Source organism: Patiria miniata, unplaced genomic scaffold (genome assembly GCF_015706575.1).
Source record: "Patiria miniata isolate m_02_andy unplaced genomic scaffold, ASM1570657v1 HiC_scaffold_27, whole genome shotgun sequence".
Taxonomy (NCBI): Eukaryota; Metazoa; Echinodermata; class Asteroidea; order Valvatida; family Asterinidae; genus Patiria; species Patiria miniata.
Genome location: NW_024037066.1, coordinates 5628032 through 5772210, shown reverse-complemented (window position 1 = coordinate 5772210; position 144179 = coordinate 5628032). Strand labels below are relative to the sequence as shown.

The 144179-nt window shown below is 41.0% G+C and overlaps 8 protein-coding genes, 1 long non-coding RNA gene and 1 other non-coding gene across 11 annotated transcripts in view; 5 read left to right on the top strand and 5 right to left on the bottom strand.

The window, feature by feature from the left end:
* The window catches only part of LOC119734577 (melatonin receptor type 1A-like), a 1309-nt gene extending 658 nt beyond the window's left edge, over positions 1-651 (top strand). Inside the window, exon 1 of the mRNA XM_038208114.1 lies at positions 1-651. This exon is cut by the window's left edge and continues 658 nt beyond it. Within this exon, the coding sequence (XP_038064042.1) occupies positions 1-651 (651 nt within the window).
* Positions 652-4522: 3871 nt separating this feature from the next.
* On the top strand, positions 4523-7769 carry LOC119734576 (neuropeptides B/W receptor type 2-like). Its single transcript, XM_038208113.1, has 2 exons — positions 4523-5524; positions 7623-7769. Exons 1-2 carry the CDS (start codon positions 4523-4525, stop codon positions 7767-7769), a joined length of 1149 nt encoding a protein of 382 aa, XP_038064041.1.
* A 23443-nt stretch (positions 7770-31212) lies between these two features.
* On the top strand, positions 31213-32256 carry LOC119734575 (melatonin receptor type 1B-like). The gene has a single exon (XM_038208112.1). It carries the CDS (start codon positions 31213-31215, stop codon positions 32254-32256), a length of 1044 nt encoding a protein of 347 aa, XP_038064040.1.
* A 7576-nt stretch (positions 32257-39832) lies between these two features.
* On the bottom strand, positions 39833-68297 carry LOC119734183 (kynurenine formamidase-like). Its single transcript, XM_038207533.1, has 6 exons — positions 67968-68297; positions 47049-47142; positions 45969-46073; positions 41982-42030; positions 40648-40733; positions 39833-39924 (listed from the first exon to the last, which is right to left on the bottom strand). The coding sequence occupies exons 1-6, from the start codon at positions 68004-68006 to the stop codon at positions 39848-39850; spliced, it is 450 nt and encodes a 149-aa protein (XP_038063461.1). The 5' UTR covers positions 68007-68297; the 3' UTR covers positions 39833-39847.
* Positions 68298-69348: 1051 nt separating this feature from the next.
* On the bottom strand, positions 69349-75944 carry LOC119734181 (40S ribosomal protein S5). 2 transcript variants are annotated; one of them, XM_038207531.1, is made up of 6 exons: positions 75806-75944; positions 74273-74392; positions 73176-73385; positions 72098-72226; positions 70672-70770; positions 69349-69735 (listed from the first exon to the last, which is right to left on the bottom strand). In XM_038207531.1, exons 2-6 carry the CDS (start codon positions 74384-74386, stop codon positions 69667-69669), a joined length of 621 nt encoding a protein of 206 aa, XP_038063459.1. In that variant the 5' UTR covers positions 74387-74392; positions 75806-75944; the 3' UTR covers positions 69349-69666. The 2 variants fall into 2 exon arrangements, with proteins under 2 accessions (XP_038063459.1, XP_038063460.1); XM_038207532.1 differs by lacking the exon at positions 75806-75944 and adding an exon at positions 75526-75544.
* Positions 75945-77249: 1305 nt separating this feature from the next.
* LOC119734180 (protein-associating with the carboxyl-terminal domain of ezrin-like) lies at positions 77250-86602 on the top strand. Its single transcript, XM_038207530.1, has 11 exons — positions 77250-77561; positions 79579-79764; positions 80145-80261; positions 80553-80712; positions 80922-81027; positions 81481-81698; positions 81877-82082; positions 82731-82871; positions 83264-83558; positions 83769-84586; positions 85104-86602. The coding sequence occupies exons 1-11, from the start codon at positions 77388-77390 to the stop codon at positions 85152-85154; spliced, it is 2472 nt and encodes an 823-aa protein (XP_038063458.1). The 5' UTR covers positions 77250-77387; the 3' UTR covers positions 85155-86602.
* Positions 86603-88498: 1896 nt separating this feature from the next.
* On the bottom strand, positions 88499-97676 carry LOC119734187 (60S ribosomal protein L5-like). The gene is made up of 7 exons (XM_038207541.1): positions 97568-97676; positions 96069-96251; positions 94735-94869; positions 93628-93830; positions 91831-92008; positions 89802-89890; positions 88499-88870 (listed from the first exon to the last, which is right to left on the bottom strand). The coding sequence occupies exons 1-7, from the start codon at positions 97568-97570 to the stop codon at positions 88780-88782; spliced, it is 882 nt and encodes a 293-aa protein (XP_038063469.1). The 5' UTR covers positions 97571-97676; the 3' UTR covers positions 88499-88779.
* Positions 94162-94233, bottom strand: LOC119734641. The gene has a single exon (XR_005272088.1). It is a non-coding gene; the product is annotated as a small nucleolar RNA SNORD65 (small nucleolar RNA).
* Positions 97677-97849: 173 nt separating the features above from the next.
* Positions 97850-125836, top strand: LOC119734186 (coiled-coil domain-containing protein 18-like). Its single transcript, XM_038207539.1, has 29 exons — positions 97850-97989; positions 100997-101128; positions 104037-104238; positions 105773-105943; positions 106613-106722; positions 107392-107520; positions 107740-107836; positions 108170-108291; positions 108961-109213; positions 109928-110157; positions 110395-110540; positions 111071-111291; positions 111831-111971; positions 112153-112263; positions 113231-113365; positions 114216-114410; positions 115719-115886; positions 116610-116752; positions 117177-117340; positions 118478-118691; positions 118967-119066; positions 119495-119611; positions 119836-119979; positions 120619-120771; positions 121433-121621; positions 122030-122242; positions 122674-123520; positions 124325-124442; positions 125199-125836. Exons 2-29 carry the CDS (start codon positions 101007-101009, stop codon positions 125335-125337), a joined length of 5094 nt encoding a protein of 1697 aa, XP_038063467.1. The 5' UTR covers positions 97850-97989; positions 100997-101006; the 3' UTR covers positions 125338-125836.
* A 6079-nt stretch (positions 125837-131915) lies between these two features.
* Positions 131916-144179, bottom strand: part of LOC119734514 — a 14074-nt gene continuing 1810 nt past the window's right edge. The window contains exons 2-3 of the long non-coding RNA XR_005272082.1: positions 134479-134595; positions 131916-132942 (exon numbers count right to left, since the gene is read on the bottom strand). This is a non-coding gene — a long non-coding RNA (uncharacterized LOC119734514). The remainder of the gene's footprint in view (positions 132943-134478; positions 134596-144179) is intronic.

Sequence of the window (144179 nt, the reverse complement as noted above, 5' to 3'; positions counted from 1 at the left end):
ACTTTAACTGCCATCGCTGCAAGCCGGTACTGCTTTGTGTCGCGCCCTCGAAGGACCTACAACATCTTCTGTGGCTGGAAGGCCGTCATCTTGATCCTGATTTACAACTATCTGAGCGGAGTCACGTTCATCCTGATCACGGAGCTGGCCAACATCTGCACCATCCGCTACCTCCCGGACATCCGATTCTGCTACCTGGACAACGATCTGGCCACGTTCTGGTACATCAATGGAATCCTCTTCTATGGCGCCCTCACCTGTTTCCTCCTCATCCCGCTCCTGTACTGCCAGACATTTCGCACGGTGCGGCAGAGCAAGCATCGGGTCTGGGCAGCCCGCGTCGCTCAGCAGCCCACGGTGGCTCTCTATGGAGGCCGGCCGCCCGTGGTGCACCCAGCAGAGATCCGACTGACCAAGATGATGCTTCTCATCTTCATCCTCCTCCTCATCTGCTGGACGCCCATCTCTGTCCTTCACTTCTTCAAGCACCGGTTCAGCATCCCCAAATCCATCCATCGACTTTGCATCATGCTTGTCCTGACCAACTCATCCATCAACCCGTATGTCTACGCCTGGTTCAACAAGAACTTCCTGCATGCTTACAAGCGTATCCTGCACTTGGATCAGTGCACAAGAAGCCATAGTCAGTGAAATCAGTGAGATACTACTCTTGCTCTTGAAAATCAAGTTCCATTGCTTCCTGAGTTTGACCAAATTTAGGATCCAATTGGCAAGATACCCAACAAGAACTGGGGAAAAGACATTTAACATGAGCACTCATAAGTCGGAGGTCTTGGGTTCGAGTCACGCCTGTCCAGCCTGTTTTCCTCACCCGCCTTCTGACATAACTAAGAAATGGTACTTGTGGTACCAACACTGTATTTCTAACCTCCAGTTTTAATCTAAAATTAAACTTTCAAAGACAAAATGTGATTTTCAGTACGTGTGAACACACATAAAATGTATTTGTAAAAATAATAAGAACACAGGGAGTGAAATATTAGAACATTCAAAGTTTGCTTTTTTTAAAGCTCATGAAGACAAATGACAGACATTATAGACTGATTTAATAAGTGGTTGAGTATTGATGCTGATTTCTATGAACTGTACTGATCAATGAGAAAAGCTTTGCAACCATTGAAATATTAAAACCAGGTGGTTTCCATAGCTCTTGTAGACAGCAGTTTGTAACATATAAACCCCAAACGAGTGACAAGACACAAAATACTGTAATGTGGTTAAAAAAAAATAAAATTCTTTCCATCCTCAAAACGTGTTGTACATTTGAAACCGCATGCATGCTACAACTAGGGTATAAGCACTGTCCATATATCGATATTACTCGATATTATTTTGATAACGATATCAGGGACAGCAATTTTTTAATCATATATCGAAATATCGAAAATTCTGATATTGAGATATGATATCGAAAATATCGAAATGTGTCAGATTATGTCAAAATAAATCTCCTGTTTGTCCTTTACTCTGTGTTGAATGTTTGCTGTATAATGAAATAAAACTCGGCGGCAACTTGTGCTTGTGACTGAAAATAAAAACAACAGGAAATGCCAAGCAGCAAAGGCTATGTGCTCTGCCTCTGCGTTCGCTGGAATTCGCGGTCTCCCTAATGAAAAACCTCAAAAGAAACCGCCCGTTCTGGACAAAGTCTCAGTGCTGAGATTTGTTTTAAAAGCTTCAGCAATATGCTGTGGAGAAAGCCATTGGAAAAATTAGGGCTTCAGATTTGTTTTGTTTTGTTTTTGCTTGAAGAAGTTCCGTTTTCTGTAATTTTTCCACATTTCCTTTAACTTTTACATGGGATAATTGAAAAATCAAATTCTCGAGATTGGATTTCCGATATATCAATTATTAAAAAATTTGATATCGACGGTGCTTAAACTAGGGTGAAACCAAAAAATGTGCTTCAGCCTAAAGATAAATTTCCATCTGAAGAAAATAAAGATAGAAAACAAAAATAACCTTCAATTTTAACTCCAAACAAGAATTAAAAAAACCCAACAAAATCTACTCAATATTTTTTTAAAATCAAATAGAGGGAAGCTGACTCGGCGCATACATAAAATATTTATAAAGTTGAACAAAGAAATTGACTGGAGCAGGTTTAGAACCTCCGACCTCTGGGTAACCAGACGTTCAAAAATTTCCCGTAATCAAACAATTTTTAATTTCAGGGCTTTTCTGACATGTTTGACGTTTGATTTTCTCAAAAACCTGCTGCCGTGCACTTGTGTTTTAGTGTACTATTTGTTTCTGTACGCAACTTGACAACGAAGTTGTTGAAAGTTTCATTCAATTTGAAATATTAACATTCCAGCTTTCTACCGTATGCAGCGTAATACCTAAAATGATAATTTGTTAAATTTCTTTAATAGTTACTTTGCAATCAGTCAACCAATTTTGCTAAATTATCATTAAATGAAGTATTGCTATGCTTTCAGGGCATACACTTTTTTTAGGGGGGGTTAAAGAGAAATTAGCATAAGGACAATTTTGGGGTGTGCATTGTTTTTGGGGTTTTTTTTGGCAAGCTATAATTCCATCAAGTTTTAAAGCTTTGTGTAGATACTGCAAGATTTTAACATTCTACTCATGACCTATAAATGCACTATTTTGCAAAAACGCTTGAAGCAGATCAATAAAGATTGGTTTTAACTAGTATCCAAAGAAGTGCTGAAATTGTTCACCCAATCACCGCCCAAATTTCTGTGATGCACAGTCAGAAAATACTCAGCACGTAATTGTCCAACACACGCACACACACACACAAGTGTGTATTTGCCTGCAATCGGGACCCCCTATTGTCCCTCTTTTGGTTGTACTCTCACTTTTTAGGAAGACCTCCCATATGTTTTGTACACATCGCCAAATTGGGGACCTCCGGGAATTGGGGACCTCCGGGAATTAGGGACCATTTTGTCCTAGATTGTTCAACGTCCACTATTGAATGCAGAAACAAACTCATACACACCATGATTGGCATTCGCGCATACTCCAAAACTTGGTTTCTTGCACTAAAGGGCAGGACAACTCGTCAAAGCGTATACATGTAGCAACAAATCAAATTTAAGAAGCATGAAGTGAGGCAACTATTCTCGTCTTTGTGGCCAGGTCTCCACTTAACTATCCGGAAAATAAAAGAAACAAAAAAGGGACGCCCTGTGGATGAAACCACGCCAAACTGTTGTAAAGCTGTCAGATTCAGGAACGGATCCCGGGAAACTTTGTGTGAAGTGTAGGAGGGGAATTCAGTCTTGTACCAAAAACAGTGAGGCTACTTCAGTTGTGTGATGTTACAAAACGTCTTCCGACTTTATTACAACTGTGCCACAATTACAATGTACATCTTCTCTCTTCCATCGCCAAAAACCAACTCCCTTCCAAAATTCTTTTAAATCACAGAAAACAAATTTCTTTCCCAAAATATTATTATCGAAGTACTTTAGCGTACGCATGCGTGCACGCGCATGCACTTATGTAACGCAGCTGTTCACGTGCACACCTGTTTTTGTGCTCACTGTTCACGTGCCATGCATAATTATAATTACTTTCCACGTCACTACACTGTCTCTTTCCCAGTGCACATGTCACTCTATTAACATCACGACAACGACCCACTTCTTACCCTACTCCCCCACCCCCTGGATACTTTCTTTTAGTAAACAGTTGATGTATGACCAGTAACTGCGTGATTACCTGACTATTAGGGTTTATCTTTATAAACCATCCGTGCTTTCATGGTTCAAATTAGAATCAAATTTCCATTGAGCCTGGTATAGCTAATGATTGGAGAAAACAAAGTACATGTACCCTATTGGAAATACTGTATAAGACAGGCATAACATGTAGGTTGTCATTTAATCAAGTTTAATACGGGGGGAAATGATACCAGTATCAACCTAGAGCATTAATACATCACTTTATCATCACGAAGGAACGGGGCAGGGGAAATTTGTCAAGATTAGTTTGGACTGGAAAGTCAAAGGCTTCTCACTTGTTACTCATTAAACGTTGAGAGTTAACAAAACGGGGAGTGTTCCAGTTGCACAGCATATCATGCCACTTCTCTCTCTAAAACCCAGTAAACTTGCACCAGCAATTCCACAGTTGGTTGGTAACAGTATATCCCTGCTTCCGACATGGGAATGTTACTGTTTGCAGTTCACGGTCTGCTGAGACACGAGCAGATACATAATTAAGTTTTCAAGCACTTAATTTGGATTTGGGTGGATTCTTCTTGAGTTTTGGGGGTTTTTTTGGGGGGGGGAAGCAACACGCTTCTATATTTGACTAGACTATAAGGATTGTGAGCGGATAGACAAGTGTGATCAGTGTTCTGACAGCAAGCCCATGATAAGCATCTTTCTGTGGTGAAGAAAGACACAAAAGAACAAGATAATAACACTCACACCAAATTACAGTGTTCGTTGAGATTTCAACTGTGTTGTCATCAGTGCATCATAGCATTTGAGAAGTGCTTAATGGCATTTTCTGAGCAGGAATGGAAATCATGTTGGATGAGGGGAACATGAACGAGTCACAACCGCCTACTACGACAACGGACACACTGGCAGATGATCTTCCCGCACTGGTTGCCATGACGGTATACATGTCACTGTTGGCAATCATGGGCCTCATCGGGAACATCCTTGTCATCGTGTCCGTGGCTATTTCGCCCCGCCTCCGGACCACCTCCTACGCGTTCATCGTCAACCTCAGTGTGACTGACCTCGCGGTAAATGTCCTGGTCATTCCAGTCATGACAGTGTCCTTCTACAACTACGGCTGGCCCCACATCCCATTCTGGTGTCGCTTCGTTGCCTACATCTTCTGCCTATCCATTGGCATCTCCTTCGTGACCCTAACCATGATTGCTGCGAATCGTTACAGTCTAGTCTCCTGCTCCCGGAGAGTCCGCCTCAAGTACTGTGGCTGGAAGGGAACCACCCTCTGTCTTTTCTTTAACTGGTTCTCTGCTTTCTGTTTGGTCCTCTTCCAAGAGTTTTACTACAAGGCTACTGTCCGCTATGACACAGTTCTCCGCTTCTGCTACCCAGACAGCAGTGAACCCGCCACCTACTGGTACCTAAGCGCCATCTTAATCTACGGCACACTAATCGGATTCATCCTCATTCCGATACTGTACTGTAAGACGTTCCACTCCTTGCAGGTCAGCCGGAGGCGCACCGAGACATGGGCCCGGCCAGCTGGGAAGACAAGACCCAGGAAACAGAACAATCAATCGCAGCGCAGGGTGCACCCGGCTGAGGTGAAACTCACCAAGCTAATGGCCGTCATCTTCACTGTCATCATCATCTGCTGGACCCCTCTCTGGGTGGTGCACTTCTTCAAGTTGACCTATGACATCCCAAAAGGGGTGGAACGCTTATGCATCCTACTTGTTCTGACAAACTCCTCCATCAACCCTTACCTGTACGCTTGGCTCAATAAGAATTTCCTTCGCGCCTACAAGAAAGTCTTACTCTGTGGCAGAAATCGTAAGGTAAACAGCCTTGATATTGTTGTGTAGAGGGAGACATCAGAGTTCTTGAAAGTTTCATTCAATTTGAAATTAACATTCCAACTTTGTACCGTATGCAGAGTAATAATTGAAATGATAATTTGCTCAATTTCTTTGCAATCAGTCAACCTGTAATGGTTTTAAAGTTGGTAAATTATCATTAAATGAAGACTGGGAAACAATAACTGAATTATGAGTGAGTTGTATTATATAATTGTACAACTTTTGTGTGATGTTATGTATGGTTTCAAGGCATACAATTTTTTGTTGGAAGGGGGTTGTGAAGAGAAATTAGCACAATGAAAATGTAGGGGTGCATTGCTTTTTTGGGGGCAGGCTTAAGTAGAAAACATTCGTATAATTTCATCAATTCTAAAAGCTTTGTGAAGATACTGCTAGGTTCTAAAATTCTTTTCACAACCTACAAATGCACTTATTTGCAAAAACACTGGAAGCAGATCAATAAAGATTGGTTTTAACTAACTATTCAAAGAAGTGCAGAAATTATTCACCCAATCACCGCCCCAATTTCTGTGATGCAGAGTCAGAAAATACTCAGCACGTAATTGTCCGACACACGCACACACACACACACAATGGCAGCGTTTTCCGCATTGGCATATACTCCAAAGCTTGGCTAATTACACTACATGGACTGATGAATCGTTGCAGCATATAGCAACAACTCAAATGTAAGAAGCATAAAGTGAGACACCCTTTGGATGAAACCACACCAAACAGTCACATTGATTAGTGAGGTACCTTAGTGAAAAAATCGTGACACAGTGGACAAAAGCACCATTTTTTCACCAAAGCATCTCCATGGTATACCTTTTCGAAAAAAAGACGGACGCAAAAAATTGGACGATGGGAAGGGCATGTATGACGTCATTATGACGTCATCAGCTAATTATTACATGAAATATATATAAATTGATAATATCTTCTGAACTACAACCGTCACAACAACAAAAGTCGCATCAAATGAAAGGGAACAACAAGATCTTTCATTTGAGTGGTATGTCAGGAGCGTGGAATGTAGTAAAGGGTGGTTTTTGGGGCCAAAAAGCACTTTTTTGGTCAAAAAACCTGATTTTTGGCTAAAATCATGTATTTTTGTTTGGCACCTTGTTTAACATGCAAACCGTATTTGTTATTGTGAGATTTTGTTCTGAAGTCAGAGAAAAAGGTTCAAATTCTATGCCAAAAGAGTTTTTGCAATTGATTATTATTTTTTATAATTGATTATTAGTATCTTAAATGCTTACACTTGTTCCTTAGATAGGTGGAAAAACTGCAGTTACCGTAAGGAAAGTTATCACCATTTTAGGGTATGGGCCAAAATGGGACTTAAGATTTCCTGTATTACCTTGATAAGGCCCAAAAAATAGTTCTGCTTCCCATTACATGGCATTTGAAAACAGGGTTGGTAGGTAAGGATTTTTTTGTTTGTGTACAATCATATATGGAAGCGTCTGCGCTTAGTCAAGGGTGAAAGGGAGAAATTGATTGTTTTGGTTTTTTTTCTCATTTTTCCCATAAAACAAATTAGAGTAGGGGCTGTCAGAATAGGGTAGGTAGGGAAGCCGGAAGCAGAACAGTTTACTATCATATTTTTTGGCCTAATACATAGTTTAGTTACCAGCAAATAGATGGTATGCATTACTTTTATCAATGCATGTCCAGTTTGAGGAGACTTTTGAATCAAGACCTCCAACAAATCATGCATAGGCCTACGTTCTTTTTATATATCGAAAGTAAAAAAGCTTAAACTGTTGTGCAACAGCCCACAAATAAAAGCTTACCACTTTGTATTCATTATGTTGAAATTGATTTTTGAAACCAATGCATTTAGTGGTGAGACTCCTTTTTGCGTCTCAAAGTGCCTGAAAATGTAAAGTTGTCGTGGAATCGCACATAAACAATCAGAATAAGTCAGGAGTAAGCCTAATCCATTTGGGGTCAAATCGGTTAGGATGTGCTGGGATGAAATGGAGAAATGAGCAGCCCTATCTCCACTGAAGTACTCCATTGCATAGCACAGCGTCTCAACATTATCATCTTCCAATAAAATTCTAAGGACCAGTTCTACGAGGAACTCAACACCACCATCAGAGGTATCCCTGTCGTAGAACAACTGTACCTCCTTGGCGAATTCAACGCCCGAGTGGGATCTGACCACAACTCCTGCCCAGCTGCATCACTCACGTTGGCGTTGGCAAGCTAACTGAGAACGGGCAGAGGCTGCAGAAGCACCTCAGATCCCGTCACTGGCTTCAGCTTCGTCTCATCATCACAGGAAGACCCTCACGAAACTGCGTTCTCATCACACGCAGCGCTGACTGTAATACAGACCACTCCCAAATAAACAGATCCACCGCTCAAGGCAAAAAAGACGCCCATACTTCAAACGTCGCCAGGACGTCAATCCCAGATCTGTGCAACACGAGGAATCTCCCTCCTCGGTATCGTTAAGAAGGCCTTTGCCCTTGTAGTGCTGAACAGATCGCAGCTGCGAGCTGGGTGCATATACCCTGAGAGGCAGTGCGGTTTCAGAGCTGAAAGATTAAAGATCGACATTATCTTCTCCATTGTCTTCGACTTACGGCAGCTCCAGGAGAAGTGCCGAGAGCAGCGACGACCGATGTACTGACCGCCGGCCTTGCCGATGAAGGCCTTCGACCTTCGTCAGTAGAAAAGGCCTCTTCAGGCTACTGCAGAAGATTGGATGTCTCCAAGTCATCAAAACATTCAACTCCATTACCTGATCAGCATCGGACATATGATGTGCACAACAGCTGAACACCCCCGAACACTGGATGTGATCTGTCCGGATCATCTCTAGCAACTGTCTGCAACGAGGTTAACACAAACTCGAGAGCAAATACCTTACCAGTTCGTTGATGCGTCACAAATACGGAGACAAATGGAGAAACCAACCCTCCCAATGAAGGCAAATAATGTTTCCGGAATCATCTGCCATGGTTCGATACACCTTATGGGTATACCAGCAGAATGACTGGCAACGTGAGAAGTTCCAAGTGGTCATTGTGCCAGGACCAGCTATCAATGGGCTCCCTACTAAACGAGCTGCACGTACCCTACGAGCCGCACCCTACACTTGGTCAAAACCTATAATGGCACACTGCCCCCAAAGCCTCAGGCCCCCAAAGGAACCAAAGGGCTGACCACTACCACTCCGGTGAGAGACATACAAGACCTGAAGGACCGGTTCCCAAAGCAGTTTGATACTTTCGACGACTTAGATACGCGCTCTCCTACACTTCCAGCCAGATACTCAGTCCCACATAAATCCGCCACATAGGTGCAACTTTCATGCCAAACCAAAACGGCAGGCCAAGCTGAAAAAGACTGAGAAAGGCTGGGTCATACGAAAAGTCTCCCATCACACGGACGGGTGCAGCTCTATCACAGCAACTGCCAAAAAAGACGGCCCGTTCAGGATGTGTCCGGATCCCAAGCAGCTAAACACATAATGTTTTCTAAAAATCCCCACTCTTGAGGAGCTCAAGCCAGAATTTACACTGGAAATGTTCTCCCCAAGCTAGACATCAAAAGCAGAGTATTGGTCTGCTCACCTAGGGCAGTCTGAAAAACTGACAACATACAATTTGGTTGTTAACAGCTTTCGTCGCCCATTCATCGGCTTATCAGTAAGCCAAGATAATGGTCCCAAAAAATATTGATGGCAAAATAAGCTAGATGCCTTGATGCATTGGAACAATCACCGTGACGACATTGCAGTATTCGGTCTCCCTTGAAGAGCATGACGAGCGGCCGAATGTCTCATCGCCCTGATGGAAACGGCTGGTTCCTTAGCATAGTCAACAATGTCTAACACTACACCCCAAATTGCGCAGAAAAAGTTGCTCCCTTCAGCGATCTTCTTCGAAAAGATGTACCATTTCTCTGGGAAGAGGACCATCAAGCTTCTTTTACAACCCTTAAACACTCCATCTGAACTCAGTCCTGGCTACGATTCTCCAACACACAGGTATAGAAACAATCCTCAAAGTAGATACATCTGAAAGAGGATTGGGCAACACCCAGGAAGGTAAACCCATCGCATTTTCCTCAAAGAGCCTATAGATCCTCTTCCCAGAGCATATTCTCGAATATCGAGAGGGAAGCTGTGGCACTGCTGCAACTTCATTCGGCTCCAACTTCATTGTTGTCACTGACCATTAAAACCATTGGTTACGATCTGGCGCAAAATCCTAGCCAGTACACCACACCGCTTGCAGCGTCTTAAGCTACAAGGATACAACTTCGACGATGTCTACAAACCTGGTGCTATGATGGTGATCGCAGATGCACCCGGCAGATTGCCCAACCCCTCCAAGCTCGACAACGAGACATGTGATGAATCTGTAACTGAGATCCACTGGAATGGGCACCCGACTGTAACTTATGTTACATTTTTTTGTCCACCTATCTTTGGAATAAGTTTAAACATTTAAGATACCAATAATCAATTACGAAAACTCTCTTGGCATAGTATTTGAACCATTCTCTCTGACTTAAGAACCAAAACTCACAATACCACTTACGGTTTGCATGTTAAAACAAGGTGCCAAAATGATTACCCCAAATCTATGATTTAAGCACCAATTTTGTTTTTGTTTTACCAAAAAGGGTACTTTTGGGCAAAAAACCCACCCTGTACTACATTCCATCCCACTGACATACCACTCAAATGAAAGATCTTGTTGTTCCCTTTAATTTGATACCACATTTGTTGTTGTAATGCTTGTCGTTCTGAAGATATTATCAATTTATATGTTTTTCAAGTGTAAGCATTTAAGATACTAATAATCAATTACAAAAAATAATAATCAATTGCAAAAACTCTTTTGGCATAGAATTTGAACCTTTTTCTCTGACTTCAAAACAAAATCTCACAATAACACATACGGTTTGCATGTTAAACAAGGTGCCAAACAAAAATACATGAATTTAGCCAAAAATCAGGGTTTTTTGACCAAAAAAGTGCTTTTTGGCCCCAAAAACCGCCCTTTACTACATTCCACACCCCTGACATACCACTCAAATGAAAGATCTTGTTGTTCCCTTTCATTTGATGCGACTTTAGTTGTTGTGATGGTTGTAGTTCAGAAGATATTATCAATTTATATATATTTCATGTAATAATTAGCTGATGACGTCATAATGACGTCATACATGCCCTTCCCATCATCCAATTTTTTGCGTCCGTCTTTTTTTCGATAAGGTATACCATGGAGATGCTTTGGTGAAAAAATGGTGCTTTTGTCCACCGTGTCACGATCCTTGGCATTTTTGTCACTAAGGTACCTCACTAGATTATTCAGTGCACACTTCACTCTGTTAAGTCTCTGACAATAACCGATTCAACATCACGACAACGACCCACTTCTTGCCCTACCCCCTACTCCTTCCCGGATACTTTCTGTTAGCAAACAGTTGATGTATCGCTGCGGTACTTTTGGAAAGCAATAACCCATGACTGAAACTGTGCTTGTTAAGTGCCGGTCACAGATCAAATGCGGCTCAAAATCGAACTTTGTCACCGTATCATCAGTTACAGCGATTTAAGCAAGGGCAGATAAACCTGCACTTTTATCAGGCCAGGTATTTAGTTTTGTCACACCGACTGTATCCTGCACCGCAAAACAATTTGGAGCATTTTAAAGACCAGTAACTGCGTGATATGTGACTTGAATTTATTTGACTTGTGATGGAGCTCTCCGTTGCTAGTTTTCTGCAGCGACAGCCTGGATATTCAATTTTGTTTCACCGACCGGACCTAGCACAGAAAAGAGTTTAATGCATTTTAATAATCGTAAACTGTTGAACGTGTGCTAGAGTTTTCTGTTGCTATGGTCCTTGAATGCGGGTAAAGCGTATTTCAAGTTTGGATACATTGATGTTACTTGTGATAGTCAAGTGTCTGGAGTGCAAACACAAGTAGAATCTATATGGCAGCGCGTGGGAAGGACAGTTCGCTTACGCCAAGTACACATGCAAACAAGTTTGCTTATTGAAAACTGCAAGAGGCATGGACATTAAGTTCTTGGTCAATTTCTGCAGTCAACAAAAAAACCAGCAGTTTCTATTAAAGGATTTCACAATGATGTGTTTGCAACTTGCTCTTTTGAATAATGTAACTTGACTTGGATGAGTATTTAACTGTAAAATCTTAAACTTAGGTGGTTTGTACAATGGAGGACGGGAAAGTGAACATGTCGACGCCTGTAACAACAGTAGAGATACTGCCAGATGATCTACCTGCGCTGATTGCAATGACAGTGTACATGGGACTGTTGTCTGTCACAGGCCTCGTCGGAAACGTCCTGGTCATCATTTCTGTGGCCTTGACACCCCGCTTGCGCACAGCTCCCTACGTTTTCATAGTTAACTTGAGCATAGCGGATCTGGCCGTGAACGTTGTTGTGATACCCCTGATTGCCATCTCGTTCTTCAACTACGGCTGGCCCTACGAGCCCTCCTGGTGCTGCGTTGTGGCCAACATGTTCTTCCTCACCCTGGGAAGCTCCCTGATCACCCTGACGATGGTCGCTGCCAATAGGTACAGTCTGGTGTCCTGCTCCAGGATATCCTACCGCAGGTACTGCGGCTGGCAAGGCACCACGTTTGTCCTCCTCTTCAACTGGTTTGGTGGCATCTTGCTGATCGTGTTGGCAAAAGTCACAGGAATTTCCACGGTGCACTACAACCCAAACACCCGTTTCTGCTACCTTGACAGCAGTGTGCCCAAAACGTACTGGTACACATCGGGCGTGCTGATCTACTTTGCTCTGATGTGTTTCTTGCTCATCCCAATCCTGTACTGTAAGACATTCCGCACGCTGCGTGCCAGCCAGAGGCGGGCACATTCCTGGGCTACGCAGACTACAACGCGAAGCATCGACTCCGTAAAACCCAGAAGAAATGGCTTGCATCCAGCTGAAATCAAACTCACGAAACTGATGGCTGTGATTTTCATTGTGATCATCATATGCTGGACACCGGTGTGGATAACAAACTTCTTCAAGCTAAATTATAATATTCCCGAAGTCGTCGAGCGAGTTGGAATAATGCTTGTGCTGACTAACTCCTCAATCAACCCATACCTCTACGCTTGGCTCAATAAGAACTTCCTGCAAGCGTACAAGAGGATTTTACGCTGTGGGCGAAACCCTAGGGTTCATAATTTGCAAGTTATTGTCTAGATTTCTTCAAACAAACTTACATCATTATACACATCTGTTTCTCTCTCAATGGAAAGTAGGTGATATTAAGGGAATAAATGTGTACTTGGCTGGTTTAAACAATCTGATTAAGACCGGTTGGAGTCTGGATGCTGATAATAATTAGTTTATTACCCAAGCTGAACTCTTTTTTGGTGAAAAAAAAGCAAAACTTTTGGGTCCAAAAGTCAAACCGAGTCAAAACTCCATGTAATTGGAGCCCTTGACAAAGTACAACTTTTTGACTGACAGTCATGACAGCCTCTGTACTTGTATGCACCAATATCAGGCGCGGATCCAGGATTTCTTTAGACGGGGGGCACATCTTAGAGCATTTGTTCTGAGGACTAATGCGAGAGCGGAGCGCGAAGCCCTTACGGCGTGGGGTCCGGGGCCCGCTTAAGGGCCCCGGGAAATTTTTGATTCTAGATGCTCTGTGATGCAATCTGAGGCGATTCCTGGCCCCTTTTTCCCTGAATTATTTGTGCAAAAGTTGATAAACTTGTAAGGATTTTTTTACAATATACTCTTGTTTTTACAAATTTAAAGGTACTGTGTACTTCAAAGTTGCAAACCATGTATTTTTGTCTTCATAATTTGTTGCATTGTATTTAAAAAAAAGAAGAAGAGGAATTGTATTGACTTAGATTGTAAACTGTTGCAACGGGCGATGCGCTGAGGCATTTGCTCCAAGGACTAATGCGAACGTGAAGCAGTGTCTTACGGCGTGGGGTTCGGGGCCCACTGAAGGGCCCCGGGAAATTTTTGATTCTATAGATGTTCTGTGGTGCAAACTGAGGCGATTCCTGGCCCCATTTCATCAAAATGTTGTGAAGATTATTAGGATTTTTTTTTCATTATCGCTTCGGTTTGCGGTAACACCATGTGTTTTTTTAAATTTTTGTTCATTGGTTTGAAATATTGTACTCTTGTATTTCTTAATACAAGCCTAGTTAAGTTTCTTCTGTTCTTCACTTGATAACCAAGTATTTTCGACTGCATAATCAATTTCTTGCATTTACTTTTTGTAAAGGAATTGGATAGTCTTAGATTGTAAACTGTTTTAAGGATGCGTCGGGAGATCTGCCCCGAGGACTAATAATGCAGAGCGCAATGTCTGTCGGCGTGGGGTCCGGGGCCCGCTTAAGGGCCCCGGGAATTTTTTTGATAATTAGATGCTCTGTGGTGCAATCTGAGGCGATATCTGGCCCCTCTTTCCCTGAGTTATTTGAGCAAAATGTTTTAAGTTAAATAAGGATTTTTTTCATTGGTTTAATATACATGTATACTCTTGCTTTAACAAGCCTTTTAAGTTTCTTCTGTTTTTCACTTGATAACCATTTTCGTTTGCATAATTGTTTTCGTGCATTTTTGAAACGGAATTGTATAGACTTAGTTTGTAAACTTTTGCAAGGATGCTTTCTAATGTTTTGTATGTCAAGTATAAATTTTCAGTTTATCAATAAGATAAGATTTTCTACGGACATTTTTTACTGAAACGGACATGTTTTGGACTCCTTGGAAGTGCGTGGAAGAAATGCTGGCAAATTGTTATACGAAAACACACCCCTGTGTCATACGGCCACTACACAATGTTTGCAGGCCGCTGATGTTTAATATCGGCGCCGGCATTTTTGTTAGAAGGTTGCCCTCCTCCTTCCCTCCATTTCTCTCACCTCCACCTCTTTTTCCCTCCTGTTTTATTCATTTTTTTTTTGTGGACTCAATTTGACGGGGGGCACGTGCCCCCGCGGCCCACCCCTGGATCCGCGCCTGAATATAAAAAAAAGCCGTAATTAGAGGGCTGCCATTTCTAACAAAAATTTACCAAAAAGTGTCAACAAAAGGCTTGCATTTTTGTTTGTGTGATCAGAACGTGAACATTAAAGATACAAAACTGTCATTAACCATTTGGCAAGAAACAAATTTTTATCTCATTTTGGCTTTTGCTTCCTCCTAATTAGCAAACGGCGCCTCCGGACATTGATTCACTGCGGTGAACTATTCTCACGATTTTGACCCGAAAACCAATTACCTGACAATTAGGGTTGATCTTTAATCAAATTTCCATTGAGCCCGGTATAGCTAATGTCTAGAGAAAACAAAGTACATGTACCCTATTGGAGACACTGGATAAGACTTAGGCAGTCATTAATCGAAATTGGCAGGGGAAAAAAATAATACGGGTATCAACCAAGAGCATTAAAACATCACTTTATCATCACGAAGGAACGGGGCAGGGGAAATTTGTCAAGATTAGTTTTGACTGGGGAGTTATAGGGTTCTCACTCTAAAATAGATAGTCATAAAACATTGAGAGTTGACAAAACGGGGAGTATACATGTTCCATTGGCACAGTATATCATGCCAATTTCTCTCTCCGCTTTTTCTGTCTCTTGAAAATTAAAAAGGGGGACAAACAGCTTGCCAAAGTTGTACCAGCAATTCCTCTGTTGGTTGGTAACAGTATAGGTCTGCTTCCGACGTGGAAATGGTACTGTTTGCACTTCTATGGTCTGCTGAAACATGAGCAGGTACATAATTAAGTTTTCAAGCACTTGAAATCCATTTGGGTGGATGTTGCTCCGGTTTTTCCATTTGTTTGTTTTGGAAAGCAACAAGCTTTTATTTTTGACTAGAGTATAAGGATGTGAGCGAAGTGACAAGTGTGATCATTGCTCTGACAGTAAGCCCACGATAAGCATCTCTCTGTGGTGAAGAAAGGTACAAAAGAACAAGATAAACACTCACACCAAATTACAGTGTTCGTTGAGATTTCAACTGTTGTCATCAGAGCTTCATGACATTATCGAGAAGAATTAATATCTCATTGGATGAGAAGAAAATGAACAATTCACAAGTGCCTACTGATGCACCAGACCGGCTGACAGAGGAACTTCCTGCACTGATTGCCATGACGGTATACATGTCACTGTTGGCAATCATGGGCCTCATCGGGAACATCCTGGTCATTGTGTCCGTGGCTATTTCGCCCCGCCTCCGGACCACCTCCTACGCGTTCATTGTCAACCTCAGCGTGACTGACCTCGCGGTGAATGTCCTGGTCATTCCAGTCATGACGGTGTCGTTCTACAACTACGGCTGGCCCCACATCCCATTCTGGTGTCGCTTCGTTGCCTACATCTTCTTATTGACCATTGGCATCTCCTTCGTGACCCTAACCATGATTGCTGCGAATCGTTACTGTCTAGTCTCCTGCTCCCGGCGAGTCCGCCTCAAGTACTGTGGCTGGAAGGGAACCACCCTCTGTCTTTTCTTTAACTGGTTCTCTGCCTTCTGCTTGGTCCTCTTCCACGAGTTTTTCTACAAAGCTACTGTCCGCTACGACACGGTTCTCCGCTTCTGCTACCCAGACAGCAGCGAACACACCACCTATTGGTACCTGAGTGCCATCTTAATCTACGGCACACTAATCGGATTCATCCTCATTCCGATACTGTACTGTAAGACGTTCCACTCCTTGCAGGTCAGCCGGAGGCGCACCGAGACATGGGCCTGGCCAGCTGGGAAGACAAGACCCAGGAAACAGAACAATCAATCGCAGCGTGGGGTGCACCCGGCTGAGGTCAAACTCACCAAGCTAATGGCCGTCATCTTCACTGTCATCATCATCTGCTGGACCCCTCTCTGGGTGGTGCACTTCTTCAAGTTGACCTATGACATCCCAAAAGGGGTGGAACGCTTATGCATCCTACTTGTTCTGACAAACTCCTCTATCAACCCTTACCTGTACGCTTGGCTCAATAAGAATTTCCTTCGCGCGTACAAGAAAGTCTTACTCTGTGGCAGAAATCGTAAGGTAAAAAGCTGCGATATTGTTGTGTAGATTTTGCTGTGAATGTTGTAAGACCAATGTGCACCCCCCAAAAAAAAAATCAGACAGAGACATAAACGCATATAGGATCATCTGCTTTTCATGCACTTTGTTAATTTACGATAATAACACCACTCAAAAACCAAAGAAGACTGTTAATTCAAAATCTAACCTGTTGAAGTTTCAGCTCAGTGGATGTTACACTTTTCAAGAAAAACAGTGGAAAAACCATGCAAAAGCTTTCGATCACGCAACCCGATCGAGTCTATGTCACTCTTTATTTCCAAAAATCAGTCAACGGACCGATCGTTGGAAATCACCTACATATCTTCTAAATGACAGCAAGCCAGATGGAATGTCATGGGGTATTTAGTACCAGTACGATCTTTAATCCAAGCAAGCTTTTTGTTTGTAATTTCGGTAGGTTACTTTTGGAAAAATTGCAAATGATCCTATGTGCCTTTAAAATCAAATGAAGAAATACATGTACTCCTTAAAAGCTTAAGATTATAAGACATAAAAGCTGCTGTGAACTGTTGACTGATTGGCCTGAGCTGACACATATACAAATCATAGTCTGAATGCTTTACGTTTCAATTTTCAAAAAAAAAATCTTTCTCAAATGCAAAAGCTTAGGCCCCCCAAAAAAAGTCTCCGGTTTCTGGTATGGAGCTTGCCCAAAAAGTGGTGCGGCGACGCGGCTTTTTTTTTTTTTTTACCTGATTTTTTTGCTTCAAATGTCGGCTGATTACTGCAAATGGTGCCCGACTAAACTTAGTGCAAATATATGGGAGTCCAGAGAGGCCACAAAAAGCTTATTCTCGACCACAACCCAATTTAAAAACACGTTAAAATTGTGCAGCAGCAGGATTCCAGTCAAACCAGTGAGTTTGGCGGTTTTGAGACATCATCTTTCATTGAAAAATTTTTTTTTTTATTTTGCCGACGCGCATGGCTACGGCGACGCGCGCGCATACCAGAAACCGGAGACTTTTTTGGGGGGGGCCTTAGAAATACTTATATCCTGTGCTTGGATACTGTAATTTCATTGGTCTAGAACGGCCACATGTCTAGTCTGTAAAAAGGCCTAGATACACTAGGTTATATAAAATACACTGGGTTATATTGTGCGTTGCACGCGTGTGTAGAACCTGCCTGGGGAATTGCGCAACTGCAACTGCTCAGTCTCATGTTCGGCAGGAAGCCTGCAGTAATCAAAGGTTACATCGCAGTGATTTCATTTATTTCTTGCACAGTAATTTACAACCATTTATCTTTTCTGACTTAGTGCCATGATATAACAAAACAATTGTTGACTGTTGCAATGTGTGGCATGCCATTTTTAACATCCGGGTGGCGCATAGCACCAGAGGCAATAGTTAATTGAAATTTATTGGCCAATAAAAGTATCCAAAACAATCAGAAATTGATGGAATTCTGGGTTGGTGTGTATTTCATACGATTTCTCCTAGCCCCATTCTATGGCCACGCACTGGAGTCGACTTGAGCACGGAGTTGACTACAGTGTGTGGCCACAGAATGGGGCTAGATTTCTCCCAATATTTAAAAAAATATACTCGGTGTCAGGCTATTATACATGTAAATTGCAACCGCATAAATTGTTATTGTAGTGTATTCTTGTATTAAACCCCGGCTTTTGTGTGTTCTGTCTGTTATGAGAGATAAAGAATATCAATATTCAATATGGATTAATATCATGCATTCTTTGCACTCGATTCTGATCTTTGTGACACACGACTAGAAATTTAAACACCAACCTTACTTAATGCAGGAAAATTGAAGGGTTGGAAACAATTTTCTATTGAATATGGTTTGTCGGATTAGTAAATTAATTCATAACATGGAATTGATTGATTTAGTAAATGAAACTATTGATTTAGTAAATTCAGGTTGTAGAAAAACATTTTGTTCCAGCTGATGTATGATTTGGTTAAATTTTAGTACGGTTTCCACTTGTGTTGTTAGGTTCAGTAAGGATTCGTTCTTACAAAATGAATGCATCCTGGGCCCAATTTCATGGCGCTGCTAACCACAAAATTCCGTGCTGAAATCACCATTTTGTGCTTACCGCGCTAGCAGAAAAATTCTGTACTAACCCTGTAAGCACAGGAATCCTTAGTTACAGGATGTACGCATGTGCAGGGCCCATTTTCTTGGCTCTGCTAACCACAGAATTCCGCGCTTAAGACCACAAATTTTGTGCTAACCGCGCTAACCCGTAAGCGCATAATCCTTAGTTACAGGATGTACGCATGCACAGAAACCAAAATTCCTCGCTCACGTGAAATACGCTTATTGTAAGCAGGGATTTTTCGGTAACGGTAAGCAGGGCCAAGAAATTGGGCCTAGAAGCCAAAATTCTTCGCTAACCCATTAAATGTGCTTACTGTAAGCGCAGAATTTTCTGCTACAGTAAGCAGGGTTTCTTTGCTAACAGTAAGCAGGGATTCTAACAGTAAAGCAGAGCCATGGAATTGGGCCCTGATGGTGAGGGCTAGAGTTACAGAAAAGACAATAAATCACTCTGGTTGTACTATTTGTCAGACACGGCAGAAGAGCACATTTTTGTCCCGAGTTCATTTTAATAGTTTGACGCATGAGTCCTTTGACGCAACTATATAAAAGCAAACTGTACTTTATTTGCCGGTCCCAGAGAGCAAGCCTAGTGTCCTTTTTATACGAATCTCACTGACTGACTGACTGCAAACCTACTGTCATTTGTGAGCCGGGCAGTGCTATTGTATAGGATAACCCCAATTATCCCAATGAATGGACTACATGAAAAGATGCATGGAAAGACTTCCAGTGAATAGTCATTCTGAATCAACTGAATAGGTTCTGTGCACCCTGGGACCAGCTTTATAAGGCTTGCCCTGCCTTGTTTATAAAAATTTCGACATAACAAGTTAATTAATACTAAGTAAAAAAATCACAAAATCCACTTTCAACTTGAGGGGGGGGGGGGGGGGGGGGCTGGTACCATACTGTGGCGGAAAGTGTTTAGTTGTGACGTCATACCATAGCACTAACGCTTAATCACTTGTGTGCAGTGACCGGGCGGAGCTTACGAGCTCCGTGGGCTGCTGCGCGTACGTGATTGGCCAATAATTCCCCATAAGTTTAGCGCACCATAGGGTTAGTACACGCACATGGTTTGTAGACATGACGTAGCGTCTACATGTACCTGGTATATAAATGCGTGCCTGGGGAGCGCGCTCTGTTTAGAAGTTTGGGTTTTGGTAGCGTTTTAGCGGTTTGGTTTTAGAACGCGCACTGGTGTTATTGTTGGGACTGATTGATACAGTTGTGACAATCGTTGTTAGGTGAGATACTGGTTGTGTGTCTAGCTAAGATCGGGGCTCATCTGTTTTGAGTGTTGAGTTCCGGGTGTCTGGAGATAGCGGGCTAGGGCGTAGCTGCGACAGCGAGCAGGGAAGTAGGTAAATTACTTGTGCTCTGCTATGTGAAATTGCTTAGGCGATTTGTGTACAAAGTCTGTGTAGCTGTACTGGGGTTGCGCTGGTGTGTGTAGCTGAATTCTGGCTTACACACACGGCGTAGCGAGTACCCTGCTAACGGACTGTATACATTGCTAAGCGGCTGTTGTGTGCTTGTAACGCTGTGTATTGCTGACTCAGTGATTCATTCCTAGCGCTGTGCATAGTTGCTCATTGCTGCCATTGTTGTCTGGTGCTTAATGCTGTGTGCGTTGTTGCATAGGCAAGCAGCGGGCTTTCTCCAGTAACTAAGGACCCTGTTAATAAAACAACCCACCGAATCACATCATAATTGTTGTACTTGATTATTGTTGAATAAATTACGATCATTGTTGTTTGAGATTACCGACAATTCTGCTTCCGGTGTTTGTGTTTACAGGTTTATTGTGCAATTAATTAACAGAGATAAATAATCAACACTCATTCATAATCGGGCGGTAGATTTCCACCAAAACGGACCTGCACCCTTAGCCTTGAAGGTCGCTCTGAGTGATCTCTCGTCTAGGGAAGAGCCTTGGTTTGGGAAGATTGTCTTCACCCCACTAGGAGTCAGACTTATCCTAACAGACTTAGGTTGGCCCGGGGGTTCCCGCCACAAATGGTGTCAGAAGTGGGATGATTGTGAATGATTAAGTTGATTTCTCTGTTGAATAATTGAATTGCACAATTGTTGAATTGTTGTTGTGGTTCTGTGGTGATTTCGGTGGTTGTTTGGAATGATGAGCGAAGGCTCTAAGGGTCGAGTGAGCACCTCAAGTGCTGAGGCCGAGGTGCAAAGACTGCGTTTGGAAGCCCAATTTCTGCAGTGGGAAAATGATCTCATTGCAAAGAAGTTGAAGGCTGCCATGGAGTTGCAGTCGGGTGTTTCCCCAAAGGAAGGAAACATGGACGCACCAGGTGGAAGCCGGCGTGTGCTCCATCGGGTTGATTCTGATGTTGAGCTCAGGTTGCCCGAAGAGACTTCCGGGTATGTCTCTGGAGCAACGGAAAGAGTTTCAGGCGCAAATATGGTGCCAGAGTTAGCCCCTAAAGTGGGGAGGGAGGTGACTTTCATGGAAAGTACACCTCAGAAAGGACAGAGCTCAGGGATATTCCCCCGAGCGCAGTCGACGCCTGTTGCCAGGAAGACAGATGATCCAAATGGTGATCTGATGTCGTTCATCCCTGAAGGTGGCTTGGAACGGGGTTTGGCGAGTACCAACCCGTTCGTTGGTGACATGGGGATGGTAACCCATAAACAGGTGAAGAGCGAACTGTTAAGTTTTGCGACTCGACCAGTCGAGGCGAAGAACAACAGTTCAGCTGAAGTTGACATCTCGTCGGTAGGTCCGTGGCCACTGAAAAGAGAGGCACGGGTCCATGGTGATGTGGGTCAGATGGGTAGTTTGGAGCGACCAAATCGCAGGCCGAACATAACCCCTGATCGGTACAGCGGAAAGGTGCTCTGGAAGGAGTACTTCCGCCATTTTGAGTCGTGTCGTGAGGTGAATATGTGGAGCGAGGAGCAGGCTGCGAGGTGGTTAGCCGCAAGCTTGCAGGGAGACGCTCTACGGTTATTCGGTGACTCTGGCCACAAGTACACGTATAGTGCGCTTGTAAAGTTGCTGGAGCGCAGGTTTGGGTCAGCTCGACAGAGTGAAAATTATCTCGTCGAACTGAGACATCGGCGCCAAAAGCCGAAGGAGACTCTGCTTGAATTAGGGCAAGCGATTCACGAATTGACAGCGAGAGCATACCCTGAGTTACAGGAAGATGCTCGTGAGAGGTTGGCTAAGAACCACTTCATAGATGCTGTTGACAGTCATTCAGTTAGGGAGGGCATCAATAGGGCTCGTCCAAAAACTTTGGATGAAGCAGTCCAGGCTGCCCTGGAGACTGAGAATTTCGAGAAGGTGGAACAGCACAGATTGCTGGACCGGAAGCCCGCTAAATTGGCAAGAGCTTTGGGTTCAGTAACTGAACAGAGGCTGGACACTCTCGAGGAAAATCTCAATAAGCAGGCCAAAACTTTGGACTCTGTGGCTGAATTGGTGAAGTCTTTGTCCGGTCAGATTAAAGGTCAAGGTCAGGGTAGGGGCGTGTTGTCTCCCCAGACTCACAAGCCCGGTATGCCTGAACCTGGGGCCTTGCGGTGTTTCAGATGTGGTGACAAAGGGCACTTTGCCCGGGAGTGCAAGAAAACTCCAAGGCAGGGAAACGTCAGTCAGCCCCCCGTAGAACCCGCGGGAAGGCTGAGTGGTCAAAAGGGTTCAAGAGACAACACAGTGACAGCGAGGGTGGTGGTGGAGAGAAAAAGTCGAAGCCTGGGGATGGGCAACGAGTCATAACTCTGCCTAATCCCAGTAGTGGAGCTCGTTATGGTTTGTTTGTTGATGGGATGGTAAGGACGACAAAGTGTCGATTTTTGATCGACACGGGGTCCACCGATACTTTGATAAATAGTACGGTGTACTACCAAATTCCTAAGGAGAAAAGACCCGTCTTACAGACGGATGATGTTCAGGTAAAGCAAGTTGACGGTAGTCAGCTAGCCGTGTTGGGTATAGCTTGGGTAGAGGTACAAGTGGGTCGAACCACGCACCAAGTCAGGGCAGTGTTTGTCGACATGAAGTACTGTGGTATCCTGGGCATGGATTTCCTGGTACCCACAGGTGGAAATTTAGATTTCCAGTCGAAAGAGTGGAGGCTCAAAGGTGAGCGAATCAAATGCACAAATGGTGCTGGCGAGCATTTTGTTGGGCGTGTTGTAGTTTCTAAAACTACGGTGATTCCATCAGGTCATGAGGCCGTGGTCCCGGGTATAATTGCTCGGAAGGGTGCCGACTTGGTCGGGCCTGCCATGGTAGAACCGATGGAAGGTGGCGGTGACCTAGCCAAGAAGGGCTTGGTGTTGGCCAGATCTCTAGTTGAGACTGAAGCCGATGTTGTTGCGTTGCGGGTCTTCAATCCCGGAAGGGAGAAAAGAGTTGCACGTGAGGGTACAACAGCGGGACTGATCTCCCAGGTGGAAGTTAGTTCAATTCATGGTGATTTGGATAGGGTGACAAATGCTGGTGAAGAGTTACCCCAGCACTTGCAAGATTTGTTTGAGAGGGGTACATCCAATGTGGAGGCTATGTACCATGGGGATGTCCGGAAATGTCTTGTAGACTTTCAGGACGTGTTGTCCAAGGGTGACCATGACATTGGTCGCACGGACGTGGTGCAGCATCACATAAATACTGGTGATGCCAAGCCAGTGAAAGAACGGATGAGGCGTCATCCGTATTGCCATCAGGAGGAAATCCAGAGGCAAGTCGGTGATTTGGAAAAGAGGGGGCTGATTGAACCTTCCGACAGTCCATGGGCGGCAAATGTTGTTTTGGTTGACAAAAAGGATGGTACGAAACGCTTCTGTATTGATTACAGAAAGTTGAATTCGGTGACCATCAAGGATGCCTATCCTGTGCCGCGCATTGATGAAACATTCGATGCGTTGGGTGGAGCGAAGTGGTTTTGTACACTTGACTTGGCGTCGGGGTACTGGCAAGTCGCTCTGGATGAGGACGCCAGCCAAAAGTCAACATTTGTTGTGAGAAGCGGGTTGTACCGGTGGAAATGCATGCCTTTTGGGCTGTGCAATGCCCCGGCGACATTTGAGCGGCTCATGGAAAAGGTCATGGCCGGTTTGCAGTGGGAAATCCTACTGATTTATTTGGATGACATCATCGTGTTTGGTCAATCGGTGACGGAGACCCTAGAACGTCTCCGAGTTGTGTTGGACAGGCTAAGAAGCGCTGGGCTTAAGCTCAAGCCCAGCAAGTGTCATTTGTTTCGGAGGTCGGTGGCTTACCTAGGGCACATTGTGTCCTCAGAAGGGGTAGCAACAGATCCTCAGAAGATTGAGGCAGTGGCAAATTGGCCGGTTCCAAGGTGTGTACGAGATGTGCGAAGCTTTTTAGGCCTCGCATCGTACTACCGGAAGTTCATAAAGGGGTTTGCAGAAGTGGCGAGTCCACTTCATGCGTTAACCGAGAAGTCAAGAGAGTTTAAGTGGACTGAGAGTTGTCAAGAGGCATTTGACGAGCTGAAGGGCAGGCTTCAAGCCGCCCCAGTTTTGTCATATCCAATGCCCGAGGGTGACTTCATCCTGGACACCGATGCCAGTGGTGAAGGTATCGGGGCAGTGTTGTCGCAGGTCCAGGGTGGTGACGAGAAAGTGCTTGCTTATGCGAGCCGGAAGCTCAGCAAACCTGAGCGAAATTACTGTGTCACTCGTAAAGAGTTGTTGGCTGTGGTTGTGTACTTGAAGTATTTCAAACAATATTTGTACGGCCGCAGGTTGACGGTCAGGACTGACCACGCCGCATTGCGGTGGGTACTTAATTTTAAGAACCCCGAGGGTCAGCTGGCGAGGTGGATTGAGGTCCTGTCTCAGTATGACTTGGTCATTGAGCACAGGAGTGGCAAGAAGCATGGTAATGCAGATGGGTTGTCGAGACGGCAATGCAAACAGTGCGGCCGTGAGGAGGTGGTCAAGGAGGATGAGGCAACTGGTGTAGTACCCGAGGTTCAGCCTCCGGGGAGTGAGTTTTTGGTTAGAGGCGTAGCTGCCCAACCAACCCTGTCTCGAAATGCTTTAAAGGAAGCACAGTCACAGGATGACACCATGAGTTGGCTCATGAAGTTGAAGGAGGACGGTGAAAGTCGTCCTGAGTGGAAGACGGTTTCGCACTTGTCGGCAGCCTGTAAGACCTACTGGTCACAGTGGGACCAGTTAGAGGTCCGAGATGGAGTTCTACATAGGAGGTGGGACTCCGACGACGGGAAGTCCATCCGGTGGCTGTTGGTTTTGCCACTGAAGTTTCGGAAAGAAATTCTGTCGGAGTTGCATGGTGGGCAACTGAGTGGTCATTTGGGGGTCAGCAAGACTCTGGCTAAAGTCAAAGCCAGGTACTTCTGGCCAGGCATGTCTGCGGACGTGCGGTCTTTTCTCCGAGGTTGCAATGTCTGTGCCAGGAGAAAGTCTGCTGCTAAGAAGAGGGTTGCGCCCCTACAGCAGTATCGAGTTGGTGTTCCGATGGAGCGAGTAGCAATAGACTTGCTCGGGCCATTGCCCGTCACGGACAATGGTAATCGTTGGGTGATGGTGGTTGGCGACTACTGCACTAAGTGGATGGAAGCATTTCCGCTTCCTGACGCTACTGCAGTTACAGTCGCGCACACTTTGGTGACTGAGTTTGTCTGTCGATTCGGGGTGCCCCAAGAACTTCACTCTGATCAGGGCACAAACTTTGAGTCAGAAGTGTTTAGGGAAATGTGCCAAATTCTCGGCATTTCGAAAACCCGGACAACCGCCTATAATCCGAAATCGGACGGCATGGTTGAGAGGTTTAACAAAACCTTGGTCAACATCGTGGCGATGCTCATTGACCCTAGGCGTAGGCAGAAGGACTGGGATGAGTTCCTCCCCTTTGCGACCTTCGCTTATAGGTGCACGCCGCATGACTCGATTGGGGAATCGCCCAACATGATGATGTTGGGGCGAGAGGTGAGTGTCCCAGTGGATCTGGTGACAGGGTTTCCTGAGGTTGAGGTGGAAGCCACTGCAGACTTTGCTGAAACATTGCGAAGTAATATGCAGGAGGCCCACAATAGGGCGAGGAATTGTCTCGGGAAAAGTGCCCGGAGGCAAAAGAAGAACTTTGACAGGAGAGCGTCTCAGCATGGGTTGAGAGAGGGCCAATTTGTGTGGCTACACAACCCTGCGAAGAAAAAGCACATGTCCCCCAAACTACAACTTAGGTGGGAAGGACCATGGCTTGTTGTCAAGAAGTTGTCAGATGTGACAGTTCGGATCCAGCTTAGGCGTGGTGGTAAACTAAAGGTGGTCCATGTGGACCGACTAAAACCGTATGTCGGTGAGGCAATCAAACCGTGGGATTGTCAGTCCAGGGATGAGGTGACAGAAAGCCTCCCCATGGATGCAATCCCCGAGGTTCATGATGACAAAGAGTCGTCTGAGGAGTTGGCCGAAGTGGCCGAAGATGAGGAGGAGTTCAATCCGAGTAGTCCAGGCGATCAGTCAGAACGGCAGGATGAGTCAGCGCCAAGACGGTACCCAAGACGGGCCCACAAATTGCCCCTGCGGTATCGTTAGAGTCCAGATTTGTTGTTGAGGTCATCTAAGGGATGAGGCTCCAGTCTCCCCTGTTTCATCCCCTGCATCCTCCACTCCCCCACTGGAAGAGTTGGCGAGAGCATCCCAGCCACGCCCGAAGTGTCCCATTCAAGAGAGACATCCCCCTGTTGAAGATGAGGACGGCAACTGTGCGGGTCCAGTCATCATCTCAGACGTGGCCGGATGGCAACATCATCGTCTCCCGAAGAGAACTACCGGATGAGCTACAAGCAAGTGTCCGTTGATGAGAACGGGCGTCCCGTCGAGAAGTGAACGACGCGTTCAGTTTAATGTATTTTTTGTTTGTTTATCTAAGGTTTCTAAAGTTTTCTAAGGTTTTAAACAGTTCCAAGTTCTTAAATGTTTTCTTAAAAGTTTTGTTGAAAGCTTCATAAATGTTTTTATAAAAGTTTATTTTCGGTAAGGAAAAAAAAAGTGTATTTATCTAATGGAAAAATTCGTTGTTTAAACTCTGTAAAATTTATCCCAGTTAAATCATGTAAATTTCGATTTGCGAAAATCTTGCCATCCAATTTAGTGTACATTTCATCAGTCTTAAATTATCCTTAAATTTCAGCTTTAAATCTGTGTAAAATAAGTGCAAATTTCCCCTAATTTCTTGTGAATATTTAATGAAATAAAATTTGGTCTAGACGAGTGTAATTTTCCTTAAATTTCTTGTAAATATTTAATGAGCAAAATTTTGATTCAGATGCTGTACGATAAATCCCTGTGAAATCATGTGAATATTTAATTAGCAAATTTTGGTGAAGTTGTACATGTACATGGATTTTCGACACGTTGTACTATGCACTTAGAATCTTGTGCATATTTAATGAGCTGAATTTTGGTGTTCTTGCACATGTGAAACACTTGTACATGTTAAGCACATGTACACATGTAAAGTACATGTGAGGAAGGTACATGTTAATGAACTTTAATATCAGCTTCCTCTCTTATGTTTTCTTTTGAATTTCAAAGATGAAGTTAAACTTTATGTTTTCTATTGTAATTCAAAGAAAAAGTTAAGCCTGATGTTTTCTTTTGAATTTTATGGATGAAGTTAAGCTTTAAGTTTTGTATTGAATTAGTTGGACGCAGTTAAGATGTAGTCACACTTTCCTTTTATTTTTGTATTATGGCTTTAGAGTATGGGGACATCCTCTGCCATGCTCGGGCCCTTGTGGCGGAAAGTGTTTAGTTGTGACGTCATACCATAGCACTAACGCTTAATCACTTGTGTGCAGTGACCGGGCGGAGCTTACGAGCTCCGTGGGCTGCTGCGCGTACGTGATTGGCCAATAATTCCCCATAAGTTTAGCGCACCATAGGGTTAGTACACGCACATGGTTTGTAGACATGACGTAGCGTCTACATGTACCTGGTATATAAATGCGTGCCTGGGGAGCGCGCTCTGTTTAGAAGTTTGGGTTTTGGTAGCGTTTTAGCGGTTTGGTTTTAGAACGCGCACTGGTGTTATTGTTGGGACTGATTGATACAGTTGTGACAATCGTTGTTAGGTGAGATACTGGTTGTGTGTCTAGCTAAGATCGGGGCTCATCTGTTTTGAGTGTTGAGTTCCGGGTGTCTGGAGATAGCGGGCTAGGGCGTAGCTGCGACAGCGAGCAGGGAAGTAGGTAAATTACTTGTGCTCTGCTATGTGAAATTGCTTAGGCGATTTGTGTACAAAGTCTGTGTAGCTGTACTGGGGTTGCGCTGGTGTGTGTAGCTGAATTCTGGCTTACACACACGGCGTAGCGAGTACCCTGCTAACGGACTGTATACATTGCTAAGCGGCTGTTGTGTGCTTGTAACGCTGTGTATTGCTGACTCAGTGATTCATTCCTAGCGCTGTGCATAGTTGCTCATTGCTGCCATTGTTGTCTGGTGCTTAATGCTGTGTGCGTTGTTGCATAGGCAAGCAGCGGGCTTTCTCCAGTAACTAAGGACCCTGTTAATAAAACAACCCACCGAATCACATCATAATTGTTGTACTTGATTATTGTTGAATAAATTACGATCATTGTTGTTTGAGATTACCGACAATTCTGCTTCCGGTGTTTGTGTTTACAGGTTTATTGTGCAATTAATTAACAGAGATAAATAATCAACACTCATTCATAATCGGGCGGTAGATTTCCACCAAAACGGACCTGCACCCTTAGCCTTGAAGGTCGCTCTGAGTGATCTCTCGTCTAGGGAAGAGCCTTGGTTTGGGAAGATTGTCTTCACCCCACTAGGAGTCAGACTTATCCTAACAGACTTAGGTTGGCCCGGGGGTTCCCGCCACAATACTTTTAATGGGGGCGCTGTTCAAATTATACTATGTTACAGAATAGTGTAAAAATAGCACATCACCAATATAATGTTTTCGGGTGTCAGAGCAGGGGGAGTTTCAGATTTTTAAAAAGATATTTCTATGAAAAAAAAACTTGGGTGTCAGAGGGGGGGGGGGGGTCCCTTGGATATGTGACAGCATGTGACAGAATTGCAGCCGTGGCAGCTTTTTGGGTGCCATCACTTAAAAAAAAAAATGGTGGGCACAACATGCTTGTTACCACATATATTTAATCCGGTAACAAGCATATTAATCAAATTAGGTTTTGCCCTTCACAGACATTTAAACACTGTATACTCAGTGTGTTACCTCCCGAGTGAAAGTTGGAAAAAATCACTCGGGTGGGACTCAAACCCACGACCTCCCACCCGAGTGATTTTTTCCAACTTGCACTCGGGAGGTAACACACTGAGTATACAGTGCTTAAACGTCGGTAAAGGGCAAAACCTAATTTCCATCTTATACATGTAACAAGCATATTGTTGGCCATTTTGAAGAAAAAAAAAATAAAAAGTGATAACACCCAAAAATCTGCCACCGCTCACACTGCAAAGCTATCACACATTTTCCAACTCTAGATGTGCATACCTCGCCAAACATCGCCTTGAGCATTTGCTCCTTTCGATTATTTGATACCGGTGGCCCGATTTTTGGAGCGAAGCTGATAGCCAATAGTAGGCCCAACTAGAGATCCCAGCTGCCACAATAGACTGATCCATAATAGGCCCGCCCACTGCACACGTGGGTGACCAACACGTGATTCTTTCCATGCAACACTGTATGTTCGAGCCATGACCGTCATACATGTGTGCATGTATGTCGGATATTAGTCACCGCTGTGATTGGTCGCAGCACCGTTCAGCTGATAAGTGGATCGGTCTATTTATTGACGGGAGGTGCCAGTTGCAATTTCTCTCCTCCAATAATCAGTTGACCCAGTTCAACTGAATCTTCGCGTTACTTTTTCCAGCTCTGTAATCAATCAAACATATTGCTTGTCTTGTCTATCACCGATGTGATTCAACATAAATGGGCTAACTGCTCAAATGAATATAACAGCTTTGTCAATATGTTCACATTTGTACAGTGTTGCCTAGAGTAAGACAGTGTCACCATTTTTCAAATTAGCTCGATCCAATATTAATCAAAAGTCACCAACTTATGGTAGACAGTTTCTTAATATCTCCCTATCGAGTATCGTGATCAAACGGTTGTGCCTGTTTTTTTTTTTACTATTTTATTGAAAAGTGTAATATTCACTGAGCTGATACTTCAACAGGTTAGGTTTTGAACATTCTTCTTTGGATTTTGAGTGGTGTTATTATTGGCAACGGACAAAATGCATGAAAAGCAAATGATCCTATAGGGCCTATATATGCCTATAAAGAATGGTCACTGCACTAGAAAACAAAGAGTCTTGGAATATCTGTATACTTTTCGCGTTCCGAGTCCTGGTGCAGTGAAGTATTCTTCGAGTTTCTTTCCCTGTTCTGTCTCTCGCCTAGCCGGAATTCCGTTCTTCCCCTTCTCGTTATTTGAGCAGGACAAGAACAGATTCCTTTAATTAACAATTTCTTTTATGTTTTTCTTGTAGCTGTGACCTCGACAGACCTTTGGTCTTATGGGTGTACCAATTTAATTAAAATATAGAAAAAAGAAAGTACTGAAATGTGAAGTGGTTTATGAGATAACAAATGACCCGTTTCCTTACGTGGATAAGTTGAGGCACCAGAAGATTATGCGTGTTTTTTCTTGAAAAAAGTGCAAAATTCACTGGGCTGAAACTTCTTATAATTAATCATATTTTGAGCAGGATAAGAAGAGGTTCCTTTGATTAAAAACTTCCTTTCTGTTCTTCTTGTAGCTACAACCTCAGGCCTTTGGTCTTTTGGGAGTAAACTTAGACAAGAGAAAGTACAGACATGAGAAGCAGTTTATCAGATAACAAACAGCCCTTTTTCCTTTCCCACCAAAAACGACTTTAAAGTATCTCCAATATGGCCTATCCATTAACAGCACACTCACGAGCAGTCCGAAGGAACAAGCCTTATCAGGAAAAAGGCACTTAACAAAGACAGCATGACAAACAGCATGATCACATACACTGCATCAAGAAAAAAAGGGTTGATACATTTTCAAAGTCCAACACCCTCCCCCCCCCCCTCCCCCTTTGAGTATACATAACATGCTACAAGGCAACGAGAACACTACATGCCATTAAAACATTCGTCACGGAGTGCTCAGACACAGCCTGGTAACTCAGCTGCCTTTTCCGTCTGCTGTCCTCAAGTGCCAATATGTAAGATACACATCAGCGTTCTCGAGTGCACCAACATTTTCGATGATTCTGCTTTTAGCAAATACTGACATGTGAAATCTAACTGGCAGGTTTGTCACAGCTGGGTTTTTTTTAACAGTGAGAGAAGCGGAGGCTATAAGACTGAAACAAAGTGTGAATTTGTTTCATCTGTAAACAATTTTTCTACCACACTTCTTGGAACAGAAACAGTGCTCTTGCATAAAGCAGAACATTTTTGACACTACAAAATCTCTATTTTAAGTGTTAAAAATGGAGAGCAACAACAGCAGAGACGTGCCTACAATTGTGCCGACAGTGCATGTTGAAGATGAGTTATCGAGCCTGATTGCCATGACGATATACCTTGCATTGCTGGCCATTTTTGGTCTGGTCGGCAATGTGTTGGTGATCATCTCCGTGGTGATTTCACCCCAGCTGCGCAACACCTCCTACACCTTCATCGTCAATCTCAGCATTGCTGACTTGTCCGTCAACGTGCTGGTGGTCCCCACCATCTGCTACTCCTTATTCCACTATGGCTGGCCCCGCAGCCCGTTCTGGTGCCAGTGGATCAGCAGCATGTTCTTCCTGACGACCGGTATCTCTCTCCTGATGCTCATGGTCATCGCGTTCAGCCGCAACTGCCTGGTATCCTGCTCCCGCACGTCTTACAACAGGTACTGTGGCTGGAAAGGGGTTGCGGTCACCATCTCTGTGATCACGGTGGGTACCAGCATCGTGCTGGTGCTCATTCCGGTCTTCACCGGTGTAACAGTGGCCCATTACGACCCCGGCGTCCACTTCTGCTACTTGGACAACAAGGACGATAAGACCTTCTGGTACACCAGTGCCATGCTGATATATGGCGCCCTCACATGTTTCCTTCTCATTCCGTTCCTGTACTACAGGACATTCCGAACGCTGAACAAGAGCAAACGGCGACTGTGGGCAGTTCGACACGCCCAGAGCCAAAACGACCACAACAACAGCGACAACAGCCGCCGCAATCAACCCGTGCTGAACAGACAGCAATACTACATGCATCCAGCGGAGGTGCGCCTGACAAAAATGAGCGCTCTGATTTTCATGCTCATGGCAATTTGTTGGATTCCTCTCTGGACCGTTCATTTCTGCCGGCTAGGCACCGAGGTCCCATACAGCGTGCAGCGACTTGGAGTACTTCTTGTCTTGACAAACTCGTCCATTAACCCTTACATCTACGCCTGGCTCAATAAGCGTTTCCTCCGGGCATACAAACGAATTCTGTTGTGCCGTAGCCACCCGCAAGGCCGTGTTTCCCATTTGAATTTGTAAACAAAAAAAGAACAAGCTTGAGACTCCAAAAAAAGCTTTGTACAAAAGTACTTCAAATGTAAGTAACCGAGGACAGATTTAACATGTGTGTTAAATCTGTCAAAAAATGTGAAGTTGTATTTAAAGTGCTGTTAGATTCACAGATACCCTCCCAATCACTCATCCCATCACAGCTCTATCAATTCATCAAAAATAAGGTCAAAGCTGATAGTGATTTTTCATTTTGCAAATGTGAATAAAGTGCAGCACAATTCATCAAGATATGTTGAGGGGCTAGCTTGTGCTTCTGAAATCTTGGCCCACGAATATACTTTTCGGATGTTTCATCTGAACTCCGTCATGATTACACAAATAGAAGACAGTCAAACAATGTCTGAGAGACCCAGCATCTCTTAAGAACTTTGTTCAAGTTTTCTGGACAATTTGGGTGCAACGAGTTGAGGATGAAAGTTAGTATTAGCGCAGATACCCCTCCAATGTTGCTTTACAAATTACAAATAAAGAAAAAAAAATCTTGTTATTATAAGCTCATTCTCCCCTAAATGTTCATCTACGAAAAAAACAATTAAAATATAAGAGGTCACTTCGGTGTATTCTCAGAAAAAGGAGAAAGTTGAGCACTTTACCCCAGCCTTGCTTAAATTGAATGAAAAATGTCTTGCTTGTCTTCTCACGATTGCATTTTTTGGACACAAAGAGAGAAAGATACATACACCATGCTACAGGACATGTTCCCAAACAAAGGCATTTTCCTCATTTGTATAGGCCTTTCATAAAACCTCTACTTTTACTGTCCGCTACTTTTACCGGAAGCCCACAATTTTAAGCGGAGGTTCTGCTCCAAATAAATTAGCTAACTGGTCATTGCCTGCCACTAGGCCTGTACTTTGCCTCGTAGAGGTAATAAACTAATTTGCCCTGCGCCCAATTTTTCGCAATGCCATAAACTGCCTGCCAACAGAAAACTTCGTTAACTGTTGACGCACGCTATTGCTTTGGAAATGGGCTTTTTATCTTATAAAGCCAAACTTTTTCGTACTCAAATAAGGCACTATGGACAATTAACTACATGTAGACTCCTTAGATAATTTGTCTATTTTGTTTTTACACTTGGAACTATCATTCCATAAGGAGTGGTTCATGTGTTCATATTGAATGTAAGTCCCTACGCTTGTGAGCAGCAACAGCAATGGTCCACACAATTTTTTTTTTATCGTTGTCCGCAAGTTTTAATAGATTTTTAAAAGCTGCCCTAAAATGTCATGAACAGTTAATAATAGGTTAACCACTGCTACCGCAAGCCTGAGAGCGTTGGCTTGCATACGTCGGGTATACATTTCCACTTTTCCACAGATGTTTTTGTAGCTTTTTCGTATCTAGCAGTCAACACAGCAATGGGTTGAACTTGGCAGCAAATGTGATATGGATACTTACAACTAGACAGGATTTATAACAGCTGTTATAGACAAGTACTTGTGACAATTAAATTTCTGTAATGTAATTGTTGGTGCAAAACACGGATGGAGTTGCACGCTAATGATTGTTAAAAAAGCTTAGTTTGTTCTCAAGTCTTTAACCTTCCTGCTATCTGAACAGTCACAGATAGTCAAAAATGAATCCTCTTCTCCTGCCATGCCTTTTACATAGGCTAGTTTCCAACAGTCAGATCATACAAGCGTTTCAATCAAGCACTCTCAACATGGTCAACAGACAAAATAGAGATGAAACTGGCATATGGGAACAAAATCGGAAAATAGGCCGAACAAAAATACGTGTCCGAAATCTGGGCCGCTCTGCAGTTACACATGTACATGTACACACATATATGTACAATACACTTCATGCCCAATTTCCTGACACAGCCTCCTGTAAATATTACAATGAGAAAAATCTTCAGTGTTTTCATAAAATTAACAAGCTTAAATTACGGTCAGAGCAACGAAGTCATCTACAAAGAAGTTCACTTCTTACTTAAGAAAGTTGAGGAGAAAGTCCAAAAGACAAGGGCACCATTTATGACAACATTCAATCGTGTCCATGATTTATATTCCTCCACGATTATTCAACCAAACTCCGCTAACGTACGTGGGAAAAATCGGGCATTATCGTCTTTTCTTCCAACAACTGCCAATGAAATGTATCACTTACATTATGCTCTCTTCGCATATATCAGGCTGGTTTGATTGTTCATTGTGTAAAGTGGTGTAGAAATGATAAATCTAGTCTTCAACAAAGACCTAAATCTTGTCCAGTCAGGCTACTTGGACAGAAAATATGTTCAAGTGTACACAAACCAAGGCCTGCCCTCATTGTAAGTCTGGTTACAGGTACATGTATACATTTTATCGGATATAGAAGAGCTTCGAAGAGAGAGTTTCTGTGGTTACGGCAAAAATAAAAAAATAAACAGATGTTCAAAACTACTTCACAAAGAAGAGAAATGATATCATGTTGATTACATGAGTGTTACTTGTAAAAAATAAATTGTTGATTAATTTATCGAGCCAGCTGTTGCTGATCTGACGTCGATAATATTTGCTCAAAGTGAAAACAAAATTTGCATTCAGAAATGAAAAGAATGTGTTGATAAACAAGAGTGACAGTTTTATTTTGTAAATATTTGTGAAGCAAAAACATGATTACAACTTGAGAGAAATGCAGAAACTTTAGTTGTCGGGTGAATTTTCATGACTTTGGACAACAAACACGTCGACCGATTTTAAAAGACCGAAACACATGTCATCTTTAAATGTCCGCATACAAAATACATGACTGCTTTCATTAGAGTTGTTGGCTATTCGTAACAGTTACCGACTTCCAACAGTTGGGTGAAACGTTACGTAATCCTCCTTTTAATGATGGCATTCAAATGGCGCGTGATTTCTATTGTGACATTGCAGTGGCGATCCTTCTCGCATGCACAGAGCGATTCTTTTACAAAGAAAACATCCTCTTCAGCGCTGACTGACTTCAATAGGCCCATACTTAATTTGCATGTGACAGTTACAGACATACAGTCACCCCTTGACTGTTATGTGAAACTGTTGTACAACTGTTAGACCGGACTGTTGCGTATAAAGCAATCAAATTGCACTTAAGAACAGTTGTTGTAAGTTGCCACGAAAAGGTCTCTGAGTCCACTGAGGCATCCATCAATTATCCCCATTGCATTGCCTTCTGGGAGTAGTGGTCTCGTCATTGCCCATTCCTGGGTATTCTGCCATTTCACATGGCTTCGCTAAATCAAGGGGGCTTAAGGCCAAAAAAAAAAAGTCTCCGGTTTCTGGTATGCGCGTGCGTCGCCGTAGCCATGCGCGTCGGCAAAATGGAAAAGTTTTTTTTTCAATGAAAGATGATGTCTCAAAACCGCCAAACTCACTGGTTTGACTGGAATCATGCTGCTGCACAATTTTAACGTGTTTTTAGATTGGGTTATGGTCGAGAATAAGCTTTATGTGGCCTCTCTGGACTCCCATATATTTGCACTAAGTTTAGTCGGGCACCATTTGCAGTCATCAGCCGACATATGAAACAAAAAAATCAGGTAAAAAAAAAAAAAAGCCGCGTCGCCGCACCACTTTTTGGGCAAGCTCCATACCAGAAACCGGAGACTTTTTTTTGGCCTTAGAAGACAAACGAAGGACGCTCACAGGGGGAACGGAATGATAGAACGCGTTAAAGAGAATGAAACGAACTCCAGTGATGTGCACTGAATGAGACACAATAGCATGAATCTGGCAAAGGGACAGAGACAATGAGCATACAGGATGGAATAATACTTTATTTATTCAGATTAATTGGTAAAAACACCTGTCTCCCAAAAATACAACTATCCAATTAAAAGTAGTATACCAAATTTGATTAAAAACCGTCCAACAGAGTAAAAATACATTAACAACAATAATTCCCTTAATTACAATAATTCCCTGAATAATATGAAAAATCTGTGCGACAATTACATGTAGTCGTGTATATTATAATTATTTTGAGTTGCATTATAACAGTGTGTTAATTATCTCAAATTTCTGAAAGATTAACGAAATACAAAGCCAATTGCAAGACTGAGCAGGAAAATATATACTAGAAAAACTGCATAGTTATATTTCTACAGAAATTCTATTGATAGAGGATAATCGTTGTGTTTTCCAAGCTTTTGATAGCATTTTTTAATACAACCGTTGAATGTCAATGAATCGAAAAATAAAAGTTTTGAATTTATGGGACGGAGCAGCGTTTTGTGCAGTTTCACTTTGACGTAGGCCATGATGACATTTCATGTCAGATTGACTTATGCCTGAAACTTGAGCAGCCTTCGTATTTCTTAGACCTCATGGGTAGACTTTATGCGTATAGCGGCCATCTTATAGGGCATCCTTCGTTATTTTAATTCAGTAACAATGAGTGCTTAAAAGGTTTATTTCTGGTATGTCACAGCAAGACAAATGTATTGCCTTGATGACTGCTACCTATAAGGTCCATATACGCCTTTTTTGAAATATTGTGGGCAAGAGAGAGCGCCTTTTTTTCAGTGGGTGACCTCTCTTGTATATTCACCCTGCAAATGTATTATATTATGTTATTCATTTTAAAAAAATTATTTCATTGAAAATAAAACATGACAAAAAATAAAAAGCCCCGCTTACTCCTTTTTTTTTCAAACACCCGGACGAGAAACATGGTTTTTTTTATTCGGCCTAAGGAGCCAGCCGACAGGTTGCTTGTATGAGGCTGCATCCTAAGGCAAAAAAAAAAAAGTCTCCGGTTTCTGGTATGCGCGCGCGTCGCCGTTGCCATGCACGTCGGCAAAATGAAAACTTTTTTTTTTCAATGAAAGATGATATGTCTCAAAACCGCCAAACTCACTGGTTTGACTGGAATCATGCTGCTGCACAATTTTAACGTGTTTTTAGAGTGGGTTATGGTCGAGAATAAGCTTTATGTGGCCTCTCTGGACTCCCATATATTTGCACTAAGTTTAGTCGGGCACCATTTGCAGTCATCAGCCGACACTAGAAGCAAAAAAAATCAGGTAAAAAAAAAAAAAAAAGCCGCGTCGCCGCACCACTTTTTGGGCAAGCTCCATACCAGAAACCGGAGACTTTTTTTTTTGGCCTAAAGGGCAGCAATCTCGAAATAATATTACATTTATAATCTTCATTTTCACCAAACATTTACGAAAGAATAGCATATGAAGGATATTACCATATTTTTCGGTTTTCATTTTTTTTTTTTTTACATTTTTAAATATTATTCATCAAGGCACACCATTGCACGAAGTTTCAAAGCTTCAAGAGCTTAATTGAACTGGGCTCAAATGCGAGCAAAAACGTTTTCACGAAGTAACACTCTCCTAGTTTGAACGCGCTGACCTCCGTTTCCACGAAGTAACACTCACCTAGTCTTGTGATACATTGAAGCGTTCTACTTATGAAAAAAAAAAGTTTCGCACCTTTTTTTGGTTTTACAAACTATCACTCACCTTTTTCTCTTATTTCTTGTTAATTTAATATACAAACGCGTGAAAACCAGCAAATTTAATAAATTTAATTCATCAATTGTCCACAACGAGAAACCCAACTGAAAATACTATGCAGTTTTGACGCAAAGTGTTGTTCTAGAAAACGTTCAACTTTAGATGCCGTTTACTCCGATTGCTAGGTTTTACTGGTATGTACATGAGTGTTACTTCGTGGTGTCACTGACGAAATAACAACAGATTGTTGATTGGGGAAAGTGCTTCTCCTCGCCTTCCCGGGATTATAACTTCCCTTGAATATCAAATATTGTGAGAAAATCTTCACGGGTAACTCCAAAGTAAACAATAGACGAAGGTGTTCAAGTTAATCATTAAAAACATCTCTTCCTTGTCTCGGTTCATAAAATGAACAGAGCACTGTAAATGTCCCCAAAATTATCTTCACACGCGCAAGAGAGATAATTTGATACGTCTGCTTGTCTTGTAAAGCAAGGCCAGTATAGCTGCGTCATCCATATATATTTGCTTTGAGCTCAATGATTAACAATTAGTCACAAATACTACATGGTACAACTCGTTTTGCTCCCATTTAATGGCCCAGTATCGGCTCTGTGTGATTTGCTATTGCCATGTTTGAGGTAAGCGTGCCACTGTTACGTCATGGGCTGTATCAGATTTCACCCAGTGCTCTGTTCGGAACATTTTATGAACCGAGACAAGGAAGAGATGGTTTTAAATGATTTACTTGAACACACTGATCGATTTTTACTTTGACTGGAGTGCGTTTTCACACTTCAAAAGTGCACTTTTCACACTTCAAAACAGAAATCATTTTACTTACATTTATATATTTTTTAAATAAAAACATAGTGTATTGCTATCAGTTCACATCGGAAATTTAGTGGTGGAAAAAAAGAAGGCTGAATGCCTCATACAGGCATGACCGCTTATGAAACTAATTAAAGGATTGAAGAATCTTAATCCTCCAACTAACCATACTCCCTGTTTTTGACAAGGTTTTCCAAGCCGAGTGAACCACAGGATTGCTGGGGTTGATGTTTAGAAGGCCGATTCGCCGTAATGATCACCACTTCAATGTCACAATAGAAATCACGTGCCATTTGAATGCCATCATTAAAAGGAGGATTACGTAACGTTTCACTTAACTGTTGGAAGTCGGTAACTGTTACGAATAGCCAACAACTCTACTTAGAACTATCACTAGGAACTATAACATCTGTTGCCATCTCTGTTAAGTATTTTTTTTTTATGGATTGTATGTAAATGCACCTAAATAAATTCATTCTTACGCTCCTCACCATTGAAAGAATAGTGTTGTTTAGTAATTACCCTGTTCGAGTGCTTAAACGCAAGTAGAGGGCGCTTTCCGAGCACTTTGGAAAGCCCCATTGGGAAGGACAGCCCGTGTGCGACTACTGGTCCGTGCGTATATGAAGCGAAGTACAAATGATTATTTTTTATACACAAACGAAACAGTAGCGCCTTGCATGAGCATTGGGCGTCACTTGGATGTCCGTCTGTGTGGCCTTCCCCAACTCTCTCTTTGCACCATTGATGGGGTACTTGTGACTTTTTAGCCACCGGATAGCAGCTCGACAAATCATCTTTCTCTCCGTTAGTCCATTAGTTAGTTAGTAACAAACGTTGACATTGTCTATTAATTGCTCTTACAACCGATTTCAACCAAACTTTGTCAAAAGTAGCAGTAGCCCAGCCGCAACATGTCACATGACCAAACTGGGGTCAAAGGTCATCATGGGGTCACTGGGGTCAAAACCCTAAAAACAAATTTTACACAAAACACTACTCCTTCAACAAATTAAATGGCACAATCTCGTGACTCATGCATGGACACCAAAATCATTGGCCCGCAGCTTCCAAGATATTTCCGATCATTTTATGTTCATGAAAAATACAAAATGATATAAAAGTTCTGTTTTTAAAGTCCATTTCGTGCCTCCCTCCCAAAAAATGAGACCCCTTTAAGTGCAACCTGCAAATTAGCCCCCACTTATGCTACTTACCACTGTAGCTGATAGCCTTAGCTTTGGTGCTAATTTGATATTGTCTACAAATAGCGATTGACTTGAAAGCTCACCTTGCTTTGGGGAACTTCTTCGCCATGTACAAAACAGCTTGTTCGACGTCATTGATCATTTGCGGGAGGGTACCTGTAGAAAAATAGTTTTTAGTATTACAAAAGCTGGCTGTTTTAATAACCCTTTCAATCTTCTACCTTAGGATTACCCTAGATTATATTTTGAGTATAAATATGCCTAACCCAGCCAAGCCCATCGCCACCCAGCCCAGCTTAACCCAGCCAAGCACAGCCCAGCTCATCCAAATCAAGCCCCGCCCAGCCCAGCCCCACCCAGTCCAGCCCGACCCAGCCTAACCCAACCCAGTCCAGACCGATCAAGCCCAGCCCAGCCCCACCCAGCCCCAACCCAACCCAACCCAACCCAGCCCAGATGATCAAGCCCGTCCCAGCTCAGCCCCTGACCCAGCCAAGCCCAGCCCCACCCAGTCCAGCCCAACCCAGCCTAACCCAACCCAACCCAGACGACCAAGCCCATCCCAGCTCATCCCCATCACGCCCCGCCCAGCCCAGCCCCACCCGGTCCAGCCTAACCCAACCCAGCCCAGACGACCAAGCCCATCCAAGCTCATCCCAATCAAGCCCCGCCCAGCCCAGCCCCACCTGGTCCTGCCCAATCCAGCATAACCCAGCCCAGACCAACAAATTCCATCCAAGCTCAGCACCTGACCCAGCCCAGCCCAGCCCCACCCAGCCCAGCCCAGCCCAGCCCAGCCTAGCCTAGCTCCGCTCAGCTCATCTCAGCTCAGCCAAACTCAGCCCAGCCATATTCAATTACATGTAAATTGACAATTACCCATTGGTGCAATTGTGTAGTTCACCACTGCTACTACAGCTCCTTGTTTTGCAGGATGCCAGGCAAATAATCCATAATCATCCTTGCTATTACAAAAAAACAAACAAAATGTATCCAAATTTAGTTTTAACATTATGTGAATGCATCCAACAGTGGCGCACCTGGGGGGGGGGGGGGCTTAAGCTCCCCCCCAAGAGGTTGTCAATTTTGTGGGGCTGTTTTGGCAACCAGCCGAAACAGCCTTTGTTTTCGTTAAGATTTTTTTTTCTTTTTCTTTTTCAGCCTTTTTTGGTTCCCGGCATTTGGCCACTAAAATCAATCCGATTGCCTTTATACTTGGCACACACTTAGATCAGCACCTGCCGCTGTGTGCCGAACATTGACGTCATCATGACGTCATCACGAGTCACGTGACGTCACAATATAGGTGTAGTTTTTGAAGGCATTTATCTCCAGAACTACAGGTCCGATTTGGTTGAAACCTGGTATGTACCTATACCGGGATGTGTTATAGATGAAAATTGAAGTGACGTCACGATGACGTCATCATGGGTCATGTGACGTCATGTTAAAGATTAATGGATGTAATTTTTGAAAATAAATATAAAATTAACCGTGAGAGACCTGAACTTGACGTTTGCGGGAATTGATAGAATAATCCAGGGTCTTCATTTTTTAATATTACGTGCAAAATCATGTGACCCCTCCTTCCGGTTGAAACCGGAAGTGCCTTTTGTAATTTATAATTGGTAAAAGATGTGAACTTGCTTTCAACGATGTATGCTGGCTAAGTTGTTCTTTACACACAAAAATAACGGTGACGTCATAAAATGTTAGAGCGCCCTCTAGTGGCAGGTTATTAAAGATGATTATAAGTGAAAATTGATGTGACAATGTAATATTTTTTTTTTTTGGTAATTTTTTTTTTAGTCCCACGATTTTACCTTGGTGATATGTATGTGGCCTACTTTCGAGTAGTATAATAGGGGTGTAAGTGGCGCTTAAAAAAAAAAAATTTGAGCCCCCCCCCAAACCAAATCCTGGTACGCCACTGGCATCCAAAAGTATTCTTTGCAAGGGAATGCGGGGTTAGTGCTGTAATTATCTAATATAGTTCTTTGGTTCCACTTTCGAGAACAATATTCAAATGTTTGCCAATATTCACGACTGATTTTTGAAAAATTGCAAAACAATTTGCAACGCCTACATGAATTGAACACAGCTCACAATATGAAAATGTTGCTTCACTAACATAACTGAAAAAGCAATTAATTGTACATCGCTCGCAGACTATCTATTTGTGTCACTGGTATCCTGCCTGATTTTGTACTTACCTTGAGGCTTGCCAGTACCCACCATGAATACTGATGAGAACCGGGGAATCTGTGAACCGACCAAAAGAAAAAGTTTGGTTTGCATCTCAGTAAAAGATGAAACATTTTTTTTACGGCTTTGTTTAAAGGGAATATACAATGTACATCATTTGCTTTTGCTGTAATTTTCAGAAATGGATGGAATTGGGGGGTTGGAAATATATAGCAAATATAGTTACACTGACTTTTTTGAGGTTTTGGATTCGAAAATGCTATAAAAACCAAGAAAAACAATCATTTTCCTGTAGTCTGGTTCCCTGACTCCATTTAAGAAGAAACAGAGCAGTTTACATATATTGGGGAATTGTAAGGTCAGGGACCCAGTCTAGCTGGCTTGTACCCATTCATAGGTGTGTAATCGATTGCAAACAAGTGCGATGGTCAACTGGGGCCAGTATTTGAAAAAAAGCCAGTTTTTTTCCAACGCTGATCAGCCAATCAGCGTTGGAAATTGATACAAAAATACCACTTTTCTTGAAAATGACAGTATACCAGGTGCCATGATTTTACAGGATGCTTTACACTGTCATTCACTAACAGTCCAGCAAGGTATTTCAAAATGATTTGGTAGTTTTATTTTTTGATGTTTGCAAATGTTGTATTTTCCCTTTAACAAAGATGTGACATTGGTAGGGCTTTTTTGTTTTGTTTTGTTTTTGTCTTTTGCATGGGCATAATAAAATTCTGCACTAAGGCTACGACATTGGTAGAATTGACAGAGCGTCTCACGTCGTTAAAGTTTATGAAACATAATTATGCAAATTTTAAGATAAAATGGCTTTTATATTGTTTTTTTGTTGTTGGTCTTTTGCATGGGTATAATAAAATTCTGCACTGAATTTATGATAACGGTAGACTTAAAGGAGCCTCTAACGTCGTTGGAGTTTATGCAACATATGCTGATTTTATCATAAAATGGCTTTTATGTTATTTTTTTCTTTTGCATGGGCATAATAAAATTCTGCACTGAGTTTACGACAGAAAAGTTTGTGGCTACACGCTGTAGAAATATTAATTTTCAGCATTCAGATATGAGAGGAAAACTGGCGAGGCGCGATTTCAATCGGTTATGGCGAAAAATATCAGAAAATGGACGAGAATATTAGAATTGAATTCATGGTCAGAATCGGAATCGGTAGACTTGAGGGAGCCTCTATGACGTGTTTGGAGCTTAATATATGCAACATTTGATTATCTCAATATCAAAAATAAAATGGCTTATGTCTTTTGCATGCATGGGCTTCCTAAAATTCTGCACTGAGATAACGAAAAAAAAGTTTGTGGCTACACTGTCGAAATATTAAATTCTGTGCATAAAGGTACGAATTAAAGAATCAGTGTTGATATGCGAGTTACGCCGAAAGAAATCAGAAAAAAGACTAGAATATTAGTATTGAATGCTTTGTGTGATTTTGTACAAATTCCTGGATCCTCCCCTGGGTGTATTCTTATAAGAGCTGTAATTTTGCAGTCCCTGGTGAACAAATATGATGACATTATGTGGTAGCGGTACTATTATTGTAAGCAGTCGCTTTCTTATTTGTTCCAACAAATATAGTAAAGCGTAGTAAAATGTAGTAAAATGCTTCCACTTCCTGGTTATCTTCAGTTTTTATTGCACTTCCGGTAACACCGGAAGTAAAGGTCAAGCGGTTTCGTGTCCGGGAACAAGAAATGTTACTCAAGGCATAGTCTACAACCTCAAGAAAAAAACGAACACGATACTCTATTGAGTTCAAAAGATATAGCTCAAACTATTTTGTCAATATTTGCCCTTCCATCACTTTGCCCTTACATTACGCCATGATGACATAACCAAATTTATAACATCTTCGCAACATGGTACAAATTCACACTAGGTTAAATGGTCATCCCGTAAACCGTTCGGAAGAAATTTTGCTTTGTTTTAATTTCAGGCTTAAGTCTTAATTTTGAATTCACGTAACTTTGACCTTCCGGCAGACCCGGAAGTAAAGGTCAAGCGAGTTCACGTACACGACAAAAAAAGTTTATCAACTAATAGTCTATCTGATTGCAAAGTTGAAACGTAATTGATCACTTTGTTTAAGAGTTATGGGTGAAAGTATTTGGCCACTTTTTCCTCTCAAATCGCTTGTAATTTGACACCCAATGACGTCATCATGACGTCAGAGTAATATGCACCACTTGGGATGAGGGTCGATATATGTTGAAAGTTACAAGTTCATACCGTATACCGTTTAGGAGAAAAGCCGCGGAAACTTATTGTCCGGAAAAAAAGAAAGAAAGAAAGAAAGAAAGAAGATTAATCGTAACAACTCCAATCAGTGGTCGGGTTGTGCCCGACCACTCAAAAATAGAGCTCTTATAAAAACATGACAGCCTACACGATTCAGCTCATTTCATCTGCGTTCATCACAAATGTATGTACTTGGACTGATGGGCAGGCTAATGTTAGAAAAAAGAATGCAAGAGAGTACCGAAGTGAACACATCACGAGCACAAGTATGTGTGTAAAAGACATTACTGCATGATTCAGCCCGTGACCCAACACGCGCGCGTACTACATTCGTTTGCACTACACTTCCCGGTTCTAAATGCCGTCACACTTCGGTACTCTATAGAACGTGTATAAAGTACAAGATTTTATGAGAATAAAGCACATTCAGGCACCATAAGATCTGCAACATGTGTAACGTCCTACTTGTTGTGCATTTATTTTGTGTCCTGACTGGGCCCATGCAATCAAGGACAGTAAGGCCAAAAAAAGAAGTCTCCGGTTTCTGGTATGGAGCTTGCCCAAAAAGTGGTGCAGCGACGCGGCTTTTTTTTTTCTACTTGATTTTTTTGCCTCAAATGTCGGCTGATGACTGCAAATGGTGCCCGACTAAACTTAGTGCAAATATAAGGGAGTCCAGAGAGGCCACATAAAGCTTATTCTCGATCCTAACCCCATCCAAAAACACGTTAAAATTGTGCAGCAGCAGGATTCCAGTCAAACCAGTGAGTTTGGCAGTTTTGAGACATCATCTTTCATTGAAAAAAAAACCTTTTTCATTTTGCCGACGCGCATGGCTACGGCGACGCGCGCGCATACCAGAAACCGGAGACTTTTTTTTTGTTGGCCTAATGGGTATTTCCAAAGAAAAGAAAGCATTACAATTTACAAAATACTGCAAATTAATGACTTTATGAAAATAAAATTGCTGACCTCAACTTCCATTCAATCGATCACACAGATAACAATTGGGTAGATTCAAACACGGGAGTCTGTGATTAGACTAGTCAGTGTTTGGTACCAAGATGCTCACATAAAAAGTGAACATGGACTGGCGAGACTTACATGCTCTAGTAGTAGAGGGCAAGGATTCAAAGTGAAACATTTTGGTCTGTGGCAGTCAAAAGAGATGGGTTCGATTCCAATCAGGGTAAAATTTCATAGAGCTTCTAATTACACACCAATCCAGGCATGCTTTCAATTCTATCATGAAGGCCCCCTTCAATGGCAAGAGCAACGTGCTAGCTATTCAGACAATCCGTCACAGGGCAGTCGCTTTGTACAATAGCATGCACAATGGTTTCTCCATTGAAGGGGGCCTCGTTTAAAACCCTCCTACTATTTAAGAGGTCACAAACGGTCAAAATGTTCTTCCTCACCTCCTGGCCTACTGTGTACAAACCAATGGGGGTCTTGACCAATATTGACCCAAGTAATAACAACGGTTTCAAAGCATGTTTCCATTGGAGGGTTATTAAAGAAACTTATGGAGAACGAAACTTACTTGGGACAGAAAAAATTTTGACCAAAACAAACACCACCTTATTAGTAATTTTCTTAGCAGTATTTCTGCACATTGATAGGAATCTTCCTAGTTATGTCTTTTAGCAAGTCACTTTACTGCAATTGCAGCATTTTTTTCTTCCTCTACCATCCTTAACTCATGTATCCATAGTTCATGTGTGACAAACCTTCAGTTTGATGCGGCGGCAGATAAAGATCCAACTTTTGGAATTTGCCCTCTCCATAGTTAATGTTCAACTCGTGGGCTATGCACTTCTTTATTGACTTGGTTTCTGCACAAAACAAGAGTATTATTTAGGCTTTACATAAGGGCCCTTCTCAATTCATATCTGGGACGAGTTCCGGACGAGTTGCAGTTAGCATCATTCACTTTGTCCGGAAGAAGCTCTGCATTTGTCCACGGACCATTTACACATTGTCCAGGGAAATTTTCATGAGCAACTGTCAGACTCGCCAATACTGATAACTTCATTGCAGGAAGATTGCGGGGAAGTTGTTCAGAATATTATACCCGATACAATGTCTGCAATGTCAGAACTCGTCCCAGATATGATTCGAGAAAGGGCCCTAAATAGTATACTATTACTAGACCTTGGTCGACTTAAAGCAAAAAACTACTCTCGCCATTTCTTCAAAAAAATATCTTGCAGCTTAAACGTTAACTGTGACTATAGACGTAAAATGTTAGCAATGAAAGGGATTAGTTACATATGTGGATATTTGATGGTTTTCGTTTTAATTTATGAGGCTTACGAATGCATCAGTGTTAAGAAGTCCCTTACAACTTTAGTTACAAGCCCATACCAAGTCGTCCAGACGATCCAATCATCAGTCCCAAGTCAATTCACAAGCTCTTCAAATGATCTGTGGCAAAGGCATTTCTTCTATTGTTCATTCCCTGTAACGGAGTGTTCATACTTCATGGAAATTTCAGTGGGAAGCGAATTTGTTAGGATACCCGCAAACATCACAATGAAACTTCAAGTGTTGACGTCTTGAAATTCGCTTCGCTTTCACTATGAGCCGGCCTGTACTTGTGACTTGACCTGTGACTGAACTTTTGATTTACTAAATTGAAGATACAATTGGGGTTCACCTTGTAGATACGGATGGGGTTCTTCCTTGCTCTATCCTTAGGTAACATCCGTCACCTAACCTCCCCCCCCCCCCCCCCACCCCAAAAAAATATTTTAAAAGGTAATTTCTTCCCATGCAAATCAGTTTAACCATAGAATATACGGACTCACCACTGGCAATTGTGGTCAGGAAATGCTCCACTATATTAGGGAATAAATGTAGACGGTTGCTCCAATGAGAGGGAGAGACCAAATTATCAAGCTCCTACATTGTAGATAAAAAAATATTTAAAAAAATTACTATCAAATTAACCATCTTATTTGTTTGACAGTCACAGACAGTCAAAAAATTCAATCCTGTTCCCGAGCCATGCCTTTCACACAGGCTAGTCACCAACAGTCAGATCATATCTTATGTAGACATAGCTTGAGTTACTCCAGCTCTAATGCCTATCGCATTATGCGATAGGCATTAGAGCTGGAGTAACTCAAGCTAATGTAACCACTGTGAAATTCCACCAACAGACAAAAGCATGTGACTGGTGGGCACAGCCGGCTTATCAATTTCCTGCAGTCAAAGATTTCATAACAATCACAGCCAGTCAATCCTGCTTTATGAAGACAGGGTCAATCAACTAGTCAAAGACAGTCACTTGATTTCTTTTGACTGCTGGGCTGGTCTTGTATGAAATTGACAGCCAGAGAGCGAGGTGTCTGAATATTTAAAAACGTAGGCCCAACTCGTAAATGGCGTAAGGGCTGCATGCATTTGTGTGCATTTTTCTAATATCCATGCCTATACTAGCGGTGTGAAGTTGGTTACTTATTCCTCGTTCCTTGTTCGAAATCCGCACGCTAAACACTAAATGTACAAATCATGCATAGAGTGTATCCAAAGCTGCATATACACATTCGCAAACGACTCATAGACTGGTTTCCTATCCCGCTAGGCCCAGGAACACTTTGTTTTGCCACACATTTTCGTACAACAGAGACCTCTTTTAAGCATGAAGAACACTTTAGACCGGGAAAGGCTGGATGAAGAGGTATGCATGAGGACCTGGGGAACTGGAAAATAATGGGTCTGACCTGGTCCAAGGGGTTTCAGTTTTTTTTCATATTTTTGAAAAAGACAAATCTACGGCGATTTTAATGCACGTTTTCCATATGTTTGACAAACATATGGAAAACGTGCATTAAAATCGCCGTAGATTTGTCTTTTTCAAAAATATGAAAAAAAAACTGAAATCGTCTTGCATCCTCCTACATCCAGCCTTGCCCGGTCCAAGCCGCGTTCTTCTTGATTAAAAGGAATTTCTTTGAGAGCGCCGATTTTGTACACAAACTTTGTGTACAAAATCGGCGCTCTCAAAGAAATTCCTTTTAATCAAGAAGAACGCGGCTTGGACCGGGCAAGGCTGGATGTAGGAGGATGCAAGACGATCTCAGGAACTAGAAAAAAATTAATCTGACCTGGTCCAAGGGGTTTCAGTATTTTTTAAATATCTTTGAAAAAGACTTAATCTACGGCGATTATGGTAATCCTTACTTTTAGGACACCTCTATTTTGTACGAGTTCTGTTCAAAACTGACTTTTGCAGAGGCTGGATGTAGGAGGATGCAGGAGGACCTGAGGAACTGGAAAATAGTGGGTCTGACCTGGTCCAAGGGGTTAAAATATTTTTTTCATATTTTTGAAAAAGACTTAAATCTACGGCGATTTTAATGCACGTTTTTCCATATGTTTGTGTACATAATCGGCGCTCCCAAAGAAATGCCCCTTTAAGCATGAAGAACGCCTTGGACCGGGCAAGGCTGGATGTAGGAGGATGCAGGAGGACCTGGGGAACCTAAAAATAATAAGTCTGACCTGGTCCAAGGGGTTGGATTTTTTTTTCCATATTTGTGAAAAAGATTGAAATCTACGGCGATTTTAATGCACGTTTTTCCATATGTTTGTGTACATAATCGGTGCTCTCAAAGAAATTTCCCTTTAAGCACGAAGAACGTCTTGGACCGGGCAAGGCTGGATGTAGGAAGATGCAGGAGGACCTGAGGAACTTGAAAATAGTGGATCTGACCTGGTCCAAGGGGTTAAAATATTTGTTTCATATTTTTGAAAAAGACTTTAAATCTACGGCGATTTTAATGTACGTTTTTCCATATGTTTGTGTACATAATCGGCGCTCCCAAAGAAATATCCCTTTAAGCATGAAGAACGCCTTGGACCGGGCAAGACTGGATGTAGGAGTATGCAGGAAGACATGGGAAGCTGGAAAATAGTAAATCTGACTTGGTCCAAGGGGTTGGAGTATTTTTTTCATATTTTTGAAAAAGACTTAAATCTACGGCGATTTTAATGCACGTTTTTCCATATGTTTGTGTACATAATCGGTGCTCTCAAAGAAATGTCCCTTTAAGCACGAAGAACGTCTTGGACCGGGCAAGGCTGGATGTAGGAGGATGCAGGAAGACATGGGAAGCTGGAAAATAATAAGTCTGACCTGGTCCAAGGGGTTTCAGTATTTTTTTTATATTTTTGAAAAAGACTTAAATCTACGGCGATTTTAATGCACGTTTTTCCATATGTTTGGGTACATAATCGGCGCTCCCAAAGAAATATCCCTTTAAGCATGAAGAACGCCTTGGACCGGGCAAGGCTGGATGTAGGAGGATGCAGGAGGACCTGGGGAACTTGAAAATAATAAGTCTGACCTGGTCCAAGGGGTTGAATTATTTTTTCCATATTTTTGAAAAAGATTGAAATCTACGGCGATTTTAATGCACGTTTTTCCATATGTTTGTGTACATAATCGGTTCTCTCAAAGAAATGTCCCTTTAAGCACGAATAACGTCTTGGACCGGGCAAGGCTGGATGTAGGAGGATGCAGGAAGACATGGGAAGCTGGAAAATAATAAGTCTGACCTGGTCCAAGGGGTTTCAGTATTTTTTTTATATTTTTCAAAAAGACTTAAATCTACGGCGATTTTAATGCACGCTTTTCCATATGTTTGTGTACATAATCGGCGCTTCCAAAGAAATATCCCTTTAAGCATGAAGAACGCCTTGGACCGGGCAAGGCTGGATGTAGGAGGATGTAGGAGGATGCAGGAGGACCTGGGGAACTTGAAAATAATAAGTCTGACCTGGTCCAAGGGATTGAATTATTTTTTCCATATTTTTGAAAAAGATTGAAATCTACGGCGATTTTAATGCACGTTTTTGAATATGTTTGTGTACATAATCGGTGCTCTCAAAGAAATGTCCCTTTAAGCATGAAGAACGTCTTGGACCGGGCAAGGCTGGATGTAGGACGATGCAGGAGGACCTGAGGAACTGGAAAATAGTGAGAGTGACCTGGTCCAAGGGGTTTCAGTATTTTTTTCATATTTTTGAAAAAGACTTAAATCTACGGCGATTTTAATGCACGTTTTTCTATATGTTTGTGTACATAATCGGCGCTCCCAAAGAAATGCCCCTTTAAGCATGAAGAACGCCTTGGACTGGGCAAGGCTGGATGTAGGAGGATGCAGGAGGACCTGGGGAACTTGAAAATAATAAGTCTGACCCGGTCCAAGGGGTTGGAATATTTTTTCCATATTTTTGAAAAAGATTGAAATCTACGGCGATTTTAATGCACGTTTTTCCATATGTTTGTGTACATAATCGGTGCTCTCAAAGAAATGTCCCTTTAAGCACGAAGAACGTCTTGGACCGGGCAAGGCCGGATGTAGGAGGATGCAGGAAGACATGGGAAGCTGGAAAATAGTAAATCTGACCTGGTCCAAGGGGTTGGAGTATTTTTTTCATATTTTTGAAAAAGACTTAAATCTACGGCGATTTTAATGCACGTTTTTCCATATGTTTGTGTACATAATCGGCGCTCCCAAAGAAATGTCCCTTTAAGGATGAAGCACGCCTTGGACCGGGCAAGGCTGGATGTAGGAGTATGCAGGAGGACCTGGGGAACTGGAAAATAATAAGTCTGTCCTGGTCCAAGGGCTTTCAGTATTTTTTTCATATTTTTGAAAAAGACTTAAATCTACGGCGATTTTAATGCACGTTTGTCCATAAGTTTATGTACATATAATCTGCGCTCCCAAAGAAATGTCCCTTTAAGCATGAAGAACGTCTTGGACCGGGCAAGACTGGATGTAGGGGGATGCAGGAGGACCTGAGGAACTGGAAAATAATGGGATTGGCCTGGTCCAAGGGCTTTTAGTTTTCGTCAGGACCGGCGCCCTCTTTTTAAGCTCCTTACATTATGAAAAAGTTTTATTTATAGTAAATCTTCAGAGAAGCCTACATCAATGACAAGATAAAATCTGTTTCAGTACTAAAACATGTAAATGTGGATCTCCCAAAAATAATTGCACAGTTCCAAATTATGTGCTGTCAAGACTTGAAGACGGACTCGTCCATTGATTTTATTTAACATAAAGCCTCTTATAGGTTTTCCTGGCCAATTTCGCAGAAATAGCATCCGAATTCTTTTTGATATTGGCCAATTTGAAGCGACATGTCTCGTGGTTCGTATTAGATTTCAGTCGTTCAAATTCGTTTTAAAACCTTACATTTTCATGTTGAACACATGCTTAATTGAAGTTATGTCATTCGATTTGATCATTCAATTTCGAAGTCGGTTTGCCATTTGGTTTAGAGTTATTTGCATGAGATTCTTGTTTTTGTTTTCATTTCCGCGCATTCTATTTAACACTTTTCTCATTCAAAATGAAAGTCAACGGAGGAATAATTACAGATGCCAGTCTTTTTATTTCTTTCACCTTTTCATTATTTCTGTTTCATATCGTGGTCCACTTTTGTGTCCCCGTCTGCCAGATCTCAGATACGTTGCTACAATTGACCTGGCAGTAGAAATCTGCAGTGCAAGATAGTTTTGGGCATCAAACGACCAGGATCAACAATTGAAATTCTCATCTAATGCCCATGAGCTGGCATATATTAATTGGTATTTCTTGTGATTCAATCTATTACAGTTTGCATAGTCATCAGATTAGTGACAAAGTCTTGTGGGAGACACTTTTTATAACTATATTTCCAAATTGGAAAAAAAAAACACTAACAAACGACGGAAGACATGGACCTATTTCGAATTACTTTGCTTATATACTTTTCACATGCTTGCTTACTGGTGAATTCGAATGACCAGACTTTCACAGCTGGAAGCTCCGGCGAATTTGGATGCTCGTTCGTGCAATTTTAATTTGAATGCCCTGTTTTTGAAATTGCATGATTAAAATGCGAAATCGCATGCTTCTAATGTGAAATTGATTGGTGTTTTTAGGTAATTGAATGTTGATCTCAACGCCCATTCAAATTCGTGCGAAAATGGGTGATTGGTCGCCATTTGACCGCCAAATCTGCTAACTTGGCCGGGAAAACCTATAATTCTATAATTAAACCTATTTTCAAACTCACATCAAAGAATAAACGTTTTCATGCACTTTCTAGCAACACAAAAGTTAGGCTTTTTTATAATGAGACATCAAGCCAAAAAAGCGCCATGTTTGCATTAAACATAGTTGATATTGAAATTGTAATGAAATATAAAAATATACTGCATTGTTTGCAGCTTTACAGTAATAATTCAGGCTTACATTATACGCGTGACGGGCGCAAAAAGAAATTTAAATCCAATTAAAATAGACACATTTAGAATTTGCTTGAATAGAATACAAATTAAATCTTACTTTGTGATGTGACACAAAGCATTTTAGCATAGACCTACACGTCATCTTATACAGTTGCCCCTCTAGAAGACACAATCTCGAAGACCATAGAAGTCCGCAATGGCAGAGAACATGACAAATATATAAAATGCAATCTTGTGAATTCCTTTCAGATTTTAAACTCAGTCGCCCACTGGTATACATTGGTGTATACCCAGAAATACGCTCAACATAACCGATGGCAAAATGTAATGTTTACATGAGAAACTCACAGTTTATAACGCGACAAATGAGCGGAATCTGAGAAAATACATAATGTCGTTGTTACACATGCTTTTCCGTTTAAGGATTATTTGGACGTGCAATCAGCATATTTTACCGAAATATATTTCGTAGAGGTCGATAGTATACTGAATCACCCACGAGATCTTAGAGTGATTTATGTAGTGTTATGATACAATATAGCTCCAAGCTCAGGGCGTAAATACGGGGCATGGGGTCAGGGGGATGGGCCATTGAATCACCCCACACCATCCCCTTTTTCGTGATGAGAAAAAAAATCAACGTATTTTTTAACATCCCAACAACAAAAATGTATTCAACAGCAATGAAAGTGGTGTTTTGGAAAATTGGTCATCCCCGCCGCCGCCACCCCCCCCCCAACACACACCCACGTTTGTTGATGGTGTAAATTGAGAATTTTCTTTTGTTTCTCTTTCATTTTCTTTTGTTTGAATACTAACTTTTCCGCTACAGCTCTCATTGATTTTGTACACGTTTAAATCGAGGTCGTCCTCGATATGGTTCCTATCCTCGATTCACCAATGATGTTGCACGTGTGTTTTCTCGATTTACACCATAGAAAATCTGCTACACGGTACCCAGTGGATACTTGGGTATAATAGGGAACAAAAGACTGAATACGTCTCCACATGGCAATTTCTATAGATGAATACGTCTCCACATGATTATCACGAAATGGATATAGGCCTATGGATTTTACCCAAGTATTTAGTGTGAGGGATATTAAGTACGAATTTCTGCCCAGGAAATTAATTCAGGTTGAAATAGGAGCATTTTGAAACGACACTTTCAAACTCGAAAACTTTAGAACAAAGTGAGGATACAAACTCCATATCCAGTGAATTTGCCTGCAATCGGGGACCCCCTATTGTCCCTCTTTTGTTTGTACTACCAGCTTTTTAGGAAGACCTCCCATATGTTTTGTACACAAATCCAAATTGGGGACCTCTCAGGTATTAGGGACCCTATTGTCCTCTATTGAACAACGGAGCCCTATTGAATGCAGAAACAAACTCGCCGGCGCAGATTTACGCCACTGTCGTGCTGCACACGTAGAGTTTGGACACAGACATACTTTAGTGTACAATGGTTCATGTGCCCAACCACTAAAAAGTGTTTAATATGAGATATTTAGTGGAATAACCACACAGCTATCCTTCAAAAAATCGGCGTTTTGGCTTATTCATGTATTATGCTAGCGAGAACGACGTTCGGAGCCCACTTTTGCACCCCCAGAAGTCGAGCTTGTGATTTCATCTGTAAAGGGTTCGCCCTTGCGGACGTGTAAGAAACACATTTTGTGCATTGGTGATCGGTCACCGCTGACCTGTTCACGAGCACTCAACACTGAAATGTGTATCCTCGTGGAGACATTTCTTTGTTCTCGTGTCCGTAGTAAAGCTTTCGAGTTTGAAAGTGTAGTTTCAAACTTTGTTTTATTTTAACTATAATTAATTTCCTTGGCTGAAATTCGGTTTTAGAGTAAAATCCATACGTCTGTTTGGTGAAAACCTTGTGGAGACGTATTCATCTATAGAAATTGCCCTGTGGAGAGGCTTTTGTTTCCTATTGTGTGCATGTCTCCAGAGGGCACGGTGTATCAGATCATGCTGCAAGAGACACCCACACAACCCATTGACACTTTCTACGCGGCTGTTGCACTTGTGTATTGCAACTAAGTTTAATCTGAAATTAACCATAATCAAGTAATATTGTAAATGTGTTTTCACGACACAACAAAACTATATGAGAAATTTAATTGCCAATTATTGTGATGTTGAACAGATATAATTACAATATCAGGAATACACTGCTGCAAAACTAGCAAGACGAATGTCGGACACTTCGCCCCTTACCACTTCGCCCCATCCCCACTTCGCCCAAGCCGAGCCGTTACGTGTAAAAACAAATCTCATCTATTTTATTGGCTTAAAAACAATTCCAAAGATTCACTTATTGCTGCAACGAAAATCATTGGCTGATATCTGCTTGGTGTCAGTCGAATGAGCATTTTTTGTTAAGCGCCGATTTTCTTTAAAAAGAACCCACCTTTTATTAAACGGACATGCACACTGCATCCAAATTCCAAAATGTGAAAACTTTGCCAGCACAAATTTCCCAAAAGCGGCAGCACTCTTGAGCTACTAGTTTTCTGCATGCTGCAAGAAAAATAATCACATACAAGATTTCTGGCTACGCCACCGGCAGCTACTATTCAGACATCACAGGGGAGCCTCCTAGCAACAGTATTTCTAGGCAACCAGCAGGTTGGAATGTGAAAATGGACACGGAGCCATGCAGCATGCACCTGTGGCTCAATATTGACAATCACTCCAGTTGCGTGTGAAGAACGTCATATTCATGAAAGCAGACGGTCCGTGATGAAATCAACCAAGTGGCTCATTAGTGAGGTACATTAGTAACAAAAATGCTAAGGATCGTTACACAGTGGACAAAAGCACCATTTTTTCACCAAAGCATCTCCATGGTATACCTTTTCGAAAAAAAGACGGACGCAAAAAATTGGATGATGGAAAGGGCATGTATGACGTTATTATGACGTCATCAGCTAATTATTACATGAAAAAATATAAATTAATAATAATCTTCAGAACTGCAAGCATCTCAACAACAAATTTGGTATCAAATTAAAGGGGACAACAAGATCTTTCATTTGAGTGGTATGTCATTGGGATGGAATATAGTTGAGGGTGATTTTGTGGGTCAAAAAAACCTTTTTGGTCAAAAGACCTGTTTTTTTCGGCTAAAATCATGGATTTTGGGTAGTCACTTTGACACCTGGTTTTAACATGCAAACAGTATGTGGTATTGTGAGATGTTGTTTTTAAGTCAGAGAGAAAGGCTCAAATTCTATGCCAAAAGATTTTTTGTAATTGATTATTAGTATCTTAAATGTTTAAACTTGTTCCAAAGATAAGCGGAGAAGTGAGGTACCTTAGTGATAAAATCGTGACACGGGTGGACAAAAGCACCATTTTCACACCAAAGCATCTCCATTATTTACCTTTTCGAAAACAAGGTAGGATACAAAAATTGGATGATGGGAAGGGCCATTTATTACATCATTATGACGTCATCGGCTAATTATTACACACTTATACATTAAAATGGAGATATTAGTTAGGAATAAGCCATGGATCGTTTTTTTTCATTTAATATACGTTTCTGAGATCAAGGAAAGCAGTGCAGTTACCAATTTTGTTCTTAGTTCTTTAAAAGATTTAAATACAAATAGTTTGATAAAATGAGGGATGTTTTCTAATTTAATGTATTATATTAAACATGTATGTACATGTACATTTGACTCTCGCTCCTATCCCCTGTTGTGATCAATGATTCGTTAAAATGCAATGTCTTACGTCATGATTATCTCATAAATGTTACCTCAGGAATGATGCCACAAGGCATTATTTTCCACAAAAGTTTCTACTGTCCCTTCGGCTCCGTATTCTACATCAACTGGCAATGCATTTATTGCCCTAAACCCTTCAACATTAGCCAGGAATTGAGCATATACTTCTCCGGCGTTACAATTTAAACCTTTTTGTGGACAACGTAGTTTTTCTGGTGTAGTTTGCATGCAGATAATGCAAGCAGTCCAATCCATGACTGTCCTGAAATACGATAGTAACAGTTCACATAAGCAATAAAAAGGTAGAATGTTCAAACCAATTATACGTTCGAATGTTGCAAAATAATACGTTTTGTGGAAGTTTGTAAACTTGCAAAGGTATATTTTACGCAAGATGAATTATATCTACAATTTCTACGAAGACTTCTGTTCATTTTTACCAAAATCTCTAATAATTAATAAACAAGACTACAGATGAAGCTTATTTAAAGATTATTTATTTGCACGATCTCAGTCGCAATCCAGCTTTGTGTAAACAAGAAAGGATAAACTACTCACACAGTGGACCTTCAGAGATGCTATGCCCGTGTCACACAGAAGATGATGTCTGATGGATAGATGGATGGAATAGGATAGACGGTCCATCAACGACAAGGATAGTGTATTTAATCGAGAAACACACTTGTGCTTGTGCATCATGGATAATTGTTTGTCTTTTTCACGTCCCAAACTAAAAACCTTTACAAACTGCAGGACATGACTTGCTGCACTGGTATTGTGTTTGTAATGGTTACAGCCCGATAGTACGAAGGTTCTCTAGTCCGAAGGGTCATTAGTCCAAAGGTTCGTTAGTCCAAAGGTTCAATAGTCCAAAGGTTCGTTAGTCCGAAGGTTCAATAGTCCGAAGGTTCGATAATCCGAAGGTTCGATAGTCCGAAGGTCCCATTAGTCCGAACATAGAATACGGTTAATTAATCCGAAGGTTCGATAGTCCGAATAGACGATAGGGTTCGATAGTCCGAATTGAGAAAAAGGTTCGATAGTCCGAATTGAGAATAAGGTTCGATTGTCCGAATGGGCAATACGGTTCGTCAGTATGACTCTTCGGACTATCGGACCTTACTGTTGATTCGGACTATCGGACCTTACTGTCGATTCGGACTATCGGACCTTACTGTCGATTCGGACCATCGGACCATCATAGAGTCTTTTCGGACTATCGAACCTTATTGTCAATTCGGACTATCGAACCTTCGGACTATTGAATCTTATTTTCAAGCCCGCTGGAACAAAGTTTTGCCAGGGGGTGCTGGAATTTCTAAAGGACGGACAAAATTAATGCGAACGCGGAGCACAAAGCCCTTACGGCGTGGCTTAAAGGGCCCCTAAAAGCTTTGGAATATGGATGCTCTGTGGTGCAATATGAGGCGATTCCTGGCCACTTTCATATGACTTTTTTAGCAAAGGTTTTTTGAGATTATAAAGAAAATTAATTTTACTTTTTTGTTTAGAATATACTGTTGCTCTTATGACGTTTCTACTGTACTGAAAAGTCGAAAACCCGGTATTTTTTATCTCCATTCTTTGTTCCATTTAATTCTGGACAAAGAATTGTATCATTATGCATGACATTGCATGTAAATATTATTGTTGCTAGGCTGCTTTCTTACATTTAGTAAATTCCGTCGTGTATGTTTTTTTTTTCCGAGCCCTTACGGTGTGAGGCCACAGGGCCAGGGGCCTGCTTTAAGGCCCCTGAAAATGTTGGATTCTGGATGCACTGTGATGAAATATACTGAAGTATATACTTAAACTTATAAAACCCGAAAGGGTGTTTTTTGGTTCAAGTTAAAACAAAATGGTTCCACTGGAAGCGGGTGAATTTCTGTTCATAAAAATATTCACATAGGCCTAAACGATGTAGCTCTTGATATATTTGCAGTGTTATTTGTTTGTTACAGGGAATGGCAAATATAAAAGACTAACAGACCAAATGCATCTTTATGTTTATGATCGGTAGGTGGCAAGTTTGCGGCTAGGCAAGGATTTATCGGTCTACTGAGTTTTTATGAGGAAAAACTTGCAAAGGGTAACACATGAATAGTTTTTTTATTAAAACGAAACTACACTGGAACTAGTTTCAATGGAAGCCCGTCCCACTCCTATTAGGTTGGGATGTGTGTGAACCTTGATATTTGTTAATGTTGAGTACAGAATGCTAGCAACGTCAATGAAACTTTTAAATGAAAAGAAAAACCTTCAGGGGAAAGGTATGAACTTTGCCCCTATTGAAAGAAAAACATCGTGGCAAGCATAATCAACTTTGCCACCATTGTCATAGAAAAGGTTATTTTTTCGGGTCAAAGCTTCCATAATGGCGGAAATATCATAGACATGTCATGATTTTAGATACATTGAGAGAAATATCGATTCTGCACTGCCTGAAAATTTAGAAAATACCTCCTCCTGATATTTTACAGTGTTACTTTGTGCTAGACGTTCGAAGCGCTAGCTAGCTAGCAACGTCAATGAAATTTTTAAATGAAAAGAAAAACCTTCAGGGGAAAGGTATGAACTTTGCCCCTATTGAAAGATCGAATGAAAAAAATTGTGACAAGCATAATCAACTTTGCCACCATTGTCATGGAAAAGGTTATTTTTTTCAGGTCAAAGCTTCCATAATGGCGGAAATATCATAGACATGTCATGATTTTAGATACATTGAGAGAAATATCGATTCTGCACTGCCTGAAAATTTAGAAAATACCTCCTCCTGATATTTTACAGTGTTACTTTGTGCTAGACGTTCGAAGCGCCGCGCTAAGCCGCGGCAAAACTAGAAACGAACAAAACGAGGGAGATATTTTTAGAGCAAGCATAATGTATAGCGCAGCGGCGCAATTTCAACGTCGTAGAACACTGCTGGCTGAAACACATTTTTGCCCAGGAGTAGGGGGTGCTGAAGCATATTTCAGCACCCCAATCCAAAAAGTTGGGGGTGTTGCAGCACCCACAGCACCCCCCGTTCCCGCGGGCTTGTTATTTTCGTCTCGGACTATTGAACCTTCGGACTGATTAACCTTATTCTAAATTCGGACTATCGAACCTTCGGATAAATAAACCTTCAGACTGATGAACCTTCGGATTAATGAACCTTCGGACTTTTGCATCAAATGTTCGGATTAACGAACCTTATTTCATTTTCGGACTAACGAACCCCCCTTATGGAAATGTTGTGCATTTGAACTATCGAACCTTCGGACTAAAGAACCTTCGGACTATTGGACCTTCGGACTATCGAGCCCCCGTTTGTAATACATTGTTAAAAGACGTATCATCACCATTTCCGGCCACTCTGTTAATCTATTTCAGGTTACCACGTTCCTTTCTGTCTGGCTCCTAACCCATACCTCATTACCCGTAATATACAACACATATAAGAATGTTACGTCTTCCAGCTATAGTAAATGGTCAAAACAAATGGACGTGGTAAAGACCAAATTCAAGGAGCCGCACAATGTCACACAATTTATTTTCTGCGTGACAAATACCGTCATTGTAGCACTTTTGTCCATAATAAAAAATGCTTAGATTTTTCAAGAAAATTTGAAAATAGTGACGTCACTGCAACAGCAAATCAGCTTATTGTTACTTTTAAGTAACAATAAGCTGATTTGCTGTTGCAGTGACGTCACTATTTTCAAATGTCACTGATTATATCACTCTTCAATTCCCTGACCCTCAAAATGTCAAATTAATTACTTGGAATCTCATCACAACGCTTCACGACCTTATTTTCTACAATTAATTACTGTACGAACTTGGTAGTATATTGTGACGTCATTATTACGTCATAAAGTACCCTTCCTGTCATCTGATTTTTTACATCCTACCCTATTTTTGATCGTAACACATTGCCAAAGCATTGGTGAAAAAAATGGTGCTTTGAAATACCATGTAACGATCCTTAGCATTTTTGTTACTAATGTAGTTCGCTATAAGATGCCTCACTTTTCCGCTTATCTTTGGAACAAGTTTAAACATATTTATGATACTAATAATCAATTACAAAAACTCTGGCATAGAATTTGAACTTTTCTCTCTAACTTAAAAACAACATCTCACAATACCACATACTGTTTGCATGTTTAAACAAAGTGTCAATGTGACTACCCAAAATCCATGATTTTAGCCTAAAAACATGTCTTTTGACCAAAAAAGTTTTTTTTGACCCACAAAATCACCCTCAACTATATTCCACCCCCATGACATACCACTCAAATGAAAGAGCTTGCTGTCCCCTTTAATTTGATACCACATTTGTTGTTGTAATGCTTGTAGTTCTGAAGATTATTATTAATTTATATTTTTTTCATGTAATAATTAGCTGATGACGTCATAATGACGTCATACATGCTCTTCCCATCATCCAATTTTTTGCGTCCGTCTTTTTTTCGAAAAGGTATACCATGGAGATGCTTTGGTGAAAAAAATGGTGCTTTTGTCCACTGTGTCACGATTTTTTCACTAAGGTACCTCACTACATTTCATTGGCTGAGATACTATCATCACTGTTTATCATCTAAGAATTTTCCAATTACTGGCAGCAGGTCCTCATCAAAGGTGGCCTACAGCTGAACCCAAATGTATATACTTTGTAACGAACAAGAGTAACCTTGTATAAATTTGAACAATGCGGCTGTCAATCATTCTCCGGAAAGGCTTTTTCGGAGCTGGATTTTATTCGGGCATTTTTTTTTTATTTAAAGTCCGGGGAAAAGTTTATAACGTAAAGTGAGGGAAACTGAAATAAACATGGAATTTCACCCCGTAAAGGCCTGTATATCGTGTTCATGTACATCAAAATTGAACAGAAAAATAAAGATGATGAAATGAGCAAAAAGTTGATGTGTGTCTCGGTCCCTGTGTCTCGATTACCTTATCAGTGAGTTTGTATTTTTCCTGAGTTTCTAGAATCATGAGAATTGGGAGCATATATTATCGGGGGTCTTTGGCAGTTTATTTACTGATCTGCACCCCTCACCTTTGAACATGGGGCGAAGTGGGGATGGGGCGAAGTAAGGATGGGGCGAAGCGGGGATGGGGCGAAGCGGGGATGGGGCGAAGAAGGAGTCGGGTGAAGAACCATGTACGTCGCAAGGGGCGCAATTTTATTGCTCATCTATCAGCCCCAAACTTACTGGTTTTTTTTTAAACCATTAAACTATGACCATTCTCTTTAAACTGGTTATTAAATGTTAATGTTCTTCGTTTCGGCGTATTGTTATTGTATTTGGTATTGTCGTGACATATTTGTCAGTAGTTTATCCCTATTTTACATAGGATGTAACTGGTTTTACTCGTATTTTTTATATAATTCTGTAATACGCGTATGATCATTTTTATATAAACCGCGCCATCATAGATTTTAATTAATTTATTTTTTTAACATGACATTTTCTTTCAAAAAATGAAATGCAAAGTTATAAACAAGCTTTATAATAATAACAAAAAATTCGCTGCCCAGTCAAAGGCGCTTCATGCCTAAAGGGGTATTTGTTTGGGGGCGCCGATTATGTACACAAACAAAAACGGAAAAACGTGAATGATATCAAAGTAGATTTAAGTCTTTTTCAAAAAAAATATTTTTAAAATAATGCAACCCCAGGACCAGGCCAGACCCGTTATTCTCCAGTTCCTTAGGTCTTCCTGCATCCTCCTACATCTAGTCTTGCACGGTCCAAGACGTTCGTCATGCTTAAAAGGGGAATTTCTTTGGGAGCGCCGATTATGTACACAAACATAAGGAAAAACGTGCATTAAAATCGCCGCAGATTTAAGTCTTTTTCAAAAATATCAACAACAAAAAAACCGAAACCCCTTGGACCAGGTCAGACTTATTATTTTCCAGTTCCTCAGGTCCTCCTGCATGCCCCTTCATCCAGCCTCGCCCGGTCCAAGGCGTGCTTCATACTTAAAGGGACATTTCTTTGGGGCGCCGATTATGTACACAAACATATATTGAAAAGCGTGCATTAAAATCGCCGTAGATTTCAATCTTTTTCAAAAATATGGAAAAAAATATTCCAACCCCTTGGACCAGGTCAGACTTAATATTTTCCAGTTCCTCAGGTCCTCCTGTATCCTCCTACATCCAGCCTTGCCCGGTCCAAGGCGTTCTTCATGCTTAAACGGGCATTTCTTTGGGGCGCCGATTATGTACACAAACATATATGGAAAAGCGTGCATTAAAATCGCCGTAGATTTCAATCTTTTTCAAAAATATGGAAAAAATACTCCAACCCCTTGGACCAGGTCAGACTTAATATTTTCCAGTTCCTCAGGTCCTCCTGTATCCTCCTACATCCAGCCTTGCCCGGTCCAAGGCGTTCTTCATGCTTAAAGGGACATTTCTTTGGGAGCGCCGATTATGTACACAAACATATGGAAAAACGTGCATTAAAATCGCCGTAGATTTCAATCTTTTTCAAAAATATGGAAAAAATATTCCAACCCCTTGGACCAGGTCAGACTTATTATTTTCAGGTTTCGCAGGTCCTCTTGCATCCTCCTAAATCCAGCCTTGCCCGGTCCAAGGCGTTCTTCATGCTTAAAGGGACATTTCTTTGGAAGCGCCGATTATGTACACAAACATATGGAAAAACGTGCATTAAAATCGCCGTAGATTTAAATCTTTTTCAAAAATATGGAAAAAATATTCCAACCCCTTGGACCAGGTCAGACTTATTATTTTCAGGTTTCGCAGGTCCTCCTGCATCCTCCTACATCCAGCCTTGCCCGGTCCAAGGCGTTCTTCATGCTTAAAGGGATATTTCTTTGGGGGCGCCGATTGTGTACACAAACATATGGAAAAACGTGCATTAAAATCGCCGTAGATTTCAATCTTGTTCAATAAAATGGAAAAAATATTCCAACCCCTTGGACCAGGTCAGACTTATTATTTTCAGGTTTCGCAGGTCCTCCTGCATCCTCCTACATCCAGCCTTGCCCGGTCCAAGGCGTTCTTCATGCTTAAAGGGACATTTCTTTGGGAGCGCCGATTATGTACACAAACATATGGAAAAACGTGCATTAAAATCGCCGTAGATTTAAGTCTTTTTCAAAAATATGAAAAAAATACTGAAACCCCTTGGACCAGGTCAGACTTATTATTTTCCAGTTCCTCAGGTCCTCCTGCATCCTCCTACATCCAGCCTTGCCCGGTCCAAGACGTTCTTCGTGCTTAAAGAAACATTTCTTTTAGAGCACCGATTATGTACACAAACATAGGGGAAAACGTGCATTAAAATCGCCGTAGATTTAAGTCTTTTTCAAAAATATAAAAAAAATACTCCAACCCCTTGGACCAGGTCAGACTTATTATTTTCCAGCTTCCCATGTCTTCCTGCATCCTCCTACATCCAGCCTTGCCCGGTCCAAGACGTTCTTCGTGCTTAAAGGGACATTTCTTTGAGAGCGCCGATTATGTACACAAACATATTCAAAAACGTGCATTAAAATCGCCGTAGATTTCAATCTTTTTCAAAAATATGGAAAAAATATTCCAACCCCTTGGACCAGGTCAGACTTATTATTTTCAAGTTCCCCAGGTCCTCCTGCATCCTCCTACATCCAGCATTGCCCGGTCCAAGACGTTCTTCGTGCTTAAAGGGATATTTCTTTGAGAGCACCGATTATGTACACAAACATATGGAAAAGCGTGCATTAAAATCGCTGTAGATTTATGTCTTTTTCAAAAATATGGAAAAATATTCCAACCCCTTGGACCAGGTCAGACTTATAATTTTGAAGTTCCCCAGGTCCTCCTGCATCCTCCTACATCCAGCCTTGCCCGGTCCAAGGCGTTCTTCATGCTTAAAGGGATATTTCTTTGGGGGCGCCGATTGTGTACACAAACATATGGAAAAACGTGCATTAAAATCGCCGTAGATTTCAATCTTGTTCAATAATATGGAAAAAATGTTCCAACCCCTTGGACCAGGTCAGACTTATTATTTTCAGGTTTCGCAGGTCCTCCTGCATCCTCCTACATCCAGCCTTGCCCGGTCCAAGGCGTTCTTCATGCTTAAAGGGACATTTCTTTGGGAGCGCCGATTATGTACACAAACATATGGGAAAACGTGCATTAAAATCGCCGTAGATTTAAGTCTTTTTCAAAAATATGAAAAAAATACTGAAACCCCTTGGACCAGGTCAGACTTATTATTTTCCAGCTTCCCATGTCTTCCTGCATCCTCCTACATCCAGCCTTGCCCGGTCCAAGACGTTCTTCGTGCTTAAAGGGACATTTCTTTGAGAGCGCCGATTATGTACACAAACATATTCAAAAACGTGCATTAAAATCGCCGTAGATTTCAATCTTTTTCAAAAATATGGAAAAAATATTCCAACCCCTTGGACCAGGTCAGACTTATTATTTTCAGGTTTCGCAGGTCCTCCTGCATCCTCCTACATCCAGCCTTGCCCGGTCCAAGACGTTCTTCGTGCTTAAAGGGATATTTCTTTGAGAGCACCGATTATGTACACAAACATATGGAAAAGCGTGCATTAAAATCGCTGTAGATTTATGTCTTTTTCAAAAATATGGAAAAATATTCCAACCCCTTGGACCAGGTCAGACTTATAATTTTGAAGTTCCCCAGGTCCTCCTGCATCCTCCTACATCCAGCCTTGCCCGGTCCAAGGCGTTCTTCATGCTTAAAGGGATATTTCTTTGGGGGCGCCGATTGTGTACACAAACATATGGAAAAACGTGCATTAAAATCGCCGTAGATTTCAATCTTGTTCAATAATATGGAAAAAATGTTCCAACCCCTTGGACCAGGTCAGACTTATTATTTTCAGGTTTCGCAGGTCCTCCTGCATCCTCCTACATCCAGCCTTGCCCGGTCCAAGGCGTTCTTCATGCTTAAAGGGACATTTCTTTGGGAGCGCCGATTATGTACACAAACATATGGGAAAACGTGCATTAAAATCGCCGTAGATTTAAGTCTTTTTCAAAAATATGAAAAAAATACTGAAACCCCTTGGACCAGGTCAGACTTATTATTTTCCAGCTTCCCATGTCTTCCTGCATCCTCCTACATCCAGCCTTGCCCGGTCCAAGACGTTCTTCGTGCTTAAAGGGACATTTCTTTGAGAGCGCCGATTATGTACACAAACATATTCAAAAACGTGCATTAAAATCGCCGTAGATTTCAATCTTTTTCAAAAATATGGAAAAAATATTCCAACCCCTTGGACCAGGTCAGATTTATTATTTTCAGGTATCGCAGGTCCTCCTGCATCCTCCTACATCCAGCCTCGCCCGGTCCAAGGCGTTCTTCATGCTTAAACGGGCATTTCTTTGAGAGCGCCGATTATGTACACAAACATATGGAAAAACGTGCATTAAAATCGCCGTAGATTTAAGTCTTTTTCAAAAATATAAAAAAAATACTGAAACCCCTTGGACCAGGTCAGACTTATTATTTTCCAGCTTCCCATGTCTTCCTGCATCCTCCTACATCCAGCCTTGCCCGGTCCAAGATGTTCTTCGTGCTTAAAGGGACATTTCTTTGAGAGCACCGATTATGTACACAAACATATGGAAAAACGTGCATTAAAATCGCCGTAGATTTAAAGTCTTTTTCAAAAATATGAAAAAAATACTCCAACCCCTTGGACCAGGTCAGATTAACTATTTTCCAGCTTCCCATGTCTTCCTGCATCCTCCTACATCCAGTCTTGCCCGGTCCAAGGCGTTCTTCATGCTTAAAGGGGCATTTCTTTGGGAGCGCCGATTATGTACACAAACATATGGGAAAACGTGCATTAAAATCGCCGTAGATTTGAAGTCTTTTTCAAAAATATGAAACAAATATTTTAACCCCTTGGACCAGGTCAGACTCACTATTTTCCAGTTCCTCAGGTCCTCCTGCATCCTCCTACATCCTCCTACATCCAGCCTTGCCCGGTCCAAGACGTTCTTCGTGCTTAAAGGGAAATTTCTTTGAGAGCACCGATTATGTACACAAACATATGGAAAAACGTGCATTAAAATCGCCTTAGATTTCAATCTTTTTCACAAATATGGAAAAAATAATCCAACCCCTTGGACCAGGTCAGACTTATTATTTTCAGGTTCCCCAAATCCTCCTGCATCCTCCTATATCCAGCATTGCCCGGTCCAAGACGTTCTTCGTGCTTAAAGGGACATTTCTTTGAGAGCACCGATTATGTACACAAACATATGGAAAAGCGTGCATTAAAATCGCTGTAGATTTAAGTCTTTTTCAAAAATATGAAACAAATATTTTAACCCCTTGGACCAGGTCAGACCTACTATTTTCCAGTTCCTCAGGTCCTCCTGCATCCTCCTATATCCAGCCTTGCCCGGTCCAAGACGTTCTTCTTGCTTAAAGGGACATTTATTTTAGAGCACCGATTATGTACACAAACATAGGGAAAAACGTGCATTAAAATAGCCGTAGATTTCAATCTTTTTCAAAAATATGGAAAAAATATTCCAACCCCTTGGACCAGGTCAGACTTATTATTTTCAAGTTGCCCAGGTCCTCCTGCATCCTCCTACATCCAGCATTGCCCGGTCCAAGGCGTTCTTCATGCTTAAAGGGGCATTTCTTTGGGAGCGCCGATTATGTACACAAACATATGGAAAAACGTGCATTAAAATCGCCGCAGATTTAAAGTCTTTTTCAAAAATATGAAACAAATATTTTAACCCCTTGGACCAGGTCAGACTCACTTTTTTCCAGTTCCTCAGGTCCTCCTGCATCCTCCTACATCCAGCCTTGCCCGGTCCAAGATGTTCTTCATGCTTAAAGGGACATTTCTTTGAGAGCACCGATTATGTACACAAACATATGGAAAAGCGTGCATTAAAATCGCTGTAGATTTAAGTCTTTTTCAAAAATATGAAAAAAATACTCCAACCCCTTGGACCAGGTCAGATCCACTATTTTCAAGTTCCTCCGGTCCTCCTGCAGCCTCCTACATCCAGCCTTGCCCGGTCCAAGACGTTCTTCATGCTTAAAGGGAAATTTCTTTAGGAGCGCCGATTATGTACACAAACATATGGGAAAACGTGCATTATAATCGCCGTAGATTTAAGTCTTTTTCAAAGATATTTAAAAAATACTGAAACCCCTTGGACCAGGTCAGATTAATTTTTTTCTAGTTCCTGAGATCCTCTTGCATCCTCCTACATCCAGCCTTGCCCGGTCCAAGCCGCGTTCTTCATGATTAAAAGGAATTTCTTTGAGAGCGCCGATTTTGTACACAAAAATATGGAAAAACATGCATTAAAATCGCCGTAGATTTGTCTTTTTCAAAAATATGAAAAAAATATTTTAACCCCTTGGACCAGGTCAGACCCATTATTTTCCAGTTCCCCAGGTCATCATGCATCCCCCTACATCCAGCCTTTCCCTGTCTAAAGTGTTCTTCATGCTTAAAAGAGGTCTCTGTTGTACGAAAATGTGTGGCAAAACAAAGTGTTCCTGGGCCTAGCGGGATAGGAAACCAGTCTATGAGCCGTTTGCGAATGTGTATATGCAGATTTGGATACACTCTATGCATGATTTGTACATGTAGTGTTTAGCGTGCGAATGTCGAACAAGGAACGAGGAATAAGTAACCAACTTCACACCGCTGCCTATACTACATGTATACATGCTATAAAACCATGCATTTTTTTCTACCTTTCCCGACAAGTGTTCCCACTCTGACTCGTCTGCCATACTGCACTGATGATATTTCAGATCTCAGGCGCAGGCATGTCCCAAAGGAATAAAGTTACAGATTAGCACAGTCTGCCGAATTTATTTACACGCCCACTTTGGACCTGCCAGTGCCACACAGGCAGCTCTAGTCATGCTGGTCTCATATGCATGGATATCGCGATCTAGTCAATTCAAGGAACACGGAGCAAGCACCACGTTCCCACGTGCAACAAGCAAACGGCACCACTGTTATGATAAACAGCGCCCTCTTTTGTTTACAAATGGTCAAATATAACTGGGAAGCGTGAGAGATATTTCCGCTGTCACTTTTTGTTGTTGAAATAATAATTATGTAAATTTTGTCCGCACATCCGGATCAGTAGTGTCTGAATGCATCTCTGTTTAGCTGTGCGTAATTTTGAGTGGTTTTAAAAACAATGGAAATCAATAGGTTGAATTTTCTTCACATAATTTAGGGTAAAAACACCATCATCACAATCTGGACGTTGATGACCAAGAACTTCACGTTCTAAATCAAAACAATTACGTGTGCAGATACTGGTTTCCGCACAATGCGCACACAGCAATTTGATTCCGAATGTGCACAAAGCAAGTGTCTTCACGTGCCACTTATGCGGCATCATGTCCAAGTGGAGTCCCCCAACTTGCCCTTTCTTAGCAATAAGGGGGTATTGGTGCATCATGCAGCCCATTAATGCCCCGCTGAACACATCAAAACTAAAAATAGACTGCTTGCACAAAGCATTGCCATTTGAGGACAGTTTTTATTCAAGGACAAAGTGTCTACATGTACTCATGTCAGTCATGTGTATCCCAAAAGGAACAGAGATATGTCCTCAATGAAGGTTCTCTGCAATAGACAATTACAATGTTGCGGCCATCTTGATTTCAAATCAATGTAACAAAAGCGAGGCTAGAAGGAAAAAAAATAGTCTGGTTCCTTTCTGCACAAAAACCATTATCATTCAGTACTGTTATTGGATACAGGGACCATGACTGAAATGGTGCGGCATGATATGTATTCTTACATGTAATCTGCCATCAGGTTTGCGTTTACTGCTGGTTTCCTTGGCATGAAATGACTGGCAACACCAGTCCATCACTAGGTTACTCCCAAGCTAATACCGGTACACCCACTTTACGTCTAGGTGCAGAGAGGCAGTTGGCATGTCTGGGGGTGAAGTGGCTTGCCCAAGGGTACTGCACATGGCACACAGTTGGATTTGAACCCCTAACCCTCTGATCGTGAGTAATGAACACTATGAACCACTGGGGTCTATACCACACTAAATAAACTTCAACAAACTAGACAAAACAATTCACATTCAACACAAATGCAAAGATTTCCACATTTTCTCAATGTGTAACATATTTATTCATCCACTTCTTTTTTCTTCTTTTTTCCCCCTGCCATTTGGTAAACTGTGCAACCAAGATGTTCATAACGCTTTAAATGTGGGACATCGTTTGTGAAGCCTGAGATCAGGAAAAAAACACTTGTTTCAATCAACAAACATGCAGGACCAATTATGATATTTTTAAAATTTCCATTGAGGGTTTATCGACAACGTATGTGGTAGCTTGGATGTGGTGTTATTTGAATTAACATTAGCAAGCAGCCAGGGCGCGGGTTCCTAGCTGAAGTTGTCGGTGCATCTTAACGGTTGGACTTGGCGACACGTTCCAGTTCGTCCTTCTTCTTGATGGCGTAGGAGTTGGAGGAACCCTGCATGGGAAAGCACAAATGTATGACTTTCTTGTAAATGTTTTGTGGTTATGAAACGGGGTCTGTATTGCAAGGGGTCTGAAACTCTTGCTACAAAATGCAACAGATTTTTAGTCCGAGGAGCAGACATTCACGTGAGCGGAGCCACGGTCGAACGTCTGATTTAGCCACACATGTAAATTGTATGCGACCCTGCGTGCCAGCCAATCAGAATCGACTTTAGAAACTTTGACGTTTCGATCAGAAATGTGGACTAAGCTGTTGATTGGTTAATTTGGATGTCATCTTTTTTGGTAGTACAACTGGTTACCGAAGACCCAATATAGAAGGCGCCGCCTACTGAATGCTCAGAATCTCAAGGTCAAGACGCAGGATGGGATGCAATACATTGGCCAAGTTCGGGCAAGGACCATTAGTTGACTAGGGGTTGATTTGTGACGTACCTTACGCCTGCGCACTGATAGCAACGTGCGAACGTCTCTAGTCAAACGCTGGTCAAAATGTCATCGCAAAACATCTGGATCCTGGCTCTCTGCTAGCGTTATGAATGCGCGGCTATTGGTTACCAGCGATTGTTCCAAATAGTCGACTAGCGTAGTCAACCACCGTCGACTAGACAGAGTCCGGGCAAGCGTTAGTCAAACTATGGTTAACCATTGATCAACTATAGTCAGTGCGCGAACTTGGCCATAGCCAGCATCTGGATTTGAATCTCTGACCCTCTGATCACAAGTCAAAAACTCTTTAAGTAACTCTTAACGGCTGCAAACGTAGACCTTATTCAGATCTTTCATTCAGCGCTAGTCTTGAACATCAGTCCGATTTAAAAATATGCTGAAAGCTTCGAAGATTCTCATGGAAATACTACACTTCATTTAAAAAAAAAACAGATAGCCGTTCTCACTAGTGATTGGACAGTTTCTCAATTCATTTTACCTTGGCGGCGTTGATGAGTTCATCAGCCAGACACTCCGCGATGGTCTTGATGTTCCTGAAGGCTGCCTCCCGAGCCCCTGTACACAGCAGCCAGATTGCCTGGTGGTAGAATAAGAGAGTTAACAGTCAGGGTACCAGACTTGTAGTCAGTATTCCTATCTGGCATTCCATTTGTGATTACTAGACCGACTCATTGCGTTTGGCGGTGATCATTCATTTTGTGCTGAAAGATTCTTGGTTTAATTGGTTTTACCCTGACCCCCTAGTCCCTTTTTGCTAGAAAACATCCTCAATCCTCCAAAACTCTCCAAAATGTTGCACTTTTTTTCCTAATGAAGGATACCCAGTGCTTCAATCCTTCAAAATCCTCCTCCTTTTCAAACAGCATTCATCCTCATCCTTAAAATTCATCATGTGCTTCAACACCATTCATCCTCCATCCTCCAAAATCCTTATGTTTCTCAAACACCATTCATCCTCAATCCTCAAAAATCCTCAAAAATCCTCCATAACAGCCTGGAGGAGTATTTTGGAGGATTGAGGTGGGTTAGGGTTAATGCTAATTTACACATGTGTGACTTGGTCATGTGACAATGTTGCGCATTTTATAAAAACACAGAACTCATTGTGTATTTGTAAATTGGCCTTCTTAATTACCAAACAGCGATACATTAAAAGTACAAAATTTACCAGAAAAGTAATTACACAACTGTGGCTTTTTCACAAACAGATTAAGCACCAGCAAATATGGTAGCCTCTTACTACAAAATGGTCAGTCGGTGCAAATATCCGAATAAAGTTTCTATTCTGTTGGCGACTATCCAATGAACAGGATTGTTTCAATTTTGTTTTGTTATTTGACTTCATTTAAAGGGAAAATACAACATTTGCAAACATCGAAAAATAAAACTACTAAGTTTTTACAAAAAACCTTACTATGATGTTGGTAAATGACAGTCTAAAGCATCCTGTAAAATTATGGAACCTGATGTAAGTCATTTTCAAGAAAATGGTATTTTTGTATACATTTCCAATGGTGGTCGGCCGACCACCGTTGGAAAAACCTAACTATTTTCAACTACTGCTCCAAATTTACAATTTTTTTCAGTCCAAGTTTTGTTTGCTATTGGTTACATGTTCATGAACGGGTGCAGGCCAGCTAGACTGGTTCCCTTACCTTACAATTTTCCGGCATCAATACATTGATCCATTTCATCCTTAGTGGAGTCAGGGAACCAGACTACTTGAACATTTTTGTTTTTCTTGGTTTTTCCAGCATTTTCAAACACAAAACTTCAAACATGTCAGTGTAACAATATTTGATCTATTATATTAACCCCTCAAATAGTTCATTTCTGAAAATTACAGCAAAAGCCAATGATGTACATTCCCTTTAAGGATTATAACCCTGACACTTTAAACTGACCTGGTTGACTCTCCTGAGTGGAGACACGTCCACGGCCTGACGTCTGACTGTACCAGCGCGACCAATACGGGTGGAGTCCTCGCGAGGGCCGCTGTTAATGATGGCATTGACAAGTACCTGCAGGGGGTTCTGTCGGGAGAAAGGATAGAATGTGATAAAATAAATTATCCATGCGAGTTGCTTCTCAGCTGTACATTTCATACTGATACACAACATTTTGGAAATTTCCAGTATCAAATGATGTTAGTACTATAACAAGCCTCCAAGGAGACAATGGAATCAGACATACAAACATTTTGACGTACCACATTTGTCCTGAGACTGCGATATGGACATCAGACATGTCTGAAACTGCCCTCCATGCATCAGTTCAATAACATCAATATTCCTACGCTTTAAAACTCCTGTTATTTAATACTTTCTAACCAATAACAAATTCCCAGTACTCTGTAAAGTCTCTTTAACCCTAACTCCCTAGCATCTTTTACTGGGAAGTGGACCAAGTCCATCAAAATCCATCAATCACTGAGCGTCCGATACGAAACTGTACATGACATAATGGAATCCACCACTGACGCACTGGTTGACATTCATGGACTTGCTACACATGGCTTTTATCACAATAGCAGTACAGGAAGCTGGGCAAAATCAATCGGATACCCCTAGCACTGCTTTAGGCGATTAGGCCCAAGTCCATCATACTCCATCAATACTTAGTCATGCCAGGCCTTCTGAACCAAGTCCCCCAAAATCCACCAAAATGGGGGGGGGGGGGGGGGGGGAGGATGGATTTTGATGGAATCGGGGTGGTTAGGGTTAACAGTAAAAGAGTCATTCAGTCAAAGAAAAATTAAGATTAGTCTTGCCTTGGGATCTAACAGTCTCAGTTACAGGACATTATTTATTCTCAACAACTCAGTCAGTGACTCAGTCAGTTGGAGGACACTTTGCTGGCCCTTCATCAGCAAAAAAAAAACCAACTGTATCTTAGCAAAGCCACTATCCACCAATGAACTCAAAAGACTTTATTACAAAAGCAGTCAGTCAACAGATAAAACCCCAAGAACTGGCAACCTACCTCGCCAGTCAGCAGATGGATGATCTCAAAGGCGTGCTTGACGATGCGCATGGTCAGCAGCTTCTTGCCGTTGTTCCGGCCGTGCATCATCATGGAGCTGGTCAGGCGTTCCACAACGGGGCACTGGGCCTTGCGGAAACGCTTGACCTGGTAGCGCTGGGCACTGTGGGGGAGGTACTTGGCATACTTCTCCTTGACGGCGATGTAATCCTGGTTGTGAGAGGGGGAGAGGGGGAACAGGGGGTTAAAAATATTATTTTCATCTGGTTCACAATGAAATCATACTTTGCAACAAGCACTGCACAACTGGTTTGTCCAGGAAAACCATGACAAAAATCCGGAAATAAGGTCTACTGCACCAATCGCAAAAAAAAGTATTGTGGGAAGGTAAAGGGTTTAGATATTGTCCCTTGGGCATTCCCCCAGTGCTCTGTAGCTGTTGAGCGCAATCAACAAAGTGGTTCTAGTAATAAGGTCTTTTTAAGATTTTCATTCCATCAGACAACACAGTTTTCACATAATAACATTCATGTGAGTTCTATATTTACACAATTCATTTAACCTCAACTCCCTCATAAGTTTGGCTGGGTACCATCCAGTATCCTCTAGATTCAACAATATACATGAACCTTAATCCTACACAATCCTCCAAAATGAAACCCTAACCTTCCTAACTCCATCAAAATCCATCCCCCTTTAGGGGGATTTTGGCAGACAAGCCATCTGTACCAAGTCCATCAAAATCCAACTACATATATTAGTGGTGGTCTTGTGGTGGATTTCAGCCGATTTGGTCCTGAAGCATTATGTGAAGCAGGCCAGCAGGGTCAGTGATGGATTTTGGCAAACTTGGTCCAGTAAGGAGTTAGGTTTAATCCTAGAGAATCCTCTAAAATCTATCTTAATCCTAAAGAATCCTCCAAAACCTCTAAATAGAGTTTGAAGTACCTAGTAAGGAAAGGGTTAATGCAACTTACACAGTAAAGTCTTACAAGCTTTTTCAGTTTTCTTGCACTGTCAAAATGTATGTATCATTGCAGACAGGCCATTTAATATAAAAAATAAGGAGGGGGAGGGGAGGTTAGGGATATACTTACGGTCAAGCTGATGTCGCTGACTGAGACCTCGTCACAGCTCCAGCGCCCAAACAGGTGCACCTCAGGCACCTCGGCCTCAGCAATTACTGCAACCTCGTCCCAATTCTCAGTCATCCTGGTCTGATGATAAATACAAAACACCTTGTAAGTCTGAGATCATAGCCTTTATATCTCTTTTAAGTTGACCAAAACTAATCTTGCCGAGTATCAGAGGGTACTACAACACACAAACAACTTTTTTTATAATGAAATCTTTAGTTTAGCATGGACAGGAATACAATTCCGTTACTCTTGCCTTCACATTAACTGCACTTTAATTTAAGTTTATTTTTTATGTAAAACACTGTGCACAACCTACTGAAAAAGTGGGTTCCCCCCTTTTTTTGAGGGGGGGGGGAGGGGGTGGTGTTGGGGTTGTATCTGTCTGCCTAGTTAAAGGGACACTGGGTCCTGGAACAGCCCAACTTGGCTACAAAACGCACTTTGAACGAAATGATGTTAATCGGAAAGAACAGTTAAAAGTTGGATATAAACATCCACACAACTATCCTTTAAGAACTGGGCGTTTTTGTGCTATTCCTGTATCATGCGTGCGAGAACGAATTTCGGGGTCAACTTTTGCAAAAGTCGAGCTGTTTGTGTGCCAGTTGTGATTCCAGCTGTAAAGTGTTTGCCTTTTACGGACGTCGAAGAAAATTTATTTTGTACATTGGTGATTGGTCACCGCTGTTCGTACTCCGTCGTGTCCTAACTCCTATGTAACTTTGTAAGCAACCAGGTTTTTTTCGTCTTTTCTCGGGAACGTTAAGACATTAGGTTGGTTTCCTTTCAACCACATGTTTGAAATAGGATAAGTAAACAATCCAAAACGTGAAATTTTCGGGGATTTCAGGACCTAGTGCCCCTTTCATTCCATACTTCTCAATTTTCCCCCATGGCATTGGCATTGCACAAACAAAGTCAAACATGTCAAAGTATCGTTAAATATCAAACAATCGTGAATGTAAAATTACTCAAATTAGTTAAAAACAGCCAAAGCTATTTCAAATTAATCCTTAACATTATGCAAAACACTGCTAAGTTGCATGCTGGAGTGAGACACAATCAGTGATAAAAGGCGCCCTCTACATGCTCTAAAAAAGTTGTGATTTGTGAAACTTGACAGCATATCAATAGCTGACTGTAACAACTTCTTGATTACAAGGTTACAGTCTAAAGATGCGGAGGTACACAAGGCCGAGCCTTGGGCTTACTTAGCATTCAGGATAACGACGTGAAAATGGGGTAAGTGGTTGAAAGCGTATGGTCATATGGGGGCCGCCATCTTGGATTTCAGATCATCTTTTCCCGGCGATCATACAGAAAATAGACACAAGTTTTACTGAAATATTTGACATGTAAAATATCACAAATTTGATGTATTCAACAACAAAAACATGTGCTAATAAGAAAATCAATTCAATTTACAAAAGGTTACATAAAACTACTAAAAAGCCCAATTTAATCTGTCAACTCCAACAAACAGTAACTCACTGCAGAAAATGTGTACGAAAGAGACCGATAACGGGTTTCCAAAACTCTCTTCAGGGGAAACGGGTCAAAGGTTATTGTTCCTAGTCTTGTTAAAAGTCGCTAGTTCCATATTGCTGGAATGACTGTACCACCAACAAAACACTACCAGCTTTTCCCGAGAATATTTCGGGAGTTTACATTGAATACTTCGAAAATGATGATCTTGGATGACTGTTCTTTGATAATTCTGAAGGTTACAGAAATTACATGTAAAAATGGGGGGGGGGGGGGGGGGGAGATAGCAACAATCATTGCGCAAGTCTCTAACCTACGAAAGCCCATTAGCGCCACTGCAAGTATATATGTTGCGGATTATTTAATTCGTTATTACGGATTATTAATTCGTTATTACGGATTACTAATTCGTTATTACGGATTATTAATTCGTTATTACGGATTATTTAATTCGTTATTACGGATTACTAATTCGTTATAACGGATTATTTAATTCGTTATAACGGATTATTAATTCGTTATTACGGATTATTAATTCGTTATTACGGATTATTAATTCGTTATTACGGATTATTTAATTCGTTATTACGGATTACTAATTCGTTATAACGGATTATTTAATTCGTTATTACGGATTACTAATTCGTTATTACGGATTATTAATTCGTTATTACGGATTATTAATTCGTTATTACGGATTATTAATTCGTTATTACGGATTATTTAATTCGTTATTACGGATTACTAATTCGTTATAACGGATTATTTAATTCGTTATTACGGATTACTAATTCGTTATTACGGATTATTTAATTCGTTATTACGAATTACTCATACGTTCTGAGTCATTACTCGGCAAGCATGGCACAGGAGTGCAAACGTTGTATGCAAAGATAGCGCCGCCTAGCGGCGCTATATACATAGGCCCCTGGTCACGTGCTCTCCACGTGTGAGAACATCAGACCTAATTCGTAATAACGAATTAATAATCCGTAATAACGAATTAATAATCCGTAATAACGAATTAAATAATCCATAATAACGAATTAATAATCCGTAATAACGAATTAGTAATCCGTAATAACGAATTAATAATCCGTAATAACGAATTAATAATCCGTAATAACGAATTAATAATCCGTAATAACGAATTAATAATCCGTAATAACGAATTAATAATCCGTAATAACGAATTAAATAATCCGTTATAACGAATTAATAATCCGTAATAACGAATTACATAATCTGTAACATATATACTTGCAGTGGCGCTAATGGGCTTTCGTACTAACCTGTACCTATCATATATAATTTTCTAGTAAAAGTGACAGCCAAATCAGAGCACCTGTCTATCGCCTCAGTCGGGTACCCATATCTTCAACAAAGCTCCAAACGGATATAATGATTACAAAATCAAGTGTGATGAAGGTGCCATACTGCATGTAAGTACGTACATGCGCTATGCATGACTCACTCACAGTAAACGGGGGTTGCAGTAAACTACGTGTTCCTGAAAATGAAACAGAAAAACTCAGAAATCGCAACAGGTGTTCTGATTTGAAACTAAGATTCGGGTAAATTTAGGGAGATGGGAGCGGAGAGCAGCGTCCTGCAAGGCTGCAAACTCGAGGAGCCGCTGGAAACCTCGTCCCAGAATGAGTGGCAGCTCCACCCAGCGAAGCGGAAGGACGGGTCGCGGGTCTCGGTGTTTGTGCACAAGAAATCGGAACAGGAAGACCGCCGGCTGGAAAATGCCGCAAAAGTAGGATCTCATGTTTGAAATCGAACTAAGCTATTTTGTGCTTTTGAACAGTGGAAGCATTGGATGAAATTAACATACATCAGACATTTGGTCAACATAAATAACAATTAATAATAACATTTTAGATTGTTTTAAAATTAAATTAAATTGTATCAATTTATAGGCCTAAAAATTATGTAAATTGGCCCAACATACAATAATTATGAATAATATTAATAAATGAATAGACTTATGTTTTAGACCAAAATAATAAATAAATGTTGGTTGAATTGTTTTGAAAATGTTTAAATGAACTGTGGATGTTTGATGATCGCTTACTCCTAGAACTATGAGGCTCCACGTAGTGGAGCCTCATAGATCAAGAAGCCCGCAAAATTGCCTGCAGCACAAAACACTAATAAAGTACAAAAATGTCCATCAAAATGGAGACATTTCACACAGAACCGCTGATTTTCGGTTCGCTCGGAGCGCGCCGTGGGGGGTACGGTACAGGCGAAATGATAGTATGTGCATGCGTACAAGTGCATGTATCGTACCCCCCGCGGCGCGCTCCGAGCGAACCGAAAATCATCGCTCGATCATATGCGTGCACGTTTCAAGTGTCAGGTTGGCTCAGTGCGGAAAGGGCATATTTTTCATCATTTTGGCCTAAAAACCGACAGAATCCACCTATGTTAGTTCTGCGCATGATACGTGAGTATGTCAAGAGATAAAGTACGGAGTATAGGGGCAAACTGTGCAGCGGTTCTGTGTGAAATGTCTCCATTTTGATGGACGTTTTTGTACTTTATTAGTGTTTTGTGCTGCAGGCAATTTTGCGGGCTTCTTGATCTATGAGGCTCCACTACGTGGAGCCTCATAGTTCTAGGAGTAATGATCGCTGTGAAGTGTGATTTTGGTTAAAAATGAAAAGAGTGAGAAATTGAAGAGTACATTTTTTTTAGTACATTGTTTTGAAAATGTTAAATAAAATGTGGATGTTTGATGATCGCTGTGATTTTGGGTTGAAAATGAAAAGAGTGAGAAATTGATGAGTACATTTTTTCAAGGCGTTTATTTCTTATTCATGTTATTTGTATATTACTCAATTTCTCAGTTGTGTTAAACATGGCAATTAAATGGGGTTAGTAAGTGCCTATTTATGAGCAAAGGTGGGTCTAATAATGGGACCATTGATGATATTTGTGATGATGATGATGATGAACTTCATTGATGATGGTCCAGAGAATGATGAAAAGGAAGAAGAAAAATAACGGTGGTGGTGATGTTGATGATGAGGTGGGAGGAAGATGATGGTAAAGATGGGGATTTTGGTGATGAGGAAGATAACGGTGGTTGTGAAGGTGATGCTAAGAATGAAGATGGTGATTCCCATAGTGATGGTGATTATGAGGAGAAAGAAAGATGATCACAGTGGTGAAACAGAAGAAAGGATGATGATGATGATGTTGATGAGGAGGAATGGAGGTGGTGAGAGTGGTGATGTAATGATACAAAAGGAAGATGTCGATGGTGTTGATGTTGATGCAGAAGGAAGGGGATGGTTGTGATGACGATGATAAGGAAAGTGAAGGTGGTGAGAGTGGTGATATTAGTGATGCAGGGGAAAGATGTTGATAAGTAGGAAGAAGGATGGTGAGAGTGGTGATGCTGATGTGAGGAGGAGGAAGGTGACGGCGGTGATGAGGAGGAAGGGAGGTGGTGATAGGGATGATCTTGATGAGGAAGATGATGGTGATCATTGCTTGTGGTGATTGTGTTTGGTGGTGGTGGTGAAAGTGGTGATAAATATGATAATAATGTGGTAATGAGGATAATGTGGTAATGGAGATGAATGGTAAAAATAATGATAATAATTTTGATAATTAATGTCATGAAAGTGTTGAAGATGTATAAACCTTACACCAGAATCTTCATGTTGATATTTAATGATGAAGCTAAGCTTTAAAAACTACAAAAATCAAGAGGTAAACCTGTGTTTTCCTGATTATCACCGTGATCTTTGCTTTTCTTTTAGCAACTCAAGATACTGCGGCACCCAACCATCTTGAAGTTCTTCGCATCCTGTGATAACGTGGAAGGCACCTACCTGATAACGGAGCAAGTGCGCCCTTTAGAGATAGTGTTGGACAGCCTCACGCCAGAGGAGATATGCGCTGGATTGTACAATATTGCGGAGGCACTCAGCTTCCTTCATGACAGGGTACTGCAAAATTCTTCTTCAGTAAAAAAAATCTGTTTTTCATTTCTAAATTTAAAAGAAAATGTTTGTCTTTTATGATTTGTTAAATTATACTGCCATTTCATTATCAGATTAAACTCTTTGAGAATTAAATCCCAATTTACCTGAACAATGCCATGCCCATTGGCACACTGTTATGAGACCTAAATAATTGTGCGTACAATTTTTCTGTTAAAGTTTCAGAATCTACTGAACTGAAACAACAGGTTAGTTGTTATGCTCCTAACTTAAGATTTTTGAGCAATTTTGTTGCTTCAAATTCAAAAGTGCACGAAAAGCAAATGTTCCTAGGTACCTGTAATGCTGAGCTGTCTATTTCTGGGCCTTCATTTGTTGTCTAGGGAGGCGCATCTCACAACAATGTCTGCGTGTCCTCAATCTACGTCAGCGTTCAAGATGGCGGGTGGAGACTGGGAGGCATGGAACACCTCTGCAAATTTGAAGATGCCACTGCGCAGGTGAGACGCACACAAAACTTTTACTAGTAAACGTATAATTGTAAAGAGTCATGGGTATGGATAAGGAAAGCTTTCAACTCCGGGACTCCAACTTAAGACTCTAAGTTGTATTTTCTTAAATCTTGCGCAAACATGACAAGTCTGAACGAAGTGCTAAATGGACTCGTCCAAAACGATGTACTGTCGACACAGAGAGCAGTATGTGCTCAAGTACAGAAGTGCTCTGACTACTTTTCCTACTTTCAAGTTTCTAATGTAAACCTGCGATTTTTGTCCTGCATTTTTTTTCAGTTTCTTAAGCAGAGCCAGCCGCTGCGTAACACTGAGGCGATCCCACCGGAGGAACAAGAGGAGAGTGTATCGTCGACAGCTCCCCAGTACGGTCATGCCAGGGACGCCTACGCATTCGGGATTCTAGCTCAGAACATGCTGGAGTATCTCACTGATCTTGGTAAGCAATTATCTTTGTTGCTCATTAACTCTAAAGGCCGGTTAATACTCAGTGCGAAAGCGAATGCAAACTTGTGACTCGCCGTGCTGTGATTTTACAAAAGTTGAACACATTTCCTGCACATTCTTCTACGAACACAACTGCAAATATCTCAGCGAATGTTTCCTGACATCAAATTTGCTTCACATATTGCTCACTTGAATACCCAGGTTCAATGACGGCAAACTTTGAGCAGCGAATCAACGATGAGTTCCTGAATGAAGATCCAACCCTAAGGCCCAGGCTCACCTCTCTGCTGAATGACCGACTCTTCAAGTGAGCACCTTCTTCTTTCTTCCACAATCTAAAGAAATTTAGCAGGTTTACCTTTCATAGTTTCCCCAATCAATCCTATAATTATTTAACTTTCATAAGTTCACTTTGACAACAACTTTATGACACAATCAAATACTAAAAATCTTGGTCATCTCAATTTTAAATTTTAGGTGGAAAATTGTGACGTTTTATGTTTAATTGATTACAGACTTTAAAGTTTGACAATTTTTTTAAAACACCACAATATGAAAAAAAAATCCAGAATGGGTCATACAGTTGGATTATTTCCTTATTGATGAAAATCTGTTTGGAGAAAGTAAACTAAAAAATCTGAATCATCTGCTATGTTGAGTGGAACAAAACATTTTTTTTTCTTCTTGAACATAAATACACAACATTACCTAATATGAAAATTAATATATTATTGTCCTCATTTTTCCATTTTTTTTTTAGAAATGACTTTTTAGAGATCACCAACTTTCTGGTCCATCTGACTGTCAAAAGTGAAGCAGCCAAGAACGCGTTCTTTGAAGGTCTTGCACGCAGACTCCACCGTCTGCCTCGGGAGTTGGTGGCCAATCGCCTGGCTCCCTTGCTCCTGTCTAGTTTTGTTATGGCTGAGCCCATGGCCGTCTCCATGGTCTTGCCGCACTTCATGACTCCATTACGAGGTAAAACGTTTGTGCCTTAGGTGTTTTTTCCCTTTTTAAAAATTAGATCACAACTGTGCGATATATGCGTGAGCGTGGCGTTATTGCAGTAAGAGTGACTACCAGATGAATGTATTAACACCAATAATTTTGCTACAGTCATTGGTAAGAATATGCAATCTCATACTATTATGTTCAGAAACGAACAGCAAGCATCAAGAGTTCCTCTCGGACCAAGTCAATCCTTTATTCCCCGAGGACCTGTACAAGAAGTTTGTAGTTCCTGTCATCCTCAAGATCTTCCCCTCAAGGGAGATGCACGTCCGCCTCTGCCTGCTGCAGTACTTTGCCTTCTATGTGGACCTGTTTGACGTCAACGTGCTCAAGAAGGGAATACTCCCTCAGGTAGGATCAGCGGCAAAGTTAGGGATAGCGTCTTAAAGATAAAAATTGGGTTTTGGAGGGGGAAGTTTGTTCAAGATTTGGTCAAAAGCTCTGCCCATCCTTGGCTTGTGAACATTTGTCACAATGCTTGTGACTTGAACCAAAGACGTAATTTCATTAATCTGTTTGATTAACAGACAGGAGGGGGTCAATAAAAGCAAACAGTTGACTCTTCTTTCAATGGTCTCTGTGCTGGGGACTGTTGGCTGTAGTAAGTCAGTTCTATCTTTAATTTTGGCTGAAAATAATTACTGCAAATTGTCTTGCCAAAGGACACAACTGGGCGCATGGCAGCAATGGTAGTGTTCTTCAATAGCAGTGGCATATTTAGCCCCTCCCATGGAAGAGTTAAAAAAATAAAAAAGGCAGTTACTGGTTTGTTCATTTACTGTAACGAAGACCGCCACCTATTGCCCAATGGCTTCAAATATCTGCTTTGAACAGCGCCACCAATAGTCAGCTGGTGTCAGCAAAATCCAGCATCTATTCCAATAGTAATGCCCTTTTGTCATGTTACCATTGAGGGGGTACTTGTCCATAGTGTCTATAATTGTCTTAATCCAGTAAGGTTAATCCCTCTTGGTTTTTTCTTTTTTTCTTGGACATCAGCTTCTCATTGGACTGAAGGACAACCACGATGAACTGGTGTCGGCTAGCCTGAGGGGCCTGGCAGACACGGTGCCGATACTTGGAGCACACCTGGTGGTGGGCGGGGAGAGAATCAAATATTTCGTGGAGGGAAGGCCCAAGGTATGTTGGCTCAGCTTATGTTCAAAAGTCATTTGTCATTTTACGTCGCCCATTAAAGACATGAAGAATGGTGCCCATCAATTTGCTTTTGTAACTTTTGATTCTACAAAGAATTTAGGGCATGTGCGACTTCAGAAAATAGGTTACAAATTTTGAATGTGGAGTTGGTGCAAAGCTGCTTCTGAGTTTCTTCAAATTAATCTTATTTAATTGGCAGAGAAGAATATTTCTCTTCAAGGTTTGTTCTGTCACGACGTGGATACTTTCAGAACTCCTAACCTAGTTTTTCCAACATGATGATTTCCACTGGTAATGTGTATAGATTGACTCCTTCTCCATCTATCATATCATTGTGCCTTTTTTATCGTAAAAACGATTTTTCCTTCTCGTAGTTCTTGAGTAAAAACGACAGCCCCCTGAAAAACATGGACAATGTGACCAACCTGACAGCAGTGAGCGGCGTCATCACCATCCCCCCACTGGAGAAGACCCCGCCCGCCCGCTCATCCCCGGCGCCTGTTCCCGACAGTGGGCGGGCCTCGGAGAACGAGGAGGAGGAGGGTTGCCAAGCGACAACGGTCGCCAGGCGACAGGAGGAACGGGAGAGGCGTCGGGAGGAGATGCGGATGAAGAACGAGCAAAGGAGGAAAGAGCGCGAAGCCAAGAAAACCCAGCAGAGCGGAAAAGGTGGGTCATAAATGAGATATGACACTTTGGTAAATTGCAGTACGATGCCCAACAGGTACTAAAAATGATCTTCTTCTAAATTGCATTTTTCTGCAAGTTTTGGAATGAAGAAAATCTGCCTGTGATTTATAAGAATATATTGCACATTCACTGATAAAGTTGTTGATCTTTCCTGTATTATTGGTGTTCTTCATTGGGTTTTTCTTACAGTAACATTGTTGTCAATGGCCAACATAAACAAAGATTCGGTGGAGTCAGCTGACGATATTCACTCTGAAGAATTATCTCCAAGATTTGAGGAAACAAATCCCTCTGAGGAGTTTGAGGAGAGGTTAAAAGATGTTGCCATCTCTCAAGAAGACTCAGATGAAGTGGACCCCCATAAGGACAAAGACGATTGGTCGGATTGGGATGACATGGACCAGTCTGACCAATCAGCAGGCCCCATCAGTCCCGACTCCGAACTCAACCAATCAGGATCTCTGTTACTAAAAAGTAGGCAGACACAGGAACCGGTCTTAGCCAAACCAATAGAAACTGATTCAGCAGAAACTGGTGATACTGTCGTCAATTTTGATTGGCCAAGAGTGGACGATGACCGGAGTAAGCCAGATTCCGATTGGACAGAATCAAACAGTGGACACGCCTCCTCCAAAAAGCCGTTAAAGTCACTACAACTCAAGAAACCGCCTGTCGCAAAAGTTTCTCCCGAACCAAAAACCGAAACCAACAAACCAAAAACTCAGCCTTCCGGTGTCAAGATTGCTCCAAAGAGGCCTACAAAGGTCACGAAAATTCCCAAATCCTCAGAACTTGGAAGTGAGTTTGCTATACCTGACATCATTTTATCTCCGAAGCAGAGGAGTCAGGAACCAGACTTCTTTGCCGATATGGAACCATCGGTTTCTTTTACGACAGATGCGAAGAAGGGAAGCAAATCAGGCAAGGCGTCACCGAGGTCTGAATCAGCACAGTCAACCTCAAAGGCTTTCCATGCCAATACAGTTTCCACCAATCCAGACGACAATGTGAGTATAAAAACCAACATGTTTCCAAGTTTTTTACATTTCACTCAGCCTCAATACCATTGAATAGCCTGTCCAGTCGACTGATCAGAGAGATCCCACGCATTTACAGCTACTGGAGTGTTTTCGGAAAGACCCAGTGCACATAGAATCCTGCATACCATACCCAATCATCATGGAGGGCATTGCATGTGACACCTCACTCTTCACTCTTTGTTGGCGTGGCTGTGAGCTGGATGGGAACTTCTGGTGAAATCGGATAACCGTATTCGGTTTGAAAAAATTAGGATAACCGGATTTTGAAATCTGTGATTTCTTGCACCACTACTCTCGAAAGTTAACACAAACCCCACCTACTGTTAATGTACCGAGTCCATACATGTGATATGAGGTCAGGAATCCAGTCGAGCCACTACCTTTTCTTTGATTTACTAAACATGACAGGCTAAATTTTGCATGGCACGAGGGTCTGAAGTTATTTATGGACAAAATCTTCTTTTATTCCACCTTCATTTTCCAGGGTGATGGCTGGGGCTCCGACGGTGATTTTGACTGGGACGTGGCAAGCTGATCGTCGCTCAGTCTTCGTTGAATCATTATCTGATGTTTATTCTGTATCATATTGAGAGCTTATATTCAGAAGATCATTTAGCGGGGAAGGTAAAGTGCAAAGAAAACATACATAATTGTCACTATTTTAATTAAATGACCGAAAATAAGTAGACTTTTTTTTAAATCCTTTTTGACTCCATTTCTTGGGCCTTGTTCAAGGGACTAAGAGTTAATGATATACAGTTAGTGTGTTTTAAAATGTGTGCTATTACAGCAGTATGTATTACAGCAGCGCCATGGTATCTCAAGCAAAGATAATAATCTTTGGCTTATGAATAAAGTAAGCTTCATCTCATACATATTCATGTCATAAGCAAGTGCATCTTTTCTATTGGACAGCATTCTAACTCGTCAGAATAAGTCACTCCCATTCTGTGAGAAGATAGTCAATCCAGTTTTCAGTGACCAATGAGGAATCAGGAATTTTGTGTGATTTTTTTTCTGCATCCCGTCTCCAAATAATAATACATACCAGCAGTGATAATTTTAAAATGTGATTTTTTTTTCTGCATCCCGTCTCCAAATAATAATACATACCAGCAGTCATAACTTAAAAATGTGAGTATGGTGTGTGTGTGTGTGTAAATCAATAGGTTATATTTTTAGAGGGGGGGGGGGGGAGACGAACAGTAAAAATATCATGTTTATCAAAGCAATGTAGCAGCTTCACTTCAATCTACAAATTAAAGAATGGTAAAAATGTAATTCTTTATTGACAGCAACACGTAACATTTTTTTCAATAACCAGAGATTCACCTTTGTTTGTACTCATGAAATTTCGACGTTCTAGCCCAATCACTCGCTCAAAAATGTAGCCTCTGACACCATTGTGATTTACTTGGCTGAAACTGCTGAATATATTGGCTGCAATTCCATTTCTCGGTTGTGTGTGCTACATGTGATTTGTGCTGTACACATACATGTTTACTGTCTTTTTGTAATGTGGTGTGTGCTTTTTTATATTCACAGTATCACATTAACAGAGAAAGTTAAAATCTTTAATGCCCTTATGGGGGGGGGGGGGGGGACGGGAGGGGAGGCGTAATGTATTACAACAGGAGTTTCCACAGTATCTTGTTCACCCAGGTAGTGCAGAGGAAGTCACAAAAAAACTAAATTCTATTAAAGCTTTTGACAAGAGACTCGGCAGTGTTTTCCGAATTTTATTAGTATATAAGATAAAGTCAGAAGGAATTCAGCCGATCCGAGGAAAAGTTGCATGCCTGTTTACCAATGCATAATTTTGGAATGATAATCTGACTTTTTTTTCTATATTTTTTTCTCCCTTGTTTGAAATGGCCATCGAAAACAGTTAAACTTGTATTTAACTTTTAAAGCAAAATGTTAGTTTTTAATATCAGTATCGAACTTGCCTTAATAAATTGTGTAGTGATGCATTTATATGTAGACGGGCAGGCTACACTTGAAAGTAGTGTGAATATAACACAGAGTGTAGATCAAAGGTAAATTGCTGGCCAAACAATTTTTCTAATAGCCAATATTTTCAAATTTTTACTTTATAAAAGTGTAAAAGCATCGTTTGCTTTTTTATAACCCAAGTCCACCAAAATCCATCACTGACCCTGCGTCACATAATGCTTCAGGCCCAAATCCGCTAAAATCCACCACAAGACCACCACTACTATAGGTGGATTTTGATGGACTTGGTGCTCATGGCTTGTCTGTCAAAATCCCCCCAAAGGATTTGGATGGAGTTGAGAAGGTTACGGTTAAAAGGAATTGGATCATTCGCTTGTTGTGGGTTTTTTTTCATTTGGAGCAACAAATTTGCTTAAGTAGGATGCACAGCTTAACCTGTTGAACTTGTAGCTCATTTGCTACTATATTTTGAGAAAACAGAGAAAACCATAATTATGCACAATGTTTGGGGTATCATAAATGGATTCAGATGCTAGTGCATGCAGTGGTGCACCCAGGATTTGGCTTGGGGGGGGGGGGCTCACAATTTTCCAATTTTATTTTTTTTTTTGGGGGGGGACTATTTTGACGTTGGTGGTGCCACTTACACCCCTATTATACTACTCGAAAAAAGGACACATACATATCACCAAGGTCAAATCGTGGGACTAAAAAAAAAAATCAACCACCTCTTGGGGAGGGGGCTGAGTTCCCCCTTCTTGGGTGCGCCACCGAGTGCATGCAGGAACACTTTTAAAAGCCTCTCTTTTAATTGTTTTCTTCTTAACAATACCATTTCAGGCGGAGCGATTTCACACGGTATGGTATTAGGGACCAGTCCCATCTTCACTTGACACAAGATTCATTTCTGTGTAATTACCCTATGCGACTTAAAAAGAGTGGGACATTCATATATGAATGTAACCAACACATTTCTTAATTCAGAAGTAAAAGTGTGTGGTGGGTTGTAGGGATTCACCAAAGATAAATTGGTTTAAAATTCAGTTGGTTGTTCCACAGGGTGTAAAAATTGTGTCTTGGTGTTTTCAATTGGTGCTGAATCATGCTTCCGATAATTTTGTACTGCACTTTAGTATCTGCGAGTTGGTTTGGTGTGTCTGTAAACAAATCCTATGCATTGCTTTTATTAATACCACATGGTTATATAGAAAGGGGTTTTTATTGGAATGCCTTTATACTTTTCATTCTTCTTGTGCAAATTAAGAATCACGCTCTACATTTTTTATAACCAAATCAAGTTTTAGGGTACATGTATTTTTTTTCAGACTTGAATTTTCTTCTAGTATTTGTTTTGGAAGTCTTAAAAATATCCGTTTAAAAGTGGCATTGGAAATTACAATGAACAATCAGGTGTCATGATCATTATTTTTGAAATAAACACTCTGAATAATTCATGAGTTGTGATGGAAATTTATGTTATAAATGGTTACGCACTTTTTATGGCAGAGATAAGTATGGATTTTTTTTGCAACTGTCACGCCCCACAAATGATGTAATAAAACAATTGATATATGCATTAAAAAAATCTAGTGTCTCAGTATTGACGTATTTTATGATTTATTGCCTTTAGTCCTGGACCCAGTTTCGTGGCTCTGCTGTTAGCGTAACATCCCTGCTTACTTTAGCAGAAATTTATGTGCTTACGGTAAGCGTATTTCACAAATTAGAGAGGAATTTAGGCTTATGAGTATTATTACAGAGTAAGAGCAGAAATGTTCTGCTAGCATGGTTAGCACAGAGTGGTGATCGTAAGCGTGGAATTCTGTGGTTGGCAGAGCCATGAGAAATGGGCCCCATCCCTTCAGGAGTTTAAAAGACAACCTTAACGGAGAACTTCAAAGAAAACACAAAGTCGAGACTGAATTTTTTTTCCCTGCGATTGTAGGCATTTAATGTCATTTCTCTTCTCTCTGGACAACATTCGTAGACTCATAAAGTTTCACAGGCCATTTGGTAAGTATAAGAATTTCTCTGGATTCCTTGGGGAAGATGCGCCATTTTTCAGGCCAAAGGTGCGCCATTTTTCAGGCCAGGTGTGCCATTTTTCAGGCCAGGTGTGCCATTTTTCAGGCCAGAGGTGTGCCATATTTCAGGCAAGGGGGGTTGTCTTGGGATCGGGCTGCAGCTGTGAGAGGTGTGGCTGTCTATTCTTGTTCCTGGGCTCGCAGGAAGGACGCCTTCTTCAGACGGACGCGGTCCTTGCGCTGGGCGAGAGACATCTTGGCTCGGTTCCACCTGTGAAAGGCAGATCAATTTGTAGGAATTCAATATTTCATGAGCCGGGTACCTTACGGGTTAACCTTAAAAATGCTCCCTTTTTTTATTTGGAATGTTCTTTTTACCTGTGCTGCTAACTCCTTGATTATTTGGAGTCGGTCTTTATCCATTATTAGTCCCTTTTAAAGGTCTACAAATTATTTACTATGGAAAATTTAGAGACGGTGAAACTATTTTGATCAGGACAAAAATGCTCAGAAAAGACACAAGTTCATGGTGTTTGGTGGCCATGTTTGCATCAGCGTAATCTAGTTGCTATGCCAATGACAGTTTTTTTTGTAGATCTTACGTAATCTCTTCGATAGTGAATTCTCATCAGCATTCAGCTTGGATATTTTCTTTCACTCACAACTTAACATACTTTTTCTTTCCATTCTCTCAGAGGCCATGTCTAATCACAAAGAATCATCCGGTAATTCCAGCTATTTTTAATGGCATCTCATCACAGAGAATTTTTTTTTTTGGAATGTTCTCTTCACTTGTGCTGCTAACTCCTTGATTATTTGGAATCGGTCTTTATCAATTAGTTGTCCCTTTTAAATGTCTACAAATGATTTACTATGGAAAAATTTAGAGTACATGTATACAGCCGGACGGTGAAATGATATTGATCAGGACATTTTCTACCATTTTGCCATTCTGTCCAAACAAACATGTGAGTGCTTAGTCCATTTTTGTTAAGCAAGTCCATCCAAAGGAAGTGACGGAACTGACACTTTGCAAGTATGTTGTACAGCACCGGCTCCAAATTGATATCACTGGTTCAATTTGTTCGAGCAATTTATCCGTCTACTTTCATCTGCTGTAGGATCATTACAAAAATGCATAGATTGAATTCCAACACTTAGGGCCTTTCTTTCAAGGGTTTTGTTTTCTCCGTGACTCTCACCTCTTTGTCTTGACTTCCTTCTTCTCCTTGGGTTTGGCTTCGGGGTCGGCACGGATGGCTTCGTGAGCCTTCTTGTACACCTCCTCCACCTAGATAGGGAAAACCAAGAGACATGTCTGTTGTCCAATCTTGTACCCAAGGTTGTACATTGTGAGGGAGGAAATTCTTCCATAGGCACCAGACTATTTTAGAAGCAAGTCAAATTATCTTCACATGTTCTCAGCAGCTTGGATATTTTCCTTCGCTCACAACTTAAAGTACTTTCTCTTCTTTTCCCTCAGAGGCCATGTCTAATCACAAAGAATCATCCGGTAATTCCAGCTATTTTTAATGGCATCTCATCACAGAGAATTACTTAGTTGCCACAACAACGAAAGAACATAAAAAACTCCAAAAATAATTCACAAAATTCACAATGTTTAATAAAGGAAGGTTAACAATTACTTCACATGTATAAAGAAGCAATGTTGAAGATAATTATAGTGGACTCTTTCAATATCTTCTCACTAAAGATGGATGACCATTAACCCTTACTCTCTGAGGGTAGTTTACTGCATGTCAGTTGGTTATGCCAATGCCCTCCAGCTGCAGTTATTTGGCAGATAACAAGTCTTAACAGTGAAGGCTCCAATTGGCAGGAGTTGGAGGCCCTGGAGGGTGCCTGATACTGACCAGCTGGGGGCACTCACTTTGTTATCAGAGGACTCTCATTGTTCTCTGTGGCATGTATTGGAGTGCCTGTCCAGTTACCCTTGAAATGACATGGCAGATATTGGAGGGCCATGCAAAAAACATAGGAGATTTTCTTGAGGCACAATTGGCATGCATTGGAGGGTCAAGTAGGGTAAGGGTTAAAACAATATTTATGCACCATGTACATACAATCGAGTGCATTCGACTCGCCTACAGACACTAGGGGATTTCACTCATCACGGTTGAAAATAGACCAATATTTTAAAACCCGCCCACTGCGTAGGACTGCAACTCGCCAAAGCAACACTACATGCTCAAACGTTCCTCTGACATTTGGTTGTGCAATCATGGCTGTAATTGGTCCAAAAACCGCAGGGTTTTGGCATAAGGATCAGTTTCTTTGGTCTTGCATGCTACAGGCCTTCATTTTGTGTGATTTAGTGCGAGTATGTGACGCATCCTTTGCCAACTCTCGTGAGTATCCAACAATATTAACCCTAACCCTCCTCAATCCTCCAAAATCCTCCTTGTGGGTTTTGGAGGATTTTGGAGGATTGAGGCTGAATGGTATTTAAAAAAAAAAGGATTTTGGAGTATTGAGGCTGAATGGTATTTTTCAGAAAAGGATTTTGGAGGATTGAGGCTGAAAGGTATTTTGAGGCAGGACTGTCTTGACGATTTTGAAGGATTGAGGGGCTGGGTACCCTTCATTTGAACATAAGTGCAACATTTTTGGATGAGGAGGATTTTGGAGGATTGAGGATGAATGCATTTTGAGGCAGGACTGTCTAAAAATTTTGAAGAATTTAGGCGCTGTTGTAAAATTTTAGGGGATTTTGGAGGATTGAGGATGGTTCCTAGCAAAAAGGCCTAGGGGGTTAGGGTCAACATTTCCCGAGTCAACCGCTCAAAACAGGGGTGTAAGTGAGCACTGATAAAAATAGCTGAAAACAGCTGGAAAAAAGGTGTAAAAAAGCTGAACTTTGGAAATCTCCTATACTTTTGTACACAGCAAGTGAGGAAAAAGCTGAAAACAAGCTGAAATCCAAAACAAAGAAACAGCTAAAATCAGCTTTAAAGCTGAGATTTCACACCCCCGTCAAAAAGATAGGTGGCCACATTGTCTACATTGGAACACAAGGCTGTCAGCACGCAAATGCTGGTACAAAGCATATAGTGTTTGTTGATAACAAGATTTTGGACAACCCAAGACAGACAGACAGACAGACAGACAGACAGCCCGCCCAACCGACAGACAGACAGATGATATCGGATGGGAAGAGGACGATTACAAAAATCCCAGCATGACGACATACATGGAGTTTGATGCACTCACCCCGTCGGCTTCAATGCCCAGCTTGATATACTGAGAGAACTGACGTCTGAAGGCCTCTTCGTCGTCCTCAGCCAGGGATCTCATGTAGTCGGCCACGTGCCCGCCCATGATGTGCTTGCGGTGAACATCGGCGTTGAACTCCTTGCTCTCCGCATCGTAGCCCGGGAAGCGCTTGTTGCTGAAATAAAAAAATTTTATTTAAAGAAATAATTTCTTTAAACCCTAATCCTGCCAGACACAAAACAGTGCAACAGGTGCAAAAACATCCGTGGGACCTAGGTGCATTGAGCCATCAACGTCGGGTGTATTATCCATCAGTTCTAAGACAATGGGAGCTACCCTAGTGAACATTGTAAGAGTTGTATCCTGTTGGCAATGGGCAGTTTAGCCTTTTTGACTTTTTGGATCTTGTTACCCTCGACAGACTTCTCACGGCAGGCAACACAGAGGTATTTTCAGATTAGGCAAGAAAGATATACAACAAATTCATTTGAAAAAATTGCTATAGTTTTGTACACAGTTGTGTACAGTGAAAAGTTGGCACGGCAAAACAGCTGTTTGTTTTTATATAACAAATCTTCTCTCAGAGGCCATGTCTAATCACAATGAATCATCCGGTAATTCCAGCTATTTTGAATGGCATCTCATCATAGAGAAAACGAATATAGCTTCTTCTCCACCCCACCCCCTCTCAAAAAGAAGCAACTGTTTTGTTGAAAGCAAAACAGAATTTTCCATTTTAACAAAGAGATTAGATACTTTTTTCATTTGATGTGCCATGAAATTACTACCACAACTTTTCAAAAATTTACTTCAGCTTCAGTACAAATGAAGATGAAAATTACAGCAATTAAATTGGATTGTTTACTATGCACCAAGATGCCTAATTTTCAATCACTCAAGAACTAAAGTGGGAAATGTTCTGTAACCTTGGCAAGAACATCTTCAGCTTGTAACAGTGACATGAGCTGGAAGTTAGCAAGCATGACAGTAATTTATATTAAATAAGATGCTCCCAGATCGTTTAGAAAGTCCTCCACATTACTAACATAACCCTACTGTCAAAATGCTACTGCACAAGCAAGGGATTTCCCTGTAGCAGAGGCATGGCCATTCTTTTTCAGACAGACACTTTAAAGGGAAAATACAACATTTGCAAACATCAAAAAATAAAACTACCAAATCATTTTGAAATACCTTGCTGGACTGTTAGTGAATGACAGTGTAAAGCATCCTGTAAAATCATGGCACCTGGTATACTGTCATTTTCAAGAAAAGTGGTATTTTTGTATCAATTTCCAACGCTGATCGGCCGATCAGCGTTGGAAAAAACTGGCTTTTTTTCAAATACTGGCCCCAGTTGACCATCGCACTTGTTTGCAATAGATTACACACCTATATGAACGGGTACAAGCCAGCTAGACTGGTTCCCTGACCTTACAATTCCCCAATATATGTAAACTGCTCTGTTTCTTCTTAAATGGAGTCAGGGAACCAGACTACAGGAAAATGATTGTTTTTCTTGGTTTTTATAGCATTTTCGAACCCAAAACCTCAAAAAAGTCAGTGTAACTATATTTGCTATATATTTCCAACCCCCCCCAATTCCATCCATTTCTGAAAATTACAGCAAAAGCAAATGATGTATATTCCCTTTAAATAGAAAAATCTGGATATTTAAAGGAAAATTTCACATTAAAAACTGGGCAATTAGGACTATGATGTCAAAAAAATTACGTTCAAGAAATTCTAGCCCTTCAGATGATCACACAGACAAGAAGTTAGCCAACCACCCACCTGTGTGGGATGTCCAGGCCCCCGTCAGTCGCACCCTTGAGGGCGCCAAATACACGCGCCCCAGTGGTGGTCCTGGCAAGCCCAACATCCAAGTAGCAGCGGAAGGCTCCTGCCTGGCCCTCTAAACTCTCCACGTGGAACTCCTCTCCATCGACCTCCGTCTGGCCCTCGTAGAGCGAGTCCAGGTTGAATTTCTTCAGAATCTGTGCAGACGGGTAGGTAAGTTACATGACGCATCAATACTTGCTTCTGTCACCAGAGAATCAATGTAATTAAACAGTCATTGGAAGTGCACGTGTATTCGAAGCAAAGTAACGTCGTTTTTTTTCCTTTAAAAGTCCCAACAAAACAACACAAAAAAATGCTCAGAAAAGACACAAGTCCGTATTGAGTGGTGGCCCATGTTTGCATCGACATCATCCCATTCCTGTTTCAAGACTGGTTTGGAAGATCTTAGGTTATCACTTCAATAGTGAATGCAGCTTGGATATTTTCCTTCACTCACACTTTAAAGTACTTTTTTCCTTTCTTTTCTCTCAGAAGCCATGTCTAATCACAAAGAATCATCCGGTAATTCCAGCTATTTTTAATGGCATCTCATCATAGAGAATCACTTAGTTGCAACACATCACCCCCCCAAAAAACAAAAATATCAACAATTCACAAATGTTATGAATGGAGGTAAACAATCTTTAGCATTTTTGAGATATGACAGAGATAATAGGAGGATGATATTTGATTTTGGTAAATTTGGGTAAATACAAAAACATTTTACTCAAACCAAACATTATACTCCTATTGTGTCCACCATATCACAAAAAGGCTTATACTTGGAGCATCTCTTATAAAATTCCAGTTTAAAAGGTCTCTGAATAATTCTTATGGACATGGTGCTTTCTTAACAAGATTATAACTTTTATGGAAAGTGGCTCAAAGCAAAAACTGACTTTGGTTTTTTTGTTTTTTTTAAGGGATGGGGAGATGGGGGTTGGGTTGGGTTGGAGGATGGTGGAGGGGGGAGGCGATTGGAGGATGGGGGGGGGGTTGGAAGATGTAGAGTGGGGGGTGGGGAGGGATGTTGGGGAGTTAACACAAAATGAAACTTACCCTGCGGGCCAGCAGGAGGCCTGTGCAGTACGCTGCAGAGTAGTTTGTCAGCCCGACCTTGACGCCATAGCGAGGGAGTTCGTGGGCGTATGCGGCACATACGATGACATCTCCCTCAATCCTGGCGTACGCTATCTGTAACAAACCCATCCAAACATATTGTCTGAAACAAACAAGTTTTGACTACTGAGCCACCAAACTTTCTGCATGACACTACAGCAATCTCTGTATCCAATCATTTCTCTCAGAGGCCACATCTAATCATGGAAATAACTCATTCGGTAATTCCAGCTATTTTGTAATGGCATCTCATCACAGAAGATGATTTCGGAGACAAACATGAAAAAAAAAAAGAAGGGGAAAAAACAAACCACAATTTCCTCAAGAACTTTGTAAGGTCTAAATCATGATTTTTTTCCTCAAAGTTGAAGAAAACTAGAAACAATTTTGGTGGCATGTTAGCTACAGGAATAAAGGTTCAGGATGTTAAAGATATTTAGCCCATTAGTACTTGCACTACATTGTATTACAGTGTGTTTATTAACCGAAACAAATCAAGAAAACCATACTGGGGCGGTTTAGGGCGCCACAGTGACTAAAGGGTTAACTAGATGAGCTGATTGAACCCAATTTTCAGGGAAAAAAACATCTTGGTCGACCAGTCCATGAGGACAATATTTCTTAAAAGAAATATTTACTTCAAATCATGGACCAGACAAAAGGCAAGTTTATCGAACAAGTCAATATCCAATGTTCGGCCAGAATTGAAACAGTAAACTAATCATTTTAAAACTGACTACAAACTCCATAAATCTTGTTTCACTGAAACAGAGCAACACATATTTAGCCCCAATAAATGTTTCTCAAATACTGGACTTTTTAAAGTATTTAGAGCCACACACCAATGCATGCTAAATGTCCCTGAATTTGAAATCTAGACAGTTTTCCACTTGATGTTTCCAATGGAAGCTACTTACCTAGTTAAAAAGCTGGAAAAACAAAGTCTTCACCTCTACTTCTCAAGACATCTACTTCTCCTGTAAAAATCCCGATGTCATTTCTGACAATTTTCCTTAAAATTTCACCTCAAAATTACAGGATAAGTAGGCGTATAGAGGTAGAGAATTATAATTTTTCAAACTTTTTGACCAAATAAGTAGCTTCCGTAGTGAATATTAAGTGGAAAACAGTCTAGATTTCAAATTCAGGGAACACAACTTATCAGGGTAATTTGCATGCACTGGTGTGCGGCTCACAATACAGAGAAAGTCCAGTATTTGAGACACATTTATGGGGCTACACAGAAACATGACAGAGGGGGTCTTTCATTGCACCTGCGTGACGATATCCTTGTTAGTGAAGCGCACTATCATGCGGTACTTGGGCGTGTTGTACTTGTTCTTGTCCTGGACGACCAGGAAGCGCCGGGCCTGGTAGTCGGTCTTGCCCTGGCGACGGCGCTTGAACTTGACCTGGTAGCGCTTGAAGTACGCCTTACTCTTGACCACCTTCACAAACTGGGAGCAGAAAACAAAAATGACAGGTGAATATGATACAGGTGTGAACAGGATCACGTCAGCAGGTGAAAACGTCGGAAAGAATGTTGCAACCTGACGCTACTTTAGCAGTTGTGTACAAAGTTTATAGAGAGTCAAGAAACTTTTCTTTAGTATTTTCTAAAAAAATTGGAAATGTTTTTCAGTCCCAGATTCATGCTTTATCGTCATTTTTGCAATGACTGACTTTCATTGAGATGAGATATGAAGAAAAAAGCAGCGTCAGGTTGCAGCATTCTTTCCCTTCAGCGAGTATACTTTCATGTGAGAACTGTACCTGTAAGGAATATGTTGATAAACTCTTTAAGAGAGATTTGTAGGCGAATGTGTTGCCAACTAATATTATAAGTGAATTTGTACATGTCACACGTCAGTTGACGGCCTCAACATGCAGTGACATGTAAACATTCACTAAGTTGGCCACACATTCGCCTAGAAATCTCTCTTAAAGACTTTGTCATGTTTGGCAACAAAATCCTTGTAGGCCTACATTGTAAGCCAAAAATTATTTGTTTCGAATGTAGCGTCAGGATGCAACATTCTTTCCTAATTTTGTTACAGCATGTCAATAATTCTTGTTTTTTTTTATTTTATCTTTTATACAATAAGACTACAGTCTACAGTGAAAAAAAAAACAGAAAAGAAAACAATTGGCAGCAAAATACACTCAAAGTTTATCATTTTCAGATTTCTGACTGACATGTTACCTCAGGCAACATAACTAGACAAGTTGGACTTGCCCCATCCCCATGCAGTGCACCTCAACCCACCCACTGGCTCACTCACTGCAGTCGTTTTGTACCTATGTGCGTGCACGGGTAACATGTGCACAATTAAGCATAAGAATTTGGAAACCCACCACCACGCAGCAGCAGAGCTGATGAGACTGAGAACGCAGTCATGGCAGTGCGAGCTTTTTACAACCCTGTTTCAGCAATCATAATGTAATATATTTGATAAACACGTTTGAAGAATCGAGAAAAATAGTGTTGTTGTATTAGCTGCACTATTTCTGAAAGATCACAGTAATGTGAAGCTTTAATAATCCTAGACTTTTAAGAGCATCACTCCGATAAATTCTCATACTAAAAAAATGCCTCCACGTTGGAACGTGCACAACAGTACGGTGATGACAAGCAAAAATATGGAACAAGTCGATTTCAAATCCGTTCCATCTTTGCATTCCTGTGATACTAATACGATCAATTTTAATGTAGATCTATAAAACATTAATGTATCGCAATGGTGAATCATTTATTTCAAATAAAATACCGTACCATTTTGCTAAAATTTAGCCCTTTTTACAGGCCACTCTAGGTAGCTTCGGCTGGGGGCTGACCCAAAAATGAAAAGGTCGGCCAATTGCGCATGCGTACCAAATAAAATATATTTTATTAACTTGGAGGATTTTGATGGCAATTTTTACTTTTTGTAAAATACAACAAACATTTTAATTGACAAGCGGAATTATTTAGTACGATTAATGCAAAATTTATAATAAGTAATCTTCATTAATTCAGGTGAATTTATTTCTAATTTCTAATTATAATTCACTGGATAACGTCACTCTCCACCAATCAAAATTCGGGGACGTTTGCGCCTTCAAAATGGCGGATGAAACAAATGTGAAGTTTGCAGACGACATTGATGCAGCGTAAATTCTACGCTTTAGCCTTTGATTGAAAGAATATTAAAATCAGTAAGTTGTTCGTGACGCCTACTGCTCATTTTGTTAATTTAGATTCGCACAATGCTGTTCGGACCAGTTTATACAGGAAAAGAAAATGTAATTGTAAATGTTTTTGTTTTAAAATTAAAGTATGAAACACTAGAGGGCGCTATTTATTGGTATATGAAAAACGTGTGTTCTAGATATCCTCGGCCTGAGCTAGCTCAGCTCAGTGCATGCAGCGCAGAGCCTACCTGAATCATGGAGCTGTGTTTATCATGTTTATCGTCAGACCTCTGGCTCTAGTAACATGCCTAAACTAAACTAGCTACGTGCCCCTATTTCTGCGCACTTGCCTTTAAGTTTAAGTTATATTTTGCAAGGCGTGCATCCTAAAAAATTACATACTTTCACTGGCATCATCATGATCGTATCCTTTGATGCACAAACCATAAACAGCAGCCGAAAAAATGTAGACATTGAAGGCTTTCCCGGAAATTCAGGCAAAGAATGGAAAACATCGGCTTTTTACAGTTAATTACTAAGTACAAATGCAGGCAGATGCTTTCGGGCCTGCAGATGTAAAAAATATGACCGAAAGGTGACCTTTCTTGGTCTCCCAATATCGTCAGTATTATACAATTTATAGTTAAGATGTCATAGATAAGAATTTGCAGTTTCTACAAGGTGTAAAACTTCCGTTTGGGGTTGACACATTTCTTATATTATTTTGGAATTTTTTGGTCATAAGTTTTAAAATCCGACATCTTAAAAACTGTCTCTGTTGATTGGGATGATCAGAATAACAATATCATTGGGATCTACATTTAATAGGTCAATATGTATAAAATCTATTTATGTAAATATAGGCCTTTGTATAAATCTCCAAATAGGATATTGAAAATAATCTTGAAATTACAAAAAGCATACTATTGGCATTGAAAAAAGAAAGGAAAAATAAGAAAATATGTTTGTAAAGCTCATGAAATATATTTTACTATTAAGCCAACAAGCCTAAGTTATTAAAAAAACTGTTTATATTGAGTTACATGGCCCGGACAGCACATATTTTTCATGAAGCGTTCCCTGCGCAGAATTAGGCAGGATTCTTTTCTACAACGCCAAAACTGCACGCTTTGGAATTCCCCACTTGCTGCCACAAGGAGATTTCGCTTTGTTAATCGGTATGGTGGATGATTGTAAGCCAACAATATAAGTTTTGTTGAGGAAAAGAGTGGTTGCTTTGCTTTTTTTAAGCTACTTGGTTGCAAAGCCTTATCTGCGCAGAAATAGGAGGATCAAGGATATAGCTATGCCTGAATCTTGTTTTGCATGTTCACAGTTGATTTTTTGTGTTTTAATGATTTCTAGAACAACTTGGTGGAAAGCTGTTGTTCATGTTGCTCCATTTGTATGTTTGTTTGTTTGTTTTGAATTTGAGGTTTTTATTTTGGAAAGAATGTTGTTACCTGACGCCACTTTTTTCTTCGTCAGTCAACAACATGACAATGAGTCATTGTAAAAATGTTGAAAAGACATGAATCTGGGACTGAGATTGAGAAACTTTTCCAATTTTGTTAGGAAATACTTACAAAATGTTCTTCACTCTCCATATACTTTGTAAAGTTTGTACACAACCGCCGAAGTGGCGTCTGAATACTAATACTACATTCATTCCTTCCCATTTCTTTTTCCTTTCTTATTTTTCCTGCCCCCCCCCCCTTATTTTAATCATGTTAACATGGTTAATTGCACTTTACAGCCCTGAATCCTCCAATTTTCATATGATTTTTTTATAAACCTGAGGGAGTTGGGCATTAAGATTTTCTCCCTGTGGTCGCAATATTGGACATGCTCGGTTTTTTATGATCTAGGTTTGTAGACCTGACAAATAACATGCCTAACGAACGTAGCTCGAAATTTCCAGCTTAATACTATCTACTAGGCTCATGGGGAGATTCACCGTTGAATCTTCCCATACGAGCCTAGTGAGCTGAAAAATTCAAGCTAGGCCTGACGTTATATTAATTTTGACGGGAAAAAAATGCAGTGTCCATCGTAACGACAGTCTACCGTCTGGTTCCCTGACCTGACAGTATTCAGTGTCAGGATCTTTGGCTCTTGGTTCTTGGACTTTTTTCTCTTAAATAAAAAGTAGGATTTTTTTTTTTTCAAATTTCTCAGTGCAGATTTGATACTGCATTCTAGGACGCAGTGCCCCTTTAACATAGACTTTTCATGTGCACAGACAAAGCCCCTTATTGAGTTTTCAAATGGTACCAAAAAAATGCAAACTTTTCAAAGGCTTTATGTATGACTCTCAGTGATGCAGAGTGGCATACTCCCCGTATCTTTATAAATGCAGAAATTTGACAATACAACTACGGATACAAATTTCTGAATGGTCAGGAAGTAGGCCAGGTGCAGTCAAGTACGCCCACCAATGCACAAGCCCCGCACTGACCAATCAATGCAAGTCTGATTTATACACAACCTGTTGGCGAGGTGTGTACGTTTACAGGTTGCATCATGTGTTCCTGCATCCTAAACACATTTACTCTTCGTGCATTGTCGGCAAAGGTTTGCAAATTATGCTTGCGTGTAACTGAAATTGGCAGTTCCGAAGACTTGAAGAAAAATGCTAATTGCCTTTAGCTAACCTCCTGTTGTTTTGAATGTTTACCTTCAGTTTTAGACTTTGTTTTAAATGTTTACCTTCAGTTTTAAACTTGACACTTTTTAGAATATATTTTGGCGAGAATTTCTTCTTCAGTTTTTAATCCAGAACTCTCTACATACATGTGTATGTTTTTTTTCTCTGGACATGCGTTTGAGCCACTTCCGTAGCTGAGTTTCGACTCATTATTTGAACCTTTCTGATCACTTGAGGTACTGTTTTGCAACTGTGATATTGACAATGGGTGCTTGGTCTGTAGATGTTTCCCCATCCAAAGAAAAGGCACAAAACCTGATTTTGTATGAAGCCCAGCATTTCTAAAGAAATTCTTAACTCAAATTTTCCTTTTTTTTAATCCAGGTAATCTAAAATGACATCCGAGTCTGACACAGATGGGGATCTGCTACTGAGGAATGTCAGCAACATCAGAAAGCGACTCCTTCACACGGAGAGGAGCCTACAGCTGTTGCAGTCACCTCGGAACAGTCCAAGGTATGTTCACTATTACCTTAAAAATGCTACAAATTTTTTCGTATTAATTAAAGAAAAACACTGGGCCCCATGAGCGCTCAAACATAGTTTTTTCCCCCAGCATTTATTGATGTCATGTTATTCTTTTATAAAAAAAAATCATAATTGAAAATCCTTAAGGCAAAACGGATGGATGACGATTGAAGAAAAATCATAATTGAAAATCCTTGAGGCAAAATGGATGGATGATGATTAAAGAAATTTAGAATGAAATACAGGTTAAATCAAATTAGGTTTTGCCCTTCACCAACGTTTTATACAGGTTAATATCAAGTGATTGGAAAGCGAAGATGCCAAATGGACATTTCTGCTAATCTTAGCAAACTGATATGAATGAGAAATGAAAGAAAAAATCCACTGAGGTATAGTTATTGAATTATTTCTTCACAAAATTTTAATTATTGACAATAATTCGGCTCTCAAAGGGCGATTTATTTCTGTACAAAGCCTTATGTCAGAAGGTTGCAGATGTCCAAAATTGGAATGAGGTAGTATTTTTGTTAAAACAAAACATACAAATTGAAATTTGTTAGCAGAGAAAAAAAATATTTTGAAGAGCACGAGCATGCAACTTTAATTTCAAACTTTGAGGTGAAAATTATATCAATGAATTTAACCTTTGATAAAAAAAAACAGAAACTTTTACTGTTAAAAATAATTGAGGGCTCAAATTCCTCCAACTAGGACTCATCATACTGATTATTGATTTCGCCAGCCTCATTACAAATTTAATTTCCTTGGATAAGAATGCCCCTTTGCTTCCATGAATGAAGTCTTTTGTTGCGTTTACGCTCATCCGTTCACAAAGGAAGTCAGAGTTGCCCCTGCAGTATGCAGCAGGTGGTAGCAACAGATAGTTTATTCATCATTCATCGACTCATTATCATAATTGGCAAAGTCTAAAAATATTATTTCTTAATTCTCCCTATAATTTCAAACTTTTGATCATAGTTTTCTAATATTTAATTACACATATATGTAGAAATAAAAAACATACAACCATTTTATGTATTCGAAATGTATTAATGAAATATTTCGTAAGTAAAAGTAAGATTTTTTTTATTAGAATTATGAATTATCATTGCCATCAATATTACTGCTGGTTAATTTAAAAAAAATAAGTATGTTGAACCAGAACAAAAATGCTAAAGATACAATTACTAAGCTTTAAAGTTTTCTCCCTACACTGTTTTTGGGTCTTGTTATTTAATTGTTATTTTTCCAGCAACACAACCGTTATTCACTTTTGAATGAGACATCGAGCAAAAAAAAATCCACTCAAGTTTAGAAATGGAATAACTACTTTATAGATTTTGAATTATTTGTGGTCCAACAGTAATTCAGGCATATGTTTGTGTGTATGGTGCAAAAGCAACCAAAAATAAAAACACATTTTCAGAGGGTCAAAGATGTCCAAAATAGGGGAGAGGGAGGAATTTTCCGTTTAAATAAAAATACATAGAAATTTAAAATTTGTTAGGAGAAAAAAAAATTGACAAAGTTGAGCTCAGATAGAGCAATTTTAAAGATTAACATAATGCACAGTATATCACTATTTTTATTGGTAAAATAATATCAGAAATCTAAATTAAAACTAATGACCATTTTTTTTTCTTTAAATAAATCTTAAATAAATAACTTCACGATGTGATTTGATAAATTGTTGACATTTTTTTAAGCGAATAATAAATGAACATTGACTCCTTGTTTTCATACTGAGTTAGCAAAAGACTAGAAAAAAAATCCCTGCCACGCTATCAATGAGTTATGTCAACACGAGTCACAATAGCATAGTAGAAAGATGACCCCGGTAAACTCGAGCACCGTCCCTCATTGGCTGCAGCCTATTGACATTCCCAACTCCAGAGCTATCAAATGCATGTGAAGTATTCTCTCTGGTGGATGTGTGTACTCAAGGGGAGTTTAGCGTGGGTAAACAGACCAGACTCCTTTAGAAATTTTGACAGTTGTTATGGTATCGCTGGAAAGCGTGTTGGCTGATATATTTTTTTAAGGTGAAATCTTTCAAGCTTGGCTTGTTAACGGTGGTTATTAGTTGTACATGTATCTGTCTTTACACCATTTGTTGAATTCAAGGAGTCAACAACAGTTTTTGATTGTAAATTAGGCGAGGTAAGTTGTTTGAAAAATCTTTGTATTCTTTTTCAAAACTCTGGTAAGTCAGTTTATAGTTGTAAAAGCATTAATGGTAATGACCTGTTGAGGCAATAATAAACAGTATTCACTTCAGTTTGTACATTGTATCAGCCTGGAACCAAGTTCGCGAGGTAATGTATGGAATTGGCCAATGCCTCACTGCCTTTGATCTGCTGGACAATTGGACAAAAGGCAATTGAATTTTCTAACAGATGTGCCCTTGACTGAAGAAAAAAATGGCTAACCATCAAAACAATTGTAGTTCCTAGCCTTTGGTTTGCTACTTTAAATTAGGCTGCATGGCTTGTTCAATTTCATCTCTAGATTTGTACGGATCTGAATATAAGAGACCTGGCTCAGAGAAAACCAAGCATTCCAGCATCTTGATTAAATTTGCATTATTTTTTTCAACAACTCTTGTTCCCAAAACCATTCTTCTGTAATAGAGAAAGTCACTTCACATGGTGTACTGTCCGCAAAATTCTCCTAAGTTGGGCCGTCCACCATGCAAAGCCTCAACTTGCAAAATTTATCTCCCATATATTTGGTGCATTGAACACGACTGAACTAAATAATGTATGCAAGGCTTAGCAAACAAATATGATGATCAAAACAAATCCAACACTCAAGTTTTTGGTTTTTAACTTTTTTTCTACTCCAGTTTTTGTTTCCATTTTTGTGACACAAGTTTGTGATGTTTCACTTTGTAAAGGTATGCAGTATCCTCCGACGGTGATTCGTTGGCCGATGACACCTTGCAACCTTTGACCTTAGATGACCTGACAGAGGACTACCTGGACATCAGGTCTAGAGAGGGAAGAATCGCTATCCCGTACAGCTTCCATCGGGACGTGATGGACGAACAGGGGGCACATGGTCTGGACGCTCCTGGTCCAGTACAGCAACCTCAAAGTGTAAGTTGAATGGAGGACTGTATTCATGCCAGATGATATTATTATTATTATTAATCATTTCTGGTAATGAAACCAAGGATTCCTCAAAAGCGCCCTAGGCACTGCAGCTCGCAAGCCTGAAGAAACCTGTGGAGAGAAGACAATGAGAAGAATTTACAGTTTTTGAGGTGGGAGGAAAAGCCCAGAAGAATATTCTGGGGAAAACCCACGGAATCAGGCAGGGACCGAAAACCCAATCCACATATTGGCCCAGGCGGGATTCGAACCCGGGTCACAGCGGTGGAAGGTGAGAAAAGTACCGCTACGCCAACCTGACTCCCCAGTATACCACTGATGAACTGGCGTCTTTAGTTTATTCTGAATGACTGCATGACTGCTGAAGCATTTTTGAGATTTAGGCTTGGACCTTCAGTTGGATGTTTCAAATGCCATCTCAGGTTTGTGGGTTCCTTTTCAGTGAGAGGCTTGTTTTTAGTGATATTTTATGCTGTATCAATTGAAAAGTCAATTAAACTACTTTAGTTCATTTACAGTCGACCCTCCTTAATACAAACTCTGTTAATACAAATTCTGGTTATAGCAAACATAAGGCATTGGTTCCAACTGGCATTTATGTGCATGATTAACACAGGATTCTATCATAACGAACATTTTGGCTCTCCGGTTGAGTTTGTATAAGCGAGATTTGACTGTACATGCAAATTCGGATGAGAAAAAGGAATCCGCTCATCTCAATGTTAAAATGTGTCATAGACAAACCTATTTATTGACTTGTTGCTATCAACAAATGGTTTTGAAAAATAATGAGAAGTTTATAGGTAGTGTTGTCATTGGTATTGATATTTGACTTTAGTAATTCTTTATTACGGAAAAGTTTCACTCTTCAAAATGTCAGTGGAGCACTTCAGCATGACTATCTGCATGGGAGTATGATTTACAATGCTGTGATGATTCCAAGTTATTTTCATATTGTATATTAAGTGAAAACATATAAAATTGCCTTTATGAAATATTTCTCAAAAGGTTTTTTTTAACCCTAACCGCCCTGAATCCTTCAAAATCCTCTTTGCCAAAGTGGAGGAATTTAGAGGATTGAGGTTACATGGCAAAAGTGCGTTACTGATTTCGTAGGATGCACTTTGTCAAGGTCTTGGGCCGGACCTTGTATTGTTTTTGCTCAGCCATGCATAACTATAGGCTTGGATTATGCTTGAAATCCTCCATACTGGTCCAGGATGTCACTGGCCAAGCCTCAACATATTGACAGTCACTGCCACAGGATTTTGCAGGATTCAGGCAGTGATCACCCCTCCACGGACCTTATTCAAGAAATAATGGAGGAATTTGCAGGATTAAGGCTATATGCTATTTTCCCATGAGGCCAATTGGAGGATTTTGCAGGATTGAAGCTACATCCTTGCAAAAAGACCCAGGGAGTTAGGGTTAAGTCTAGTTAAATGTTCTGTTATATGTTGTTGAAGACATGATGCTAGTCCACTTGTCACATATAATTTGTGCATTTTGTTGTTGCTAGAATGGTGCTGTGCAGGGCTCAATGCCATCGGTCCACGACTTAGAGAATGAGACGCTGAGGAGGAAGCTGCAGGCACTGAGAGATGAAAACTCCCAGCTGGTTTCTAGTAACCACCAATTACTCAATGAGCTGGAAAGTACCGGGTATGAGCTCCGCTCTACCAAAAACCAGGTACAAAAAAAATAACCAGTATGAATTTCACTAGTGCATCTACAACGTTGATGCAACAATTCTGTGTAAAAAGTGATGAAGGATTTAGGTTAATAATAATTAGAATGTTATACCAAAGGTATCAAAGTGCTTTACAATTGTTTATCAGGCTGTGTGACCTGAAATTAGCAGCCTGAAATTAGCTTAGTCTGGTCTCTGTACTCACAGGTATTTGCCCATTTATATTTCTGGGTGGAGAGAGGCAATACAGGCGATTCACAATAGTGCGCCTCCAAGAGTTTGCAACGCGTTGGCCAATCACAATGCGCGAAATCAGTCGACCTTTTCCAAACGCGCATTGGGTCGACAGATTTTGCGCATCGTGATTGGCCAACGCGTTGCAAACTTTTGGAGACGCAGTATTGTGAATCGCCCGTATTGTAGTAAAGTGTCTTGCCCAAGAACACAAGCACCATGTTCCCTGTCAGGGTTCAAACCTACGCACCATGGCACATGGGTCGAACACTGTAATCATTGGAGCACTACTACACTTGACGGTTCGCTATTGTGAAAAAAAATGAACACATTAAAAAGCCTAAACACAAACTTTAAAAAAAAAAACATATTGAGTTGTGTGGCCTGACTTCAGCTGTTCCTTTCGTTTCTTTCTGTCCATTTTAATGTTCACAGTTGCAAGCCATAAGCCAGGAATTGGAATCTACGAAAGTTGAAGTGCCTTCACTGCGGGACAAAGTCTCTCAGCTAGAGTCCAGCATCCGACTGGATGACGAAGCACTCAGGTAGAATATGATATTTGAATGTTTCGGCCTCATCGTACTCTCAAGATATCCTGGCTGTGTAATATGCAACTGAGGAACTTGTGTATTAAAGTGGCTTGTTTGGGACTGTTTCAACCGTCCTGTGCATTGCATATTGGTCAGTTATTGTAAAAAAAACACCAAAAAAACCCAGTAATTTGATATAGATTAGGCCAAAAAGATAATAGTTTTGCTTCTGGTTACCCTACCAACCCTATTTTGGCAGCCCCTACCCTAATTTCTTTTTGGAAAAATGAGGAAAAAAACCTAAAAATCATCAGTTACCTTATACCCTTGACTACATGCAGACACTTGCATTTGATTGTCCACACAAAAAATTGCCAAAAACAATACCCTAACTACCTACCCTATTTCCAAATGCCATGTAATCGGAAGCCGAATTTATTTTTTTTGCCTTAGTGAAATGCTCACCTAAAGCAATTGTGCCATTGGTCAAAAGAGCATGGAGCATTCAGTGAACATACAATCTGTATGTGAGTAGGGTATGGCCTCACTTCCTTCTAGATTTGTCACTAGATTTGTCACTAGATTTACAGATAAAACTTCCAACTTTGCACATAGTCTTCCAGTTACCTGAATTCTATTTTATGCAGAATAAAATGGTTTTAATCAGTCCCCTTCTTTTGCCAGGTCTGCTGATCAGAAGCTAGTGGAATACGAGCGGGAACTGCAAGCGAAGGACTCCCTCATCAAACAGGGCAGGGAGGACACCAAGACAGTCAAATCAGAGTTGGGTTACGAGGCGCAGCAGAGAAAAAGGCAAGTCAAAGCTGTAACTGACCCAGTTGTTGATCTTGCAGAAATATTCACTGGATTGCTTGAATACTTGCTCCAAATTGTCAACCTTATCACACTTAGTGATAAACATGTGATGCCACGGCAAACCTTTCTCAGTTTCTTCCAAGTCTCCAAAGAAATGGAGAGCTTCCAATCTTACTCTCTTTCCCTGTTTCTGTCCCTCCTCGTTTTTGTCCCCAGGGCCGAGAATCAGCGAGATGAAGCCCTGCAGAATCTGGAAGACCTGAGCGACCAACTGAACGAGTACAGGAACAAGACCAAGGAGAAATTCAAAAAGGTGACATTGCAGCGTAGCATTGTTGTCCGGTTTCTTTACAAAAGTCTGGTCCAAGTAAGGCCTTCAATGGAACTCTTTCTTGAGACCAGTTGACCTTACACTCCAGCATGCTGAAGGTCTCAGTGGACTTAGACTAACACTCGGACTCCACAGGTCAAGTCTGTAGTTGAGCCTATTTCCAGTTTCAGACTCGCATGTACTTAAATTTTTCTTATTCACTGTTTTGCCTTGAGCAAGCACTTGACTTGTACATCATGGTGAAAGACTATCCAAAATTTTCAGTTAAATGTACAACTTTGACGCCAGTTTTTGTTGTGACTTTCATATACACAGTACCAAGGCACGGAGGACCATCTGCGAGACAGCCTGCTGCACTGTGACAAGGAACGAGAGGAACTACTGGAGAAAGCCACGGCCTTGGAAGCAGAACTGCAAGATGCCAGGGAGAACTTCAGGTGAATACGGTGATGACGATAATAATGATGATGTTGAATGATGATAGCGATGATGATGCTGGCTTTTAAAGTTGCGCTCCTCGTGATATTTTCGAGTTTCATCCCGAAAATTAGATTCCTTTTCTAAATTGCTATTTTTCTAGCAAGTGATTCACTTTTGAACGAGACATCGACAGAAAAAAATCGGCCTATGTTTAGTTATTGAATTCTTACTTTACAAATCTCCAGTTACTGGCTGCCAGACAATGTGTTTGTGGGGTAGGCTGATTCTTGTAAAATAATCAGTATTGATAACGTTGGGACCAAGAGCCAGGCTGCTGGACGAGCGATCTGTTTGTGCTTGAACAAAATTCAATTTTTCGAAGGGTTGCAGACGTCCAAAAAAGGTAAAAAGAAGGTTTTTGGGGTTGGGATAATACATTATAACTCAATAACTTTCTTCGAAAGTTGATAACTTTTGTGTTGCTAGAAAAATAGCGATTTAGAAAAGGAATCTATATTTCAAGATGAAACTCAAAAATAGCATGGAGAACGCAACTTTAAGTGAGTTTTGAATGAGTTTATCACAATGGAGATAATTTCCGTGGTTAAACACGAAAAAAACTTTATTAAACAGAAATATTTTTTCTCCCCATTATTGATAAAATGTGATTTCTATTTTCACAAAAGGGTATTAAAAGAGGAGTCGTCCTGTGACTTGCAAGCCTCTACCCAGGACCTGCAGTCCACCGTCTCCACCCTCCAGCACCAGCTGAGCCATCTCAGGGAGGACCTGGATGCCAAGACCAAGGAGAACGAGGAGTTGAAGGAGCTGACTGACCGACAGAATGAAAGACTCGGTGACTGCCAGAGGGACATCGAGGCCAGCCACAGCGAGCTGAAGAGATTGGAAGACATGGCCCGCAGGCTTCAGGCACAGATGGTGAAAAAACAATTTAATCCATTTTCTTGATTTATTTTTCTGCTTGGTGCAGAAATGTACCAAGCAAAGAGAAAATTGATTAACCAAAACAGGCCAAATTGTCTTCTAAATTAATCGGCTTTGACAGATTGGCATCTGATTCATGCTTAGCACAGAATTATTCTAAGCATTATTTTCTGCCTCATAGCAACATACAATTTGGCCCAAGGTAAGCATTCATCCCAACAAATTTGAGCCAAAATGTTTGTTTCCAGTCCCACTATAGAATCTATTTATTGTTTTTAATTGAGGTGCTCATTTTCTAAGTTACTGAAGTTAATTAGTTTTAAATCAGACTTTGCGTGAAAATTTGGTTCCTGATTAATTGACAGATGGTAGAGCGAGGTTTAAGGAGGACACAATCTGACTTTCAATTTGTCTTGTGAGGAATTACTGTTCTGGAAGACCCTGTTGTACGATCGTATATCCGTCCTTAGAAAAAAAGGCTACACTGAAGTTGATGTTGGAGGCTTGTTGGTTACTGGTTTAGGCAGGGAGGATTTATTGTAATGGCCTTTCACTTGATTTGATTATGTGTAGTTGAGACTGGATTTTATGTGGTTGACTTGTAATGACTTGCACTGACTTGTAATGACTTGAACTTTTTTTTTGCACATTTTGGACAAAAACATCACCTGAAGAAATCTGATCCCCATTCTCTCATTCCTGACTCAGAGGCACTCTGGAGATTCGTCCCTCGCCCCCACCAACGGCTACGACATCCCTCGCCCCGTCCGGACCAGCAGCCCAGCCTCGGACCCAGGCCTAGGGGTGCACCCCAGCCAGAGGAATGGAAGCCCTGCCCTAAGTGCCCTGTCAGCTGACCACGCCTATGATACCAGCTGGAGCGACGATTTGGATTATGTCGGCGCTGGAAGCAACAAGGCTCTAATAGCTCAGTTAAGGTACGGACTCTGCAGAGGTTTATTGAAGTCAGTCAATCAACAGTCACGTGGAATCCATTTGATGACCTACACTTAGTGAATTTTTTTTCTCACAATCACTCAGGACAACTCTGAGCATACATTGTTCATATAAACATACGTCTGTAAAGGGCAAAACCAAATATTGAATTTACATCACCCGAAGTAAAAATTCCATCTCATGAATAAGTGATTTAAATTTTTTGTTTTGGCACCAAGGATGAAGTTAGCAATGAAGGAAGCAGAGAACCAGCGTCTACAGGCAGCTCGGCAGCGAGACACGGCCGGCGTGTCCTTGTCAAGCAGCGGGACCATGGACGGACTGCGCTCGGAACTCACTGCCCTGGTGGAGAAAAACAAGATTGGTGAGTTGGACACGATCACAGTGGACTCCGTGTGTGAACAATAGAGGGCGTGACCACCTTCGTGAGCCCCTTTGGGAGGGACACACCACATCTGCGTACTCAATCACGCACGTATGGCGTAAAGGATGCATGACTAATTTTATTCTAAAAGTGCACATAATCGTGATTTCTTGGCATGAGCATCAAAAGCTCTGAAACAGCTCAAGAGCAACGCAATCTGGCCTATGCCCTCATGGGTACGCACTTATCCTGGCCAGTGGAGAGAGACAATTGCAGTAAAGTGTCTTACCCAAGAACACAAGCAACAAATTCCCTGTTAGGGGTGGAACCCACGTACTGTCACACATGAGTCCAAACACCATAACCATTGGACATTTGATTCAATTGCACGCTGGTTGACAGTGGTTGTGTCTATGCACTTTCTCCCTGACATCGCTGTAGCAAAGAACTCTTTTGCTCTGGACATCTTCAGTTCTCAACAATTTGTGCCATCTTTCAGTTGAATTCTTTGCTCTGCCTTTTCCACCCAGGTGACCGCAAGGCCCACGAGCTAACGTCAATCATCAACCGTCTAGAGGAGGAGCGCACCCGTCACGCGGGCCAGCTGGTGCGCTTACAGGAACGTCTGACGGAGCAGGAGTCCCACAGTACGGCCGTGGAGTCCCAGCTAGACCACTACAATGCCCAGCTCAGGATACTGCAGGACCAGATCACAGAGAAAGGGGGACGGGTGGCTACACTGGAGGCAGAGGTAGGGCAAACATATCTCCCAGTATTGAATAAATCAGGCATTGAATCATTGTATGCTTATGGAGGCCCCCAGTAATGGCGGATGCATTGTGCTAGCATTCAGTGTGTAGTGGTTCCTTGTCCAGATTGGTCTTAACTTATGAAAGAAATGGACAGTTTCACTGATTTTAATATGCTGAAATTTTGAAATTTGTAAAAAATTACATTGTATTAGTTTCATCAAGTTTACTTCCAATTGGCCTCTGAAACTGTTTTACCATTTGTTTGATAATTCAGTGTCCAGATTTGAGATGCCAATATTTCCTTGGACAACTTGCCTCTCTTGCTGTCCCCAAATTTGTTAATTTTCTGTTAATTTGTTAATGTATTTTTTAATGTTTTTGAGCACGAAAACCACTACACTTTCTATTGTATACAATTGTATATAAATAGCAATAAACCAAATCTTATCTAATCTAATCTAATCTAATCTAATGTTGTCTGTGTATCTCACTTTGTTGTTGTTAATCTTAATTGCTTTTGTTTCTGCCTTAAATTTAGCTCGGGAAGAAGAATGGTCTCATATCCCATCTGGAGGAGCATCTAGCAGAGAAGACAGCGTCCATCGAGGAATGTACCTCCAATCTGACCGAGCTGGACCAGCAACTCAAGGACCAAACAGCTGAGCTACGAGAGATCCAGGCAAGGTTTTTTTTATGAAGTCCCCCATTACAAGTCTGATAGCCACTCAGGGTTAGGCGGGGGTGGTAAAAGGACTATAACAATTAAAAAGGCTATAAAACAGAAGCCCTTTACAGATAATACGCAAAAACAATATCAACTTGATCTCACGGCCGTCTCATTACACGTTGTCTCCTTGTAGAACTCCTTAGAGAGGAAGTCGGAGGAAGCAGAGCAGACCAGCGAGACACTGACCAAGGTCAAGGAGCTCCACGTACAGCACTGCCAGGAGATGCAACAACAGATTGAAGCGGTAATTACAAAACTAGCCATTCCTGTACCACGTAAACTTATGCTTGTTGCAGTAAGGCGATGAACTAGAGTTTTTTTCCTTCAATTGTAACTTTTTGCTAGGAAATGTTCCTAATGTACTTAATAAAACTCAGTGCAACAATCAAAAAGCTTTTTTTGGAGGGAGTCTGGGAGCAATATCATAAAATTAGAACAATAAGCCCAATTCATATAAAGTAACAGCACTTAATCCATCATAGTCCAGCAAAAGAATGTAAGGAATTTTGTAAGGAAAACAGGAAGAAAATGTTTGTTTTTCCCCTCTAGTGAAACAATTTTAGAGTACTCTGTACTCAGTGCTATCCAAGGGCCTACAAGAAACAAAAATATTTTCATGATTCATAGTACTATCAGTTTCAACCATGTAACCCCGCATAGAAGTTTGTTCTTTGTGCATCCACATCTCAAGACGTAATTTTCTTCCTTTATTATCTCTTAAAGTGAGGGAGAAGGGAAGGTGTGCTTGGCTTCAGGATCTGTTTTTAGAACTAGACCAGTGTTATACAGAAAACTTTCATTGGTTGGGGTGATCATAACATGTAGTTTAAGCTTCTACCAACCTGAAGATTAGTAGGCAAGCTTTCATCCACTCCTGTGGACTTTCTCAAGCCAAGTGATTGTGTACTCAGTTTCTTGCTGTCTGTTGTCCCGAGATCACTGGAGCGTAGATAGGTGATAATGAGTAACCAGAGTCCCTATTCAGTGAGGGATTAGACCAGGTTGCTTTAGTGAAGCTGGACTTAAAGGCTCAGTTTAGGACATTTGTACTCAGTGGGGGAGTGACTCAGCCAGTCAGTCAGTCAGTCTTTCAGTGACTCCGTCAGTCAGAGGACAACAGGCTAGCACTTCGGTCAGACAAAAGCAAGCCGTGGAATATTTACTGCTTTTACTTGTTTGACTTGATCTCTTTTATCTGTGATCTTTGCTAGCTTCAAGAAAGCAAAGAGGCCCTCACCTCCCAGCTAGAAAGCATCAACCAGTCCATTGATGAAACCCAAGGGGAGCTGACATCTCAACTGACACGTAGTAAGCAGCTGGAAGACGAATTGGACCTGGCTAAAAAGGTATGTGAATTAAGCATATTTATAATTTTGAGCTTTTTTGAACAAAATGAAATGTTCTTTGTTTACAGACTTTGTGTTACTGCACATTCAGCCATAAAATATGCAAAAATGGAAGAATCCTTTGAAGAATATATGTTTGAAAAATTGATCAGTGGTGTTTGTGCCATGCTTACGCCATTCCTTTGGGTAATCTTTCGGAATTCTGCACTTGTGAAGGAGAGACATTTGTCGGAAACAACCTTTTGTAGGTAGACCACGAGTTGTGAAAGCTGGTCTTAATTGTTTAACGGTCCCATGCGAGTTAGATGACTGCAAACCTGCTTGGCTTATGTCCTTCTATGGCTCTCCTAAGGAGGCCACTTAGCTCCATCTAGCAAAGTCCAGTAGTCCATTTTTCTTATCATGGATTAGGCCAAAAAAAAGAATAAGTCGGTCTCTGGTCAGCGCGCGCATCGATTTTAACCATGCGCGTTGATCTTTTTTTTTTTCAAAATGTTCCGTGGTAGCTCCAACAGCGCCCTCTATTTCCGCACCTCCTCAATTTTTTTTTACCAAAGAGCACCAAGGAATGGGAAATTGCACCAAGGTAAATGATCGAAAGCACCAAGGCAAATTATGGAGGCCACCAATGTACATGAGGACACCAAAAAAGCAAAATAGTACCCACCTTGTCTGTACAATCCACGCTGAAGAAAAAAAAAAAAGGAAAAAAAAAAAAAAAAAAGCCGCGTGTCTGGTCTGACCAGAGACCGAATATTTTTTTTTTTTGGCCTTATCTGAGTTTTTTTTTTGGGGGGGGGGGGTTTTAGAGTTTTGATGGCATTCATGTTCTCTTGTTTCTCTCAACAAGGAGCTCGATGACAGAGTTCGAGAGCACAGGGAGACCACCCAGACCCTGCAGCTCAAGGCCAAGGAGGACGCCTACCGCGTCTCACAGCTGGAGACGGCACTGCTAGTGTGCAAAGAGGAACTCACTGGTTACATTGAGAGACTGGACAATATGAGGGACAGACACGATAAGGAACTACAGACCAAGAAGAGTGAGGTGTGTACAGACACTGTGGTACATGGGGTGGGGGACAGGAGGAGATACAGGGTCATATTGCTAGTGTGCAAAGAGGAACTCACTGGTTACATAGAGAGACTGGACGATATGAGGGACAGACATGATAAGGAACTACAGACCAAGAAGAGTGAGGTGTGTACAGACACTGTGATACATGGGGTGGGGGACAGGAGGAGATACAAAGAGGAACTCACTGGTTACATTGAGAGACTGGACGATATGAGGGACAGACACGATAAGGAACTACAGACCAAGAAGAGTGAGGTGTGTACAGACACTGTGATACATGGGGTGGGGGACAGGAGGAGATACAAAGAGGAACTCACTGGTTACATTGAGAGACTGGACAATATGAGGGACAGACACGATAAGGAACTACAGACCAAGAAGAGTGAGGTGTGTACAGACACTGTGGTACATGGGGTGGGGGACAGGAGGAGATACAAAGAGGAACTCACTGGTTACATTGAGAGACTGGACGATATGAGGGACAGACATGATAAAGAACTACAGACCAAGAAGAGTGAGGTGTGTACAGACACTGTGATACATGGGGTGGGGGACAGGAGGAGATACAAAGAGGAACTCACTGGTTACATAGAGAGACTGGACGATATGAGGGACAGACACGATAAAGAACTACAGACCAAGAAGAGTGAGGTGTGTACAGACACTGTGATACATGGGGTGGGGGACAGGTGGAGATACAAAGAGGAACTCACTGGTTACATTGAGAGACTGGACGATGTGAGGGACAGACACGATAAGGAACTACAGACCAAGAAGAGTGAGGTGTGTACAGACACTGTGATACATGGGGTGGGGGACAGGAGGAGATCCAGGGTCATATTGACAGTGTGGATGATATGACGGACAGCAAAGAGGAACTCACTGGTTACATTGAGAGACTGGACGATATGAGGGATAGACACGATAAGGAACTATAGACCAAGAAGAGTGAGGTGTGTACAGACACTGTGATACATGGGGTGGGGGACAGGAGGAGATCCAGGGTCATATTGACAGTGTGGATGATACGACAGACAGACACTGTAACGAACTACAGACCAATCAAAGTGAGGTGTGTACAGACTGTGTTAGAAATGGGGTGGGGGATAGGCAGATCCTTGTGAGCATACGGGATGAGGCAAGGGGCAAGCATAAAGTTAATTACAACAAAGAGTGCCAAAATATATTGTCCCAGAACTTTTGCACATAAACTAAGGACAATTGGAATTATATTACAACTTATAAATACGGAGTATGTTGAATATTTTGACGGAGCAGACGAAGAAGCTTGAGAAGCAGTTACAGCAGGCCAGGGACCAGCAGGAGAAGAGCGCCGAGCAGGTCTTGGAGTTGGAGCAGGCCCTTGAGGAACGGCAGCAGATGCTGCTACAGAGCACGGCACGGATGGCCGAGCTGGAGGACAAGGAAGGACAGCTGGAACACCAGGTGAATGGATAGTCGCTAAGGTGTTTGCTAAGCAGATGCAGGGTACCAGCTAAGATGTAGTGTGATTTACATTGCTTGTGACTGGTTCCCTACTGTTTCTTGCTTAGCATGTAAAAAATGTGGATAGCCAAGCACTGGTTCCCGATCCCTTTGACTAATAATTTATTAACTAATAAATAATTTCTTGTCTTTGTTTTCTCTTCTTAAGGCACTTTGCTACAAGCCATGGCTTATTAGGATTGTGCCTCCACAATATTGTATTTCGCTTTCTGTTATGTATTGTTCAGTATGGAAATAAATGTAATATTGAATTGAATTGAATTGAATATGGCGAGGGAACCACCCTCAAGCACTCCATTGTTCAAAATATATAAAAAAAAGAGTTATCTAAAGTTAATAAAACATTTGTTCTATACAGAAATTTTATTAAAAAATAAATGTTATAGCCATTTTGATTTTTTGGATGTGAAGTATTTTTATTGCAGTATATTCTTAAGGTTTTTTGCTGAGACTTAAAAATATGCAATACATTTTGCCAAAAGCTCTAAGAAATAGGGTTCAAAGCTTGAATATGGCTGAAATTAAAAAATGGGGAGAAAATGACGCTAGCATTTTTAATTTCTTAAAGAACCATTGAGGTGAACACAGAGTTAAAAGTTTATTGAAAAACTACAGTTAATATCATTTTCAGAAAAACAAATTTCATAACCTGTCTCTCTACAGGTGTCGCATCTGGAGAAGGGTCTAAACCATGTGACCACAGCAGCAGAGAAAGACGCCGCCTTGATCGAGAAGAAGCTACACCAGGCTTGCATGGACCTGGAGGATAGGACCAGTCAGTTGACAGAAGCTACTCAGGCTCTGAGGTAGGGAAAACAGTCAGTTTGCATCACCGTCTGTCAAAAAAACTTTAAAAATCAGAAATCTATAGAACTTGTAGAAAACTTCAAAACCTGTAGAAAAGAAAATCCACAGAAGTTAAATGAAATTGAGAAGCAAATTATGAACTCGATTTGACTGTAAGAACTTCTTTTATTTATTTTTTGCAGTCAAGCTGAACCTTTCATTCCTAGATCATCAGTCAAGGCCCGGTAAGAGCTAAGCATGCCAGCACTTGGTGGGCAGACTTGCAGCTACAACCAAACCCTTCCCTAACTAATAATTTTGAGACTTGGAACTGCAGCTCGAACCAAGGCAAAGATGGCCAAGACTGGCACTTGTTCAACAGACTCGGAGCGTAACCTAACTAAATGTTCATACAGTCAGATCTTTTTATACTTCCTTCAACAGTCAAGCCCAGTCGGAGCTAGCCGAAGCTGAAACCCGGTCAGCAGACTTGGAGCTACAGCTCAGCCAGACCAAGAAGGACTGCGACAACCACGCAGCCAAGGCAACCCAGCTAGATATGGACCTGAGAGAGGCTAAACTACAGCTGGACAACATGACACAGAAAGGTGCAAAGCCTCAATAATTCACTCAGAGAGTCAGAGAAAGCCAGCGCAGCATTGTCCTTTGTTTGTACCTCCTCAGTATTGACAAAAGGAACAACAATGTTTACGTAGCTTTTAAATGCTGTCTTACTTTTGTTGAACTTACTACAGAATAAACTAAAATGAACCTGTGCCCTAGATGTTGACGCTCTCAATTTTTTGATATTTTCTAAATTGACACATCAGTCCTAACAGAACCTCTCTTAACGGCAACGTGACATGGGTACACTAATAAATGAGCAGAGAACTAAACAACTACAGAAGAAGTAAAACGGCAAAAGAAAAAGAGGCAGAGCTACCTAGAGAAGGGAAATTGATAAATAGACAGTATTTGCCATCATTGAAAAATGACCAAGTTCTTTGATTTTTTTTCAAAAGTGTGAGCACTTTTGATCAACTGGTTGATTTGTGACGTATGTTGTGTTCCACCGTCGTGCTAATATTACCATACAACTGTGGACAAAGATTATCACAAATATCTCTATCCTGGCTCCCTGCAATTCTTTGCAGTGATAGCCTGCAATGACGTGACAACTTTTGGCTGGTCCCAAATAGTCAACTATATATTCCCAACCATCAACGTGCATAAAGTCCGTGAAGATCAGCAGAGATGAAACTTTTCAGATTTTAATCTGAAATCAGACTTTTTTAACTTTTCCAATGAAATTTCAGATTTTTTAACGTTCCCACAAAAATGATTATTTAAAAAAATTTCCACAAATCATTTTTTTTTTCATTGTAATTTCCAAAAAAAGTCCATGAAAAGTCAATGAATACGGCACGTAAAAATTTGCACAAGTGCAGTAGTTTTAATCTCATTTACCGGTCGTGAATGGAGTGATTCTACGGTAGAAACACCTAGGCCAACGCTGATCGGATCCTTTTCCAGCTGGAGGAAAGGTTAAATACTGACCTATGACATGGAAAAAATCACTGGGTCCCACGTTGATGTGCTGCACTGCACTGCGCGACGCTGTGGCAGCTCGGACCCAAGGTCCAATTTCAGTTTTTTTTTGCGAAGGCCAGTTTCATCTCTGGATCAGTAGGACTGTAGTTAAAATTAGTTCTCGATCAGTGATTTTGTATTTTTCACAACACCAGTTTCTGACCAGGAGAGTTCCCTGGAGACCACCAGGCAGGAGAACAAGTCTCACAGGGAGCGCTCCACGGAGCTGGACGGGGAGCTGCGCCGGGCCCAGCTGGAGATGCAGACAGCAACCAAGCAGCTGTCTGAACTACAGCGACTGCTACAGCGCAGCCGGGCTGAAGCCAAGCAGAAACAGCAGCGTATGCAGGAACTCAGTGACGAGTTGAGGTAACGTAGACTCGGCTTGTTTATTCATGATTGCAGGGGTGTGTATTGTGGAAGTTTACAGGTAAAATTTTGTTCTTCTGAAGAAATCAACCATCTGCGAAAAAATGAAGAGTGACCTTATGTGTACCAAATGTGTACCAACTTGTGTTATGGAATACATGGTCTTGCTTTCAGCCTGAGTTTCATCCTTCATGCAAGGACTGATGCTGTAGTATTTCAAAGGGAAATTTGACTGAACGTTACATAATATCATTGCTGTCTTTCCCATTGTCCAGGCGTAGTCAGAACGAGGCTAGGAATCGGGACCAGGACATGGTGGAGATGGATGAAGCACTGAAGAGCAGCCAACGAGAACTGCAACAGAGAGCTGCCCAGGTAGGCTGGTTGGCTGGCTGGCTTGGTTAGTTGGTTCAGGATATGGTTACAGTACACAGCAGCTTCACAGGTGGTGCTGACATGAGTTTTTAATCTTGTCAGAATAGAAAAATAAAATAAACCACAATCCAACATAGGGCTGGATAGCCCAGTTGGTAGAGCGCCGGTGTTTAAAGGTGTTTAAAGAAGGAAAAAGGAATCAATATTATTACTATTCACCACAAGTAATCAAGATTGAGTCAAGTCACAAACTATCAAAATGAACTCGAAAAAAGAAGCAAAAGTACTTTATCATCGTTTCCTTAGCGCGTGTCCTGACAGGTGGCTCAACTCATGATTTGACTAGATATTTGTCTTGAACCTTAACTCTGATTAGTTTGGAATGTGACTTTTGAAACTGTGAATGAAGGATCTAAATTTGTGTGAAGGTAAACCATCTAGATATGGCGGTCAAGGAACACCAGAGCGAATCGGAGCAGAAGATCCTGCAGCTGGAGAACAGTCTAAGCAAGAGCCAGTATGAACTCAAACAGTGCTCTAGAAAGGTGAGATGGTTTGACAGTCTAGTCTCTGCTCAAGTCATTGCAATCTCAATCCCACCCTCTCAATCCTCTATAGTGGATGTTTTTAAGTGTAATATTGTTGATTGACTTGTGATTTGACTTGTGATTTGAATTATGAATAACTTGTGAGTTGATATATAATGTTTACATTTGACTTGTGAATGACTTGCAATTGACTTGTGATCAATTACAATATTCTGCCATAGATTGGTGAGTTAGATGACAGGTGTGGTGAGCAGCAAGAGACACTCAAGGAGAGAGCCTTGCAGGTGCAGCAGCTGGAGCAAGTAGTGAGTCGACAGAAGAGTGAGATCAACCACAAGGCCATGGAGATCACCCAGTTACAAAAGGTCAACATAAATCCTCTTGTGAAAACACATGAGTTTTACTTGATGAAATGAGTTATTTAAACATTGAAGGAGTTTTTTCCACAAAATAATCAGAGTTAAAACGTTTATTATAAGATTCATTTGTAGGTTATGCCCTGCAAATGAATCTTATGAGTACTGTATGTTTAAAACCGTAATCTTACTGATGCAAAATTCTAGCAAGAACATCTAAACTCCTTTTCCAACTATTGAGTATGCTTGTAAGTTGCCATTTTAACTATCATATTGATGGATAAGTTTTACAAAACTGCTCCTTGTTTATATCTTGGTTAACCCAAGATATATAGGTCAATCAAATCGGACAGTTTCAGTTAGGTTTCATTTCTAGGAAGTTGGAATTTTTTTTGCCAGTGAAAGTTTGTTAACTAGCATTTCAACCAGATGCATTTGTTTGTATTGTATCCACTAAAATCACTCTGCAGTATTTTCCTTGGTTAGAATGAATGAAATCATAATAAACAATTCCATACACATACCCATCTAGTCATGTAATCAACCTTCCCCAACTAAAATGGCTCATCAGGAAAATATCCCGCAGCTTATCCCCACGATTTGAATGTTCCTCCTGAGATTGAACTTTGTTTTCTCTCATCCCCACAGAGGATAGAGGACCTGAGCCATCAATGCAGCAGCCACCATGAGGAAGAGCTGGCGCAGGGTCAGCAGCTACGACTGACCAGAGAACAGATGCAACGACACCATGTAGAGCTGACTGAGGCTAGACGACAACTGGCGCAGGTCCAGAGAGAAAAGGTGCCATGCCTTCAAATCGTTCACTGTCCCCATCAGTCGAAAAAACATGATAGGTTCCAATTTTATGACAGTTGTAGTCAAGTAAGTAACAAGTTGGATCACAAGCTTGCGAGGACAGCTGTGTTATAGGGAACTGTAGTTTTGCTGTTGCAGAGTTATGCTAACTGTACCACAAAAAGCTGTCCTAATCTAAGTCTATTACATTGCTTCAAATCCTCCTGTTAACGTGTGTGTGGGTATTCCTGTCCATTTTAAGCAAGTGTTAGAAGCCTCCTTAGAAAGTTGTGTGCTTAGCCTTACCTTAAAAAAGACCAGTGCACTTACATTTGCTGCAAATTGTTCTAAACAATCCCTGCACATAGTGTTGCCGACAGTATTCTTTTTGTAATGAGCGTTTTCTGACTATAGACTTTATCTCCTGCTTTAACTTCAGTTTCCCAAATCCATAATTTTTACATTTCTCACAAGGGATTCACAGACTCAGTTGGCTTATTGGGTCCACTGTCCTCCACTTCACATCAAATGGGAATAATATGACGCCCTATTATTGGAAATTCATTTGGCTCAAGTGTCAAAATGTTCTAGTGCCAAAGCTGCAGACAAAGTCACGTTTTGGAAAACGATCCTCTATCTTCTCATCTTTATGACGTTTTCTTATCAGGATCAGTTAGCCAGAGACTACGAGGACGCTGTCGACCTGTGCCATGGCAAGGACGAGGACCACGCCCGTCTTGCCGAGGAGCACGGGGCCGTCATGGCGCGGGAGGCCGAGACGGAGACAAGATTCGGGGCGGAGCTGGAACGCATCCGGGACTTGCAGCTACGGGAGATGGAGGTGAAAGAACAAGAGGTGGGTAGTATTGACTGATCTTCTTGCCTTCCATTTCAACTTTCGTAAGAAATATCGCCAGGCAGGATGTCATTCAATCCAATTTGTCAAAATTATACGTTAACTTTGGAGTGTGATGTATAGTGCTTTTTCAATAGGAACCGCGAAGCTCTCATATTAACCAGCCTTTTCCAGGGCCTTGCCTGTTGTTAGACGACTTGAATAGCATAGATAGAAAGCAAAACCAAATACCAAAAAAATGGTTTTCGTTCTTGGTACCATATGAGATTAGGATCAGCTAGCAAAACTCCGGCAAGCTTTATGGTCAAGTTGTAAGAAGTTTCCAATAGTCACAGGAGGTCATGTGTCCACGCCAGTGGACAGCAAAACCCAGTACTAATAGATGAAAATGCCTTATTGTTTCACCAGCTGGCACAGTTGCAGGACAGCCACGCAGCGTTGCTGGCTTCTAAGAACCAACTGGAGGCCAGCCACCGATTAGAGATCAACAGACTCAAGGAAGCAGAGACAAGGAGCAGACAGGAGGTAGAGTCACTCAGGGAGAAGGTGACGGGCTTGGAGAATGAGCTGGCAGCCAGGAAGGAGGTGATCCAGGCGGCCAATGAGGCCATCGTCATCAAGGTAAGCTGGGGTTGTGGATTTCAGGTTGTGGATTTGTAGTTGTGGATGGCTGATTTGTGGATTTTAGGGGAAGATGGCTGGCCTGAAGAATGAGTCACAAAGGATGTGATCCAGGCAGTCAGTGAGACCATCTTATGATCTTACTCAAGGTAAGCTTGGGTTGTGAACTTGAGATTGTGGATTTTAAGAGTTGTTGTTTGTGGAGTTTTGGAAGTGGATTCTAGCGAAGAACATCACCAGTCTGAAGTATCACTGCTGGCCAAGAAGGGGATGATTTGGTTGGCCAATGACACCACTGTCAACACTGAATACCAAAGTCAGCAAAACTAGGGCTTACACATTATAAAGGTTCATTCAGACCTGTCACCACATACTGAGTTAATGTTTAAAATGATCTCAACTTGAGCATTTTGCTATTGTCCCTCTTTTAGGAAGCAGAAGTTGCCCGCTTGAATGCCCGCATATCAGGCTACGAGAGAGCCACTTTCGGCACCCAATTTACAACTCACCAACCTCCCAACCGCCCCTCCTCCACCCCTGGCAGGGGTAACATTCCCTACCTCATCCCTCCCCTTATGTCCCCCGCGTCCCCCCATTTCCAATCTCCGAGGACTGTCCTGCGTCGGAGCGCCTCAGACCACAACCTGCCATCAGCTGGGAGTGGCGACGTCCCCGGTACCCTTCACAACGGTCTCCAGGACATGCATTTGCATACAGGTTCCCCGCACCATGGTAAACACTCAAGGCACCTGACGGACACTGGTTACCAGTCGTGGGGGCCGTACATCAGTCAGGACTTCCATGAACCTGTAACAACCCACAGATACGATCCACAGGATGCCCACTCACGCAGCAGGTTCACGAACGAGCCGGCAACCCTGGGCCATTTCTCGGACACTGACAGCGTGGAGGATGCCGAAAACTTTGAAACCTTACAAGGGATGCTTGCATTTGTGAACCGCCACATCGCCGGTCACCAACAGCAAGATCCTGCTACCCATAGTGACTCCCTCAACGTAAATAACTCCAACTTCTCTGGTCTCACAGACCGCAGGCAGTCCTCAATCACCCACACAACTCAAGAGGACTCTGAATTGGCGTTGGATCTCTCGGAGTTTCAGCAGGACGACAGAAGGCAAAGCTGGGAGAGTCCAAGGAAGGGTAGGGAAGGGGCCAGGACTTCCCTGGGTAACAGAGAAAGAGGAGTTTCTCCATCATCCAAGTCGCCAGACAGAGGGAGGGCTCAGGTTCACAAGCCAAGGATCATGAAATCACCTGGTAAGGATACATTGAGGAATGTTAACTAATTCCTGAATTTAAACTGCACAGTTTTCACATCAGGCTTGAGACTTTATCCTCAGATCAGCCGATTTCCGTATTTAAAACCGTCCATTAGGGCTGAATAAACCAAATATTCAAATAATCGATCATCAATTGAATATTTGAATAGGGTTATTTCTTTTGATTCAAATATTCGTAAAATTTGAGCGGCCTGAAGGAGATAATGAAAAAAATCCAGGATGTGCTTTTAATCGTTTCAGTTGCAGGTCCTTTTTTTTGTCAAATGCTACATTTTTGTAGTAAGTCATTTTTGGGCATGATTTGAGAGCTTCCATGAGAAAAAAATAGCCCAAATTTCTTCTTGCAAATCAGTTAAATATCATTGCGCTACCTCTTCTTCGTAGTACTTTAAGAAGCTCTTTGTCAATTTAAAAACAAACACTGGTACATGCAAGTCCCGATAGGGGACCAGTTATGCTGGTGCACCAAGTAAAATAATCGAATACTCAATTATTGAAAATGCACAGACCTACCTTTCATATGTACCAGGTGTCAGTCTGCCTAACTCTGTCTCTGTCTGTCTCTGTCTCTGTTGAGAGAGGTATTTGTGCATGGAGTCAATACCACTTGGCCATCGCATTGCAACTCAGTCCAAGCCATCAGTTCAATTGAATTTTCTGAATAAAATATTATAAGATGAGTCTGTCATGTACGAGGATACCAATTCTATATTTTGAAATATCTTGTGTGATTGTATTTCGTTTGCAATCTACATTTCTATTCTATGCACTTGTTGATCAGGTCAGTCAGATGGTTCATCTCCAAAAGTCCTACCTCTTAAGAAGCGTCTAGCTACTCAACGGGCCAAGCTGGTTGCAAACAAGACGGCGACAGAGGCACCTCTCAAGCCGGAAGACTGGTAACAAAAGATGCATTTTGGGTAGTGGGGCCAGAGAACAATTTCATTTACGACTTCATTTTGGAAATTCCAAGGCAATTTTGGATACTAGAGCTGTGAAGCAAAGAAGACCTAGCCTTGCTCCAAGTCTGGATATGTATTATATTCTCCTCTGTCACCTCAGCGTCTTGACTGGGCTTGCCCGGGATTGGGACTTGATAAATTAGGGTAACAAAATTCAAATTCAGTCTTGGATCAAGACTAACAAGACTTGGTCACAAGGAAATTGTTACCAAGTCGAGTTTGGTGGCTTTTAGTTTAACCCACCCTAACAGATATAAAGTAAGCTGTCATCTAAAGCTCTAGTGTGCTCAGTGCTTGCTCTGGTGGGATTCGAACCCATGTCCTCCTGCTTAATAGTGCAGATATTGCGTGGAGTGGAAATTTGTGTAGGAGAATTAGTTCAATGGTAGTTTTTAGTTTTGTTGCTTACAGTTGTTCTTCAAAAGGATATTGTTTTAATATGTTTATGTGGCTGAAAATTGAAAATTTTATTTTCAGCCACTCGTTGAACACATTCTCCAGCTATTTTCAAAATGATCGGAGAATGCACAAATTCAAGATTTTTTAGCATTTCTGTTTTAGCCTCTGAAGAAGAACTTGCTAAGTTCGCAACGTCAGGCCACATTAATTTTAAAATTCAAGATCATTTATCATTGCAAGTATAGATTAAAAAGATATATTCGGTGAGGTGTTTTTTTCTCTTCTCCTTCTTAGCATGGCGGATCTGCAGGACAGACTGCGAGCTAACGATGAGAGGCGTCGCCGCATAGACGACCAGCTGTACAACATGAGGGACCACGCCCGCAAGATCACCAACCGCATCCTGGGAAAAGACGAATCCGAGGACAGGTAGATAGAAGGGCTCCCTCTAGCAGGGAAAGATCACCAGCAAGCAAGATCACTGACTGCCAGTCTGAGAAAGCAAAAACCTGGTGAACAGATGAAGGAAAAATAGACCAATCACGTCATTAGGATCGGTATTGTGCGTGCAAAGGGCGCCCTCTAGCAGTGACTGATTGCCAACAAGCAAGATCACCAACTGCATCTTTGGAAAGAGTGGACGAATAAAGGATGAGGAAAACTATGTAAGAACAAAGGCCTGGTTAGGCTTGGTTTTAGGGCGCCCTCTACCAGTGTCTTTTGATGGGGAGATGTCAGTACTATTTTCCATCCTGGTACTTCCCCACTAGGTGCATATTTCTTTTGTTCCGGACAATGGCTGAAACCCACGGAATAGTCTTGTATACATTAAGGGGAAACTGGATGTGGAAATGCATTTGGCTTTACAGTCGAGTCTCGTGAATACAAACTCGTTCGGACCTAGCCAAATTGTTTGTTATATCGGAATTTTGTATTAATTGTGCACATAAATGCACAGTCGGGACAAGGCCTTATCTTCGTTATAACCAGAATTTTGTATTAACAGAGTTTGTACTAACGAGAGTCGACTGTACTATGATGTACCAGCCCGGGCATATTTGTAATAGCACCTGTGAAATGAAGGTGTCCGCAATTGGCTCTCAGCCAAAATATATTGATCTATTAGGCTCCGCCCACTGCACATGTAGGCAACAACACGTGTGCCTCTCCAATGCAACACTGCATGTTCCAGCCGTGCTGAATAGAAATGCAGGTGGCTTTACTATGATCCATCAGCCCAGGCATTCGTAAGGCATCGGTGAAATGAAGGTGTCTGCGATTGGTTCCTAGCCACAACACATCAATCCGTTAGGCTCCGCCCACTGCACATGTAGGCAACAACACGTGTGCCTCTCCAATGCAACACTGCATGTTCCAGCCGTGCTGAATAGAAATGCAGGCAGCGTAATTTTTTTCCTAGGGGGGTTAGGGGCAATGTCATGAATAATTCAGTTTTTCCTTTGAATCATTGCAAGACTTAGGTTCTCGTTCTATTTTCCCCTTAATTTAAAATTATCTCAGTGATAAATTTGGAGAAGAAAAATAGCTGATGAAAATGAGCAGCGACGACGTGGATTCGAACCAGGGATCTTTGTATCCGTAGCTCATCTCTCTATCCATTAGGCTACTGTGTGGTAGCTCGACGATAACCGCTCTTTAAAATGCTTTAATGTATTGTAACTAGTTGAGTAACTAACAATTCTGTTGATGTCATTGTCCGTTCTCATGGATAAACATGAATTATTCATGACATTGCCCCTAACCCTCCTAGGAATAAAAAGTACGCAGCCTAGGCATTCGTAAGGCATCGGTGAAATGAAGGTGTCTGCGATTGGTTCCTAGCCACAATACATCAATTCATTAGGCTCCGCCCACTGCACGTGTGCCTCTCCAATGCCATGCTGCATGTTCCAGCCGTGCGCGTTATATGTAAGTGCTCGCATGTCAGACATAAATAACAGCTCTGATTGGTCAGAACATCATGGGGTGGGGCTAAACAGTCACAGACAGTCCAAATTTCCATCCACTTCCCCTGCTATACTTTTAATAAAGGCTAGTCACCAGCAGTCAGATCATATGTCAAGCAAGCACTGTGACTAGTCAAACTCAGTCAACAGACCATGAACAGACAAGGTAGGCAAGTTGTGGGCACAGCTGACTCATCAACTTACCCACAGCCAAAGCATAGCTGTATCAATTAACATAACAGTCACAGCCAGTCAATCCTGCTTTATGTAGGCTGGAAATTCTTAAATGTTGAAAACAGTCACTTGATTGATTTTGACTGAAAGGACAACTTGGCACAGAATGCATGTTTGCATACTTAGGAGGGTTAATGGATTGTCTATTGACTTTTGGTCATCAATGGATGTCTGACAAAGCCAGTATTTGAAACAATAGAAGTCTGGAATGATTAAACAGAATATATCTTTACCTTGTACATGAATTTGACCGATAACAGTAGCGAAAATCCCCCTAGTTTAGCAATATTATTTGACTTGGCCCATAGAGGAAAGCAATACATGTTGTATGTTAATATAAATATTTAAAAAAGAAACGCCTTTACAAGCCTTACACGTGCCATATCTTTTTGTAAAGTTATGTATATTTTGTATATTTTGTATCACAGTGCACTGTAACTTTACTTGTAAAGATGTTTAGAAATACGTGTGCCTTGTTATACAATTGAGAAATACATGTCACCTACATGTATTTCACGATGGATGATATAGTAAACGTAATGAATTCTCTTAGAGCAATACATTTTTTGAAATATAGAATTTTTCAATATCTCAGTTATGGGCTTTTCCGCCATTAGCGGAAAAGCCAGATGTTTTCTTCTGATTTGTTTCTCTTCTTTTTTTTGCTCTTGTTCTTTCCCAAATTCCATAGATTTTGTACACAAATTTTCTAGTTGCACAATTTAACATGAAATGCAATCAGATTGACTTCAAACTAGGCACAGACCAAGCTAAAGTGTACAATGACGTCACGATGATGTAATCATTGGCCATGTGACGTCATCTTAAAGGTGTGAAATTAAAAGTATTGTATCTAGAGAAATACAAGACCAATTGGGTTGAAACGCTGTATGTACATAGTCTGGTATGTGTTGTAAATGAAAATTATATATTTGGGTGATGTCATGATGACGTCGTGATTTTTTATTGATTTGTTTTCTTTTTTTTCAATCTTACTTGCATATCTTACGAACGGAAGACGCTAAATTCCATGTTCTTTTTGTAAGAAGTTTGGATATAAAGTCATAGATATATGCCATTTTTTTATAGAAACTTGTGACGTCATCATGACGTCATCAAAATGCGATCCAGAGTTGCAGAGTCGTAGCCAGCAAGGGGGGGGGGGGGGGGAGGGGGTGGTAAGGGTGGTATTTAACCCCCCCCCCCCAATATATATTGTAAAGACGGCCCTTTTCCCTTCATGTGCCCATTTTTCACCAGCGTTTAAATCCCTTCCCCCAAATATTTTTAAAGAGTGCCTTTTTTATTTTAACAAGTGCCCCTGTTGACTCGCTGACCATCACCACTTTTGTGTTTTGTGTTTGGGGTTGGGATTTTGGGATTGTAGGATGTTGTTTGTCTGTTTCCCCTAATGCTTATTTTAAAAGGAAAATACGCGATGTAAGTAAGTGAACGTTTATAATGAGCGCCTCGGTCCACTTATTTTTTATGTGTCTTGAAGATGCACCCACGTATCGTAAAATAAACCGATTTCAAGTTGGCTTCCAAACCGAGGTTGTCGGCGCCAAGCCATGTAGGACACTGGGAACCTTTTCGTCAAGTTCAATCTGCGCCACAAAAGGGAGCGCAGGGCGACATCTCCCCCCCCCCCCCCCCCAGTTTTTAAAGTGGGGGTATCATTGTCCCGACACTTTTTTGTCCACAAATAACAATTGTAGCCTATATTGATTCCAGATCCATAGCTCAGAATAGCTGATTTAATGACTCCGAACTCGAAAATGATGCTTAAATGATTATTTTTTGCTCAAAAGAAATTGGTTAAAGTGGTCAGAAATTGCGTCAGATCGCACCACAGCGTCTAGAATTCAATTTTTTTCGGGGGCCCTTAAGCGGGCCCGGATCCCCACGCCGCATGCTGTAAGGGCTTTAAGCTTTGCGCTCTCAATAGTTCAACATGATCAAGGTATTCCACCTCCCACTTTTGAGAAGCGATTGACGCCCTTGGACGCTTTATTAACCTCGGCGCTTCCGATGCCGTCATTTAATAATAATAATAATAATATATTTATAAAGCGCTAATTCTATGTATGTAACATATATTCAAATGCACTGTACAAATATAAAACAATAAACTGGGTATAAAAGCTAGTGTTGATTAAAATACATGAAAATCACCAGAAACATTAAAATAAGAATCAGGATCAGAAGTACATCGTTAAAAAAATATAGTATTACATACAAGTTAAGTTCAATAAGAACGGATTAAAATACGAGAACCATTAACCTTACCACAAATTCATTAAAAATACTTACTATAAAAACCCGTTACAAATCAAAAGCATTTTGGAAAAGATGCGTTTTCAGCAGCATTCTATAAAAATGGCTTAAGCTTGTGGCATTTCTAACATGAACTGGTAACTTATTCCACAGAGAAAGGGCAGCATTTTGAAAGCCCTGATCACCTAAGGAAGTTCTGCTACGAGTGGTTGGGTGTGTACAACACGTACCTCGATCATTGCATTATGTGTATTAGTAATTTACATTTTAAACAAAAGCAGTTTCGATATCAAATTATAATCCATCATTTTACTCATCTGTAATTATATTACAAAATACGATGTAATTTTTACAGTTCCAAATTTTGAAGGAAAACATTGAAGATAAACCTAACTATTATCATTTGACAAAGCATGGTCAAAATTCAAAGTGCTGCTTTCGATACTGTGAATATTAACAAGATTGTTTGTATTCCCTTCAATGTGCCGCGTTCTTTCTTTAAGAAACACAGGATGTATAAAAAAATTTAAAAAGGAAACCCATATGTTAATGTCAATTATAAAAAAATGTAATAAAGAATTTCAAATACTTTTTCCAATGATACATTGCTTGTGTGTCTGTGGCCACGGATGACTGAGCATTCGTTGATACTCTGTCAAGGGTCAAAACCTGCACTGTGCCAAGTTTGTGCAAAAGGTAACTACTATTTTGGGCAGCAATCTATTCTTAGCCAGGTTTTGGGCATGTTGAACAGCTTAAAGAAAGAAGACATCTTGTTTCTTTAAAACAATTTATTCCTTTTTGACACAGTGATTTAACCACTCTCTTTGTTGAAGTTAACCCCTCGTGGCCCAATGCCTTCAAAGTGGCCACCACCTCTTTCCACATAAAGCCCTGCATGAAGTCTAGTCCATTTCAACCTTTGCATTAACAAATCAATCTATTCTTAGCCAGCAATCTATTGTTAGCCAGGTAAAACTTGGCCCAGTGCAGGTTTTGACACTTGACAGAATAATGACGCATGCTCAGTCATCCGTGGCCACAGACACACAATCAAGGCATCGTTGGAAAGAGGACACATTGGCGTTTCACATGATCTTTAACTTTTTTGAAAATATTTCGAAGATATTTTTATAATCTACATTTACATCTGGGTTTCCTTTTCTGTTATTCACCCCGTATTATTCACTCTCAGCAAATCTACATTTATACAGATTGACCCTGTTCAATGTTCAGGGGTGCTTTAAAAGCGTGGTTACTATTTATTTCTTTACACGTTAATAAACTTTACACATTGCATAAATAAGAACTTGACATTTGCCAATTACACAACACAATGATATCTTTTTCAAAGTTGTTATATAATTCTTAACGTTTTTGATTGCAATATTTTTCTTATTTAGCAAAGTATATAACAGTTGCGGATCCATGAATTTTTTACACACTCCTCTGCAAGTAGTAAAAACAGGAAATTCTGCCTGGTTTTGCCAGCATAAAATTCCACCCAAGTTCAAAGCATTCAGAATTTTTCAGCAAGTATGTACATGCAGAAAACGCATATCAATTCTGTACAAAATTGAATACAAGTCATACTTGCAAAGATTAAAACAATTAAAACAAAAGCTACTAAACAATTCTGCAAGTTTTAAGTTCTGGTATTCTAAACTGAACTGGAAGATTGTAATCTTACTGGAAAAAGAACAAAATAATGTACATATAGAAGGTTCAGCTGCACTTAAGTACACTTTCTTTTTTTAGGTTTTTTTTTCGTTTGGCTTTAAGTTAAAACTATTTTAATAAAATTGTCAAGCTTCAAATAATTCGCTTGTTGACGTAAGGCACGTATAAACTCGCAAGATTGAGTTGTGCATGTAAAAAAAAAACATTCAAAATGTAAAATTTCAGAAATTTTAGTTACACAACTAATTTCCCAAGTATTGTTATAGTTCTCTGAAGCCTTTTTAAACCTTTAAAAAATAATTTTCAGTTAATTTGGCAGAGCACTTGAAAAGTATTCTGAAGGCGACAGGTTGATGTCCACTATAAGGCCAAAAAAAAAGTCTCCGGTTTCTGGTATGGAGCTTGCCCCAAAAGTGGTGCGGCGACGCGGCTTTTTTTCTTTTTTTTTTACCTGTTTTTTTTTTTTTTGCTTCAAATGTCGGCTGATGACTGCAAATGGTGCCCGACTAAACTTAGTGCAAACATATGGGAGTCCAGAGAGGCCACATAAAGCTTATTCTCGATCATAACCCCATCTAAAAATACATTAAAATTGTGCAGCAGCAGGATTCCAGTCAAACCAGTGAGTTTGGCGGTTTTGAGACATCATCTTGTATAGACCGCTTGCAGACGCGTTCGATAATTGACGCGCTAAGGTGAGCGACGCCATGTTATGGGACAAAATCCGCGTGAATTGATATACGCCTGTCCCACAACATGGCGTCGCGCGCCTTCGCGCGTCGATTATCGAACGCGTCTGCAAGCGGTCTATTGAAAAAAAAAACTTTTTCGTTTTGCCGACGCGCATGGCTACGGCGACGCGCGCGCATACCAGAAACTGGAGACTTTTTTGGGGGGCCTAAAGTTACTTTTTTTAAACACTTAATATATCTATCTCTATCGGCATGATTGGAGTGATTTCGAAAAATATAATATCATTATTTCAGTATTGCGACTTATTTACAGATTTGTACAAGTACAGTAATCCTGCTTATCCTGGTTTATTTTAAGAAAACTTATAAATGTTCCCTACGTACAGCTTTACTATGAAGCACATATTATGACCAAGAAAAACATTCACATGATAATTACTGTTATTTTTATTAGCTTTATTTAGCCACAGATAACCCATTTAGCGATTTTTTTTTTCAAGGGGCCGGCCGTGTTAAGTACCAAAAATACAAAATACGAAATGCAAGTACTTACGATAATTGAGTATTAAAATTACAATCTTGTCCACCTAAAAATACATGTATAAAAACCAAAGAAGAGGCTTTCCAATTGGAGGCACTTGCGTTAATATAAAGGTGAACGGACAATTTCACACAATATGGAATGTATTTATTAAAAATGTACAGTCAGATTGCCTTGATATCCAGGTGGAACTGATACAAACTTGTTTCCATCTCCCTGGACGCTCGTATAGTGACGAGCCTCACAAGGATCTGATGGGTCTTCTTTTGCTTTTTCACCAACCCCCACAGCATGTTTTTCAGATTCGGATTTTTCCAACCCCCCTTTTCCTCTTTCTTGTGGAACTGAATCATTTCTATCAAATAGGTGCACCCTTCCAACCACTGAAAGATTTCGTTTTGGCTCATTATTAATTAATGATGAGCAAACATTCAGACCTATCGAACAATTTAAGCCAGTTTTACGATTCAAGTGCCGCTCAGGTTTCACTGAGCTCGGATCATTTCCAACTTTATCAGCAGTGCTAGGAGCACCAAACAATGGTTCAGTTTCATCTCCTGGTCCAGGTTCATCTAAACTAGACGACATAGTGCCCCGTTGGTGCTGAAATTTCTTTTGAGTTGGTAACTTTAAACAGTTGATCGTGACTAAATAAAATAAAAAGGAAATAGAGAATTTGCCACTCCATAGGCTTCCAAATTTTCAAAGTAGGTAAAGGATGATGAAATACATTGCCGAAGATCACAAAACCTGTTTTCCTTCATAGAAGTCTTTGACATGAGGCCTTGATGACACATGGGGTACCAAAAATGGACAGTAGAACTTTTGAAAATGAAAATTGAAATACCAATAGCCTTATACTTGTTGTGAACTTGAATAAATGCAAATATTTATTAGTGCACGTTCAGATCAATTTGCCCCACATGGTATATTTAATGCCGTATAACGTGAACGTATAAACACTGCCTTATGGGATACCGGAATAATGGGAGGGGGTCCTACTAAAGAGCATCAACAAGCGTCAACAAGACTCAACGGTCGTCAACGAGCATCAACAAATTTTGTACATGCTTTTGAACATTAAAAGTAGCTTTATATGGTAGACAAAGCGTCAAAGAACATTTTCTGCATATCAATTAAAGTTAAAATGATTTCAAAACTTGGTTTTTTTACGCGAAATATACGACGAATTTGTCGATTAAAGTTGGCCGCCATCTTGTTTACGTGAAGCTTAGCCCTACTACGCATGCGTGAAGTGTAGAGAGCCATACTACGCATGCGCGAAGTGTACAGCGCCATCCAAACAAAATGGCGGCCAACACTAATCGACAAAATTAATTCGTCGTACATTTCGCGTTACAAAAACCCAAGTTTTTGAATAATTTGAACTTTAATTGATATGCAGAAGATGTTCTTTATTGCCTTTTCTACCATATAAAGCTACTTTTAATGTTCAAAAGCATGTACAAAATTTGTTGATGCTCGTTCACGACCGTTGAGGCTTGTTGACGCTTGTTGACGCACTTTAGTAGGACCGATGGGAGGTACCCCACACGGAATGCGCACCGACCTGCGGGATACCGTTTTGGTACCCAGCAAGTTTTTCACGAAATAGATATATGGATTTTACTCAAAAACTAGGAATTTCGAAGGTGGGTGGATCCGTCGCAAATGGAAGAGTTTTAGAAAAGGGATATGAAGTCCAAATTTCAGTCCAGGAAATTAATTCTGGTTAAAATAAGAGCATTTGGAAATTAGTGTGCGACATTGCAACATTTTTGTACACGAGAACGAAGGAAATATCCCACTTCTATATGCCTGTGTAAGGGTGTGTGCTCTTGTATTGTATTACAATCGAGGACAGACACACAAAGGGAGAACAAAAGATCCTTTCGGTCCTCGAACGACGGTGCTTTTGTTCGAAACCGTCCTCGTACGTTTACGTGCTTAGTCTATGGGAAAGTGTTAAAGTACAGGGACAAAGGGAAACACAATAGGTTGTCCTCAGGCGTATAGTAAAACACGACTGTGTGCACTCAAGTGGGGGTGGGGGGACTTGACACACTTTAAAATATTTCCATATAGCAGTGCACCTGGTTCGGTTTGTTCCATATTCTTCATATAGGGGAGCCTAAACCAATGAACAAAGTCACACAAAAAACATACTTTTCAAAAATACTTACCTCTTAATTACACAGTACTTTGCACTTTGCCTCTTCTACGTGTAGATTTCTTGTTCTGAAAAACAATCCGCAGACTGCCTCTCCACGGTCGAGTCTATCGCCTTGAGGTGTGCCTAACTGTTAATTTATAGGAATAAAATCAGACAATTATTTGCTCACAGTTTTGCCTTTTCATAACACTTAATAAGGCCAAATACAAAAGTACCTTTGGTTCGGGTCACATGGATATAGGAAATTCAGACTGAGACCGTAATTGCCGTTTTACTGTAACTTTTCTTTAAATGCTGTCAGTCTTTTCAATATATGTACAATCGTGTAAAATTACATAAGGAATACAATATGTGGTATTAAGATACTATATGTACACATTGATTAAAATAATTACCAAATTAAACGACAACATTTGGGTGTAAGGTTTAAGCGAAACGTCTATGTGCCCTACCAATGCGGACAGACAAACGTACAACCAAGGTACCGTAACATGGACATACTAACAAAACACAACACGAGACAGACAAGTTTGAGACAAGGCCTAATTATTACTTCATAAACAAACCACCTTAATTTATTAATATGAGTCGAGGAACAGAGCTCTGATTTTTTTCACAAAGACAGAGAGGGTAGTGATTTAAGATTATCAAAACTATCCCAGTATGAGATGCCTCGATAAACAACACTATTTTTAGACATTGACGTTCTGTTAAATTAGACCAACAAAATTCTCCTATAGTGCTACGCCGAGTATATGAATCTTAGACGTCCATGTAAAACAAGAATTAAAACAGAATTAATTACACGAACCGCTCTTTTCGTATACTGAGTAATTTGTTACAGTCAAGATTGAGTATATGGTAAGATGAATGAATTATACAATGTTAATACAATCTTACTCGGGAGGTTATATTTTAAACGATTCATTATGCCAATATTCTTGGATTTTTATTGTTGCTAGTTTATCAATATAATTTTATATGTGTGTATATGTTTCTTTGTAATGATGTACAATATTTATTATAGTTGCTTTGCAATCATGCAGTAGTCTCGTATGCTTTCATTTTATTTCATTGTGCTGTATGTATTTGTAATGCATTATATTTGTACATGTGTATAGTCATTAGAAGTGTATGCAAGGCCCCAAATGGAAACCAGTTTTAAACTGTTTGGGCATACCCTGGGTAAAGAAATGTAATAAATAAATAAATAAGTAAATACATTTTTTTCCACACAAAAAATCACAAAAAACAACAAAAATTGTTTGTAACAATTGGAAAGATGTTTATGAAAGGTTTGTAAATGGAGGCAACATAATGTGCAGTATAATGTTATAGTCACGTGGTATTTATCACAAATCGCTTTGTATAAGTCTAGGTATAAAATTAAATCCAAAGTATGGTGTTCCATATTTGCTATCGGCGTCATATTTTTGGGAGCATGGGCGTCGCCAGGATTTTTTTCTAGAGGGGGGGCAAAGCACATCGCCCCCCCCAAAAAAAAATCCATATAATTTCCAGCATTTTCCAGATTCTTTTCACCCTTTCTTTTTTTTTTTGCTTGTCGGGGGGGGGGGGGGCAAGCGCCCCCCTTGATCCCCCCTGCGACGCCCATGTTCGCATTTTTAAGCTCTGGCAGGAATCATTTTGATAAATTCTTGCAAGAGCTTATTGGGCCACTCGCACTTGTTTATTTTTTGACAATCGGGAAATACTCCAGCTGTCAAATACCTATTTATCAGCCAACAAAGGCTTAGCTAATGAATACTTTGCTACGTGTTGCTTGCGCTATGTACTTTAATATTCTTTTTACTCTGTTACATTTTGTGTATCGATAGTTTTTCTTGACGAGAGTTGTATCGGAGAAGACACGCCGGCAGTGAATACTAGGTCTCGGACGCGTGAAGCGCGCCGAGCTGATAGTGCTGCAGTTTGGCTAACACCGGGTGGTGTGGTGGACCAGTGCGGTGTGCCCGGTCAATCTAGATCTCAACTTCGTCGGCACCATGGAACTTCAGGTGACTGGTTACTGGTCAGCAGCTCATTATGGACGAATTTCTCACAGAATCCCGATCCATCATCAGATCCTCCAGGAACCCCTGAACGCCGTAAAAGACACCAACCCGTCTTCCCGAATTGTCCCAATTGTGTTGTTTAAATATTACTCGTAACGTTTATATGTAAAACAAAAATCTGAACGGTGATTCGATTTATATTTAATTCCTGTACGATAGCCTGTAACGATTTCCGTAACATAGCGTCCTTTATTCAAAAATTCATTATGCAAAAATACATTATACATTTTTTTGTGCATATTATGCACAAAAAAATGTATAATGTATTTTTGCATAATGAATCAGTGATGTAGTGCCTTGATGCTGGGCCTTGGCCTTAAGGCTGCCTTAAGGCTGGATTTTAGGGCCTTGGCCTTGGCCTCGAGGCTTGAGGGCAAAAGCCTTGGCCTTGGATCACGGCCTTGCAATTTTGAGTCAAGGCTCTTCAAGGCCCATAGATTTTTGCATTTTCCAGATAAATCTGTTCGAAATTTTGCTGTTACCATTTTAATCGTATTACCATGGAGGAGGAAAACCCCTTGTAGATTTGTAAGTTGGGCACACTTCCACTTTTATAGCATAGATTATAGATAAGTGCTAAAGATTTGCATGTATCTGTTTTAGATAATGCTAATATTTCTGACCATGTTGGCCCAGCAAATAAAAATTTCCAAAATCAGTTTCTTGGATCCCCCTTTTGTTACACTCGGAAGAATTGTGCGTCAATATAGAAGTAAATCTTTATTTTGTTTTAGTTAAACCATATTGAAGACCTGAACTTATATTTTAATAGATCTGATGCAGTCATAAAACAGTGTATGTTGTTCTTCTTAATGGGCGATTCGTGATGATGTGTCATGTGACTGGCCTTGGCCTTAGCCTTGAGGGTTAAGCCTTGGCCTTGGCCTCGAGACTTAAGGTCTAAGCCTTGGCTTTGGCCTTGAGGGTCAAAGCCTTGGCCTTGGTCTTGAAGGTTTAAGCCTTTGCTCCAACACTGGTGTATATGTGTAATAGAGCCTGAAAGTTTACCCCTGGTGGCGCACTTCCGGACCCATCGAATGGGAAAATAAGGGTGTAAAAGTCGGAGTTTTTACAATTGTATTTTCACATTGATTTAATAAGAAAATCACCCTTGGAAAAGTAAAGCCTTTGTAAAATTGTTATTAGCAGACTAGTAATTGCGTGAGAACGCCAAATGTCATAACGACGATTTACCTATATATAGCCGCATGGCTTCAAAGGGCGGATCCAGAACACAACATTTTTTTTGGGGGGGGGGCCAAAAAAATGTTTGGTCCCCCAAAAAGTGGCTCAAAAAAATTACGGCGTGGGGTTCGGGGCCCGCTTCACTCGGTCTTCATTCGGCTCCGCCTGCTAACAGTGCTATTTGGGTGCCTATCATAATTTTGAAGATTCCAGATCAGCATTAGTCAATGTTATCTTGCAGATATATCAAACTGTATTATCATAACTGTATAATATTACGAAGCAAGTGATTTGTTTACAAATTTGATCAGAACATTAGCAGCTATAAGTGATAAAGCGCAATCGGAAACGAAGCCGAACTTTGAAAAGGGGCCGTCAATGTCAATATGTTTATTTTTAGCCACTGAGGCTGACTGACCTCAACCTCGTCCCCAGGGTGTCAAGCAGTACGCGCCTACCACTACCTGCTCTTAGAAACGACGTTGGAAATAAAGTAAGCACTGGGGACGAGGTTGGCCTGACCTACAATTTAGACGTGAGCGTCGGGAATAATTGTCAGATCTAGCGGAACCAGACTAGGTACGGCACCGGTGTCACATGAAAATCCGACCCCTATGAAAATCGGACCCCTTTTCCCTATTATTGGTTAATTCTTCTCACGTGACCGGTCACTCTTCATATTATCATATTTACGCATGCGTGGTATTACCAATGAGTCTGAATTTCATAGAAACCTAATTTCACGCTACACCTGTCCGAGCGAAACAAATCAGAGTGAACCTGGCCGCGTATTCGGCCAGATACTACAGCCGCGTATTCAGCCGTTAGTACAGAGGCCAATAAACAACATTATTGCTGATAATTTTTTGATATTTTAATGCAGATTTCATCAAGGAGTGTACCTAAAATGAAGGACGTCAGTATTATGTTTGATGGTCAGTTATAGATGATCTAGATGCTTCCTATAAATTAGTTTGGTTTCAGATCTAGAACAGCTTTGGATCACGAAATACTCGTGGGAAAATTCGTACTAAAATAGCACTTTCCGGTTATACAACATTTATATGCCTAACTTTCAGACAAAGTGTACCAAAGAGTGTAGGAGCAGTCAAATCGCCGATGACATCTTAAAGAGTGGTGTCCCGCCTGCACTCTGTTTTGGTTTCAGCTGTATGAGATGGATCCGTCACGTGATCAATGGCAGTACAAAATGGGCTTTCACCGCCAAATTCACTTCTTTTTTATGTTTAATGATAATTTAAGCAAAAAAAGTGTACCGAAAATGCTACACGTCAGTATTATATTTGATGGTCAGTTATTGCAGGATCGGACTAGATAGAGGCTTCCTATAAATTAGTTTGGTTTCAGATCTAGAACAGCTATGAATCGATCACGTGATACTCGTCCTGGTAAAATTCGTACAAAAATAGCTATCCCATTCAGAGACGCCTCTCCTATTGGCTTGTGAATCATCAGCCGCTGGAAGCGGCTGGATTCAAAAGAATCCGTAGGTATGGGTCAGTGAGTTAAAAGGAACTCACTGCCTTGAGGAAAATGTTCCGTCAAAATTTGTCTGATATGTGACACTTACAACTTCATTTAGATGAGATTGGTTCCTCCAAGAGTGAAATTAGGATGTCAAAGGTATTGTCGTTCTCAGATAAGTGGGAGACGGGTTGGTATAGCCGGGTTGGGAACAAAGTTGGATCTTTTACTTCAAGCTTTTTTCTTGTTCATTTGGTGATGGGCTAATTCTTTCCGTTGGTTAGCAATTAGTGAATCTGTTGAAATTGTTTTTAAAGCCAAAAAAATAGATGAGATTTTTTTTTACATGTAACGGCTGGGGCGAAGTGGGGATGAGGCGAAGTGGGGATGGGGCGAAGTGGGAATGGGGCGAAGTGGAAATGGGGCGAAGTGGGGATGGGGCGATGTGGGAATGGGGCGAAGTGGGGATGGGGCGAAGTGGTTAGGGGCGAAGTGACATGGGGCGACGTGGAAATGGGGCGAAGTGTCCGACATTCGTTGAAACACTCCAATAACGACTGGTGAAATAGATTAAAACTACGTTCGCGATGATTTTAACATGCCATTTCCATCGAATTTTCATTGACTTTTCTTCGAAATTATGATTGAAATAAAATGACATTTTGTGAAAAATCGTTACAAAAATCAAATTTGGTGGGAAGCATTGTAAGAAAATCGGAAATTTCGTTGGAAAATTCAAAAAGTCGGATTTCCGATTAAAATCGGAAAAGTTTCATCTCTGCCCATCGGTGCATCTGTCACGTGATCGTGGCAATACAAAATGGGCTTTCACCGCCAAATTCACTATTTTAATGAAGATTTCATCAAAAAAAGAGTTTGCCAACATATTATTTTGGTTTCAGCTCTAGGGAAGCTATGAATCACGTGATACTCTCGTCCTGGAACATAGTTCTGACGTGATGCATTTTACACTCCTTGATGAAATCCACATTAAATATCAACAATTTATCACAGCAGTAATGTTGTTTATTGGCCAACGTACTAACGGCTGAATACCCAGCTGTTGTATCTGGCCGAATATGCGGCCAGGTTCACCATGGTGCGAAACAAAGGCGGTTGGCAGGTGTAGCATGAATTTAGGTTTTATGAAATGCGGACTCATTGGTAATATTGCGCATGCTCATGCATAGATAATTGTAGGGGGACCGGTCACGTGAGAGGGTTTAACCAATTAAAGGGGGAAAAGAGTCAGATTTTCATACGAGTCCGATTTTTATATGACACCGGCAGTGGCACGCAGTTTACGCATGCAACGTTCGCATCAAAGTTTACGTTTACGTTTGTCATGAATGCATGCATGGAGGCCATGATGCTTGTATGCAACGTTCGCCTCCAAGTGTCTCTCAGCTCTGGCAACTATCACAAAAAGAGGGCACTGCTTTTCAGTATTTGAAACCTGTGTAGTTAAATTCGATAACGTTGAAACAAGACAACTGGACTTAAACTTCCTGGATGGAGAATAGTTTCACGACCTGCAGCTGACGTCGTGACGACCTATGCTTGAAAATGGCCTTCGTGCGCAGACGTAGACACGTCGATTTTGCGGGATACCCATTTTGCGTACTGCAATTCTCCATGCATGTACTGTGTAGTGTATGGTAAAAAGCTGCCATAGCTGTCGTCGTCATCCACAGAGGGCTGGATTCTGGCGTACAACAAGATGTACTTATCCTTGACTTTGCAAAAGCATTTGGCAAAGTACTACCACACTAACGTTTGCTGACCAACATGACCAAACTACACTGCGGGGGTCAAATTGAATGTCGGGATTAGCTCACTACCCACTGTACCAGGAATGTCAGACAAGTCGACCGTTGAGACAACTCGACTCGATCGGGACAAGTCGACCGTTGAGACAACTCGACCATTGAGACAAGTCGACCGTTGAGACAACTCGACCATTGAGACAAGTCGACCGTTGAGACAACTCGACTCGGGACAACTTGACCGTTGAGACAGCTCTACTTAATGGAAATGTATACACGTGGAGCGGAAAAAGTTGCAAAAATCTGTGGCAGGACCGGTCCCGGGCGCGGGCATACTCGATGCACAGAGGGCGCTCCGATCCGGTTGCTGTCGCGATGGGCCGGCGCGCCCCCCGCCCCGCCCGCGAGGACCGGGCCCGGCCCGGCACGCGGGCACGTCGAACTGCGCGGCAAATGGACGCACACGCCCGGCACAAACGATGCCACCGTGCACGGTACGGACAAGTTGACTGGGGATGCGCGCACAGGCCTGGAAAATGAACGATTTGCACAGACAATCACGCTGCGCTATATCAACTCTGTTATATGCAACAAAAAAACTTGTGTGTCATCACTTCCAAATGGCGATCAGCCGCCGTCAATCCCCGGTACTATCCCCAAAAACATGCGAGGCGACTTGTCTCAACGGTCGACTTGTCTTTCCATTTATCGCACATACGGTCGAGTTGTCTCAACGGTCGAGTTGTCTCAACGGTCGACTCGTCCCGAGTCGCTGTACCAGACACAACTTACATTACAACATGTAGATGATGTACATGTACAAGTTGTTGGACGGAGAATCATCAACAGGAGTGCACGTTCAGTCTGGCGTGCCCCAATGAACAGTCCTAGGCCCATTGATGTTTCTGCTGTACATCATTCATGACATTGCTATAGCCCGACTGCATCTATAGCCCGACTGCCAGATGCAGTCGGGCTAGACATTGCTACATGTACTAAGATCAATGAAAGCAACCTCATTAGAATTAGATTGTTTGCAGATGACTTCGCAAGCTCCAATCCAGAAACCAGAGCCTTTTTTTTTGGGCCCAAATGGTAGTCAAAACGGCAGCAGGCTAGTCAAACTATTCCTTAATTAGCTCGGCTGACAAGTCAAAAAATAACGGCAAAGATGAAAGGACAGGAAGAAACATATTAAATTCAGAAAGCAAACCTGTATCACTTTATATCTAAATTTATTAACTGTTTAGGGTTAGATTATTAGATCTGTTGTATTAAAAACACTGACAGGATTGACTCAGGATACACATGTATGAACATTGTTGTTTATGAGACATTCTGTAGAAAAAAAACATGCGGACTAGTAAAAATGCCAGTGGGCTAGTTAAGGCCCCCCCAAAAAAGTCCCTGGTTTCTGGTATGGAGCTTGCCCAAAAATTGGTGCGGCAACGCGTCTTTTTTTTTCCCCTTTATTTTTTTTGCTTCAAATGTGTGCTGATGACTGCAAATGGTGCCCGACTAAACTTAGTGCGATTATATGGGAGTCCAGAGAGGCCACATAAAGCTTATTCTCGATCATAACCCCATCCACAAACACGTTAAAATTGTGCAGCAGCAGGATTCCAGTCAAACCGGTGAGTTTGGCGGTTTTGAGACATCATCTTTCATTGGAAAAAAACCTTTTTCATTTTGCCGATGCGCATGGCTACGGCGATGCGCGCGCATACCAGAAACCGGAGACTTTTTTTTTTGGCCTTGGCTAGCCGGCCACTGCTTAAGTTGAACCCTGAATATGCTAACTTTTCGTACATGTATTATGAAGTTGTTTAGGTTTTTGATGGGTGATTATAATTTTTTTCTGAATGTGTTCATTGTTTTAAAATTCAATTGGGAACTCTCATTTTTCTATGTATAGTTTAAAGTGTAGGCAATGGTGTTTGTGCATATATTTTTTTTATTACGAATGCTGTGTAAGGCGAAGTAAAAAAAAACACCATGTTTCTCGTCATGCCGCTTCCTTTTTGGAGGCCGCCTGGATTTTTTTATTATTTTTTATTTTAAAAAAATGCAGTAAAAAAAACACCGAAAAAGTCCACGAATTCGGTGGTTAAAGCAAATGCATCTAAAACTGTTCATTATAGACCAATACAACTCTAAATGACACTGTAAATATGTTAAGTTCTCTTGTCCAACTTGTCTTTCATTTTAAAAGTGTAATTTAAAGTGTAGGCAATGGTGCTTGTAAGTTGGTAATTTGTTTCTAGTTAAGTTGGTAATTTGTTTCTAGTTAAATTTTTTTAATAATTACATATTCTATTTAATTTAAGTTAAATATAAAATAGACATGCGCAGTGGATGGATTGGGAACCAGTCTAGGTCACCCCCAACTCTCATTTTTTGGCTGTTGAAGGGGTACTTGTGCACGGAGCCCATATAATTTTTCACTAGAGACATTTTTACGACTTCATTTTATCTTTAGTTATACACTTTAGTTTGTCTACATAATACTTTTTTATGCAGTATTATGTGTAAGTAATAATATAATGTTTGGAATTGTTTATATTTCCGTTTTCAAAGTTCAAATTTTAATGTTTCTTTTTAATGTATGTGCTATATTTGTGTTTTCGTTACATTTAAAGTTTTGATTAATCATGAATTAAATTGTTAAATTGAGAAAAGATGGCAAAATGATGTTGCAATAAATTTCTTTAAATGAAAGCAAATAGAGCTAACTAACTTTGAAATAGCCTTATAGGTATAGGGATATGTCAATGATTTTTTGCCAAACATTGTTCCAAATTGAATGATTAAAAACATGTTACCATGGGTTGGTCATGGTTTGGTAGTGGGTCCGAGTTGGCATGGGTCCTATTTTATTTTGACCCTGCAAAGTAGCCTTTTTATTATGATTGAGGAAAGATTCCCATATCTGGCCATCACTTGTCACCCTATGCACAAACCCTATGAGTATGAGACTGGTCTAAAAATATTTAAGTGTTTTCTCAGAAAATGCTTCAATATTTTCCCTGCTAAATTTGACTTTTTATTCTTTTTTTTTATTTTTAGGACATATCACTTTATGATGGCTGATACTAGTCACTGAAGGGAAAATAGTGATGGCCAGATATGGAAATCTTTCCATGATTCAGACAAGGGATAGAGAATTCCACCCCACAAACAACATGAACAAAATGTATGTA

Excerpts from the sequence above, each read along its gene's own strand:
- LOC119734576 (XM_038208113.1), top strand. The coding sequence starts at position 4,523 with ATGGAAATCATGTTGGATGAGGGGAACATGAACGAGTCACAACCGCCT. Across the intron at positions 5,525-7,622 it reads TCTGTGGCAGAAATCGTAAG|GACCAGTTCTACGAGGAACT; the intron begins GTAAACAGCCTT and ends TAAAATTCTAAG.
- LOC119734575 (XM_038208112.1), top strand. The coding sequence starts at position 31,213 with ATGGAGAGCAACAACAGCAGAGACGTGCCTACAATTGTGCCGACAGTG.
- LOC119734183 (XM_038207533.1), bottom strand. The coding sequence starts at position 68,006 with ATGGCAGACGAGTCAGAGTGGGAACACTTGTCGGGAAAG. Across the intron at positions 40,734-41,981 it reads GGGTACTGGCAAGCCTCAAG|CAAGGATGATTATGGATTAT; the intron begins GTAAGTACAAAA and ends TTTTTGTAATAG. Across the intron at positions 39,925-40,647 it reads CTACACAATTGCACCAATGG|GTACCCTCCCGCAAATGATC; the intron begins GTAATTGTCAAT and ends ATTTTTCTACAG.
- LOC119734181 (XM_038207531.1), bottom strand. The coding sequence starts at position 74,386 with ATGACTGAGAATTGGGACGAGGTTGCAGTAATTGCTGAGGCCGAGGTG. Across the intron at positions 72,227-73,175 it reads TCCATCTGCTGACTGGCGAG|AACCCCCTGCAGGTACTTGT; the intron begins GTAGGTTGCCAG and ends TTCTCCCGACAG. Across the intron at positions 69,736-70,671 it reads AACTCATCAACGCCGCCAAG|GGTTCCTCCAACTCCTACGC; the intron begins GTAAAATGAATT and ends TTTCCCATGCAG.
- LOC119734180 (XM_038207530.1), top strand. The coding sequence starts at position 77,388 with ATGGGAGCGGAGAGCAGCGTCCTGCAAGGCTGCAAACTCGAGGAGCCG. Across the intron at positions 81,028-81,480 it reads CTGAATGACCGACTCTTCAA|AAATGACTTTTTAGAGATCA; the intron begins GTGAGCACCTTC and ends TTTTTTTTTTAG. Across the intron at positions 84,587-85,103 it reads CCACCAATCCAGACGACAAT|GGTGATGGCTGGGGCTCCGA; the intron begins GTGAGTATAAAA and ends TTCATTTTCCAG.
- LOC119734187 (XM_038207541.1), bottom strand. Across the intron at positions 89,891-91,830 it reads TGGGCATTGAAGCCGACGGG|GTGGAGGAGGTGTACAAGAA; the intron begins GTGAGTGCATCA and ends TTCCCTATCTAG. Across the intron at positions 88,871-89,801 it reads AAGGAAGTCAAGACAAAGAG|GTGGAACCGAGCCAAGATGT; the intron begins GTGAGAGTCACG and ends TGCCTTTCACAG.
- LOC119734186 (XM_038207539.1), top strand. The coding sequence starts at position 101,007 with ATGACATCCGAGTCTGACACAGATGGGGATCTGCTACTGAGGAATGTC. Across the intron at positions 109,214-109,927 it reads GCAGGCTTCAGGCACAGATG|AGGCACTCTGGAGATTCGTC; the intron begins GTGAAAAAACAA and ends TTCCTGACTCAG. Across the intron at positions 114,411-115,718 it reads TACAGACCAAGAAGAGTGAG|ACGAAGAAGCTTGAGAAGCA; the intron begins GTGTGTACAGAC and ends TTGACGGAGCAG.